The sequence below is a fragment of the Rhodamnia argentea genome, chromosome 1 (assembly GCF_020921035.1).
Source record: "Rhodamnia argentea isolate NSW1041297 chromosome 1, ASM2092103v1, whole genome shotgun sequence".
Lineage (NCBI taxonomy): Eukaryota > Viridiplantae > Streptophyta > Magnoliopsida > Myrtales > Myrtaceae > Rhodamnia > Rhodamnia argentea.
The window spans coordinates 35,932,996-36,076,492 of NC_063150.1; the positions used below are offsets into that span (position 1 = coordinate 35,932,996).

General features: G+C 37.6%; 9 protein-coding genes and 1 pseudogene across 23 annotated transcripts in view; 4 read left to right on the plus strand and 6 right to left on the minus strand.

The window, feature by feature from the left end:
- The first annotated feature begins 12,305 nt into the window (after positions 1-12,305).
- Positions 12,306-16,282, plus strand: LOC115726506 (transcription factor HEC3). Of its 3 annotated transcripts, none has more exons than XM_030656409.2 (2): positions 12,306-13,052; positions 15,953-16,282. In XM_030656409.2, exons 1-2 carry the CDS (start codon positions 12,351-12,353, stop codon positions 16,043-16,045), a joined length of 795 nt encoding a protein of 264 aa, XP_030512269.2. In that variant the 5' UTR covers positions 12,306-12,350; the 3' UTR covers positions 16,046-16,282. The 3 variants fall into 3 exon arrangements, with proteins under 3 accessions (XP_030512269.2, XP_048128545.1, XP_048128543.1); XM_048272588.1 differs by lacking the exon at positions 15,953-16,282 and adding an exon at positions 14,245-14,265; XM_048272586.1 differs by lacking the exon at positions 15,953-16,282 and adding an exon at positions 13,637-13,751.
- Positions 16,283-35,589: 19,307 nt separating this feature from the next.
- Positions 35,590-40,231, plus strand: LOC115726498 (protein trichome berefringence-like 7). Of its 2 annotated transcripts, none has more exons than XM_048285772.1 (4): positions 35,590-37,049; positions 37,904-38,062; positions 38,551-38,861; positions 39,828-40,231. In XM_048285772.1, the coding sequence occupies exons 1-3, from the start codon at positions 36,265-36,267 to the stop codon at positions 38,843-38,845; spliced, it is 1,239 nt and encodes a 412-aa protein (XP_048141729.1). In that variant the 5' UTR covers positions 35,590-36,264; the 3' UTR covers positions 38,846-38,861; positions 39,828-40,231. The 2 variants fall into 2 exon arrangements, with proteins under 2 accessions (XP_048141729.1, XP_048141724.1); XM_048285767.1 differs by having other exon boundaries at positions 35,596-37,049; positions 38,545-38,861.
- A 669-nt stretch (positions 40,232-40,900) lies between these two features.
- Positions 40,901-47,028, minus strand: LOC115726492 (chromatin assembly factor 1 subunit FAS2). Of its 2 annotated transcripts, none has more exons than XM_030656388.2 (12): positions 46,751-47,028; positions 46,006-46,114; positions 44,684-44,710; positions 44,508-44,580; positions 43,652-43,755; positions 43,360-43,574; positions 43,180-43,276; positions 42,874-42,946; positions 42,336-42,424; positions 42,109-42,244; positions 41,414-41,514; positions 40,901-41,324 (listed from the first exon to the last, which is right to left on the minus strand). In XM_030656388.2, exons 1-12 carry the CDS (start codon positions 46,862-46,864, stop codon positions 41,131-41,133), a joined length of 1,332 nt encoding a protein of 443 aa, XP_030512248.2. In that variant the 5' UTR covers positions 46,865-47,028; the 3' UTR covers positions 40,901-41,130. The 2 variants fall into 2 exon arrangements, with proteins under 2 accessions (XP_030512248.2, XP_030512247.2); XM_030656387.2 differs by having other exon boundaries at positions 42,109-42,247.
- Positions 47,029-47,974: 946 nt separating this feature from the next.
- Positions 47,975-50,963, minus strand: LOC115726493 (alcohol dehydrogenase 3-like). Its single transcript, XM_030656389.2, has 10 exons — positions 50,763-50,963; positions 50,107-50,243; positions 49,967-50,013; positions 49,548-49,873; positions 49,391-49,473; positions 49,206-49,281; positions 48,856-48,917; positions 48,662-48,757; positions 48,412-48,573; positions 47,975-48,272 (listed from the first exon to the last, which is right to left on the minus strand). Exons 1-10 carry the CDS (start codon positions 50,797-50,799, stop codon positions 48,156-48,158), a joined length of 1,143 nt encoding a protein of 380 aa, XP_030512249.2. The 5' UTR covers positions 50,800-50,963; the 3' UTR covers positions 47,975-48,155.
- Positions 50,964-98,209: 47,246 nt separating this feature from the next.
- Positions 98,210-101,528, plus strand: LOC115726487 (probable cysteine desulfurase). The gene is made up of 5 exons (XM_030656378.2): positions 98,210-98,655; positions 99,431-99,932; positions 100,074-100,275; positions 100,390-100,869; positions 101,052-101,528. Exons 1-5 carry the CDS (start codon positions 98,313-98,315, stop codon positions 101,451-101,453), a joined length of 1,929 nt encoding a protein of 642 aa, XP_030512238.2. The 5' UTR covers positions 98,210-98,312; the 3' UTR covers positions 101,454-101,528.
- LOC115726485 (pentatricopeptide repeat-containing protein At1g09900-like) lies at positions 100,748-106,457 on the minus strand. 5 transcript variants are annotated; one of them, XM_048275207.1, is made up of 7 exons: positions 104,166-106,457; positions 102,944-103,084; positions 102,673-102,843; positions 101,621-101,895; positions 101,345-101,408; positions 101,041-101,199; positions 100,748-100,889 (listed from the first exon to the last, which is right to left on the minus strand). In XM_048275207.1, the coding sequence occupies exons 1-2, from the start codon at positions 106,215-106,217 to the stop codon at positions 103,031-103,033; spliced, it is 2,106 nt and encodes a 701-aa protein (XP_048131164.1). In that variant the 5' UTR covers positions 106,218-106,457; the 3' UTR covers positions 100,748-100,889; positions 101,041-101,199; positions 101,345-101,408; positions 101,621-101,895; positions 102,673-102,843; positions 102,944-103,030. The 5 variants fall into 5 exon arrangements, with proteins under 5 accessions (XP_048131164.1, XP_030512233.1, XP_030512236.1 ...); XM_030656373.2 differs by lacking the exons at positions 100,748-100,889; positions 101,041-101,199; positions 101,621-101,895 and having other exon boundaries at positions 101,274-101,399; XM_030656376.2 differs by lacking the exons at positions 100,748-100,889; positions 101,041-101,199; positions 101,345-101,408; positions 101,621-101,895 and adding an exon at positions 101,907-102,574.
- Positions 106,458-107,498: 1,041 nt separating this feature from the next.
- Positions 107,499-118,490, minus strand: LOC115726484 (probable inactive ATP-dependent zinc metalloprotease FTSHI 4, chloroplastic). 5 transcript variants are annotated; one of them, XR_004013549.2, is made up of 18 exons: positions 118,100-118,488; positions 117,029-117,284; positions 115,972-116,347; positions 114,808-115,066; positions 113,783-113,914; positions 112,651-112,725; positions 112,380-112,505; positions 112,192-112,301; positions 112,015-112,093; positions 111,801-111,938; positions 111,596-111,707; positions 111,020-111,183; positions 110,797-110,902; positions 110,623-110,699; positions 109,875-110,018; positions 109,608-109,779; positions 107,920-107,972; positions 107,499-107,889 (listed from the first exon to the last, which is right to left on the minus strand). XR_004013549.2 is itself a non-coding variant. In XM_030656364.2 (17 exons), the coding sequence occupies exons 1-16, from the start codon at positions 118,367-118,369 to the stop codon at positions 109,636-109,638; spliced, it is 2,568 nt and encodes an 855-aa protein (XP_030512224.1). In that variant the 5' UTR covers positions 118,370-118,488; the 3' UTR covers positions 107,499-107,972; positions 109,608-109,635. The 5 variants fall into 5 exon arrangements, 3 of the variants coding, with proteins under 3 accessions (XP_030512224.1, XP_030512225.1, XP_030512226.1); XM_030656364.2 differs by having other exon boundaries at positions 107,499-107,972; XM_030656365.2 differs by having other exon boundaries at positions 107,499-107,945; positions 109,607-109,779.
- Positions 118,491-120,574: 2,084 nt separating this feature from the next.
- LOC125316061 lies at positions 120,575-121,318 on the minus strand. The gene is made up of 3 exons (XM_048283052.1): positions 121,122-121,318; positions 120,915-120,977; positions 120,575-120,786 (listed from the first exon to the last, which is right to left on the minus strand). Exons 1-3 carry the CDS (start codon positions 121,278-121,280, stop codon positions 120,664-120,666), a joined length of 345 nt encoding a protein of 114 aa, XP_048139009.1. The 5' UTR covers positions 121,281-121,318; the 3' UTR covers positions 120,575-120,663.
- A 3,592-nt stretch (positions 121,319-124,910) lies between these two features.
- LOC115726507 lies at positions 124,911-126,477 on the minus strand (annotated as a pseudogene).
- Positions 126,478-138,278: 11,801 nt separating this feature from the next.
- LOC115726499 (mitogen-activated protein kinase kinase kinase 3) overlaps positions 138,279-143,497 on the plus strand; it is a 6,204-nt gene continuing 985 nt past the window's right edge. The window contains exons 1-10 of one of the 3 annotated variants that reach the window (XM_048279473.1): positions 138,279-138,990; positions 139,739-140,059; positions 140,227-140,314; positions 140,407-140,469; positions 140,619-140,779; positions 140,879-140,954; positions 142,103-142,162; positions 142,357-142,464; positions 142,564-142,825; positions 142,856-143,225. In XM_048279473.1, the coding sequence (XP_048135430.1) occupies positions 138,632-138,990; positions 139,739-140,059; positions 140,227-140,314; positions 140,407-140,469; positions 140,619-140,779; positions 140,879-140,954; positions 142,103-142,162; positions 142,357-142,464; positions 142,564-142,825; positions 142,856-142,923 (1,566 nt within the window). In that variant the 5' untranslated portion in view covers positions 138,279-138,631 and the 3' untranslated portion in view covers positions 142,924-143,225. Of the gene's footprint in view, positions 138,991-139,738; positions 140,060-140,226; positions 140,315-140,406; positions 140,470-140,618; positions 140,780-140,878; positions 140,955-142,102; positions 142,163-142,356; positions 142,465-142,563; positions 142,826-142,855; positions 143,226-143,443 lie in introns of those variants that run through there. The other 2 variants (XM_030656394.2, XM_030656396.2) reach the window with 2 other exon arrangements.

The following is a 143,497-nucleotide window of genomic DNA, read 5'->3' on the forward strand; positions in this document are numbered from 1 at the left end:
AAGATTACGGGAACGGAGGATGAAGATGAAGCTGCCGCCTAGCTTTGTGTGCCTCGCTTCAAGTCATGGATGTCCCCCCTAACTGCAATCCATAGATGACTTATCTTTCATGTGTATGTGTGCATGCAGTATGTTCGCATTACCAAGATGCTGCTTTAGATGCGTCATGGTGTCAATTGTGAGTATGCTCGTGGGCTGTGTAATTTGAGTCTACATGGTCTTTTATCACATAGATAGTTTGAAAGTTTACCCCCTGCACTCAGTTCGATGGTTCAAATTCGTTCTCTGTGTTCCTTTGCCACATCGGAATGTGACGATTCATGAAAACTCCGTTTGCGATCCAATCACTTAATAATCTGCAATTTCAATTTTTTTCACACCTGAGGTCCGAGAGCTAAATTGACATTTTCCCCCCTTTTAGGCCCAAATATGAGATAACCCTCATCATAAATCTATTATTTACAGTTGACGGATTGATCATTTAGTAGTACTCATTGGTAAAAAGAAACGTCTTTTTTCCGAAAGAATTGGAATGGGAAGAGTTTCTTTATGGACATAGTTTTAATTCATGAACTCCAACTTCAAGCATGAAATTTGGGTTTTGTCCAGACAATGAGAAAGAAAAAGAATTATTCGTGTAACTTGACATAGTTTTAATTCACTGAAAGTAAGAGAGAGTGAGAAACAAAGTTTTCAATTCGATATATACCAAGACACTTGCGTTGTAATTTCTTAGTAACAAAATGGGCATTGGCAAAAGTTTCTTAAACTCAAAAGCACAATGAGCATGCTAATCAGCCCGGCCATAGTAGACATCGCTAGCCCCAAGAGATCAACGCGAGTGTAGATCTTGTGATCGATCTCCCCGTCGGAAACAACCCTGCATTTGGAGCCATGCATGGCGTATGAGCATTGGAGGCAGAGGCGGAGGGGCTTGAGACCCTGCGGCTGCAATCGGTGGAGCCCTTGGGGGAGGCAACGTGCCAGAGGCAGATTTGAGTAGTAGCCGCAATTAGGGGTAAGCATGGGCCGGGTGGGTAGGGTCTAGATCTAGACCTTGAAACCGATCATATTATAACCGGTTCCTAGTTTTTGGAACCGAGAACCTACCCTATTTGTCCTAGAACTTGTCTTGAGAAAAGGGAAAGTTAAAAGATTTTTCGGTTCGATAGTTCTTCCCAAAGATCGAATCTAAAAAACCCGTTTTCCCTTTATTTCTTTTTTTTATTATTTATTTCATTTTTTCCATCGAAATAATATTAGTATTGATGAAATGATATGATTGTGTAGAGAGAGAGAGAGATAGAGAGAGAGAGAGAGAGACGTGATGGCCATGGGAAACACGAATCCGAGGAGGTGAGATAAGGTTGGCAAGCCGGATAACGGGTTTTTTTTTTTTTTTTCAAAATAGAAGCTACAAACCGGTTTTAAAATGATGACAACTGGTCTTGTCTAACGGAAAATTTGTTTCTATTTTCAATTTTAGTTTTTATTTTTTTTCCAAAGACGGTTTGAAAATCTAATAAAATGTATATATTTTCTAACCCTTTTTTTTGTGTGTGTGACGAACGTTATTTTTATAGTAGTAAGATCTAGAAATTTCATGGAATCCCCTAGGGGCATATGATGGCCTTTAGGTGGATATATAGTTTCTACCAGAAGCAAAAATGTGATCGGCAGATGCGACTAGCGAAGGCTTTGGGAGAGGCAGAGGCAGAGGCGGAGGAGAGACTTGTTGGAGAAAGGGAAAGTTAAAAAGATGTGTCGTCGATGTTCTTCCCAAAGATAGAATGTAAAAAGAGAGTTTTAAGCGGGAGTTCAAATTTGAGCATTTATTGTTCTTGTCCCTTTTCACTCTTCCAGCTAAGGAGGGAGAAAAAGAAAGCAAACAGTTTTTTTTTTTTTTTATAATGTTCCAAACAGCCCACGTCATCGGACATGTGTCATTATTTGAGTGGAGCAATCATGCCACGTGAGCTGATAACATGGTGTCCGCTAACCACCGAATAATTTCTCCTTATTTTTACCATTTCTCATTTGACCTTTAGGGCTGATTCTGTTCGGTCCTTCCTGCGTATAAAGTTGGGCTCAAATTCCTTTTGGACCTTGAGTTTCATTTCCACTTGTAAAATTTAGGAAAAGAAAAGCTTTCAATGGGCTTGCATTTGGGCTTGGGTTGGGCTTTTTACACAGTGGGGAAGGGCTTATCTTACTTTAATGGGCCATGTTTTCACGCGAAAACGACTTTTCATTTCACTCTGTTCTTCGTGATTGTTTGTTGTCCATTGAAAAATTTTATTGCATGTCGAGCGCTGAAGCGGAGTCCTTTTCGAAAAAAAGAAAGGAATAAAGAAAATAAATTTTTTTTTTCATGAATTGCGCGTAGAGATGTCTATAACACACAAAGAGTTAATGATCTCTCATAGTTAATCGATTTGATATGTAGATCATCGATCATCTTAAGTAAGTCGTGTCTTGAATTTTTGTCAATGGCGCTTCCCATATCAGACAAGTTTCCTTCAAAAGATCAAAGAAAAAGACTATGCTCAACATCTAATCACTCATCTCTTTAATGGTGACGAGAAGTACATTTTATGATTTTAATGATAAATTGTTGCGAATAACCAAATATTTTTTTGACATATAAATGTTAAAAATACAAATTCATAGGAAAAATTGGACTGGAATCTTTCCGTATAACTGTTCTCAACATCTAGAAAGTTTTTGAGAGGTTCTTGATAAAGGTCGAGTAGATTGAATCGCTGTGAACGGATATTTGAAATCAATATCGCATATCTATTACGACGCCTATGTACGTACCTACGTACTTAAGTTTGTGATAGGCTTAAAATGGTAGTGGTCATGCTGGCCAAAGAAGTCACGATTGAATGAGGAGTGTCCAATTTTGAGTAGTTGAAAAAAAAAAAGAATGCAAAGCAAATGAAGATGTATCAAAAGAAGTACACACAAGAGAAGACGCAAAGTACTTTTTGCCGGCACTAGGATGGTCCCATTTATTGCATCTCATGGGACATCATGGACTAATGAAACACAACATAGTGTGGTGTCTTAGACGTGCATCCATCAAAGTTTCAAGACAAAATCTACGTTATCCGTGTTAGGATGTACAATCTAAAAGCTTATATGTGGAACAATACTTCAACATCATCTTTCACGTGCAAGTTGGAAGATTAGGAGTGGCACGTCCCACATATGTAAAAAGGATATCATTAGCTATAATATCATGTTAGAATGTCTAACCCAAAATGTTAAATTAATAGATGGAGGGATATTTTGTGAATATAAAGAATATATATGACCCGTTGTTAAGCGACTATAGACAACATCTCAACAATGCAATTTGCAATCACGTTAATCACGTTCCTTACATAATATCATGTCAATTCAGAGTGTCTTTATTTTCACACCATCTGCATTCATGTTAGTTAATACCCGATAATTAAGAATACTTAACCGACTATTGATAAAAACTTCAACACGTCAGGTGATTTAAGCGTGAGACGATTTACTTTTCATATTAAAATCTGGTGACCGATACTTAAGCACGTGTTTGATTACCACAAAGTCCTTCTCAACAGTGATGTCTGCTACAAAATAATTGCTGCTGTTTGCATTTATGGTGCAACCGTCTTTGGGTCGTCTCTTTGTGTAAGCAGCTTCTGCATGTCTAACCCTCTTTCGTTCTGTCAACCTATATATACTACAGTCACAGAGAGTTCATAGCATTGTTAAAAAGTTTTCATCGTCGTAACGTTGTATCTTCACTGCTTACAACGAAAGGAAAGGTAATAATAAAATAAAATAAAAAAACAAAAGACAAAAAGAAGCTGTACTCTTCAGTCCTCAGGCTCCACGCAGGAAAATTAATTGTCTTTCCTTAGTCATCCAACAAAAGGGCATTGAGTATACTTTTTACCAACACTTTGCTCCAAGAGTCTCAGGTTTCCTTACTAATGAAAGGAAAAAGGATCGTACTGCTTAGCAAAACAACATGTTTAGAGCTATCGGATCGCATTGATTATCTCAACGGCTTGGTTTTAGCCTCGCGAATAGGAGGCCTGCCATTACGAGGTAAGGACTTGAAGTGTGTGTATGGGTTATCGTTAGAGAAAATTATGCAAGAAGCCCTAAACTTATCTTACTTTTGCTAATGCAGTCCTAAACCCTTTAATTTTGCCAATTCAATTCTAAATCTTTTCACGTTTTGCTAATTTAGTTCTAAATCTTTTTATATTTTGCCAATTGAGTCCATCATACCAACTTTGGCCGGAAATCGCTGATGTGGACATTGGCCATCCCGCATGGCGTGACCGGTGTTGACATAAATAAAATTTATTAATATTTTATTTTTTTTTATTTTTTTCATTTTTCATTTTCATTTTTTCCTTTTTTTTTTTGGAAGTGAGGGTTGCGATGCCCTAGCCTGCTGTAGGAGAGGGCATCATAGCCCTCGCTAGCCACTTCTAGAAAAAAATAAAAAAAAAATAAAAGAAAAGGAAAAAATAAAAAGTAATAATTTTTTTTAAAATATCAAAATATTTTAAAAAATTATCCACGTCAGCCCGACCGTGCCACATAGAATGACCGAGGTTCATGTTAGTGATTTTTGACCAAAATTGGCCAGGTGGACTCAATTGACAAAACGTGAAAATGTTTAAGACTCAATTGATAAAATTAAAGGATTTATGACTGAATTGACAAAAGTATATTATGTTTAGGATTTTCTGGATAATTTTCCCGTTATCATTGTTACAGTTTTCTGACTACAGATGTATTTCATAAGTCTGTGGAGTATCATGTTCTGGCATTGTTTCAACCAAGAAAGGATTTGCTTGTATGCATCCCCTTGTTTTTTTTTTTTTGGCCGGGTATGCATTCCCTTGTTGGGTTACTTGTCTTTGGTCATTTTTACTCTTTCTTATGTTATAACATGCATGGGTTTATTTCTAAATGACACTTAATTCGATAGTCTCCCCACCCTGATCCAAAACCTAGATGTACAGACCAAGAATACAATCAATCTGGTCCAAGAAAGGCTAAAACAATCTGAGATGAATCAAGAACAAATGCTTTGGAGGAGTGCAAGTATCTAATTTTTCACAATCTGCAGCTATAATTAAATGCCAAAAACAGATGTTAAGCCTATTAAAATATCAGTATATTCCTAAGAAAACATTTTGGGAAAATATGAAAAACGAACACCATTTTTTATCCAATGACTTTTATTTTTTCAAATACATTTGACATACCTCTAAACTAAATACCACATTAAAAAGACCAAATTGTCCCTCCTTGCAAACTCATATTAACATCTTTGCTTAGGGCCTAAGTGATTTTATTTTGAGTGTTTTCAGTAGTTGTGAGAATTGAGAATTTGGGGATGAGCATCTTTGGAAAGAACATGACATTTCGTAAATAGGCACTCATGAATAATTGATGTGAAAGTGCAAAATGGTATCCAAAGGTAAAAAAATCATGTTCATTTTTGGTATTTTCTAAAGTAAAGATATGTTAATATTTTCCCGAAAATTCTTTTTACATTAAATTATCAATTCGATAAGTTTTTTGAATGCCACTCTATATGACATTCTCCATGCCAAGGCTGCTGCATATAGATTTTTTTTTTTTTGGTGGGACATCCTTCTGACTCTCACATGAATCCAATTTTTTTTGCATCTAGGAAAGCCGTATTTTTCAACAGTGTCTTTATCATTTGATCTAATAGCCTTTCGCTAGATAGGAACAAATTTGACAAATGTTGATAACTCTCTGATGAGTATTCTGACCTAAAGATCCACTAGATAATAAGCTATTTATTCTAAGCCAATTCTAGGGATAAATCAATAAATTGGAGTCCTTTTTCTAGCGTTTACATGATAATTGAGGTGCTGATTATTACGTCATTGCACTGATCTTGAGATGTGGATCTTCCAACACACACTAGCATGAGATACTTCTTATGTTCAAACCAAGTTTGAAACCAAAACTCTCATCAGGAGGATAGATAAGGGATTCAGGTGAGATCTAGTATAGATTCAACTTTCTATTCATTGTTGGGATCCGGGTGGTCGTAGGAGGACCACCACGACTCCTCTCTTATTGAGATCTATACATCCCTTATCAATGTATGGACATCTATCCTTTGGGGCTCCATGAGAAAATAAAATAAAGCACCTAATAGTGTATCTTCACTAATAAAAAACTATGATCGCACCTTCCATTTTGGGGGTGATAGAGCGATCATTCCATTGCAGCAAATTTTTTCATGCTTTTTCCAAAGGTCCGGAAAAAACGACAATAAATAAGATTTTCTTAATCCTCCCTTCTTGAAAGGAAGAAAGTGAAATTGCTTTTCCTTTCTATAGGGATTAGGAGGTTAGATCTAACGACACCGAATGTCCGGATCTCTCTCTTAGAGCAATCAATGTATAATTTGTCTTTTTTTTTTTTAATTTTCACCATCAATCAAGCTAAGTCTAATTAATAATCTTTTCAACCAAAGAGAGAAAAGAAAAAACAAGTAATCTTCATTGGTTTGGGGATGTTCTCTAGGGTTCGAGAGAAAATTTACCTTTGGGGTAGATTTTTTCCAAGGTCCATTTCGAGACCCAACAAGAGAGAGGTTCCCTTTTCTTGCTCTTTTCCCATTAATGGAGAAGTTGAAATTCTCCACGCATGTAAGCCCAGTCACTATGTTAGTACTGACTCTTGTGGGAGCCAAGAAGAGGTGTTGAATCTCACGACCCTTCGTTTTCTCCACTTTTGAATGCTCCGGCATGGGTGTCAGATCTGAATCAATCCTCCTCGTAGTTACAAGCTAACCCCTTTTTCCATCACATTCAATTAATTGATAAAGCAACGTCTCTTCGTCTTTTGACAAGAGGTATGTGTGATCCCTACCCTCCCCCCTCCTCCTGTTTCCATTTGGATAATCTTTCTCGATCTGGTAATTCCATTATTAGTTCCTGGAAAAAGCAAGAAACTGAAACCCTAGCTCCTCTGTTCACCAGCTAATTGATCATGGAGTTTCCGTGTTTACATGCATAGGCTTCAACCCTAATTGGCAGATGCTTATTTGCTCTAAAGTTCAATTAACAGAAGATGCTAACAATTTCCTTTTCAACGCCTATTTTTTTTAACACAACTAATGTATTGATTAGTCAGCCTAATTCACATAAGCATGCTAGCAGCGCGGCGTCAACTACACGGATAACTTTCAAAGTTGACATTAAAAAGTGCATCACATCTGTGCCTTCCATTGAGATGACATGGAATAATTAGCGAGTTATGCCAAAAACGACTACTTTCCTAGAAATTGTCTCTGAAAATGCTAAAGCGAAAACTCGTTACACATTAATTGGTTACTTTCTGCACCATAAATTTACTGCGGGGTTCTTTTCACAAAATGAAGGAAAGTAGCAACTGTGTGTTGATTACGCTGGCGGGCATCGATTTGTATTTGTACCACCGGACTTCCATAACCATGTTTAAATTGAGAGCTTCGAGTCAGAAATTAAGGGACTTCATCATGTCCGGTCTCTCTACCTACATTCAAGATTTTGCGAATAACTTCAGTTTTTCTGGCCTACCACATCTTATTTACTTGGACGGTCCTGCTCTGTGGTGTTCGTACCTCAACGTGGTGATTTTTGATAGGTAGACTTGTCATATCTACATGTAGCTTTCTAGCCTATGAAGTTTGCTCACCGATGTAATCTTAGATTCATATATAATAGTTAACCATGGTCCACAGAAGTTATTTAGCTTTACAAGTAGAGTAGATCAGTGTTTTATTTTCAATTATATGATACAAATGTTTAACTTAATAATATTCTATGGACTTCAAAATTATTTTTTTTGTTTAATGTGGTTTCTTTGCTCCTTTCCTTTTAACATTTTTATAGTCTAGGTATATTGAACATTTCCTTTTATGTCTATTACAAATTAAAAGTTTAGGGATGACATTGCATCTGAACCAAAATTCAAGGATCACATTACAATAATTAAAAATGCAGGGACGAAATTGCACATTAGACCAAAGTTTAGGGACCGTTTGTGCTATCATCATATTTTTCCCAAAAAAGAAAGGAAATTGCACAGGTATGACTTGGCTTGATGGCTAACAGGAGTTGCAGTTAATTCCAACATTATTAAGCGTGTTGTGAGGACCAAAAATGCTCTGTGGGATGCATATGGCCAAGATTTTATTGCAATCGATAATTGTTGGTTAGCCTCAGGATCTTAGCATCTTTCATTTGCACCATGAAAGTTTAACTAGATTGCATTTCTAAATTCCTTTGCACAATAAGAGTCCTTAATTTTGGAAATTTAATAAAATATCAAGAGCATTTACAAGATTAATAATTTCCTTTTTTGAAGTTCACGATCTAGTAACGATCCGAACTTGTCATAGACAACATACGAATGTGACAATCCGGTCGATAGAAGAAGAAGGCGAATGTGATCTCTAACACGGGTCAGATTAGATCAAAACCCTAAAGAAGATTTTCCCATTCAACAGATCAAATATCTAAGGCCTAAGGGGTTAGTTCGATAGAGGCAAGAACCCTACTCAAGAGATCACATGCATATAAAGCCCAGGACACAAAAAGTATGTTAATTATTGCACATAATGTTGGTAAGAAAATAAAGAAAACTGAGACCCACGAAAATGTTTCCAGCTGGTATTCGCGAAAATGACAAAAGTGGCAGGTAGCTAGTACCCCCATTTTTTTTTAGGGGGAAAATGCAAAATTTTCATCCTTATATTCAACCAAAACCACAATAAAAAAAAAAGATAAAAAGAAATTCAATGTCACGAACTACATGGTTACTTCTCAGGCTCACAATCATGGAGAGTGACTTCACGTATTTCGTTTGGTTTACTGTACAAGGATTGCAAACAAATTCAGGCTTCACCACACATGTTTCCGAGAATGCCCGAAATCGAAACCCTAGGGAATGATTGCGTTGTGTGCATGCGCATGTCTTCGCACACCCAATACAATTTAATACCAACATACGAAAGTCTCCATAATTCATATTCAGGACACTTGGGAAAAGATCCTCCCAAAAGAGAGAAGAAAAGAAGAAGAAAAACTTGTAGAGATTTGCCCGGCTAAGAGATTTTGATTTATATATGGAGACTCAATCAATCACATTTTACGAAATCATGTTAGATCCGTACACGACTCTACCAAAAGTATCATAGACGATGTCGGAAATGGGCGGTGAAGTATCTTTTTTATGCATGATAAGAAGTTGGCTTACTTAACTAAAAGTTCTTGCAGAAACTTCCCAAACCCTAATAGGGCATCAACTCTGATATCTCCTTGAACTAAAACCATGATTTAGTATGAACAAGGACCAAGATAAACTACACATCTTTCGCCTTAAGGAAACAGAAGGAAGAGAGAAAAGGGACAAAATATATGTCATACATGATTTCATAATGGCAAAATGGCCTAAATGATCTCTGAATTTTGACTCAATATGCAATGTAGTGCATGAAATTTCAATTTGACCAATATGGTTCCCGAACTTTAACCCAATATGCAATGTGATCCCTAAACTTTCAATTTGACCAATATGGTTCCTGAACTTTAGGAACATGTTCAGCTTAGTCTTTGAACATGAATTAATGGAAGGATTATATTGACCAATATTTAATTTTTCTCTTTTTCCTTTTCCTTCTTTTTGTTTGAATTTTTCTTTGCAATTTGCACAATTACAATAGGTATATAACTTTTTTGGTAATTTTTCCCATAATTTCATCCACGCTTAGAATTTACAATGCTTGCCACTTTTGCCATCTATAACTTGACCAATTCAATTGGACGTAAAACAAGGGGAAAAGTTTGCTTTCAATAACCTATTTCTCCGTATGCATTGCTACCCGCAGCTTTCATATGAACCCTAACGACTATAGCACATTATAGGACATTCTTTTTGGGAATTTGCTAGACACTAAGGGTGCGTATAGTAACGTTTCTGTTCCCGGAACAACTTTTGGAATAGAAACACTTTTTTTCTGTTTCCGTTCTCGGCTACGATTTTTGGGAACAGAAACGCGTTTGGTAACTACAAAAAAAAAAAAATGTGTTCAAAAGCTTTGATAAAAAGTCGTCATCTTTGAAAGTGTGAAGGAGTAGTCCGGGAACATAGGGTTGCAAAAAGTGTTCCTCTTGCGTTATAAAATGTGTTCAAAAGCTTTGATAAAAAGTGTTCCGGGAATAAAGAAACAAGTATTTTTTGTTTCTCGTTTCTGCTCCAAAAGTATTCCCATTTCTGAAAAGTGTTCCCGCAACACTTTTTTACCATACGCGTTTACGGAGCGTTACCATACGCACCCTAATTGAACAACCAAGTCACTACGAAACTTATCGAATTTTTGTCACATTTAGCATGCATTCAATAGCAGCAGATTCAAAATAATAATAATAATAATAATAATAATAATAATAATAATAATAATAATAATAATAATAATAAGATGATCCGACCAAAAAAATAAAAATAAATAAGCAGCAGACGTAAGAGCATGTCCTATTCCACAAAAATTAGCACCGTCTTCTTCCTTCAAACCAGGAAAAAGGCTTATTCCTTGGATAGCTCCATTGGCACATAAGGATTCAATACAATGGCGATGGGCAAATTTTGATAAATTGAAGTTTTATCTTTCACAACAAATGACTTGAAGATTGTCATTTGGATGTTCATAGTCAAGCAAGAATATATACACTATAAACTAAGCTCGGACATCTCCTTATAAGCCACCATTACATTAACAAGTTACTGTAACTAGTAATGGCTGACGAAGCTCGAACATCTCCTTATAAGCCACCATTTCATTAACAAGTTACGGTAACTAGTAATGGCTGACTAAGTTCGGACATCTCCTTATAACACATTTTAAAGTTCGACTTTAATAAAAAGTGCATGGTTCATGCTTTTTAATGATCCATTTAATAGGTAATTAAGGAATTATGTGGATTGATATGATGGTTGGCTGCCGTATTTGAGAGAGAGAGAGAGAGAGAGAGAGAGAGAGAGAGAGAACATTTCGGAGTCGATCTAGGTTCTAACTGGAATTGGTTCTCCAATTTTTGGAGTTTGAAACTTACCCTATTGTAGGGTCCAGGGTCGGTGCTAGAGTCTACACGGGTAACACCTGTATTCTTATTTAAATAGTTGCAGTGAATTATCATCTCTAATGATCATCATTTGCTGTTATAATCTATTGACCACAACTCCTACTTAAACACACAAAGAATATGAAACATTAACAAAGTAAAAGCCTCGGTTATGATACCATCGAAAAATAGAAGCTTGGACTAGTGGTTCCAGATTACTCATACATTATCGGGTGCCATGGAATAACATGGGATTGAGCAAAGAAATAGAATAAGAAAAACACAAAGACTTGTTCAAGCCTCGAAACTTGAAGCCTAACCATTGAAACTGGTTCCCCAATTTGCGGAACTTGTAGCGTACTTTGCACACCTTAGAATGTGGTACCGGACCAATAGGAACCTGTTCTCTAATTCTAGATTTTACCATGAAACAATGCTCATCCCCGAGATAGCTATAAATATATTAGAGGCACTTGCTTTTAAAGGACCTTTGCAATTCCATCTTCAATTGAAAATCATCACCATCTTTGAACATAGTAATTTGAGGTGCACACGAATTATCATTTCGGGTTGACTCATGGAACTCCAAACAATTGGCAAATATCAATTTTCACCAATCACAGAAAGGCACTACCATAAGGATAGGGTCAATCACACAAAGTTTAATAAACTAAAAGTAACATTACAATTGGAATTATGACTATAAATTGGAATGAGAGATCAAAAGGATTGCATCAAGAAATAAATGAGAAAAAGAAAAATCCAAGCTGCTGCCCAAAAAAAGGAAAAAAAATGAGAAGAAAAGTCATTACGACCCATTTGATTATTCAATTTGGTAGGGCCATTCATTTTCTAACTATTTCTTCCTTCGCTTTATCATGGTTTCGTCATATCCCTCTTCAATCAAAGAAGTAGCGTAAATAAATAGATCTCTCTCCCTCCCTCCTCTTCCACCAAAGTGCCATCAACCTTCATAAAGCTGCAAAAATACTTGCATAGACTTCTCTTTAACAACCCACAAAACCCTTCTTTATGTACTTTTAAGGAAACATTTTTGTCCAAAAACCTAAGTCTAATTACAGCCACAACTCATAACCATTTTTGGAAATCACAGCAAATATACATACCACGGATTTTTTTTCTCTCTCCGTCTCTTGTACACAACAGCAAACCCTTAACCCTTTTCTCCTTTTGGCCATGGACTTCAACCCAAGCAAGTTCTCGACCAGCTTTTGGGATCTTGGCTTGGGCATGGAAGATCAGACCCTCCATGCCAATGACCAACACCATCATCATCACCCGCCTCTCACTTCACTTTGGTCCAGCATCCATCTCCCATCAACCCACTTTGTGAATGATAGTAGCCTTGGGGCCGCGGCAAATCAAGCCGAAGACGAGGACGACGAGGAGCCCGAAGAGGAGCTTGGAGCCATGAAAGAGATGATGTACAGGATCGCGGCGATGCAGCCGGTGGACATCGACCCCGCGACGATCCGGAAGCCGAAGAGGCGGAACGTGCGCATCAGCGACGATCCCCAGAGCGTGGCAGCGCGCCTCCGGCGGGAAAGGATAAGCGAGAAGATCAGGATCCTCCAGAGGCTCGTCCCTGGCGGGACGAAGATGGACACAGCTTCGATGCTGGACGAGGCTATTCGCTATGTCAAGTTCTTGAAGCGACAAATCCGTTTGCTTCAACAACCAGATAACCAAAACCCTACACCAGGTTCGGGGGCATTCACAGGGAGCTTGGTGGGAGGGGACTGGCATGGCGTGATTGCACCGAGCAAACCACCCTCCACGACCTCATCATCTTCCTTTGAAGCACAAGTTGGAGCTAGGTTCGGATTCTGGTCCAATGACGGCGGCGGCGGCGGTAATTCATGCTTCAATGGCCATGAGGTAATCAATGAATAATTTGAGGTTGTATACTTGTACTTTATGGGGTCATCGTATTTGGATGAGAATGATTTATGATAAGGAAGTGTATACTATATATTGGTGAAGTTCTAAGATATGTTAATATATGCAAGATCCAAGTGTAAGATATGGTTTCCAAGAGGTCGTCAAACCAAAAGTTTGTTAGGATTTGGTTGACTATGAGGGGATATCCAATAATCATAACCGTTACAGCTTGATTTACGTACCACCATATGTATAATATATAGTATATTTATGTTTGCATGCGATTTTATATTTTATTGAGAGAGAGAGAGAGAGAGAGAGAGAGAGAGAGTTAGGAAGTCTGCTAGTTTGGTCGGAAAGTTTGGTTTGGCCAACTCTCTTCCTGGAACAAAACACTGACGTCGGAAGATATCATTGCATATGATTATACTCTCTCTCCACCCCTGTGACATGAGTTAATGGATGCATATATGTGGATTTGATTTAGTGAGGATAATTTATGATTGGATCTTGTAATCGTGATTGAATTTCAGTTGAATATAACCCAAAGTGCAATTCCTCTATGTTACTATTTTTTCCAGGAGGTTTTGAAACCGTAATCAACTTGACTTACGAAAAACATTTCTTTGGGACGGGCTTGATTCCTTCTTTCCTTTCCTAGTACGCCTAAGAGGACGCAAGTCCTATGATAGTAGGGAAATAACAAAAACTACAGCTTAGGTAGTTCTAGGAAAGTGCAGCAAAGCTGCAGCTTCTGCGATCCAGTTGCAGGTGTTGCGAAAATCTCCGTTGGTGGGTGTTTGAGAATCTGAAGCTTCCTCCGTAGTAGATGTCTGCGTATCGATTTGCCTCCCTGAAAACATGCTTTATCCGCTACCGACTTAGGCTCTGAAGGAGAGTCCTGCATTCGGAAAGCAGTAGTTTTAGGTTCTCATTACCGCAGGTATCGTTGGATAGCAGATCAACAATTGTTTTATATCTAGAAAGACCTATTGTGATATCGTCTGACCATTAGAATATCATGTAGGGATGATTCCATACTGTTAGTCATGCGCGTCTAGGTTTCATTCCTTGCTTTGTTGATAAATTGGACTATTTTTTATCTTGAACACATTCATATATATACATAAAGTACAGCATATTTATTGTAGCTTCTCCCATTTATCCATTGTTGTTTCCAAGTTCTTAGCTTTAGTTTGGTGCCGGAGTCGAGAAAAGGAAAGCATCGTCAATATCTGAGGTTGAGACCGTATGTTTTGCTCGAGCCTGGGGCCTCAACTTTCCCGCACCGCATTCTCATTTCATTGTTTTCGCAAGCAATCAGCTGCCTTCTTTCTGAAATTTCACAGATACTTATCATTGGGGTTTACTTCTCAAGTGTGTCTCCTAACTCCCAAGTCCTGCGTAGTTGTGAATGGCTACATGCTACTCGTCGTTCTTTGTTCTTCGGCATTATTCTCCATCAGTGGTTTCTATTGAAGACATCTTCACAAACTGTTTTAGTGATCATTGGTTGGCTATCATAGAGCAATTAGCTCAACTTCATGGTGGAAGCTGGTTATCACGCCAATAGCTCTTACTCCAATACATAGAAATTTTTCAGCAGTTCAATATCTTGCTCAACTTGAGTTCGATGCACCAGTCCGGAAAGTTTTTCTATGTGCGACCATACAATGTTGGGCTTATTTTTGTTAAGAAATCACCAAGCTAAACGGATCATTCGATGTCACAGGTGTGTAGAAAATATGAGCATTGCATTTTCGAATTGTTTTGACCTGTTAATTTTGTAGTGCAACCTACTGTCTCTTTTCCTATTTGAACGACTATTGTTGTGCCCAGATGTTCATTTCTAGTGACTTACCGGCATTCTTAGTTATCATTCAAATATATCTTATGATTTTCATTCTTATTTGTTTATCAAATCGAGTAACAATGACTTATATTTCGACACCGTTTCCAGTTTTATTATCTCCGTAGCAAATCGTTTTATCTTATCTGCACGACAGCGGCACTACACTACTGCTACTGGATCTCAAACGCTAGTTAATTGTGTAGGATATGTTGATTAGAGCCCTAATTGCAACCATATTACCGGCGTACACAATTATATTGTTCCTAAAGTTACTCTTAAACTTTGTCATTTGTTTGTGACATTAGTGAGATAGTGGCTTTTGCCCTCTTTTTGGATGGATTTTATTGCAAGGGATCCTCTAACAAATCAAATCATTGAGAGTGGATGCAATTCGGATGCTCGTTTGCGCTCACTTCTTAAACGTTCCTGTAAAATTTTAATCTACCTTAGCCTCATGTATTATCTTTCGATATCAATAGGGTTTTATCAGACGGATTGCATGGCATTAGGTCGTTTATTCTCCTTGATTTATAGTGATTGGGTGCTATAAGAAATAAGAATGTTGAATCCTGCCATCTTGCAAAGCGAAGTACATATTCGTTATCTACTACAATAATTCCATTACTCAAGAGCCATTTGACCTTTTGCATTCGAGTACATAATGTTCTCGACCTTTGTTCGAATCTTATGGGTGTCTCTTCTATTTTCTCATCTTTGTAGGTAGTTTCTTGCATTCTAATTGGATGTATTGCATGCACTGCTCGACTGTATGATTCAAACATAAACTTTAAGAATAAAAAACAATTGCTTGATAATACCATGGAGCATTGGAAACTAACACACACTTCCTCTTTTTGGAGTAAAACGGCTCTATTCTTCAGTATTCACGTCAATACATGTTTCGACAAAATGGAGACATCAATAGAGACGTCATCAAACCACAGACATTGTTGGATGTGCCCTAGTCCTCCCATGCTAATTAGCGTTCACCGGTAGAAAAAACCCGGTTTATACTGTTACTAGCTAAGATACGATACTTCTCTAGGGCAAACGCTTCGGACTCCATTACTGTTTCACAAGTAAACTGGGGTTTTGTGATGAACTTTTCCATGAGGAAGAACATGCCCAGCTCCACTAGATTTGTGCACCTTTCTTTCAAGGGCCTGAAGAGAAATGTCATCTGGGGAGCTTTCCAAGTGCCATTTTAAGACCCAACAGGAGAGACTCTCACTTTTCTACGTCTTTTTCCATTAATTCAGAGCTTCAAATCCTTGCATGCAAGCCCGGTCGCTGTTAGTACTTGCATCGAGTGGAGGCCAAAGGGTGTTGAATCCTATGACCCTTCATTTTCCTCCCCTTTAAATGCCTTGGGAGAAAAAGCATGGGTTGTGTCAGATCTGAATCAATCCACTCTCTCTCGAAATATATACGCATGTGTCCCCTTCTTTTTCCATCGGCATACGTACTCCCGCTCCATTACAGTTGATGCAGCAGGTCTCTCGTTTCGTGACGTAATAATGATGATGATGATCCCAGACCCTTCTTCTTCTTCTTCTTCTTCTTGCCGTTTGGACAATCTTTCCCTGTTTGGTATTACTTGCTCGCTTGCTTCCTCGAAGCAAAACCCTAGTTCTGCAGACGAAGAGAACGGCCAATTCAAGGTTTCTTTACTTGTGGTCCTGTTCCCAACTGATTGATCCTTAGTGGAGGTCCACAGGAAAAAAATGTCAGCAAAGTCATAAACCTATTGTATTGATATCAATTTAGTTCTAAACCTTTAAATAGTGCTAATTTAGTCCTAAACCTTTTTGACTTAGAGCCAATTCAGTCATTTCGGCTAATTTTGATTGGACATTGATGACATGGATGTTGGACGGTCTAGGTGGCATGATCAATGCTGATGTGGACATTTTTAAATATTTTTTCAATTTTATTATAATTTTTTCCTTTCTTCTTTTTCAGTCTTTTTTTTTTTCCTATTTCCTCCCGTGGTCGGCGAGGTCGGCTTTGCCGGCATTAGCCCTCACACTAGCGAGGTTGACCCTCGCCTATGGCAGCGAGGGCCACCCTCGCTGGCCACCGGACGAAAGTTGGAAAAAAAGACAAAAAAAAAAAAAAGAGAAAGGAAACGAAAAGTTAGAGTAAAAAGGGAGACGCTAGGTATATTGAAAAGGCGTGCAAATTTGGTTTCTTTGTTGGACATTAGGACGAATTCATTATCTCATGCTTCCAGCCACCGCTTCTCTAGCAAATTTTGAAGTGTGATGTATCAAATACAAAGCGGATTTGTACATAGGGAAAATGACCAAAATAATCCTTGAACTTTGATTAAATGTGCAATCTCGTCCAGTACTTTTAATTTGACACAAATGGTCCCTGGACTATTGAAAAATGATCAATCTAGTCCTTCTATTTGTTCACACCGTTAAGTGATGACATGGAGCGTTAACTAATGACATGGAGCGCTGAGTTGGATTTTTAAAATTATAACTCAGCATATCCTTTAAAAAAAATCTTTTTTGTCATTAAACTAGGGTTTCAGATATCCCTCTTCTTCACAATCATGTCTTTTCGAACCAAAAGAAAGAAAAAAAGCCATTCTTCTTCCTTCGCAATTGTAGAGAAAGAAAAAAATGCCGTTCTTCTTCCTCCTCAATTGCAGATTTCTTAAAATGCTTGGATCGACAATAGAACGAAGATAGCTGGGTTGAAGTCGATGTCGGCGACGATACGGATCTTGGGATTGTGGAGGGCACGCCACCGCCTCCGTTGGTGGTGCTCGTGGAGGCACGCAAGCTTGGGTTGATTGAAAAGCAGAGGAAGCCTGTATAGGTCATAGATCGCGCAAAGCCATTGAGCGATCTTCCGTTCAAGTCGCGAAAGACGTAAGTGATTGTGCCTTCTATTAACCCGGTGAGGTGCGAGCCATCAATATTCAGTTTCGTGTCCTTGATTGTAAAGTTTTTCATCACACTCTTGGTCTCTTTCGTCCTTCTATTCAACTTTCGAGTAATTTTGGTGTAAAATGACAATTAAAGCAAGCGTGATCGTGGGCTCTGGCAGCTGGTGTTTGAAGATGGCAGCGTTTCGATCAATCTAATTGTTCCAGAGTGTGGAGGCTATAGGCTTGAACTCCGGATGGATGGCACAGGAATACACTACTGGGATATTGTTCACGATTTCGCAATTGAAGGACTTGCTTCAAAGAAGCAAATAAATTGGTCGTCTTCTCTCGGTCGATTTTCACACATTCACCCTTTGCATACCGATTATACCGGATCCTTTTCTGACCAAAATTTCAGAACCAAAAAAGCTAGAAGACGTACAACAATTGAAGAAAGAAAGAGAGCAAGAAGTGACGATGAAGGCTCAATTAGAAACATGAACTTGAAACCTATAGCAAAGTGGCATGATTGGACATTTATGTAGTGATCCGACACGGAGCGGGTTGTCACCGAAGGAGAAGGGAAAAAGGGGGCTTTGACTATACCATCGCCAAGGAGCAGGAGCAAAGGGAAATGATTTGTGGATTCAATCCACGATTCTTCCGTCGATCAACTTCTCCTTTGTAATCTGGTCTATCACATTATCTTTCTAGTGCGACATCGATCCAGTTCTTGCCCGACATTGATCGAGCTTCCACAGTCATATATGTTAATAGTAGACATATAGTGAGAAAATTAGCATTACAACTCCCTCATCTTCTTCTACGGTCATCAATCTCTTAACTAACCCATCACCAATGTATTCACCATGTTCAATAAATATCTCACTTGTACCACCAACATTTTCCCAAAATCCTATCATTTCTTGTATCGAAGTGTCCTCTTCAATTAATCTTAGGCCATCTCAAAATTCTTCCCCAGCATTAAATAATAGAATTTCTCAACATTAGAGTAACCCATATCTTGCACCAAGTGCAAAATCTCAAAGTAGCTTAGTTTATCTAGATCATAAAGCCGTTCATTACTATGACCATCAACATACTTTAATATTTTATCGAGAACAAACCTACCCTCAACTCATAGAGTAAATCTGAATGTCTCATCAGCCATGTAAATTTGCAAAAAGTTGCACATAAAAATCAACAAAGCTAAAATATAAAAAGGACACACCAATATATTTTTATTGTTTACACAATATGAACAAGCAAACAGCACAAGTATAATATTAACACAAGAAAACAAAGGCAAATGCGGGTGAATTCTGAAAAGTCATGAAAAAGCTACAGCCTAAAATTACTGCAAGTTGGGACCATAGTAAATTAATATAACAAAACTTGCGGTGCATTCGGTATTGTTTTAATACTCTTATAGGGTATTGCGTAACACAACATGCCCAAATAAACTATTCCCACTTTACAATAAATCGTGCATTTTCATCTTTGAGAAAGTTCTGGTTAACCCATCTTCAAGAAAGCTGTAATTAACCCTAAATAAAAGTCATGGAGGAGCCTGCAGGACATGTAGTCCTTGTAGAACCCCAACTTGTACAGACTTGAATCTTCAACGAAAGAGAATGAGAGTGCGATGAAAGACTTACCCAAAAGATGAAAACCTCCACAATCGGGGACACCGAAACCGAATGTTGATGGGTCGCACCTCATCGGGCTAACGGAAGACGCACTCGCTTGTGTCTATTACGACTTGGACGGAAGATCGTTCCATGGCTTTGTGCGACCTGTATAGGCTTCCTCTACTATTCAATTAACTCGAGTGTACGTGCCTCAACAAACTCCATTAGCAGAGGCGGTGGCACCCCTCCACAATCCCAAGATCCGAATCGTTGCTGGCATCAATCTCAACCTAGTCATCTTCATTCTGTTGTCAAACCAAGCATTTTAAGAAATCTACAATTGAGGAGGAAGAAGAGCGGCATTTTTTTCTTTCTTTTTGTTCGAAAAGAAGCGAGTGAAGAAGAGGGATATCTGAAACCCTAGTTTAATGACAAAAAAATTCTTTTTTTTTTAAAGTATATGTTGGGTCATAATTTTAAAAATCCAACTCAACTCTCCATGTCATCAATTAACACTTCACGTCATCACTTAATGGTATGAACAAACTGAAGGACTACAATGGTCATTTATCAATAATTCGGGGACCATTTGTGTCAAATTGAAAGTACAAGAATGAGATTGCACATTTAATCAAAGTTTAGGGACTATTCTGGTCATTTTCCCTTGTATATATTTCTTTTTGTATGCCTTGCAGCCTTCTTATCTAAAAGGAAAATGACAAATGATCCACAAATTTTGGCTCAATGTGCAATGTCGTCCCCAAACCTTTTTATTTATTTTATGTGGTCCCTAAAATTTAATTCAATGTACAATGTGGTCCTTGAACTTTTAATTTGTTCAATATGGTCATTGAATTTTTAGTACATGCTCAATCTATTCCCCGAACTATATGAAAATGTTCGGTGTTGTCCCTAATTTTGAATTAATGGAAGGATATCATTGAATATTTTTACATGGTTCGAGGACTACATTTGAATATATAACAAAAGTTCATGGATCACATTAAGTAAATTTGAAATTCAAGCACCAAGTTACACATTGGGCCATGTATAATTTATGTCATTATCCCTATTTCAAATTGCTCTCTGATCACGAGTATGTGGTGCTCGAATCCTACAAAAGCGCGCAGAACACAGGCATTATAGACAACACATGGTTAAAGTTCGTTATATGAATGGTTCGAATCGACACTTTGCCGTAGTATACCTTGAAGTTTGTGAGAGTGACTGCTTTAGCAAAGCTAATATTGTCATTGTTTTTCTCGTAGCTTAAGCTCTTCCAAGTCAAGTAAAGAAAAAACCTAAAAAAAACAACATAATGTGCGTTAAGACACATTGAACGCATGAAGGGTGAATCATAGTTGTATCAAAATGGAATTCCTAGGGTCTGTTTGGAGTTTGCATGCGAAAGAGACACTAACCATGTGAATATAACGACATCTATACCTCTAATTTCCTAAAAGGAGAAGATGACGATATGCAATTTTGCTAATAGTTCCTCTCGGGTTGAATTCCAGGGAGAAAAATCTATAATGAAGCATATTAGGTACATGTGAGTCGCCATTATCTTTTGAACTCTAATTGATATTGTGCACCGTATTTAGCATTCGAATTAGCGACAATAAGAGAGACCCTTCATAGGCAACGAAATAGAAAGGGGAAATAATATATGAGCTAATTCAGAAATACACATATGCAAGGGTGAAACAGAAATGTGTAAGAGGTCGGGTTAGGTCCACGTATGTATATCGCTGTCGAACCCTCCGGTGAGGGTTGCCCTCGCCTAGGGCGGGCGATGATAGCCCATGCCAGCCCGGGCAAGGGCTGCCTAGGCAAACGGGCCGGCAAGGGTGGCCCTTGCCCGAGGTCGGTGGAGGGAAAAAACAGAAAAGGGAAAAACAGAAAAACATAAACAATATAAATAAAAATATTTAAAAATATTAAAATACAATTAAAAGTTATTCATGTTAGGGCTAGTGGTGTCACGTAAGATAGCCGGCATCCACATTAGTAGTTTTCGGCCAATAGGACTAAATTGGTAAAAGGTAAAAATGTTTATGACTGAATCGGCAAAAATGGAAAAGGTGTAGGACTTTGTTGACAAATTTTCCTCATTTTAGACCATATTGTATCAAAGGAAAAAAAAAAGTGTAAGTGTCAAAAGTTGTGTATGGAGATCATTTTAGAGTCAAAAGTTTCATTCAAATCTCTTAAGTGTCAATTTTTTTTAAAAACAATAGTTTGAGTGCCAACTCCCATATGTGTTGCTAGAAATCCGATGTGGCATTATTTTACTAATATTTGAAGTTGACATGGCTCATTGAAAGCCTAGTCAACAATAAAAAAAAAAGCTAAAAATTGAAAAAAAAATACATTAAAAATAGAAAATACAAACTTAATTAGTTTACAAAAATAAAAAAGCTAAAAATTGGAAAAAAATATTAAAAAACAAAGAATACAAACTCAATTAGTATACAAAAATAAAAAAGCTAAAAATTGGTAAAAAATATTAAAAATAAAAACTTAATTAGTTAAAAATAAAAAAGCTAAAAAATAAAAAGGGCATGTCCAATGAAGGTCCTAAAACTTATCACGAAGTGGAATTGAATCCTAAAACTTACAAAAAGCATAACCAAGTCCTAAAATTTATCAAATTTGTGCAAACAAGTCATTCTATTAACTCCGAAATTGATGAAGTTTTTTTAATATTTTCTCTCTCTTACGTGATAATGACATGGCTAAGATGACATTGGTTTGGCTCAAATTCGATTTGTAATACAAGTTTCATTTAAATTATAATTTTAGAAAATAAAAATTAACAAATACATTAAAAATAGAAAATACAAACTTAATTAGTTTACAAAAATAAAACAGCTAAAAATTGGAAAAAAATATTAAAAAACAAAGAATACAAACTCAATTAGTATACAAAAATAAAAAGCTAAAAATTGGTAAAAATATTAAAAAAAAACTTAATTAGTTAAAAAAAAAAAGCTAAAAAATAAAAAGGGCATGTCCAATGAAGGTCCTAAAACTTATCACGAAGTGGAATTGAATCCTAAAACTTACAAAAAGCATAACCAAGTCCTAAAATTTATCAAATTTGTGCAAACAAGTCATTCTATTTACTCCGAAATTGATGAAGTTTTTTTAATATTTTCTCTCTCTTACGTGATAATGACATGGCTAAGACGACATTGGTTTGGCTCAAATTCGATTTGTAATACAAGTTTCATTTAAATTATAATTTTAGAAAATAAAAATTAACAAAAAATACAATTTTTTTAAATGAATTGAAAAAATAGCTTAAAATTTTAACAAAAAAAGCTAAAAAAACAAAGGTAAATGTCGAACCGACAGCAAGGGCTTGCACAATCCTCATCTCCTGGTTCTCTACCTCTCTTTTATTTTATTTTTTTCTTTCTTGTTAAATTTTTAAGTTTTTTTTTATTTTAAATTAAATTTGTATTTTAAATAAATATTTTTTAGCAAATTTTTAAATTTACATTTAATTTATTTTAAAGTGTAGAAGTGCACGTGGAAGTCCATGTGGACTTATTTTTTAAACAAATGTAATTTTACATTAAATTTTTAATTATTAATGCCACGTGGCAACTTTGGCCGGAATATTTCTCCGGAGGCATTTAAGTGATCGTTTTTGCTTCAATTTGGTACTTAAGTGATCCGGACAAAAATTTTTGACATCAATGTGATTTTCATACATAACTTTTGGCACTTATATTGTCCTTCTCCACTTATCAAATGTTATGAATCTCACACCATGTTGTTGGTGCCCTTTTGAATGACGTTGTCACATGTGAAAATGATTCGGATCATGTCAAATACTATGAACTTTGAAATATATAACACTTGGACATGGTTATTGCCATGGGAGAACGAGAATCATGCTATAGTGAGGGTTTTGCTTAAGGAAAATTGTCGACTTTCAAAATAAAGATGATTTTTTGTTGGGTGCCTTACATTTCTATTTTGTTGGGGTGTGGTCCATACTCCCATGGATAGGAAGGCACGGGAGTCCTAGTCCTCAATGAATGGGCTGGGGTTGGCGACCCAGCGCTCATGAGCCACCAAAGGGCTTTTATAATTTGAGCCAATATTTTTTCATTGGTAGTTTGAGCTTAAGCCAATGAATAACTACTGCTATATATTATCTATTTTTTTTTATAATTGAGGGATGTGATAGAGGAGTGTGATGTGTTAATTATTATTGAATCATCTGTTGGATGTAGTCTTAGTTGAAATGTGAATTAAGATAAATCTTGTATTTCGATTTCCTTTTTCTAGCTTTTATGCTTTATTTCATTTATAATTTGTGCACCGAATCCTAATACACTTAGCCCTTTGCGACTCATTAAAATTGGCTCTAAAAAAGCCATTCATTTTAATATTTTGGGGAGCCCCTTAATATCCATGTTGAGCGGCTTCATCGTCTTTTCTTTTCATTTGCTTTTCTTAAACTTTTTTTTGTTATATACCCAAGTTTATCACAAACTCTTTTAACTAATTTTTTTTTGTAATTTGTTTATGATTAGATAGGAGAATTTTCCTAAAGGAAATCATATTAAAAAAAACTCATGGCCATTGTTGAACTTTTTTAATGGAATACTTTAATGCAACAATCAAATACTTGGTGCTTTAAAAAAATGAAACTTCCTCAAATTATTTAAAATAATTTTTTTGGTCAAAATAAATTTAAAATACTTCACTAGCTTAAAAATTATCAATTGTACTTTTTCTTAATTTAATCTTGGTAAACAATACTCTTTTGATCATTTCACCTTCTTCTAGTACTCTATTAAGTGGTGTTCTTTCTTACTTTTATGATTATTCTTATGAAGAAATCACAAAATAACTCCAAAATGAGGTAACAAAGCTTGAAAAATATCAGATAAATTTTTCTTATGAATGTGATGGATACAGAGCCTACCGTAATACATGGAACTGGAGGGAATAAACCACAAAAAACCTAAATATATCTATTGTGATACATTTATCACAAACTTTTTTTGTAATATCAAAAACTCCAAATTTATATGTGTGTGACACATTTACCTTTTATTTTAATTTTTTTTTTGTGTCACCAAAATTTTTTAGGATAAATATATCTCAACGGGCTAAAGATTTTTTTTTTCCTTTTTCCTAGGAACTAGATGGAAAATTATTTTGTTTTCGCATGCCTCAATTGTTAACACCTAAATTTTGATTTTTCTTAAATCATGTATTTTACATAGAAAATGAGAATTAGTTTTAGTTCTCACAAAAAAAAAATTAATTAGTTCTCATGCATAGCAAAATTAATTTATTTTAGCATTCATTGCATTTTGTACCTCATTTGGACCGGCAGCAAGGGAATTGAATTTGAATTGACATGCGGTCAGACCTAAACTTACATGAAAAATTTGACCAAGCATGGGGGAGGTGCCAAATTTATTTTAAGGGCTTGGACTTATTTTCAAATTTAATTCAGCTTGTTTTTATTCATTTAAATGTTAAAGGCTTTTAATTAATTACCCACTAACCAATTAAAGCCTAAATTGAGCCCAAAAATGCGTGATAAGCCCACATATTTTATAATTTTTTGCTAGCCTTATTCATAGGCCCCATATGCCGAAAATTTCAGCCTTATACATGGATATTATTGCCGAAAATTTAAAGAGTTTTAATTGATTGGGACTCTTGAAGATTAGATTTTTTTAATCCAGTCACGAATCCTACTTCAACTAGGATTAGGAAACCCTTATTCTATAAATAAAAAGCCAAGCTTAGGGTTTAGGGTTCTGCAATTTTCTGCTTACAAGCCCTAGAGAAAATGGGAGAGAGAGAAGCCAAGAGTCCTGGTGTGTTCGAGCTCCTCCGTACGCCACCGTGTGCTGGTTGCCGTTCGGTCTGCTGCACCACTGACGCCGTCCACCACACCATCCAGTAGAGACACCCATCCATCTGTGCTCCCACTCTCCTCGACGCCGCTCCAGCCATGCTCCCGTTGTCTCACGGTGATCCTGCTGTCCTGGCGTTTTCCAGCTATTGTCCAGGCATTTTTCAGCTGCTGTCCAGGACGTCTCTAGCTGCTGTTTAGAGCTGAATTCCTTGCTGTTCGAGGGATTATTTTACTGCAAATCATTGCTCGAATCCATTGCTGTTCGGTGTCCTAAACAGCTTTATTTTGAGTGATTACTTACTACTACACAGTGCAGATTTTTGCTCACAATTAGGGCTGATTAATACACGTTTGGGGTCAAATTCCTTGCTATTTTGTGCCAATTAAAGCTCAAGATTGCTGCAGCGAAGTGCATCCCATCGAGGCCTTGATTGAGCGCAAACCAAGTTCTTAGGCGTGCACGACTTTCCCCAGCCGATCTGTCCAAGCAGCTTTGCTTGGTGCTTAAGTTTTGGTTCTAGATTCGAATTAGGTAACATCTTTATCCTGAAATTTTCTGAAAGTTGCTTGCATGATTTGAATGTTTGATGGATGAAAGGGATTTTCGGATAAATCATAGTTGCCTAATTTGAATTTCCGAATTTGACACACATCTTGGGAATTTTACGCATTTTGAATTTCTTTTGAGCATATCTATAAGATTTCCCATTGCCTAAATTTGAATTATCTGAAATTTTGAGCAAATCCTATGGATATTGTGCTTATCTTTGAAATACTTGGCATTTCTTGTTGTGGTTTGAATTTGAAGTAATTCAAATCCCAATCATATCTTGAAGATATTTTGTATATTTTTTGGAACATTCAAATTATCTTGAGGTCTACTTTGAAATTTTAGAAAATATTAAACATATATTTCTAATTGGGATAATTATCTGAAATATTTTGAAAATCTCACAAGATAATTTCCTAATTTTTTCAAGATGTGAATCCTTAGTGGATAGGGAAAACTTGCCCTTTATAATTCAGCACCTACCCTTGTTTGGTCAAAAATTTCAATTTATTTTTATGCTATATTTTTCATCAAATAATTTTATAATTTACCTTGAGTATAATACATGCTTCCTATGTGCCTAAGTCTCACGGAAAATATGTGTAAAGGATGACTATCCGACTTCAACACCGAAGTATGATCTCATCCACACATTGAAATTATCCATCACATCACATACCTTTGGGATCAGACCGACTAATTTCATGAAATTGGACTTTATTGCAACCTAAAATTAAGAAATTCTAGGTTAATGGATTACCATATTAATTAAATGAATTAACTAACCTAATCCGAGCTCTCCCAAGCTCTATCAAATCGCAACTTAGGTTCACATGATTTTTTTTATCAAAAGATTTTCAATTTTGGAGCCCCTACTAATCTTTTTTGTAGGTAGATTAGAAACCTAGATAAAGCATCGAGAGGATACTTTATTTTCTGCAAACTAGAAAATTAGATTCGAGGACTTGATTACGTTAATTTTTCAAATTAATGCCCTTTCGGTACCATTCTTATGAAAATTTTCTCGGATTGGCAAATTCAATTGATTCAACTTGAAAATCAAGATGCTGTTACATATTTTTGGGTCCTCTTGATTATATCAAAGAGACCAATTTTGAAAAATTAATGATAATTAACATAAACTAAAAATTGATTTCTCAAAGTTCAATTTATATTAAAAATAATCTTGAAGTGTTATTTTCCGAAAATTTCACTTTGAGACCGAGATATGATGTTTTTTATGATATTATTAAAACAATGAATCAAATAAAAGTATAATAAACCTTGACCATAGTACACCTTATAATTCCGAATTTTCTTATAAATTTGCCTCATATCCAAAGGTTAGGGTCGAAAGGGAAATTTTATTCACGTCATACCTCGGTCATACCTCGGGTGTGGGCTCGGATGGTGAATTTTATTATTGGACTAAAATTGTTCTCAAATATTATGGGTCGGATAGTTATCCTTTATGCACATATTTACCGCGGGATTTAGGCACATGGGAGCATATATTACACTCAAGGTAAATTATAAAATTATTTGTTGAAACTATAGTATAAAAAATAAAATAAATTTTTGGCCAACTAAAGGTAGGTACCGAATTATAAAGGGCAAGTCTTGCCCTTTATAAATAATTCACATCTTGAAAAATTTGGAAATCTTCTCACGACATTTTCAAAATATTTCATACAATTATCCAAATTTAAAAAAAAATGATATGTTCAATCAAAGCAAAAATTTATCCACAATGTCCAAAGAATTGTTCAGGATTTTCAAAAATTTCAAATTAAACATCACGATAATTCAAATATTCCCAAAATATGCACAATATCTTCAAGATATGATCGGGAATAGGATTACTTCAAATTCGAACCGCAACAAGATGCTAAATATTTCAAAGATAGACACTATATCCACAGGATTTGCTCAAAATTAAGATAATTCAAGTTTAGGCAACAAGAATTCTTTATAGATATGCTCAAATTTGCAATTTATGCTCAAAACATGCAAGTAAATTATGGCGACCTAGGCCCACCACTCGCAAGATATTGTCCACTTTGGACACGCAGTTTTCAAGGGTTTGTTCCTTCGAAAGCCACCCATACACCCTCGACCCTCGAAAAACGCGTCTTATAAGTTTAAGTGGACCTAAGCCAACCCAGGGTCTACTCTCTAAGCAATGTGAGACAAGGAATAACCACACTTCCTCCGTGGGATGTTACATACTCCCTCCTTTAGGCGGCTCCTATTGTGCCCTCAACAACACCGCGCGCTCTGTACCTTAGTGGCACAACATCCCATTTGGACTTTGATACCAACTGCAGCCCACATGCTGTCGGGAGTCGGTTCTGATACCAATTATGACAACTGGGCCATCATGAAGAAACTGTTTTGTTCCTCCAAGGGAGGCCCATACAAACCCGAAAAATAACAAGTTTAAGAGAGACCTAGGTCATACAAGCCAAGCCAGGGTCTAGTGGGATAAGGAATAGTCACACCCCTTCCACGGGATGTTACATAAATATTCTAATTCTAAAGATCAGAATATTTTCCTTACCCGATGATTGACTTTTCAAATTTGAGCTGATGTCGAATCTGCTCGATCTTGCTCGAATCACGAGCGGCTCGGCGGGTTCGTGGATGGCTTTGGCTCGATGGATTCACGATGCCCTTGGGATTGTCGGTCTTGGATCACGATGAGTGCCAGAAGACTTTTCCAAGAACTATGTCTACATTCATCGAACAACCTTGCACTTGGCCACCATGTCAGAATGCTCCTCACCACTTGGTTTTTTCTTACTTGTGTATGAACCAAGAGTACTTCTTCATGACTTGTTCACCACTTCGATCACAGACCACGCCTGCACAAAAAAAAAAAAAAAAGAAAAAAGAGAACAGATCTTTCTTCTCCTACCTTAACGACAACTCACCAGTGGATACCATGCTTGAGGACATCGGGTATAGCTGCAGCCACCGGGGTTGTCTCGGCAGCAGATTCTGTGATGTTCGGTGGACGGTGCGGCAGCAGAGGTGGTTGCTTCGTTGTGTGGGCTGTGACGATGATGATTGTGCTGTCCGGTTCACCTCACGGAAAGGTTAATCAGCAAAGTAGACTTCGGACCTGCAAGAGCACCATGATAACACCAAAGCCATAGAAAGGCTTCATATTTTCTCTCTTTTGGATTGCGGAATTCTGAACTCTCTCGGATCAACAGTAAGGCAAGCAGGACTTTGGCATAGGGAGTCTTGGTTGAAGGATTTGGCCGAGAGACCCTTTCCTTCTCTCCGTCTTTTCTTCGTGTAATTTTTTCTCAATTCAATCCTCCTCATGTGGCCGTGTGCTCTCAATCTGTGTGGCCTCCTCTTCAATCCTAAGCTATAATGAAGTATTTATAGAGGAATTCCACTAGCTTAGGGCCCAAGCTTTCTTAATCCTAGTTGGAATAGGTTTTCTTAAAATAATCCTAAGACTAAAATTCTGATATGAAATAAGTCTTAAAGGATTAACTTAAGGTTAATTTTCTGCCAATTAAGAGCTAGAATTTTTGGCAATAGCTATATGGATGGGCTAGCCAAAAATTCTATGCAAATTATGGGCTCAATTAAGGCTTAAACTGGTTAATGGGTAATTAATTACAGGCCTTTGACATTTAAATGGGTAAAAACGGGCTGAATTAAATTTGAGAATAGGTCCAACCCCTTTAAATAAATTTGGTATCCCCCCAACCACGCTTGGCCGAATTTCACACGCTATGCTTTGTCCGATCGCTTGTTAATTTGAGCTCAATTCCTTGTCATCGATGCAAAATAATGCAAATGCAATCCATTAACAAGAAAATTAAATATGCTATGCATGAAAACTAATTAATTATTTTTTGTGAGAACTAGAATTGATTCCCATTTTTTAAAATAAATGATTTAAGGAAAACTTCAAAATTTTAGGTGTCAATGAACTTCACTATCCGACCCATAATATTTTGATATGACTTTAGTCCATTATTAAAATCCATCATCCGACTCCACCCTTGGTATCTGATGTGAATAAAATTTCCCTTTCGACCCTATCCTTTGGGTATGAGGCGAATTTATCGAAAAATTCAGATTATAAGGTGTATTATACTCATGGTTTATTATACTTTTATTTGATTCATTTTTTAATAAACAATCATAAAAAAATATGTCTTGGTCTAAAGGTAAAATTTTTTGAAAATAACACATCAAGATGATTTTTAATATAAATTGAACTTTGAGAAATCAATTCTTAGTTTATGTTAATTATCATTAATTTTTCGAAATTGGTCTCTTTGATAGATCAAGAAAACCCAAAAAAAAAATTGTAATTGCACCTTGATTTTCAAGTTGAATCGGCTTGATCTTGCCAATCCAAGAGAATTTTCATAAGAATGGGACCGAAAGGGCGTTTATTGAAAAGTTAACGTAATCAAATCCCCGAACCTAAATCTCTAGTTTGCAGAAAATAGAGTATTCTCCTGATACTTTATTTAGGTATCTAATCTACCTGCCAAAAAAGATTAGTGGCGGCTCTAGAATTAAAATTCTTTTGATAAAAAATCATGTGAATCTAGGCTGCGAATTGGTAGAGCTCGGGAGAGCTTAGGCCAGGTTAATTAATTCATTTATTTAATACGGTAATCCATTAATAAGAAATTTCTAATTTTAGGTCACCACACCAATGTGCACATTTTGTTGTTATATCATGTGACTGGATTGGTCTGGTCTAATCGAACGAATCAAGCCCGTGTTTCCTTGTAAAAGAACTATATGGCTTCTTTGGGGGAATCGATATCATAATTTATGCAAATCGTAAACGAGAAAAACCTTTGAGAGTGATTACTTTATGTGCATGCGCATGTGCGTTCGAAACGGTCAATACGGACAACGAAGAAGGGTCAACATGCAGGTGCAGGACACTTGGAAAAAAGGGCCTCCCACGGGGAAAATGAAAAACCCTAATTGAAATCAACTTACTCAGCAGAACCGATTTTCTAATTTTTAGAACGAGGAATTTACCTCGCATATTTTGGAAATTGAAACCTATCTCGTCACAGGTTCCAAGGCCTATTCAAGTTTCATATATATTCTCAATTGAACGATTGTAGTAAATCATAACTTCTAATGACTATTATTTATTCTCATAATTCACTGACGATAACTCTAAAATATTACCCAAAAAGTCATAAATATATTGTAATTGTATCAATTCAGTCCTAAAACCTTCTATATTTGTGCCAATTTGTCCATCCGACCTACGCCGACGTGAACGCCGAGCGGCACCGACATGGACCCGGGCATTGGCGTGGTAATTTTTAATAATATTTAATATTTTTCAAATTATTTTTTCATCTTCTTCTTCCTCCGGCCGAGGAAGAAGGAGAGAGGCCGGCGAGGATTGAGACCTCGCCCTCGCCAGCGCTATGCGAGGCTCGGCCTTGTTAGATCTACACCTAGCCATGGTGAGGGCAAGATCTTGCCCTCGCCGGCCCTCTCCTCTAGCCGATCGCCAATCCAGCAAACGACCGAAGGAGGAGGAAGAAGGAAAAAAAAGAGAAAAGAAAAAGGAAAAAATAAATTAAAAATTATTACGTCAACGTCAACATCGCCACATCAACGCCGGTTGACTTCCACGTCAGCGATGACCGGCTAAAGCTTGTTGGACGAATTGAATTGGTACAAATGCAAAAGAGTTAAGAGTGAATTGACACAATTACAATAGATTTAGGACTCTTTTGGTAATTTTCCCCCACATCTCATGTGTAGACACAAGAAGTATATGAAACATTAACAAGTTAAAAGTCTTAGTTATGTATCTCGCTTGAAATGAAAATTGAAACTAGTGGTTCCGAATTACACACTCATCTTAGGACGCAATGGAATACTGTGTGATCACGTAAAACAAGAAAAGCACAAAGATTTGTTCTAGATTCCAGGTTACTTGCCGGTCGAAACCGGTTCTCTAATTTTTTAAACATGTAACCTACTCTATATAACTTATTTAAATAGACAAATTTTCGAAAAAAAGAAAAAGAAAAGTCAATGTAGGTTAATCATTAATGGGGAAATACAACGTTTAACTATAAATAGGTTAGATGTATAAATTCTGGGTTAGACGGGTGGAACTTGAGTACGATCCGATCCGTTCATTAATTGCGACAATTTGCAAACGGGTTTGACGAGATTACCAAACTATCGGGTTTGCTCCTTTCTTTTTGCCAAAAATGGAAAATTGCCATCGTTAATGCATTAAGCTTAAACCGATCTAAGCACGAGTGAAACAAATTTAACTGATGTATAGAAGATAAAAAAAATTAAAGTTTGAAATCTATAATCTATAATATATTTTGCAAAAGGGACTTTTGAACATCAGGTTTCATCATCATTTATTTGGGAGAATTGCCAAAAAAATCCTAAACCTATTGTAATTGTGCTAATTCAGTCATAAACCTTTTTTTTTTGTCAATTCAGTCATAAAATTTTTACATTTGCGCTAATTTAGTGCATTCGGCTAGTTTTGGCCGGCCGGCGTTGAAGTGGACTAGTTGAATAATATTTTAATAATTTTGTAAGTGGTTTATAAATTTTTTTCCTTCCCCTTAGACTTAGGTCAGCAAGGGTCGACCTTTGCTCGGTGCCAGCGAGGGCTTCCTAGCCCTCACCTGTGGTTGGCAACCAGCTAAGTCTAGAAAAAATAAACTAAAGAAAAAATAGAAAATATAAGAAAACCAACGAAATTTGTATAATATTAGTGAAAAAAAAGTATACGTCAGCGCCAATTGACCAAAATTTGCTGGAAGGATTGAATTGACACCAATACAAAAGGTTTATAACTGAATTAGCCAAAAAAGACTTATGACTAAATTGGCAAAATTGCAATACATTTAGGATTTTTTTTTATAATTTTCCCTCGTTCCTATTGTAGCATTTCTCTTGGTCATACTTCTAAGAGAAGTTTGTTATTGATCATCTATGCTTTTTCTTGAACTATATTCATTGACATTATTTTCCACATGAAACTTTACAGGTGATAATCTCCAAAAAAGTCATAAACCAATTATAGATGCATATTCAATCATAAACCTTTCAATTTAGTCAATTCAGTTCTAAACCTTTAGATGATTTACTAATGTAGTTCTTTCGGTCAATTTTGGACTACAACCGCCAACATTAACGAAGGTAATCATACACGGCATGGCTGGTGCTCATGTGGACAATATTTTGCATTTCTTTAATGTTTTTAAGAATCTTTAATTTTTTTTCTTCTTTTTTTTTTTTTTCACTTCTTCCTTCGCCAGTCTTAATGGTTGGCAACCGGCTACATGCAAGGGCTAGCGAGGTTGAGCCTCACCTAAAGCTAGTGGGGTCAACTGATCTTGCGAGGCGAGCTGTTGGCCATCTCCGAGGCCTAGCTACTGTAGAGGAAGAAGAAAACAAAAAGAAAGAAACAAGAAAGAATTCAAAAAAATTATAAAATATTAGAAAATTTCAAAAGAATGCAAAAAATTGCCACTTTTGTGCCTGCCATACCACTTAGAGTAGACGTCATCCATGTCGGCAATTATAGGCCAAATTTGATCGGGAGAACTATATTGACAAATCTTCAAAAAGGTTTATGACTAAATTAGTCAAATTAAAAAGTTTGTGATTGGATTGATGTCCATATAATAGATTTATAATTTTTTGGTGATTTTTCCAAAATTATGAATTTTTTATTACTCGAATATCATAATTATGTGGTCATTGCTATAGTTACATCGACTTGACTATTTTAGCCCACCATTTCAAGCAGATATAGCGTCACCTGTAAAAGGAACCGTTTCATAGGTGCTGATGACAAATCCTAATTATTCTGATAAATCACGATAAAAAAAATTGAAATAATTATTCTTTTTAAGGAAGTTTTGTGAAAAAATCCGTTTAGGAAGAGTGTGTACGTCCAGAATTAAACTGCATAAATAGAACTTTATTTCTCTTTTACTTTTTTAAAAATGAGTTAATGAAGAAAATGATTCACCTCCTCTTTTCCTCCAAAAAATTCTAGATGTTTGTGGAGAGGTGAACCGCTAATCTCTAGAATGATACAAGGGGAGGGAATCGTCTTCTAATAAAGGTTATAAATAGTCTAGTGTTCTTATTTATGTTTATGTATAAGAAGTTTTCCCATCCAATAATTAGAGAGGTGAAAACTAAAACTACATTGGACCACCTGGTTCGTCGGTGGTCTGTGTTATTTCAGTTCCTTTTTTGTAAAAGCTGTGCTTTTAGGGTGTGTTCGATAACATTTCTGTGGCCGGAAATAATTTCTATTTAGAAATATTTTTTTTATTCCTATTATCTAGACGAATTTTTTAGCAGAAAAATGCGTTTGTTAACTGCACAAAATTTCTAAAATAGAAAAAGAACATAAATATATTTTGGAACGACCCTAAAAATTTATTTTCCGAATTTTTTCATCTAATCATAAAGATATCATTGAAGACTTAACAATTCATGTTAGCATAAAATTGTACTTTTGTAAGGACTTATCTGATCAAGATATTACAAAATGGCCTTCGAAAATCTAACGTAGTAGTTTGTAGGGGTGTCAAAAATACCGGAGCCGGCCCTACCCGACTCACAATTTTCAGGGTTTTCCGATTCAAGTCGGGCTGAGTAATGAGAATTTTGGGTAGTTTGACAATTCATGTCGGGTTTTCTTTTTCCCCACTTCTTCCTCTTCTTCTTGCCTTCTCACGTCGATTCCCAAGACTCCTAAAAAAGCACTATAATTAATCAAAATATAATATCTGAAGATTAATCCAGAAATTGATAATATATTTCGCCCTTATCGTCGACTCTCACCACACCCATCTCCGATAAACAAAAAGTAGTACTAAATAAAGCTCAAGTATTAATATAATTCATACATGTAAATACAAAACATTCGAATATGAACTTAAGTGTTCTTTTGTTATTTTTCAATTCTTTTATGTTGCCTATGAAATTTTCGAAGGCGTCTTCTATAAAATGCATCCGAGGTTGCTGAAACAAAAATCTTAATATAGAATTCAAAAAGGAAATCAAATCAATTATTTTAATGACAAGTATAATAAGGAAGCTAAAAGTATAAGTGATCTTCTACAACAAAAAAAAAAAAAAAAAAGATGAACCGAATTGAACCAAAACCGGCTCAATTAGACTTGACCTAACAATTTAGGTATACGTGGGCTGGGTCGGGTTATAATGAGTTTATTTTTCTAAAATAACATTGTTTCTCCTTTTGCTCTTAGAAACAAAAAAGTAATTTTTTTTCACTTCTCGTTTTTGTTCCAAATCTAATCCCTAACCACTTATCTGATTCGGGAACAGAAAAATGAATGAACTGACTTACGTACACAAATAGATTTATTTATTTTTTCTATTTTAAGGAATGAAAGAACAGAAAAACTGAGAAATAGAAATATTTCCAAACATGCCCTTAGTTTCTGAAGCCATGGAAATAGACTTCTCCAAAAAGGAAATGCTGGCAGAATTCTTCTTGAAATTTTTGCCAATATGAACACGTCATCCACGAAAGGATGAGTACTAAATTGGGTTGTGAGCTTGTGATCTGGGACGGTGATTAAAGAATGAATTAATGAAAAAGTCCTCGGCAGGTGAAGAGACAAGACAAAGCTTGGTCGTGTTTCATTTTCTTATGTTCCCATCCCATGCCACTGGACCGAAATGACGAGGCTGACCTCTTCCATTCCAAGTAATAACTACTTTGAATATCAAAATCAAACCACCCTGTCCAGGTTTCTCTATGTCTTCGACTTTGAAATGCCACTCTCTCTGTTTTTCTCAACCACCTCGGATCTTGTCCCGCTACTGAATCACCTGTCGATCTGTTCGCATCAAATGGTACAGTCTTGAACTCTCAGCATCGCCCGATGCGCTACTTGAATCTCCATGCTTTCCCTGCCGTTAATATTGGAAGCATTGCGCGAATGCAATGTTTCTGCATTCAAGTTCATTGCTTTCTGAGATTTGGTTCACGCCCATCTGATATTTCGGCCGGTTTCTTGCTGGGTTATGATTAAATAGTAATACGAGGCATTGAGAGATTCATCTAGCTTTGAGTTTATGGGGGGATCTTGCGGATTTGTTATCAGAATGTCAAATTTGGATTTTTGATTACATTTCTACTTCGATTTGGCGATGATTTTGTGCGTTGAATGGACAGTAGTGCTATTGCAATGTTAGGCTAATGGTGTTTGATGGAATGGAACTTACTGGATCGATTGATGCATCTAAGTCCTTCGAGGAAAAGTGGTTTACGGGATGCTTGTATGCTAACAGCGTTTCCTATGGCAAGAGTGTCTATTGAATCTTGGTTCTATGGCTTTGTAAGATAATGCATACTTTCAACAGAAGTGCTTCCTTGAACCGCAGGGCCTTGACTATTGGAAGCCCAAGAGTTGGCCGACCCACTGTGGTTTCTCGGCACTATCATGTGCCTATTGTGATTGGGTTTCTGTTTACTTTCCTGTTGGCCATTTCTGCCAGCTATATTTTCGTGGTTCCTAGTCTGAAGCATACTTTCAATGGTGACACTAGTTCCCAGAGTAACGTGTCGATGAGTCTTTGCGATGTTTCTGATGGGGGTTGGATTCAGGATGATAGCTATCCATTGTACAATGCTTCGGAATGTCCTTTCGCTGAGCAAGGATTCAATTGCTTGGGTAATGGTAGGACAGATGATCAATATCTTAAGTGGAGGTGGAAGCCCAAGAACTGTGACGTTCCGAAATTTGATGTGCATGCCGTACTTGAGTGGCTGAGAAACAGAAGGCTTGTCTTTGTCGGTGATTCGATGAGCAGGTCACAGTGGGAGTCATTGATATGTTTGCTCATGACTGGAGTGGAGGATAAGAAGACTGTGTATGAATTAAATGGGAGTAAGATCACAAAGCGGATCAGATTCTTAGGTGTTCGCTTTAGTTCCTTCAACTTCACCGTTGAATTCTTTCGGTCTGTATTCCTGGTGCAACATGGTTGGATGCCTAGGTATGCACCAAGAAGGGTCAGATCAACGCTTAAATTGGACAAACTTGATGATATTAGTAGTCATTGGGTGGATACAGATGTTCTAATTTTCAACACGGGGCAGTGGTGGGTGCCAGGGAAGCTCTTTGAAACGTAAGTTTCTTGTCCTGTCATCAGCATAAGTGGTACTCAGACGCTCATTGATGTTGCACTGCTCTATTGTTGACAGCATCAAATGTTCCAATTTTTTGTGTTTTATACTCATGGTGAATCTCAAAAGATTTCAAATGAAAAAGATGCAACCCAAAGCTAGAAATTGGCAATGGTTTATCTCAGACAATTGTACATATCGTAGTTTCAACATTCATACATGGCAATAATTCTCTAAATAGCCAGCCACTTCTGTAGGCTCTTCCAAGCATTCACTCTTACTAAGACTGAGCTGTTTATTTGGTAGAGTCAAATTTTACCCCCAAAACATTATCTTTGTGTACTTTTGTCTTTTCTTCTTGCCTGTGGAGATCGCGGGGAATGCTTCCAATATTCAAGATTAGTGAAATGCAGCAAGTTTCACATATGATCTTGACAGATTACCCATCAGAAAGTACATAGACTTTGTGATCTTGCCCATTGTTCAGTCTATACTTCCTGCTATTCGTTAATTCTTTTTTATCTGATCTAACAGTTATGGCAGCCTGAATCGGATTCTGTACTAATATAGTTTCTCTATCATGACGATGATGTATAATAGAATTTTCCAACTAAGAATTTGTTTTCCAAGCTATTTCCGGCTAATATTTGTATATTTTGTCCACCTGTGGCCTTGTTCTCCATTGAACGCGTAATGCTCCTGAAGACTGGCAGCTTGCATTATCTTTGTCTCCATCTCCGATACTCTCCTATTGTACAGATGAAAAATAAGTCTTGCCAAATCAGCATTTCAACTGTGCTCTATCATCATAATCTGTTTTAGCATTTGCTTTGATTCTGAACTTTATGTTCGGCAGGGGTTGTTATTTCCAGGTCGGAAGTTCATTAAAGCTTGGAATGTCAATTCCTGGTGCTTTCAGAGTAGCACTTGACACTTGGGCATCGTGGGTCGAGAGAACAATTGACAGAAAACGAACAAGCGTCTTCTTCAGGACTTTTGAACCATCTCATTGGAGGTATTGCTTTATGATTAGATTTTTCTGTCTGATATTTTGTTGGAGATATGCTGCACCCTTGCCTTGCTTGGCAACTACTCTTATCTCTAAACAATGTTTCTTTGTTGGGAAATAAAAAACTCAAGTTTTGTCTTCAGAAGTGGGACTCTCCTTTCACTTCCTGTAATATCAAGCTTAGCCTATGATTCCAACTTTTCCATGTCAGAAGGATTGTTGTTACTGATAGATAACAAATGCCTGAAGGAGAAGTTTCATCTTTCTTCATAATCAATTGATTAAATTTGATTTATGAGGATGCCTGATTATATGGTCTAAAGAGAATGCTGGTCAAAAGCATAACTTACCAGTGTCACCTTTGCTCGGATAAATTTTAAGAGGTTCCATAATTAGTTTGTCATGCTGTTTTATTTTCATGCAAGACTCCATATCAACTTGGCCACGTCTTTTTTGTCTTTACATATGACTAATACCATATATCTCAGTACCAGTGACCAAAGAAGTAGATCTTGCAACGTGACTCAGTACCCCATCCTGGAAGCTAGCAGGAGAGACCAACATGTATTCGCAGACATTGCGGAGGAGGTGGTGAAGAACATGAGCTTTCCTATTACCCTTTTGCGCATTACATCGCTGTCAGCTTTCAGAATTGATGCACATGTGGGCAATTGGAGTGATAACCCATCTCTGCCCGACTGTAGCCATTGGTGTCTTCCGGGATTACCTGATATGTGGAATGAAATTCTTCTTTATTACATTCTTACTAACCATGAATCGCCTCTGTAGAGAGTGGCACCAGGGGGTCAGTTCCGATCTCTCTCTTTTCATTTATCTCATGCTTTTGCTTGTTTGTTTCCTCTTGCCCCCTACTTGGAAATGAAGTTGGAATTAACCTTGTAAAGGAGAAGGTACCTTATGTAATGAGTACACCATGTGGGAGTGACATGTGGGTAATCACCACCGGTTATTCAAAAGTGAGAGGCATCCGCACATGGCATTAAATAGGATGAGATTCATAGCACACGGATAGTGGTGATTGGTTATACCACGTCAACACTGCCACACTTGTATTTATAACATAAGATGCTTTCTCCTTGTAAAAGATATAAAGGTGTTTTGTTCCACTGAAAACATCATGATAAAGGAATATATATTCCATTGTAATCATTTTCAAGGAAAATAAATAAATAATTTTCATTTATTTGGTAGTTTAGGGAAAGAGATTTCCTTCTTGCCAAAAGGGGAAGTCAGTTTTCCCCCAAGCTAAGGTTGTTTTCAGTCCATGGAAAATGTTTTTTATGCATTGATTAGTTTTCCCTCATTCATGAAACCAAAAAGTCTGGAAAAAATTTCTTGGAAACAGTTTTCCTTCAAACAAATGGGCCCCTTAGTTTGAAATGCTATACTTACAGAAGCATCAGGCACCCATAATATTATCATCCAGTCATCTTTTGTGTTCATTCATTATATTCAGGTACGACTGCATTTGTTATGCAGAACTCCATAAAGGAAGTCTTCCCGATTTTAACATATTTGAGCAGCATATCTTATCATGTACAGTTAGTGAGAGATGCATAAGACGATCTTATTGAACTGCAATTCACCACAGGCACAAATTCCTACCTTCTGACCTGTGGAATTGCATTCCTTTCTGCTATATGACTACTCCGCATGGCACAGCCTTTATGGCCTTCTGATACTACCTAATCAATTGTTTTCCGCGTTTTCGAACGATTTACTTCTCTGACCTGTTTTAAACTGCATGCAGATTGAAGAAGAGAATATATAGCTCCACAGTTTATGAGAGCAATTGCTACATTCTTCAACCCTTAAAGAGCTGGAGTAATCAAGTTTTATTGATCTGTCTGCATTGATCTCTCCTTGCTGATTGTTTTGGCACAATGCCTGATACTTTTGGCAAGTCTCCGAGTAAATCCAGATGCCTTGGAGAATGATAGAGCTTCTCAAGTAAGAGCAGATAGTGACACGAACCGATTTTTTTTCATTCTTTCTGGAATTCTTTAGTTTTTTTGTCAAAGAGGTCAAAATCATCTCTCAGATGTAACAATAATTTTTATTGTCTGTTACACTGTATTTTACAAACAACTACACAATTTTGTTTCCAACAAAGAGGAAAGAAGTGGTATAAAGGTCCAAACAGCTTGATTTCTGTGCGCTCTTTTCTGGTTCTGCCATGAGGCTGTAACAGGGGTTACAGATGCTATCCATTCCTTCGAGGTGTCTGTAGCTTTTGGTTTTATAATTGAGATGTCCATTGTAACAAAGCCTGTACATTCAAGGCGAAAATGCTTAAAAGAAGCTAATGACGCGCATATTCCAAACATATCGAGGAAAGAATTAGGAAGCAAAATGGTCACATGAAGCACTTGCCATGTTAAGCTTGCCTTCGAAATCAGTCGACATTCTATGACTATACAGGTTTTGCAAGGGATATGATGAACAAAACCCGACAGCATAATGGAAAATACATCTCGGCAAGGGCTGGACAATAGGAATCTTTTTTTTCGAGTAAAGAGCATTGGCTTGCTGCTGTATTCGATCATTTCCCTTGCAACATTTAAGCCCTTTCACGGAGAACAAGGTAAAAGGAAATATATTGTAAAGAGGCAGAGTAACTTGAACAATATTCAAACAAACTGATTGATAAAATCAAATTCAGAAAAAGCAGAGCACATGGTCCAGAATTACAATGAATCGCCACTGTATAACAAGTTGGAATCTGAGGGTGATTTCCTTGTGACCTCTCAGACAGCATTCACATGAAACAGAGAGCAGATAAAACTGATTCCACCTGAAAAAAAAAAAAAAAACTGCTTCCACCTTCAGTAGTGTAATTACTGTATGATCTAAATCTGAAGCTGGTTTATACTAACAAGATAATAGCATGATTCCAATAGGAAGCATGAACATCCTAGAAATGAAACACGATTTTAGCGGTACGGTAACTGAGTAGTAACTTTTTCTCCTTATGCCATTGGAAGCAATGTGGATGTAACATAAGGTAAAAAAACAAAACGTACTTGTACCCAAAAAACATTTACAATTTACGTCTAATCAATTGCCATTGGAGTAATGCGCCTCTTGGCCTGCTTATTTGGGACAGAACAGCTCGTTACAATAGGAGACCCCTCCTTAACATCTCCCTCGTCTGCCTGAGCATTCATGTTTCTATCACTGGTAGTAGATTCAATTGAAACATCCACCTTGTGATCATCAATTTTCTTTTCCTCCGCAATATTCTCCGCTGAAATAGTGAAAAGAATGTCTTAAGCAACCAAGAGAAGCTAATTTAAGATGGATAGATGCAAGCGATGGACATAAAAGTAAACCAACCTGACATGGAGGCACGGGACCCCAACTCATTATTTTCAAATTCCAACAAGGTACAGTAGCCGTCTTGAGAAGAAAGTGCTAGGAAATGGGCATCTAGAGACCTTTCAAGAGCAATTAGTAGCACTTGTTAGTACATACTGTCTACCAACCACAGTGTTTGGAAGCAAATCAGGTTCCTAAGAAGAAAACATAGGATCTAACATCAAGAGGCTAAATCAAGCATTGCCTACGATACTTCAACAAATACTAAGAATGTAGAGAGCTTACATATTGATGTCAAGGTGTCATTTTATTATGATAAAAATTAGAATCCATTATGAATTAGATAGAAGCAGGAATTTGGTGCCAATCCAAAGGTAATTCCTAAATTTCACTGCTCAACAAATACACTAAGTCCAGAGAGTAATAAAATCCTTTACAGAGCTGTTTGAGAATTTAAATGTAGATATTGAAATGAAGGAATGCAGGATAATTCTCTGTTGTGGCAACGGAACTTAGCCCAATGCGTCTAAGTAAAAAGTACTACAATCAGAATTAAGGCAACCAATGTTCCAGCACCAAAGTAATCGCAGCACAGAAACAGAGCTAGTGGACACTTGTATCTTGACTTTCAAAGAATAGCTGTACCCACCAGAAAAAAGCTTCTGGTTGGCAGAGTAAACTTTAGCACTATTGAGTAAAATCACCCAACTTACCATGCAATATCAGTTATAGCTGCATAGTGAAGACCAGCCAAAACTGCTATTGGTGGGACACTTTCTGTGTCATAGATGTACAAGGAATTCAAAGTAGCCACGGCAAAAACAATGCGATAAGGGAGCTTGAAAAACCCTGCTGCAAAAGCATCAAAAGTCATCCGACTTAATGCCCCACTTGATCCTTTTCTTTGCTTGGAAACAACATTCTGATCTATGCAACATACCAGAGTTGGATCCTCGAAGATTAAAGACCACAGGACAGAAACGAACTGCAACAACAGGTTTGCTAGCTCCAGGGAGCTGTATAGCAGGTCTGCAAATTAAGAAAAGAAAATCATGCCCTGAGAGTTTCTTTGGTGGACCAATGTAAGGCCAGGCTTAATATTTGTTTGCCGTTGGATGAGAAAGCTTGACAAGAATTAGACGAACTAAAATGTACAAGATTTATAAAGCAAGACAGAAGCTACCCCATGTAATTCCTAGTTCCTATGTTATTCCTTCCTCAAGGTAATATCAGAATCACGAGGGAACCATAATTATAAACCCCACAAAAAAACTATGCAAGCACTTTGATTTGACCATCTCCTAAATGTGATCAATAGTAAACCCCAAGATTACTTTCAAACAGAGCGACTAATATATGATAGTTTAGCTTTAATTATGCTATCTCCAAGCCATTATTACTTTAAGCTCGTTACCACAGATAGTGTACTCAAAACTGAAGAAGTCTTCTTAAAAGACAGATTGCAGTCAGAGTTTTACCTTGACAGACCTCTTCTAGAAAATATATAAGCAGTATTCACAGGTTCTGCTGAAGGCAATAATTTGTAAGAACCTGCAGTAGTGGAGAAGCAACATTGATAGGAGGATGTAGTTTTTGTTGCAAACGACCTTATGTTACGTGACAAATATTGCAAGCTCAAAGAACTTCAGGAAAATATTGCTGAGAATACTACTTTAAGATGGAGCTCATTCACAAAAATAAGAACCGAGAATCATCCATACTAATTTGTCAATAAGGTCGAGAAAGAAAAAGGCAAGTGAAAATGCAGGGAATCATATGAGTACCAGCAGGCACGAGTAAAAAGGATCCATCTGGTGCCCAGGCTAATCTTCGAAAGAATGATGGTAGTGTCTCATCATGAAAGAGATGACTTTTTGCAGACTGTCACAAACCACAAAAGACGTTTAGTATTCCTAAACACCATATTAGATTTAGTCGCATTAGGACATGAGAAAGAACTAAACCCTTGAATCATCTGGTAGCTGGGATTCTGCCTTGGAGATAACATGGTGACAGACATAATTCATCTTCTCTGAACTCTTTCCTTTTATCTGAGGCTTATTAACGTAAATTCGACAGGTCCTATCTGAACTGAGAGAAGCAACATATTTAGCCAATGGATCCCATGCGACCCCCTGAACATAGTGCAAATGAGCATCCAAAATCTGATGAACCGATCCTGAAAAGGAGTAGAATAATCTGTCAATCAATATTCTCAATTATGAAACTGAAAGTTCTTAGTCGGATAGTCCTCACCTTTATTAACATCCCAAATGATGCAAGAATTATCAACTGATCCTGAAATCAGAAATGCACTATCTTTAGACCATTCAAGGTCCAAAATGTCCTTCCGATGAAACCTGGCTCACAAAAAGCGACACATATTAAAACAGGACTTACTCTACAAAGCCTGCCCAACGTCTTGCCAATATGAATCCACACTAGTTAATGAACCAAAATAGCAAATGAAATACAAAATATGTGCATCACTGTATGGGCTGAAACCTACATCCCTACAGCCAGGCAGCAACACAATGAATCTGTTCCACCTGGCCTTAAACTTAGCTTATGCTTCCTCAAATTATACAAATACCAATATTCTTATGTTTATAGTCATGCTCTCGTGTCGTGACAGCCTAAATTAGCTAAGTAACATGGTAACAAAAATATATATACGAAACGGTCTGCAGAGGACAGGACAATTCCCGACACGACATGAGAACACGACTTGAACTCAAAACGAACATAATGGAAGAAATCCGAACCTGGCACGACACGGCCCGACTGAACTCAAACTGACACTAATTGACACATTTTCACTCATTTTTAATGAAAATTTGAATCATCTTTTAAACGACACAAAATGACACGAATAGTTGACACGAACAGAAATTGTTAACCCTTCTTCAATAACACTAGTCAGTTTGAGAGATTTCCTTTCCCAAGTAAACACCACTCGGAGGGACATTAGCTGCTAATTTCCAGAGTCAAGTCATTAACCAACAACTTCCAAGAAGAAAATGCTAAAGATGATTGGCATGATCTGACATTGGACATCAGCAAATTCCTTGAAGAAAGAAGCACAACATTATATCAGAAGATATGGTCGTACGATAATGTCTTGAGAACTTTCCACATCTGACCAGCTTCTCCTACATGCAACTTCCATAAGATCAGCTCTCCTCCTGAAAAACAAGACATGATATCAAACTAATTAGCCTCTTCGTACTACCTAGGGCTCCCAACCTGTACTGGAAAAGTAGCTTGAAACATGAATTGACACCATACCATCAGCACCAGAGGCCAGTAATTCCCCTGCATGACATAGCAGATTATTATTGACTGTGGGAATTCACAGCAGTAAATACAGTAACAAAAGAAGAGCATTTTATTCAAGAATTAGAGAAAACAAAAATGCTTTGAATGATACCTCAAACTGACACCTCTAATAGTTGCACTAGCTCATATTGATAAATTATAATTCAGGGATAGCAAAAATCTCAAAACGGTATCCCAGCGATTCATTTACCATAAACTAATTTTCATTTCACAAAAAAAATCCCAAATTGGTACTCCATGAAATCCATAAAAAATTCTAATCCGATATACATTTACCTCAAGCTAATTTTCGTTTCACAAAAGAACCCAACCAGTATCCCTGACCCAAATATTCTCTCCGTTAGCATTCTGACCAATTTCCTGTTAAAATGCATACATGTTACCACATGTGGCAAACGACTGCAAGACGGATCCTACGTGGAGAACGACAAATTCGACATGAAAAATGCACGTGTTGACAAGTATGCTTTTTAAGGGAGAGTAGATTTCGATCAGGGGTACTAGTTTGAGATCTTTTGTGAGATGGGATTTAATATGGGCTATATGTGTCGTAAGGGTATTAGTTTGGGGTTTTTATGAGACCAAAAATTTGGGGTAAATGTGTCATGAGGTATTAGTTTGGGATTTTTTTGTGAGACGAAAATAAGTTTAAATTAAATGTGTTATGGTTATACCAGTTTGGAAATGACATTTACACTATAATTTTCAGCTCAATTTCGCATCTACAGAATAGGTGAATTTCAACCCGACAAGAATCCTATGCAAGAAGCTGATCACAATGAAGATTGACTACTGTATTTTCACATATGACAGGAGTACGTGAAAACTCAAATCAAAACAATTTATTTCCTTTATCACCACGCAACTACCGATGTTCACATCATGGGTTGTATCTAAAGGTGCACAACCAAAGATAGATAAGACTGAAAAATAAATAAATCCTTTACCTCTAAAAAAATGATTCAGCCAGATCTATACTTAAATTTCTTTATTGATGAACACTTAAGTACTGTCTACTGTCATAAGATTTTGCATTAAGCTCAATTGTCATAGCTTCTATTATCATGAGATAGAGTCTCATTCTCAAGAGATGCAATGCAGGGACACCTATAAGCCTGTCAGTAAGTTGCAAGACGTGGTGGTGTGTATGACTTCTAAATAGGACAGTGGTTGTCTATATCTCAAGAAACGCAGGGGAAGTAGTAGATGAAAAACCTCCTCATATGCTTTAAACACATTGAGCATATTTAACCAGCATCGAGTATTCTTACCTGAGGGAGAAAAGCGCAGGATATTTACTGCAGAGCCGTGGTACGTGAGACTGTTCTGATACACTGCTACAGGACCTTTCTTCTGCTCTTCGCAAACTAAAAGCCAAAGCTAAGAAAACACAGTCACAGCGGAAGTATTCTTCAGGTTAAATGATAAATTAGCAACTCAACTTATCTAAGAACTACATAAGAATCCGAAACTCAAATTTAATATGATGGACCCTTCAACTTTATCCTGGATCCCATAGACACCCTGCTATTTGGAAAATGAGACATCCACTGTATCTAGGGTGGTGACCGAACTTAGCACAATCCAACAAGAACAGTTCCAATGACCATCAGGGAAAAAGTATTAGGCACTTCCAGAAAACATGACGCACTAATTATCACTGAAATCGCATTCATCGGGTAATCTAAAATAAAGGGCTACAAATTCAAACTCCGAAGGCGGACAAAATTACTGTCTTGCGGAACATTAAGAAAGAAGACAGCAATTACGCTCACTATATTCCGAAAAGCACAGACCTGATACAGCGAAGACAAGTAAAATGCCTCGTAAATCAACTTAAGAGCAACAGAAAAAGCTGAAAACAAAGTCGAGATAACAAACGGTAAAAGACGATGGCCAAATTGCAAACTTTGAGCTACAAAATGGCGAAAGCAATTAAGCACAAGAAAAGCATGGAACGAGGAACCACAAAAGAAGAAAGAAAATGGAAGGGGCGAGAGAAACATTGAGGAGCACCTTGATGTCGAAATCGGCGCCGCCGGTGGCGAGGAGGCCGGAAAGGGGGTGGAAATCTAGGGTTAGGACTGGTTTGGTTTCGTGCCAATTGATTTGGACCGTGCCTCCCTTCATTTCCCCCCTACTCCGCTTCTTCTCTCTCTGATATTGAAGCGTTTTCCTTCTCTTCTTTTGCTGAGAATGTGTTCGTGGAGTGATCGTTGATGGAGATGAACAGACGCCGGAAATCGACACTCTCTTCGCAAGGAGGAAGAAGCAGAAGCTCAGAGAAAGATAGGGGGAGATGTTGGCTTGGCGCGTCCTCGTTTGATTTGGCGGGAAATTTATTGGGCTAGGCCGGCCCGGCCCAGTCAGTCTCACGTGGATCGTTGAAGTCATCGGGCCGGGCCTATGCAGGTGTGGCCCCTTTGGGAACTTACTGGACTTGAGACACTCCAAAATCCAAAAAAAAAAAAAATAGAAACTTTGCGGAGACCCGTGTTTTTAATAAACAGTCGCCCGACCCTAGTCACTACGACCTCCTAATAACCAGCAAAATATTGATGCTAATAGAAAAAATACTAACAATCCCGATCAAGCAGAATAAGTGGCTCTGATACTTTATTCACAGCAAATCGGATTTTCGTCGACACATAATCAAAGGCTCTATGGGTGCTCAAAGACGTAAAACAATTACTCCCCGAAGTGACGGGTTATTTGGTGAGTTCCTTAGAGAGAGTTGTCTCGTATCTCTAGGTATTCTCCACCTACCCTTGTGTCGATTTCGGGTGTATTGTACCCTTTTGTTGAAGGTCTTTAGTCATTGCTTGAAATAATTTTATCTACACCATCTCCGGTTAGGATGGATCTAAACCAGGCTTTACACATTTGGTATAACAACTGCGCATTGTTTTTCTTCGAACTTATTAGGACGTGCGCTTGGAGCAATAGTCAATTAACTTAATAAAAGAATATGACAATTGTCAATACACCGGACTGTTCGAAAGTCTGGTATCAAGAGCTTAATTGTCGGTTCTGTAAACTGAAATGTTCCTCAAACAGCACGTACGTTTAACCGGTGCTCTAAGAGCGCTCGTCAACAAGAACCGTTTTCACCGGTCCTTTTGGAATGCTCCGGGAAACTCGGACCCCGGACGTGAATCAAGATAGGTTATCAAACGGTGATGTGGTTTCATATCTAGCTTCGGAGTTCTCATGCACCAGAAATACAGTGACAATCTGGACTAGCATCTTTGTTTGAAACTCCATTCATAGTTAAACGTAGTAACCACGGTACAAACATGCGGGAAAAGAAAGGAGACCCTTTGAGCCCTCAACATCCTATGTTTCGACTTTTATTGGCACTTGTACATTCAGGGACCTGATCGAACGTATAGGACAGACTCGATCAGCGGCTGAGGCTCCTCTATCCATCCATGCGGATGATGCAGCGGAGTGACTCTCCCTTGAGCATGTAGTCGAAAGCCTTGTTGATCTCGGAGAGACAAACTTCGTGTGTGATGAACTTCTCCAGCTCGAGCTCCTGCAGAAATAAGACAAGCCGGGATCCAAATCAACATCATCAAGTTTGTTAAAGTTTCGAAGTAGATTAGGCTACTGTATCTTCCCCTAACCGAATGGATACTAGCCACGTTTAAGATGACACCGTTTTGCTCACTTACCTTCCTCATGTACATCTCGACAACATCTGGAAGATCGGAGCGTGGCTTGTAGTTGCCGAAGAAGGTGCCCTTGAGTGTCTTCTCATTCAGGAAATTCATTGGATGAGTCTTGAATGCGTCATCTTTGTTCGGCACTCCCACGAGTACTGCCACACCCCATCCCTGCAAACAGAGGAACATGAATATTTCCATCAGTGACTTTGCGAAATCACTCATATCACATCAGTCAGCAAAATTCATTGGAGATTACATCGTGAACACATTCGAAAGCAGAAATCATGGCATTGATGCTTCCTGTGCACTCAACACTTCGGTCGACTCCCCCGTCAGTCATTTCAGCAAGAACCTGAGGATGATGGAATCATACTATCAGAAACCGATGCTAAAGTTTCTACTTGAGTTTTTTTTTTTCAGTTTTCCAGCTTAACATACTGGTTTACTAACCTCCTGAACTGGCTTATGATGATCTTTTGGGTTCACAAACTCGGTAATGCCAAATTTCTTGGCTGTTCAGATTAAGAAATTGACTGTCAGCAGAAGGTTAGAAGGAATCGCAAATTCATTTGGAAGAAAATATTAAACTATACTCAAGTAGAGCGGATCAAAATGCCTACAGTGTAAACAAAAGAAACTAGCGAAAGCTTGATGATGAGGCAACCTTATTGTTCCTTTTCAGTACTCGAAACTCATGACACGACCTTTTTTTTTTCTTGAATGCTGTTAAGTAACTTCCATAGGGACCACGTCAAATGAAACACCGGACCAAGTATTAATCTTGCTAGAATTGTACTCACCCTCGTCAAACCTTTTCGGATTGAGATCGACACCAATTATCCTTGAAGCTCCAGCAATTCTGGCACCTTCAGCCGCCTGATAAAAAATCACCAGGAGCAGTCTTTTCAGATCAACAAGAAAGCACAAGCAGTCGTCGGTACAAAAATAACATTAACATGTTAAGGAGAGAATTGCAGAAACTCACAGCAAGGCCAACAGCACCTAGTCCAAATATAGCAACACTGGAACCCTTCGGAGGTTTCGCAACATTCAAGGTGGCCCCAAGACCTGCATTGCAACTCAGATTAGCAAGACCAATTTGACAAATGAAAAGGTCAAAAAACACCATTTCAATTACGCACCAGTAGAGATTCCACAGCTGAGAATGCAAACTTTGTCCAGGGGAGCAGCAGGATTTATCTTGGCTAGGCAACCGACATGAACGACGGTGTACTCGCTGAAAGTTGATGTCCCAACGAAATGGTAAATGGGTTTTCCATTTATCGAGAATCTAGATTTGCCATCGTTCAGCATCACTCCTCTGTCCGTGTTTATCCTGAGCAGGTCACACATGTTGCTCTCCTCAGATTTACAATGCCGACACTCCTTGCACTCCCCTGTGAACACTGGAAGCACATGATCACCGGGTTTGAGCTCTGTCACACCCTCACCAACGCTTTCGACAATCCTAAGATAAAAGAAGATCGCAATTTCTAAGCACCAATGAAGGAAAGAATAAAACTGAGGCCGATTAAAATTCAAATGAAGAAGTAGGCCATACCCTGCTGCTTCGTGACCAAATATGCGAGGGAAAACTGGGGTTTGTCCCTGAAAATCGATGGACCAACCGATCTTATTAACTGCTTTGACAAAAAAAATCTAAGAGGAACATGCAAATCGAAGGAGGGAACATCTATTTACCTTGGCTTCCCAGAAGTATACATCTGTGTGGCAGAGTGCCGTGACGAGGATCTTCACGCGAACCTCCATGGCCTGCGGAGGAGCCACCTCCACTTCTTCTATCACCAGCGGCTTTCCGGCTTCCCATGCCACCGCAGCTAATATCCAAAAACATTCGGTTAATGCAAGTAGACTGCACTGATTGGTTGTTTCGAAGAGAAGGTACAAACTGGGATAAGGCGGGACATCATAGTGGGCAAACTAGCAGAAATGGCTTATTCAATCACAAATTTACCAAAGGGACACAATGGCAGAAACCTGAATTGGGTTACCACCGTATGCAGGTTCTTTCAACTTAAGCTTCGTTTGAAAACAAGAAAGCGGAAATCATCAGAATCATCAGAGACTGTGCGTCCACTCAACACAGGCATAATGGGGACCATTTCTAGCAGACGAATTAGCAACTCAAGCAACGTCATTATATGCAGTGGGCACAATTTAACTAGCAGAACCAACAATTAATCACAAGTCCTAAATCTCAGCTGCATAATCAACCTGATAATCGGAAAAAACACGGACTGAGGAGGATAGAATCACTAGGGAAGTTCCAGAAAACCATAAATTAGACAACCGCAAAGCATGAAATGCTGAGGCTTTAACATGGCAGAAGCTCGCACCTTTGCAATGAATGACTTTCCCGACAGTGCTCGACATAGTTGTATGAACTCCGCGGCTTCTTTCGACTTGAGCAATGAAAAAGATGATTTCTTTTTCTGGATGTGAAGAGAATGGGGTGATGGGTGATGGTATTTGTAGCCCGCGAGGCGAAGAGAAGACTCATGGTGAAGCACCAATCAACGTCCGAGGAAGAGAGAAAAGAAAGGCGAAACAATGCCCACCCCTGAAACCAGCGTGCTTGGTTTTGAAGACGGTATCTCTAGCCCATGACGCGAAGACGACACTCACGGTTAAGTGCGATAAAGAGGCAAATAAACAACAAAAAGGGCGAAACCACGTCACGGAAAAACCAGTGTGCTGGTTTCCCTTCGTGCACGAGGATGCTCCGCTGACTTCTTACGGGGCGCCTCTTGTATTCTGGGTCGTTCCCAGTTTCTGGTTTTTGGGACGCGTTGACCTTCACAGCTCAGAATCTCGGGAGGCTTTTCCCTTTCCTTGGCTTTATTCGATGGTTCAACAATCCGCTCCAGCCAACTTTGGAGCGCAGCGGTATCTGTCTCCTGTTTGCGTTTTTTTTTCATTTTATGTAAAGAAACTGTGGACTTGTGTATAGAAATCAATTGTTGAAAGCACAGCGGCTAGGACAAGGGCTACGGCACCCGGCATGATTCTATACTTCGCTCATCTGCTCATATTTTGGCTCGTGTCTTATACAGCCTTTATTCGTGATTGTTGTTCCGTGCTTTATGAGTTTTGGGTTTGATTATGTGAGTAGTTTTTGTCACGACGAAGAAACAAGAGAGCGATCGTAGAAAAGATTATGATCGCTCAGGACAACAATGTTATTTTAGATAGGAAAAAAGCTACCAAAAATCCTAAACTATATCAACCGTGACACATTTATCCTAAATTTATTTTTATGATACCAAAAATTGCAAACCGTTATCCATGTGACACATTTACCCTAAATCGATACCAGTATGACACATTTACCCCAAACTTTTTTTTGTGACACTAAAAATTCTAAATTTATATCCGTGTGACACATTTATCTCAATATTGTCACATGCTTATAAGTTTGGGATTTTTTTTATCACAAAAAGATAATTAAAGGTAAATGTGTCACATTGATATAAGTTTGGGATTTTTTGTGTCATAAAAAAATATTTGAGGTAAATGTGTCACACGTATATAAGTTTGGAGTTTTTAGTGTCATAAAAAAATAATTATGGTAAATGTGTCCTGGTAGACATAGTTTAGAATTTTTTGTGGTGTTTTTCCCTTTTGGATATGTGTTTTTCTATACGTACGTAATGGCCAACGTGGGGAGTATCTTTTTTGTTTAGGGAGATATCATTCTTAACTTTAATATTAGTTATATCATCTAGAATTTGACCTTCACTTGGTTATTGAACATGGCCCTATTATTGTGAATGACTCTATTATTTGTTGGGATAAGTTGTGATCTTAACATCTAATGTTAGCCTTAACTTCTATAGTTTGGAATTTGACTTTTATTTTGTAAGTGACTTTCACTTATTGCAAATGAATATACATCGAGCACCTCTATTATTTATGTACCCATAATTATTTACATTCAAATTTATCTGGTTATAGTAAAGTCCATATAGTAAATCAAATGTTGAAGTGGTCTTTAAATCCAAGCTTCTAACTTCTGTTACATCATACGATACTTGAGTCGAAAATGGATTCCGCTAGCATGATCATATAACAATATCATGGTGGAATGTCAAGCGTACGATTAGAAGTAGGTCCTGCCATGATTTCTATTTCTTTTTTCCATTCATAACAAGTACGGTTGAGATTTTACCCTAATATTGTTAGTCTGTCAGCCTCTCAAATCCCGTCTATAATTTTTTTTTGTTTTCGGGGGGAAGCCCCGAAACACACAATTAAGAATAAATTTATCTGTGTGAATCTGATCCCATGTATACTAAATTGAATTGCTTAATCGCCGATTGGAACCTTTATAAACGGTCAGCGTAGCAGTTGGTAAAAGTTGCAACTTGAGAGCCACCTTGATCCCCCAATTGGCCACTTGAAATTGAAACTCCCTCATCTAATTATAAAAGAACTGTTTCAGTTGCTTGTAACGCATACCGACCACATTAATTGTTTTTTCTTTATATCTTATCATTTTTCTATTGAATTATAGGCTATTATTTAACTTATTTACCAATTCTTATGTTTACTAACTCCTTTTAAGAAATTACCAACCCAAGGTAACTCGGGAGCTTTTCTCCCCTTAGATTGGATTGGGTTGCTAACTTCCATTTGAGTCCATTTGACTTTTTCTAATTCGCCAAATTTTCTTGACAAATTGTTATTTGCATTTCTTACCAACGCCTTGAATTTATTAACTTTTTAGAAATTATCATTCTCGATTAGATTGACTTACCCAATTTTTTTTCCAATTAAATTACTCATTTATTTTGAGTAAGCAACTCTCATATGAGTTACTCACCAAGTTTATTTTTCTTTTAATTACCAAATTTTCTCATCTTTTACCACCCTTTATTTATTTTTCTTAAATATGCGTTAAATTTACTGACTGCTATGTGAGCTTACTGACTTTATTATAAGTGATTATTCAACTTCTCTCCAATTAAATTATCAACGAGTTCTGAATTATCAACTCTCATTTGAATTAGATATTAACCATTATTTGGTATTTTTCATTGACCAAATTTTCTATTGGGTGGCAAATAAAAGTAGTAACCATATTAAAAAGTTGGTAATTTTGTTTGTGAAATAAAGCCAAATAAGCGTTGGTTAGTAACTTGAATGAGACTTGATCACTTAAAATTATCTAATAACTTATATCGGAAAAATGTTTGTATGTACAAAAAAAAAAAGGTTTGTAACTTCATAAAACATAATATAGGTATAAGGCGTTGATCAAATAAAGTTACCAAAAGATAAGAGAATTTTCTTTATATTTCAATGATAATAGAATTTGGTAATTAAAAAATATTGAAAACTAACTCTTATAAGAGTTGCTATCCACAGCTAATTAGTAATTTAATCAACGAAAAGTTGAGAATCGTTTTAATTGAGGCTGGTGATTTTCAACAAGAGTTGGTAAATTAAAAAGTTGCTAAGCGTGGTAAATAAAAGTGCTAACTAGTGAATATAGGAAAAAAGGTAAATAAACAAACGAAAATAACTTCCTTACAAAAAAAAAAAAAAACAAACGAAAATAATTTCAATTAAAATTGGTAACTCAAAAGGTATCCGTAACTTAGCCAAAGAAAAGTTGGTAAGCCACGCAAATATATCTTGATGATTTCATATAAAATTAAGCCGTTGGTAAATGATAAGAGAAACCTTTTATTGTTGCAGATAAGATATGTTGATATAGAAAAAGAATCAATCTTGCTAATAAACTCAAATAAGAGTTGGTTACGTAGAATTAGTTACTTATTTAATTAGAGAAAAGTTAGTTCACTTTGTAAATTGGCAAAAAGTTAGTAAATTGCTCAATAAAGTTTGGTGAAGTTGAGTTGGTAAATTCAAGGTGTGGGTAAAAAAAAAAACATAATTAAAAGTCGGTAATTTGCATGCTGTCAAAATGAGTTGGTAATTCCGTAAAAGCATCGGTAAATTGCAATAAAATACTGCGAATTTTTTTACTCTTACCAGTTTCTTCACTATCACCATAAAAAGTCTGATTTTTTGGGAAACGGAATACTTCTTGATAAGTTTTTTATAACTGAAATCTTGTAGCTTGTTGAGATATGTGAAAAATGAGTTTGCATTATAGTCAAGTCGCTGTGTTCAGAATTTTCGAGGGTGTTATAGAGGGACGAACCATACATCTTTGACATGTAATTTGCCCAGAAGTTTCAAAGCCAAAAGTTCATGATCTTGACTGAAATCATGAGCAGTCATGTTCATATCATTAAAAGGATGCCATTATAATTTTGATGATCATGAAATACTATGGCAAAGCTAAACATATCAACTGAAGAGATAGCTCAATGACTTCTGCAACTGTGTTAACAGTATCATTTGTTCATGTACAGAGGAAGAAAACCAAGGCGTAAGCGTAAGGCATGAGAGAAAAACAGGAAAGAAAAGGAACGTTCTTCTGCATTCTGTATTGGCACTCTGACATTGCGAAATCCGACAGCAGATCAGGGGCACACTATGCGTCCATCCGGATAATGCACCGGAGAGATTCGCGTCGGAGCATGAACTCGAAGGCCTTGTTGATTTCCGACAAGCGCACCTCATGAGTGATGAATTTCTCCAGTTCAAGCTCCTGAGGGTGCACGACAGAGGGTTAGATCATATTCAAGTCAAGCAACTGGAACCTCGAAATGACTCTGTAAAATTTCAAAATAGTTTTCTCAAAGAATTAATCAAGGATATATCAATAGGCTTTATTTTACTTCCTATTCATGAAAATTCGGGATGCTGCAAATGTTCCATGTCGGGAAAAGTACATGAGAAGTGTCATAACTTTTGTACGGCGTTCACTTGAGTGCCATAACTTTCAAAACGTTCACTTAAGTGCCATAACTTTCAAAAAACGTTCACTTGAGTGCCATGTTGACGTGGACGTCAAAAAGCTGACGTGGCAGCCGGAAAGCTGACGTGGCACGCCGAAAAAGTTGATATAACACTCAAGTGAACAATTTTACTCCAACATAGCAATTAAATGAACGATTTTTGAAAGTTATGACACTCAAGTGAACGCCGTACACAAATTATGACACTCATGGTGTACTTATCCCTTCCATGTCTATCAAATATCAACCCATCTTCATCTAAACCAACATCTTTGACCTCTTCTAGGCCTTGCCTCCACGAGAGCAGGTTTGAATGGTCCTCATGAGGCCCAACAAAGACCATCCATCTCTCTTCACTCAGTCGGCACTCGGTCATCCTCTCTGTTAGGATAGATGGCGCTGCAATGCCCATGACCTCTTGGAGCGGCCGATCGACTTGGTGGATCCTGATCCACGGAACAAGAGCACTCCTCCATCCTGCCTCCTCCTAAGCACCTTCTGATGTAGCTCGCTGCCTAGGGGCACCGTTTTAGTGGTCCGGTGATACCATGGATGTCGCTAATGCGCGAGCTCCTTGTAAACTAGCATTCAACCCCGATTTCCGTCTACCATATGACGCCATTAAAGATGGTCGAGCGTATATTGGATCTTGTAGTTTACGGTACCACTGGTTTTGATTAGGATAAGATAGAAATGGTTAGAAACAAAGATGAAAAGAGGATTAATTTGAATTGTCCACGCACTTGATCTCACGTAGCGTCATTAGTTTTGACGACATGGTGTGGAGATGAGATAATGAGTCCTTCGATTTTGTCCTCATGTTTGATTTTGGAACGGTGACATTTAATGTCTTTTTGACAAAGCATATGATATATAGTCAATATAGATATATGAAATTGGGCCCCATCAAAGATTGCAACGCGAAAATTATCAAAAAAAAATCCTAAATCTATTTTAATTGCCCACTTTAGTCCTTCCGATTAACTTTGGGCGACGGATGTTGACGTGGACACCAACCGGCGCTGCCGATGCTAACGTGGAAATTTTTAATAATATCTAAATAATATTTTAAATTTTGTACAATCTTTTATGATATTTTTCTCTTTGCTTTTTGTTTTTTTTTGGCTTAGGGCGGGTGAGGGTCACCGTCCGACCCTCACCAATGACAAGTGAGGGCTGCAATGACCTCGCCTAGTGCCAAGGGCTTCTCGGCCATCGCCTGTGAGCGATGAGGGTTAACCGGCAACCCTGGCCATTCCTAAGCCGGAAAAAAGAAGAAGTTAAGAAAAGAAAAAAAATTAAGAAAAAAATTCAAAAATTTAATATCATTCAAATTGCCACGTCGGCGTCCGCAGTGCAACATTAGCTCAGGCCGGCTAATGTTGGCCAAAAGGACTAAATTGTACAAATGCAAAATGTTTAAGAATAAATTGGCACAATTGTAATATGTTGAGGAATTTTTTGGTCATTTTTCCAAATTGCAACTCTCCATCTTACAATGACTTTTCCCATTTTTTGGTCGTACATTTGACTTCTGTTCAATCAAATTCCATTGAAATAATTGAATTGCTTTAGAAATTATGGAAAGATACACATGCTGTTGAATTACTAAATAAAAGTATTGATATTCCTAAAATTCATACTAAATACAAGCTGAATAATAGCAAACGGTACAATCTAATAGTCACCTGAAATATATCTATACTACTTATCAAACAAGCTCGATGACGATTTCAATCTCAAAGTTTTACCAAAACAGTTCCGTGAAAAATAAACATATACATGTAGAATATTCTATGACTATAGATGGACAATACGGTAAGTTTGCTTAAAGATGACTTGGCAAATAATGAACGAATCTCTTACTTTTTAAATTTGAGTTCAAAAAAATTGTCGAGTGACACTCTGACACTCTCCGATATGCAACCAACACGTGGTTAGTGCTCCACACATGCTAATAACACGCGAGTTCAACATCCCGACACGCCATTTCTACACCTACGGGATCAATTTTTAAGCATTTTCCATAAATTATGGGTCAAAATGTAAATTGATCAAGAATATATATACTTAAATCATATACCTAGCCATCCCAAAATAAATAAATCCAATCAGACAAAAAAAAAAAAAAACCTACTCATTGGTGATATTTTTTTCTATAAACATGATAATTTGTCATGTATTTATAAAAATATACAATTAGTATACAATGCGCCTCAACATGTCAGAATTCTCTATTTTTTTTTTTTAGAAATGAAGTATATGCGTATCATGTCGTGTTCCGTCGCGTTTTGGTATCGGTGTCACTCGACATTTTGAATCATATTCATATAATGGATTAAAATCTTAATATATTTTATATTTTGCACTAATTTAATTTTTTTGTGATAAGTGCAGTAGAAGTCCTAAAACTTGTCGTAAAAGTCCAATTGAACCCTAAAATTTTTTCAAAAAGTACAATCACGTCCTAAAATTTGTCAGATTGGTGCAATCAAGCCCTCTTTTGAAGTCCGTCAAACAATGTTGACGTGGTATTTATTTTTTTTTTTTTGCTCTCCTATGTGGCGTCTTGCACGGCATTAAGGTTTACGACGTCATTTTGATCAGAATCTTAATTTTTTAGCCTAAAATTTAGTTAAATTAGATTAAAAATAATAAGCAAAAATTTTATGAAAAAAAAAAATATATACAGACAGCTGGCATTGTAGGCACCTAGGCAAAGGCCTCCTGGCCCTCATAAGAATCGGGAGAGGGCCATGACCCTCTCCTAGATTTGGGCAAGGGTCGCCGGCCATCCCCCGATGCCCCATCGATGATGGGGCAGCAGCCACATGAGGAAAAGGGCCTGGCCCTCCATCCGCCAATGATCTCTCTCTCTCTCTCTCTCTCTCTCTCTCTCTCTCTCTCTCTCTCTCTAAGCTTTTAGTCTTTTTTTAGTTTGTCTTTAAAAAAATTAGAATTTTAACCTAATTTAATTAACAATTTGGTGTAAAAATTAGGATTTGGATCAAAACGATGTTGTTTTAGTGCTTTAGTTGACCTTAATACCTAGGACGCCCGTGCGAGAGAGAATAACAAAGAAAATGTTAGGTCAGGATTTTTTGTTAGTCAAATTGGACGGAATTAACGAAATGACTTAATTGCATCAATTTGACAAGTTTTAGGACTTGATTGCTTTTTATGAAAGTTTTAGGACTCAATTACATTTTTACGATAAGTTTTAGGACTTCTGCTGCACTTGTCCCGTTATTGTTTGTTGTTTCTCTTTATGTGTGTGCTAAATGAGAAAGAGATGACAAGAAAAATATGCATGTGAAAGAAAATGTTTTAGGAGAAATGCAATTTTTTTTTACCAGGGAAGAAGATTAACAGCTAGAAGTAGTCGTTATTTGTTGTTTTACTTTATTTTAATGTTTTAAAGAAAGAAGGTTAACGACTATTGAAGATGGTCCAAAGAGAACATGATGAAAATGTCTTCTACTTATTTACCGAGCCCGAAATATTTTTCAACCTCAATAGTCCAAGGTTTTATCAAGATTTCCATAAACGTACAACCATGCATTATAAAATGGCCGACGTACCAGAATCATATTGTTACGTGACAAGAAATACGGAAAGTGTTGATAACAGTTAAAAAAATTAAAGGGATATATTCACTAAAGATCATAAAACTTGTCACGAAAGTGTAATTGAGTCATAGAACTTGCAGAAAATGTAATCGAGTTATTCCATTAACTTCGTCCAATTTAGCTAACGGAAAATACTGATGTGACTTTTTTCTATTATTTTCTCTATCCTACGTTGTGATGATGTGGCTAAAACGACGTCGTTTTGGTCTGAATATAATTTGTAACATAATTTATATTTAAATTAAATTAAAAAAAAGATAAAATTGAAATAAATCAAAATCAAAATCAACAGTGAAGGTTGGCCGAGGCCCGGCAACCTTGCGAACCAATGGCAAGGGCTGCCACATTGCTGGGGTGGGGCCGGGCTAGGGCCGTCGTATTGCTAGGGTGGGGCTGGGCAGCAACCCTACCAGGGCGGTCCTTAGCCCAATTTCGACGAGGATCGATGACCCTCGCCCAATCTGAGCAATGGCTTGCGGGTCATCCGGGGCGGTCAGCCAAGGTCACCAACCACCGGCCTAAGCTCGGCGATGCCTGCCGACCCTCGCCCCACCATCGCTAACCCTTCCGGCGATGGCGGCGGCGCGGCAAGGGCGCTAAAGAACCTCTCTGGTTTTGCTCCTTTTTTTTTTGTAATTTAATTTAGTCCATATTTTTATTAAAAATCAAATTTGAATCACATCGTTTTGGACTTATTTTTCTTGTTTTAGCCACATTAGCGCTACGTAAGAAAGAAAAAATAGTAAAGAAAGTAACACCGGTATTTTTCGTTAGTAAAATTGAATGGGATTAACGAAAGGATTCAATCACACCAATTTAATATGTTTTAGGACTCGATAGTACTTTCTAAAAGTTTGAGGACTTCAGTAAACATATCCCAAAAATAAACGAAGCATGACCGGTGAACTTACACGTTACTTAGACATCATGTGAAACGTTTTTCTTTTACTAATCTTTTTAAACGCTTATGAACAATTGAGTCGTCCGAAAAGGCTCTCTCTCTCTTTCGATCGACCGACCATACATTATATTTGATAAAAAATTATACATTATAAAATAATAATAATAATTCAAAAAATAAAAGAAAAAAATTGAATGAGAAATTGACTCACGTCACGAGGAATTGAGCTAATGGTATGCGAAGGACCCTGTGGGAAATAATTTGCTCGAAATGACGTCAATGCTCCAATCAGAAGCAATGGTGGAGGAAGTTGAATCCCCCCGAACTTGGGAGCAATGAGATTATCTCATGAAGAAATTTGCTTAAATTCTTCGTTTGTTTCACGAAAAATAAATCATTTTTAGAAAATATTTTCCGAGAAATCAATTTTCAGGAAAATGATTATATTTTCCGGTGTTTGGCTGAAATATGAAAAAGATCCAGAAAATATTTTCCGTCGTTTAGTATGTAATATTGGATTTGATTTTTCTCCATACACTCCTTTCAATAATTTATTTTTTTTATCCTTATCTTTATTTTTTTAATTATGTATCTGTTACCTTTTTCCTTTTGTCTCTTTTCTATTTTTATTTTTTTTATTTCTGTTCTTTTCCTTCCGGTTCGGCTAGTCGCCAGCCACAATAATGGGCACGGGAGAGCTCAAGGCTCGATTAGTCCCTGCGCTCTCGAGCTCGCCCGAGGTCGACAAGCTCCAATCTTGCCACGAGGGCACAACCGAGATTTGATCAAGTGTAAGAGGACCTTCCTCCGCAACTTGTCTCCGTCGATAGCGATGCGGTGGAGCTGGGACGGTGGTGCGAGGTCGTGGCTACGCTAACACAAGCTGTTCAAGCTATTAATTAGGATTATGTTTGAAGTCCAGTCCCGTTTAATGGGTGATGGAAAAATTACTCGTCTCTTATCAAAAGAGAGAGCATGACAAGGGATTATTCAACTACTGACCCACCGCGTCATTCATTCATAATCTATCCCTCACAAAATCGGTCCAATAATCCTCGTCATCATTTATTGATGTGGTATTATATTAACGACAATCGTGCTCGCCAGCTGCTCACTCAAATAATAAGCCAAGCCCGCCTAAGAATGCAAATGACATGCGTCATTCGATTATATTAAACTATAATCGATCTGGCTGGAGTTCCTCGGCCTTGGACGAGCTCAAGCTCATTTGAATCGGCCGAGCCTTGAGCTCGTCGAACCAGGTCATGGCCGATCGTCAGGCTGCCGGATGTTGCCAAGCTCCACGATTGGCGGAGGAAGAAGGAGGAACAAACCGTGCGAGGGGAAGGAGGAAAAAGAAAAAAAATAAAAATAAAAATAAAAATAAGAAAAAAGGAAAGGATAAAATAAAAATAATAAATAATAAAAAAGAAAATGAATGTAAAGGAATTGAGGGAGTAAATATAAGAGAAAATGTTTGTCTCTTCTCAAAAAGAAGAAAAAAATTTCCTTACTTTTGGATAGGGGTGAGCATGGTTCCAAGGTAGAATCGAGACCTAGAACCGGAACCTATAGGGTCCGCTCTGGTTCCAGGTTCCAAGGTATGTAAAGTAGGTTCCGGGTTCCAAAAATTGAGGAACCTGTTCCAACGGGAAGGTTCCAGGTTCCACTACCTAGAACCTGGAACCTGGACCCTAGATTCCGAAATAAATTTTTATATTTTTCTTGGTATACATTTTTGCACAATTATATAATGTTCTATGGCATTCGATGATGAGTATATAATTTGGAGCCAAATAATTTTTTAGGTTTCGGGTTCCAAAAAATGATAAACGTGTTCCAATGGATTGGTTTCAAGTTCTTAATGTAACCTGTACGTAACCTAAAATCACTCACCTCTACTTTCTCTTAAATGTTGTAGCATTCACTCTCATTTTGCTTAACTAAAAATAAAAAAATAAAATAAAATAAAAGAAATTGATAGGTTTTCGAGTACTCTAAAGCCGACCCTAGAACCTGTGACGGGGTAGGTTCCAGGTTCTAAAAAATGAGGAACCTGTTTCGACGAGTAGATTTTAGGTTCTAGATGGAACCTGGAATCGCTCACCCCTACTTTTGGGGGAGTTTTTTCAATGGATGAAAATTATTTTCCTAGATTAACTTATTTTCTGCGAACTAATCGCCTGAAAATCCGGAAGACGATTTTTTGAAAATTATTTTTCGAGAAACAAACGGAGCCATAAAAAATGATTGGTCTCGCTTCCCATTGGGGCCATTGCTGATGTGGCAAATTAAATCTTGGATGTCCGTTTTGATCTGACCCAAAATCCTAGAATACATTTTCTTTTCCAAAAGTCAATGTTTCCCACATTTTTATTCTGGCATTATTTGAGGAGGATGATTGGTAGGGAGGAACTGTTCTCCGTAAGATCTTGTTTTTTTGGGTCAAAAGTCGTTCGGTAAGTTAAGCATTGACCATTTTTAATAATAATTTTTTAAAATTTTTTATTCTAAAGTGAACAATTTATTAATAAACTTTTTATTCTTTTCTTTTCTTTTCTTTTCTTTATTTTTTTCTTTTCCTTTTTTTTTGTCGAACTCTTTTCCTTCTTTACTTGTTCATTTTTGGGCTAATGCCATGAAAAACCCTAAACTGGTACATTTGTAATAAATTTATCCCAAACTAATTTTTTGGCCATAAAAAATCCCTCAATTAGTAAGTATGTGATAAATTTACCACAAACCAGTTTTCTTACCATAAAAAATCCAAATTAGTACATTTGTAATAAATTTACGCCAAACTGGTACACATATAACAAATTTACTCTCCGTTAGTTTTCACAAAATTGAATTAATACTATGAAAAACTCTAAATTAGTACACCTGTGATAAACAGAAAGAAAAAATCTCAAACTAATAAACTCGTCAACTATCATGTGTCATATAACTCAACAATTTGACATTTAAATTTAATGAAAAATAATGAAGAATAAATTTATTACATGTGTACCAGTTTAGAATAAATTTATTATAGGTGTTCCAGTTTGGGATTTTTGTGGTCAAAAAATTAGTTTGAGATAAATTTGTCACGGGGGCTACTAGTTTGGGATAAATTTGTTATTAGTGTACTAATTTAAAATTTTTCATGGTATTAACCCTTCCTTTTTTTTTTCTTTTCTCTTCTTTTTTCCTTTTTCCTCCGTTGGCCATCATTGAATCAGCGTCCACATAGTGAAATGGACTTGGAAAAACGTGAAAAAATTTAAAACTCTAATAGCACAATTATAATATTTAAGACTAAATGGATAAAATGTACAATAAGTCCAGAAATTTTTTAACAATTTTTCAATGCGAAACTCTGGTAGCAACGGTCAAAGAGATTGCCATGGTCGGTCATTTCTACATTTTCTCCTAAAGAAAGATAGATGGTCTCAATTACTTGACCTTATCATCCTTTCTAGGATTAGAGTGGACCGCTTATGGAGTGCATCCGACCCAGTCGCGCGTTTTGAATTCAAACTCGTCCCCTCCCTTTACCTAACCAATAGCAGTGCGTCCCATAGATTCAGAAGAAGTCTTTTATTTTTTTGGTCGAAATTGAAAAGATGTCAAAACACTTAAGGCAGATGTTTACAGCGTAAAAATAATTGTATCTCAAGATTTCATTTGTTTAGTGGAAAATGATTGCTGTGAAAAAAAATTCTTAAAAATAATTACTTTTATCGCTTGAAATAATTAGTCAACGAAAATGATTTTCATTATTTTGCAAAATTCTAAATGTTTTTTTCCACAATAAAAATATTTTTCGTTAATTCATTTTAGTAAGCGATACAAGCAATCAATTTTGAAAAAAAATATTTTTTCAATCATTTATTTTCTACAAGACAAATGGAGTCTACATTAGAACATAATTATCTAGGAGTAAATATCTTCAATTCTACACATGAAATGGCTAGTACAGGACAAACACGACAAAAAAAGGTCAAAACCAATAGCTCTTCATGTATTTGGTGCGATAATTGTCCAAAAAATTCTAAATATATTGTATGGCGGCCAATTCAATCCTAAACATTTTAATTACTGAAAAAAATCACGTGAAACGTAATTTATTTTTTTACCAACATCTTTACAAGCTTATCAACTATTCAGAATTCTATCGTCATGGAAAAAAAATTCCCGTCTTCGGAGCGGAACAATATAATCATCCGGATTACATAATGAAACTATGATACCACACAATCCAGAAAAATGGTGATTTATATTTGGTCCATATACATCTATTGTCTAACCCAACTCATACTTTGTTTTTCTTTCCCATCAATCGTTGGCACCCACATGAATATATGCGAGTTCCTAAAATAAAGGATCCATTTGTTTAAAAGTAAATTGTTTTCGAAAAATTGTTTTCCGGCCTTTCGGTATTTTAATTAATCGATTTACCGAAAATATTTTTCATGAACCGGAAACAACACGCTTAGATTCGGGAAAAATAACTTTCTCTTTTGAAAAAAAAGGAAATCACTTTCTCTAAATTACCAAATAAATTAAACCTCCCAATTTTAGTTGAAAATGTTTTCGTATTGGTTGATACAAATTAAGAAAGGGAGCCACTAGCATAAGCGTCGCTTTGTCATTAAGCATTGTGACTGTTATGCAAGCATTCGCAATTAAAAAAAAGCTATGAGCTATAGTTTCAGAGGAAGAACACTGATTGCTGCAAAAGGGCTCTCTGTCTCTGTCTCTGTCTCTGTCTCTAAGCCATAAATAATAATAACAAAGGACAAAAAAATAAAAGAAAAAATTGACAGAAAAAGTGACTCGCGTGGAATTGAGCAAATGGTGTGCGAATGGCCGTGTGGTAAATTGTTTGATCGAATTGACGTCAGTCCTCCAATCAGAAGCAAGGCAGAAGACGAATCCCCAGAATCCGTGAGCCCCACGATTTATCAAATCAATCAAGTTCGGAAACATAGTCATTGAGTTATTTATGATCCAAGCTCGATGAATTGATTATAAGTTCTATAGTTATTAGTTTACAATAAAGATATACCTTTGTCATATATTCCATATATCACACTAGATAAAAAAAATATAGGTCCACGTGTATGAATTGAAAGGGCTGCATATATAAATTAGGCATTGGTAGGTGACCTAGGGAGAAAATTTAGATAAGAGCACTAATTGGGGTAATAAATAATCTCATTAAGAAAGTTGCTTGAATTGAGATTTGCTTGATTTTATGCCATTTCAACATTAGTTAGTGCCTTGTAATTTTTTTTAAAAGTTGCACTAATTGGGTGATACTTCTCATTATAAGAGTATGAGGTTATTCGTCGCCCCATTCATCGCTACATCCTTGTCACAAGAACATCGCTAGCCACGGGTAAGGGCGTCGCAGCCCTCTTCGCCAACCATCGCCGGCCCCACCTATAAAACAAAATCAAAAGAAAAGAATAATAAATAACTAATTCATGAAAAATATCAAAATAATATTAAAAATTATCCATGCCAACGCCAACCATGCTATGTAGGATGGTCGGCGCCCACGTCAAGGATTTCTGGGCAAAATTTGTGGATTGACTAAATTGGCCAAACGTGAAAAAATTTATGACTCAATCAGGAAAATTAAAAGGTTTAAAACTGAATTGGTGAAATTACGGTAATTTTTTGCACAATTTTTCCGAATGTGGGAGATTGGGGGGAATATTATTTCTCAAACAGGGTTTTAGGTTTTTTGGCTTAGGTTAGGAAGATGGCATCAGTTGCATTAGCTTATCCATTTATTTCGCAAAAAATAAATAATGTAAGAAAATATATTTTTAAATATAATCGCTTGTATTCCTTAAGACAATTAGTCGACGAAAATAATTTTCATCGTCTACAACAATTTCTAAATGTTTGTGGACTGTGAATATATTTTCCGTTCATCCATTTTCATAAGCGATACGTGTGAAGAAATATTCTCGAGGTCATTCATTTTTTTTCGAAAATAAAGGGAGTCTAAATTAGAACATAACTATTTAGGACGATCGCCTGTGTGTGTGTGAGCAGATCGGCGTTCTAATCTTAAGACGCCGAAACCACAGAGTTACAACGGTGGCCACCGGAATCCAATAAACAATTTATATTATGAAAGGAAAAAGCAAACTCAAAATAATAATTTTTATAATTCTCTATTTTTTTTTTTAGAAATGAAGTATATGCGTATCATGTCATGTTCCGTCATGTTTCGGTGTCGGTGCTACTTGGCATTTTGAATCATATTCATATAATGGATTAAAATCTTAATATATTTTCCATTTTGCATTAATTTAATTTTTTTGTGATAAGTGCAGTAGAAGTCCTAAAACTTGTCGTAAAAGTCCAATTGAACCATAAATTTTTTTTAAAAAGTACAATCTCGTCCTAAAATTTGTCAGATTGGTGCAATCAAGCCCTTTTCTCAAGTCCGTCAAACAATGTTGATGCGGTTTTTATTTATTTTTTTACTCTCCTACGTGGCGTCTTACATGGCATTAAGGTTTACAATGTCATTTTGATCATAATCTCAATTTTTTAGCCTAAAATTTAGTTAAATTAGATTAAAAATAATAAGCAAGAATTTTATGAAAAACAAAAAAAAAAATACAGATAGCTGCCATTGTAGGCATCTAGGCAAAGGCCTGCTGGCCCTCGTAAGAATCGGGAGAGGGCCATGACCCTCTCCTAGATTTGGGTGAGGGTCGCCGTCCATCCCCCGATGCCCCATCAGCGATGGGGCAGCAGCCACATGCGGAGAAGGGCCTGGCCCTCCATCCCGATGATCTCTCTCTCTCTCTCTCTCTCTCTCTCTCTCTCTCTCTCTCTCTCTCTCTCTCTCTCTCTGCTTTTAGTCTTTTTTTAGTTTGTCTTTAAAAAAATTAGATTTTAAACCTAATTTAAGTAACATTTTGGTGTAAAAATTAGGATTTTGATCAAAACGGCGTCGTTTTAGTGCTTTAATTGACCTTAATACCTAGGACACCCCTACGAGAGAGAATAACAAAGAAAATGTTAGGTCAGCATTTTTTGTTAGTCAAATTGGATGGAATTAATGGAAGGACTTAATTGCATCAATTTGACAAGTTTTAGGATTTGATTGCTCTTTATGAAAGTTTTAGGACTTAATTACATTTTCGCGATAAGTTTTAGGACTTCTGCTGCACTTATCCCATTATTGTTTGTTGTTTCTCTTTATGTGTGTGCTAAATGAGAAAGAGATGACATGCAAAATATGCATGTGAAAGAAAATGTTTTAGGAGAAATGCAATTTTTTTTTACCAGGGAAGAAGATTAACAGCTAGAAGTAGTCGTTATTAGTTGTTTTACTTTATTTTAATGTTTTAAAGAAAGATGGTTAACGACTATTGAAGATGGTCCAAAGAGAACATGATGAAAATGTCTTCTATTTATTTACCGAGCCCGAAATATTTTTCAACCTCAATAGTCCAGGGTTTTATCAAGATTTCCATAAACGTATAACCATGCATTATAAAATGGCCAACGTACCAGAATCATATTGTTACGTGACAAGAAATACGGAAAGTGTTGATAACAGTTAAAAAAATTAAAGGGATATATTCACTAAAGATCATAAAACTTGTCACGAAAGTGTAATCGAGTCATAAAACTTGCAAAAAATGTAATCGAGTTATTTCATTAACTTCGTCCAATTTGGCTAACGGAAAATACCGATGTGACTTTTTTCTATTATTTTCTCTATCATAGTTGTGATGATGTGGCTAAAACGACGTCGTTTTGGTCTGAATATAATTTGTAACATAATCTATATTTAAATTAATTTAAAAAAGCTAAAATTGAAATAAATAAAAATCAGAATCAACAGTGAGGGTTGGCCGAGGCCCGGCGACCTTGCGAATCGATGGCAAGGGCCGCCGCGTTGCTGGGGTGGCGCCGGGCTAGGGCCGCCGCATTGCTAGGGTGGGGCTGGGCAGCGACCCTTCTAGGGCAGCCCTCAGCCCAATTTCGATGAGGATCGATGGCCCTTGCCCGGCCCGAGCGAGGGCTTGCGGGTCGTTCGGGGCGATCGGCCAGGGTCACCAGCCACCGGCCTAGGCTCGGTGATGCCTGTCGACCCTCGCCCCACCATCGCTAACCTTCCAGCGATGGCGGCGGCGACGGCGGCGCAGCGAGGGCGCTATAGAAACTCTCTGGTTCTGCTTTTTTTTTTTTTTTTTTTGTAATTTAATTCAATCCATATTTCTGTTAAAAATCAAATTTGAATCACATCGTTTTGGACTTATCTTTCTTGTTTTAGCCACATTAGCGCCGGTATTTTTCGTTAGTCAAATTGAATGGAGTTAAGTGAAGGACTCGATCACATCAATTTGTTATGTTTTAGGACTCGATAGCACTTCTAAAAGTTTGAGGTCTTCAGTAAACATATCCCAAAAATAAAAGAAACATGACCAGTGAACATACACGTTACTTAGAAATCATGTGAAACGTTTTTCTTTTACCAATCTTTTTAAACGCTTATGAACAATTGAGTCGTCCGAATTCCCTAATGGGAGCATACTAAGGGACGTTTTTTAGCTATAGTTTCGGTGGGAGAACACTGATTGCGGCGAAAAGACTCTCTCTCTCTCTCTCTCTCTATCTATCGATCGACCATGCATTATATTTGATAAAAAATTATACATTATAAAATAATAATAATAATAATAATTCAAAAAATAAAAGAAAAAATTGAATGAGAAATTGACTCACGTCACGAGGAATTGAGCTAATGGTATGCGAACGACGCTGTGGGAAATAATTTAATCGAAATGACGTCAATGCTCCAATCAGAAGCAATGGTGGAGGAAGTTGAATCCCCCCGAACTCGGGAGCAATGAGATTATCTCATTAAGAAATTTGCTTAAATTCTCCATTTATTTTGTAAAAAATAAATCATTTTTAGAAAATATTTTTCGGAAAATCAATTTTCAGGAAAATGATTATATTTTCCCGAGTTTGGCTGAAATATGAAAAAGATCTGGAAAATATTTTTCATCGTTTGGTATGTAAAATTGGATTTGATTTTTCTCTGTACACTCCTTTCAATAATTTAATTTTTTTATCCTTATCTTTATTTTTTTAATTATGTATCTTTTATCTTTTTCCTTTTGTCTCTTTTCTATTTTTATTTTTTTTATTTTTGTTCTCTTCTTTCTGGTTCAGACTGTCGCCGCCCACGACGACGGCCATAGGAGAGCTCAAGGCTCGGCCAATCCCTGCGATCTCGGGCTCACCCGAGGCCGACGAGCTCCAATCTCACCACGAGGGCACGATCGAGATTTGATCAAGTCTAAGAGGACCTTCCTCCGCAACTTGTCTCTGTCGACAGCGATGCGGTGGAGCCGGGTAGGTGGTGCGAGGTCGTCGCTACGGTAACACAAGCTGTTCAAGCTATTAATTAGGATTATGTTTGAAGTCCAGTCTCGTTTAATGGGTGATGGAAAACTTACTCGTCTCTTATCCAAAGAGAGAGCATGACGTGGGATTATTCAACTACTGACCCACCGCGCATTCATTCATAATCTTTCCCTCACAAAATCGGTCCAATAATCCTCGTCATCATTTATTGATGTGGTTCAACTACTGACCCACCGCGTCATTCATTCATAATCTATCCCTCACAAAATCGGTCCAATGATCCTCGTCATCATTTATTGATGTGGTATTATATTAACGACAATCGTGCTCGCCAGCTGATCACTCAAATAATAAGCCAAGCCCGCCTAAGAATGCAAATGACATGCACCAGTCGATTATATTAAACTATAATCGATCTTGCTGGAGTTCCTCGGCCTTGGACGAGCTCAAGCTCATTTGAATCGGCTGAGCCTTGAGCTCATCGGACCGGGTCATGGCCAATCGCCGGGCTGCCAGCTGTCGTCGAGCTCCACGATTGGCGGAGGAAGAAGGAGGAACGAACCGTGCGAGGGGAAGGAGAAAAAAGAAAAAAATAAAAATAAAAAGAAAAAAGGAAAAGAGAAAAGAAAATTAATAAATAATAAAAGAGAAAATGAATGTAAAGGAATTGAGGGAGTAAAGATAAGAAAAAATGTTTGTCTCTTCTCAAAAAGAAGAAAAAAATTTCCTTACTTTCGGAGGAGTTTTTTCAATGGATGGAAATTATTTTCCTAGATTAACTTATTTTCTACGAACCAAACACCGGAAAATCCGGAAGAAGTTTTCCTGAAAGTTATTTTTCGCGAAACAAACGGAGCCGCCGGAAATGATTCGTCTCGCTTCCCATTGGGCCCTATTGCTGGCGTGGCAAGTTAAATCTTGGATGTCCATATCAGTTACCTCGTTTTGATCTGACCCTAAATCCTAGAATCCATTTTCTTTTACAAAAGTCAATGTTTCCCACATTTTTATTCTGGCATTATTTGAGGAGGATGATCGGCAGGGAGGAACTGTTTTTCGTAAGATTTTTTTTTTGGCTCAAAAGTTGTTCGGTAAGTTAAGCATTGACAATTTTTAATTAATTTTTTAAATTTTTTTATTCTAAAGTGAACAATTTATTAATAAATTTTTCATTTCTATATTTTTTTTTCTTTTCCTTTTTTTTTTAAACTCTTTTCCCTTTTTGCTTGTTTCTTTTTGGGTTCTTGGCATGAAGAACCCTAAACTGGTACATCTATAACAAATTTACCCTAAACTAATTTTTTAACCACAAAAAATCTCAAATTAGTACATATGTGATAAATTTACTACAAACTAATTTTTTTACCATAAAAAATTCAAACAAGTACACTTGTGATAAATTTACCCCAAATTGGTACACATATGACAAATTTACTTTCCATTGGTTTTCATAAAATTGAATTAATATTACGAAAAACTTTAAATTAGTATATTTGTAATAAACAGAGAGTAAAAATCTCAAACTAATAAACTTGTTAATTATCATATGTCATATAACTCAACAATTTGATGTTAAAATTTAACGAAAGCTAATGAAGAGTAAATTTATCACACGTGCACAAGTTTGAAATAAATTTATCACGAGTATACCAGTTTGAGATTTTTGTGGTCAAAAAATTAGTTTGTAATAAATTTACCATAGGTCTATTAGTTCGCGGTAAATTTATTACGAAGTGTACAAATTTGAAATTTTTCGTGATATTAACACTTCCTTTTTTTTTCTTTTCTCTTCTTTTTTCTTTTTTCCTCCGCCAGCCATCATCGAATCGGCGTCCACATAGCGATATGGACTTGGAAAAACATAAAAAAAAAAAAATTTAAAATTCTAATAGCATAATTAAAATATTTAAAACTAAATGGATAAAATGTACAATAAGTCCAGAAATTTTTTAACAATTTTTCTATGCGAAACTCTGGTAGTAACGGTCAAAGAGATTGCCATGGTCGGTCATTTCTACATATTCTCCTAGAGAAAGATAGATGGTCTCAATTACTTGACCTTATCATCCTTTCTAGGATTAGAGTGGACCGCTTATGGAGTGCATCCGACCCAGTCGTGCGTTTTGAATTCAAACTCGCCCCCTCCCTTTACCTAACCAATAGCAATGTGTCCCATAGATTGAGAAGATTTTTTTTTTTTTTTTTTGGGTCGAAATCGAGAAAATGTCAAAACACTTAAGGCAGATGTTTACAGCATAAAAATAATTGTATCTCAAGATTTCGTTTGTTTAGTGGAAAATGATTGCTGTGAAAAAAAAATTCTTAAAAATAATTACTTTTATCGTTTAAAATAATTAGTCAATGAAAATGATTTTCATTATTTACAACATTCTAAATGTTTTTGTGCACAATGAAAATATTTTTCATTAATTCATTTTAGTAAGCGATACAAGCAATCAATTTTGAAAAAAAAAATATTTTTTTCAATCATTTATTTTCTACAAAACAAATGAAGCCTACATTACAACATAATTATCTAGGAGTAAATATCTTCAATTCTCCAGATGAAATGGCTAGTACAGGACAAACAGGACAAAGAAAGGTCAAAACCAATAGCTCTTCATGTATTTTGTGCGATAATTGTCCAAAAAATTCTAAATATATTGTATGGCGGCCAATTCAATCCTAAACATTTTAATTACTAAAAAAAATCACGTGAAACGTAATTTATTTTTTTACCAACATCTTTACAAGCTTATCAACTATTCAGAATTCTATCGTCATGGAAAAAAAATTCCCGTCTTCGGAGCGGAACAATATAATCATCCGGATTACATAATGAAACTATGATACCACACAATCCAGAAAAATGGTGATTTATATTTGGTCCATATACATCTATTGTCTAACCCAACTCATACTTTGTTTTTCTTTCCCATCAATCGTTGGCACCCACATGAATATATGCGAGTTTCTAAAATAAAGGATCCATTTGTTTAAAAGTAAATTGTTTTTGAAAGATTGTTTTCCGGCCTTTCGGTATTTGAATTAATCGATTTACCGAAAATATTTTTCATGGACTGGAAACAACACGCTTAGATTAGGGAAAAACAACTTTCTCTTTTGAAAAAAAAGGAAATCACTTTCTCTAAATTACTAAATAAATTAAACCTCCCAATTTTAGTTGAAAATGTTTTCGTATTGGTTGATACAAATTAAGAAAGGGAGCCACTAGCATAAGCGTCGCTTTGTCATTAAGCATTGTGACTGTTATGCAAGCATTCGCAATTAAAAAAAAGCTATGAGCTATAGTTTCAGAGGAAGAACACTGATTGCTGCAAAAGGGCTCTCTGTCTCTGTCTCTGTCTCTGTCTCTGTCTCTGTCTCTCTCTCCAAGCCATAAATAATAATAACAAAGGACAAAAAAATAAAAGAAAAAATTGACAGAAAAAGTGACTCGCGTGGAATTGAGCAAATGGTGTGCGAATGGCCGTGCGGTAAATTGTTTGATCGAATTGACGTCAGTCCTCCAATCAGAAGCAAGGCAGAAGACGAATCCCCAGAATCCGTGAGCCCCACGATTTATCAAATCAATCAAGTTCGGAAACATAGTCATTGAGTTATTTATGATCCAAGCTCGATGAATTGATTATAAGTTCTATAGTTATTAGTTTACAATAAAGATATACCTTTGTCATATATTCCATATATCACACTAGATAAAAAAATATAGGTCCACGTGTATGAATTGAAAGGGCTGCATATATAAATTAGGCATTGGTAGGTGACCTAGGGAGAAAATTTAGATAAGAGCACTAATTGGGGTAATAAATAATCTCATTAAGAAAGTTGCTTGAATTGAGATTTGCTTGATTTTATGCCATTTCAACATTAGTTAGTGCCTTGTAATTTTTTTTAAAAGTTGCACTAATTGGGTGATACTTCTCATTATAAGAGTATGAGGTTATTCGTCGCCCCATTCATCGCTACATCCTTGTCACAAGAACATCGCTAGCCACGGGTAAGGGCGTCGCAGCCCTCTTCGCCAACCATCGCCGGCCCCACCTATAAAACAAAATCAAAAGAAAAGAATAATAAATAACTAATTCATGAAAAATATCAAAATAATATTAAAAATTATCCATGCCAACGCCAACCATGCTATGTAGGATGGTCGGCGCCCACGTCAAGGATTTCTGGGCAAAATTTGTGGATTGACTAAATTGGCCAAACGTGAAAAAATTTATGACTCAATCAGGAAAATTAAAAGGTTTAAAACTGAATTGGTGAAATTACGGTAATTTTTTGCACAATTTTTCCGAATGTGGGAGATTGGGGGGAATATTATTTCTCAAACAGGGTTTTAGGTTTTTTGGCTTAGGTTAGGAAGATGGCATCGGTTGCATTAGCTTATCCATTTATTTCGCAAAAAATAAATAATGTAAGAAAATATATTTTTAAATATAATCGCTTGTATTCCTTAAGACAATTAGTCGACGAAAATAATTTTCATCGTCTACAACAATTTCTAAATGTTTGTGGACTGTGAATATATTTTCCGTTCATCCATTTTCATAAGCGATACGTGTGAAGAAATATTCTCGAGGTCATTCATTTTTTTTCGAAAATAAAGGGAGTCTAAATTAGAACATAACTATTTAGGACGATCGCCTGTGTGTGTGTGAGCAGATCGGCGTTCTAATCTTAAGACGCCGAAACCACGGAGTTACAGCAGTGGCCACCAGAATCCAATAAACAATTTATATTATGAAAGGAAAAAGCAAACTCAAAATAATAATTTTTATAATTCTCTATTTTTTTTTTAGAAATGAAGTATATGCGTATCATGTCATGTTCCGTCATGTTTCGGTGTCGGTGCTACTTGGCATTTTGAATCATATTCATATAATGGATTAAAATCTTAATATATTTTCCATTTTGCATTAATTTAATTTTTTTGTGATAAGTGCAGTAGAAGTCCTAAAACTTGTCGTAAAAGTCCAATTGAACCATAAATTTTTTTTAAAAAGTACAATCTCGTCCTAAAATTTGTCAGATTGGTGCGATCAAGCCCTTTTCTCAAGTCCGTCAAACAATGTTGATGCGGTTTTTATTTATTTTTTTACTCTCCTACGTGGCGTCTTACATGGCATTAAGGTTTACAATGTCATTTTGATCATAATCTCAATTTTTTAGCCTAAAATTTAGTTAAATTAGATTAAAAATAATAAGCAAGAATTTTATGAAAAACAAAAAAAAAAAATACGGCATAGCTGCCATTGTAGGCATCTAGGCAAAGGCCTGCTGGCCCTCGTAAGAATCGGGAGAGGGCCATGACCCTCTCCTAGATTTGGGTGAGGGTCGCCGTCCATCCCCCGATGCCCCATCGGCGATGGGGCAGCAGCCACATGCGGAGAAGGGCCCGGCCCTCCATCCGCCAATGATCTCTCTCTCTCTCTCTCTCTCTCTCTCTCTCTCTTTTTTTTTTTCTCTGCTTTTAGTCTTTTTTTAGTTTGTCTTTAAAAAAATTAGATTTTAAACCTAATTTAAGTAACATTTTGGTGTAAAAATTAGGATTTGGATCAAAACGGCGTCGTTTTAGTGCTTTAATTGACCTTAATACCTAGGACACCCCTACGAGAGAGAATAACAAAGAAAATGTTAGGTCAGCATTTTTTGTTAGTCAAATTGAATGGAATTAATGGAAGGACTTAATTGCATCAATTTGACAAGTTTTAGGATTTGATTGCTCTTTATGAAAGTTTTAGGACTCAATTACATTTTCGCGATAAGTTTTAGGACTTCTGCTGCACTTATCCCATTATTGTTTGTTGTTTCTCTTTATGTGTGTGCTAAATGAGAAAGAGATGACAAGAAAAATATGCATGTGAAAGAAAATGTTTTAGGAGAAATGCAATTTTTTTTTACCAGGGAAGAAGATTAACAGCTAGAAGTAGTCGTTATTTGTTGTTTTACTTTATTTTAATGTTTTAAAGAAAGAAGGTTAACGACTATTGAAGATGGTCCAAAGAGAACATGATGAAAATGTCTTCTACTTATTTACCGAGCCCGAAATATTTTTCAACCTCAATAGTCCAGGGTTTTATCAAGATTTCCATAAACGTATAACCATGCATTATAAAATGGCCAACGTACCGGAATCATATTGTTACGTGACAAGAAATACGGAAAGTGTTGATAACAGTTAAAAAAATTAAAGGGATATATTCACTAAAGATCATAAAACTTGTCACGAAAGTGTAATCGAGTCATAAAACTTGCAAAAAATGTAATCGAGTTATTTCATTAACTTCGTCCAATTTGGCTAACGGAAAATACCTATGTGACTTTTTTCTATTATTTTCTCTATCATAGTTGTGATGATGTGGCTAAAACGACGTCGTTTTGGTCTGAATATAATTTGTAACATAATCTATATTTAAATTAAATTAAAAAAAGCTAAAATTGAAATAAATCAAAATCAAAATCAACGGTGAAGGGTTGGCCGAGGCCCGGCAACCTTGCGAATCAATGGCAAGGGCCGCCACATTGCTTTGGGGTGGGGCCGGGCTAGGGCCGCCGCATTGCTAGGGTGGGGCTGGGCAGCGACCCTTCTAGGGCAGCCCTCAGCCCAATTTCGATGAGGATCGATGGCCCTTGCCCGGCCTGAGCGAGGGCTTGCGGGTCGTTCGGGGCGGTCGGCCGGGGTCACCAGCCACCGGCCTAGGCTCGGTGATGCCTGTCGACCCTCGCCCCACCATCGCTAACCTTCCAGCGATGGCGGCGGCGACGGCGGCGCAGCGAGGGCGCTATAGAAACTCTCTGGTTCTGCTTTTTTTTTTTTTTTTTTGTAATTTAATTCAATCCATATTTCTGTTAAAAATCAAATTTGAATCACATCGTTTTGGACTTATCTTTCTTGTTTTAGCCACATTAGCGCCGGTATTTTTCGTTAGTCAAATTGAATGGGGTTAAGTGAAGGACTCGATCACATCAATTTGTTATGTTTTAGGACTCGATAGCACTTCTAAAAGTTTGAGGTCTTCCATAAACATATCCCAAAAATAAAAGAAACATGACCGGTGAACATACACGTTACTTAGAAATCATGTGAAACGTTTTTCTTTTACCAATCTTTTTAAACGCTTATGAACAATTGAGTCGTCCGAATTCCCTAATGGGAGCATACTAAGGGACGTTTTTTAGCTATAGTTTTGGTGGGAGAACACCGATTGCGGCGAAAAGACTCTCTCTCTCTCTCTCTCTATCTATCGATCGACCATGCATTATATTTGATAAAAAATTATACATTATAAAATAATAATAATAATAATAATTCAAAAAATAAAAGAAAAAATTGAATGAGAAATTGACTCACGTCACGAGGAATTGAGCTAATGGTATGCGAACGACGCTGTGGGAAATAATTTACTCGAAATGACGTCAATGCTCCAATCAGAAGCAATGGTGGAGGAAGTTGAATCCCCCCGAACTCGGGAGCAATGAGATTATCTCATTAAGAAATTTGCTTAAATTCTCCATTTATTTTGTAAAAAATAAATCATTTTTAGAAAATATTTTTCGGAAAATCAATTTTCAGGAAAATGATTATATTTTCCCGTGTTTGGCTGAAATATGAAAAAGATCTGGAAAATATTTTTCATCGTTTGGTATGTAAAATTGGATTTGATTTTTCTCCATACACTCCTTTCAATAATTTAATTTTTTTATCCTTATCTTTATTTTTTTAATTATGTATCTTTTATCTTTTTCCTTTTGTCTCTTTTCTATTTTTATTTTTTTTATTTTTGTTCTCTTCTTTACGGTTCGGCTGTCGTCGCCACCACGACGACGGCCATAGGAGAGCTCAAGGCTCGGCCAATCCCCTGCGATCTCGGGCTCACCTCGAGGCCGACGAGCTCCAATCTCACCACGAGGGCACGATCGAGATTTGATCAAGTCTAAGAGGACCTTCCTCCGCAACTTGTCTCCGTCGACAGCGATGCGGTGGAGCTGGGTAGGTGGTGCGAGGTCGTCGCTACGGTAACACAAGCTGTTCAAGCTATTAATTAGGATTATGTTTGAAGTCCAGTCTCGTTTAATGGGTGATGGAAAACTTACTCGTCTCTTATCCAAAGAGAGAGCATGACGTGGGATTATTCAACTACTGACCCACCGCGCATTCATTCATAATCTTTCCCTCACAAAATCGGTCCAATAATCCTCGTCATCATTTATTGATGTGGTTCAACTATCGACCCACCGCGTCATTCATTCATAATCTATCCCTCACAAAATCGGTCCAATGATCCTCGTCATCATTTATTGATGTGGTATTATATTAACGACAATCGTGCTCGCCACTGATCACTCAAATAATAAGCCAAGCCCGCCTAAGAATGCAAATGACATGCACCCGATCGATTATATTAAACTATAATCGATCTTGCTGGAGTTCCTCGGCCTTGGACGAGCTCAAGCTCATTTGAATCGGCCGAGCCTTGAGCTCATCGGACCGGGTCATGGCCAATCGTCGGGCTACCGGCTGTCGTCGAGCTCCACGATTGGCGGAGGAAGAAGGAGGAACGAACCGTGCGAGAGGAAGGAGGAAAAAGAAAAAAATATAAAAAATGAAAAAAAAAAGGAAAAGAGAAAAGAAAAATAATAAATAATAAAAGAGAAAATGAATGTAAAGGAATTGAGGGAGTAAAGATAAGAAAAAATGTTTGTCTCTTCTCAAAAAGAAGAAAAAAATTTCCTTACTTTTGGAGGAGTTTTTTCAATGGATGGAAATTATTTTCCTAGATTAACTTATTTTCTGAGAATCAAACACCGGAAAATCCGGAAGACGTTTTCCTGAAAATTATTTTTCGCGAAACAAACGGAGCCGCCAAAAATGATTTGTCTCGCTTCCCATTGGGCCCTATTGCTGGCGTGGCAAATTAAATCTTGGATGTCCATATCAGTTACCTCGTTTTGATCTGACCCTAAATCCTAGAATACATTTTCTTTTACAAAAGTCAATGTTTCCCACATTTTTATTCTGGCATTATTTGAGGAGGATGATTGGTAGGGAGGAACTGTTTTTCGTAAGATTTTTTTTTTTGGCTCAAAAGTTGTTCGGTAAGTTAAGCATTGACAATTTTTAATTAATTTTTTAAAATTTTTATTCTAAAGTGAACAATTTATTAATAAATTTTTCATTTCTTTATTTTTTTTTCTTTTCCTTTTTTTTTAAACTCTTTTCCCTTTTTGCTTGTTTCTTTTTTGGGCTATTGGCATGAAGAACCCTAAACTGGTACATCTATAACAAATTTACCCTAAACTAATTTTTTAACCACAAAAAATCTCAAATTAGTACATATGTGATAAATTTACTACAAACTATTTTTTTACCATAAAAAATCCAAACAAGTACACTTGTGATAAATTTACCCCAAATTGGTACACATATGACAAATTTACTTTCCATTGGTTTTCATAAAATTGAATTAATATTACGAAAAACTTTAAATTAGTATATTTGTAATAAACAGAGAGTAAAAATCTCAAACTAATAAACTTGTTAATTATCATATGTCATATAACTCAACAATTTGATGTTAAAATTTAACGAAAGCTAATGAAGAGTAAATTTATCACACGTGCACAAGTTTGAAATAAATTTATCACAGGTATACCAGTTTGAGATTTTTGTGGTCAAAAAATTAGTTTGTAATAAATTTACCATAGGTCTATTAGTTTGCGGTAAATTTATTACGAAGTGTACAAATTTGAAATTTTTCGTGATATTAACACTTCCTTTTTTTTCTTTTCTCTTCTTTTTCTTTTTTCCTCCGTTGGCCATCATCGAATCAGCGTCCACATAGCGATATGGACTTGGAAAAACATAAAAAAAAAAATTTAAAATTCTAATAGCATAATTAAAATATTTAAAACTAAATGGATAAAATGTACAATAAGTCCAGAAATTTTTTAACAATTTTTCTATGCGAAACTCTGGTAGCAACGGTCAAAGAGATTGCCATGGTCGGTCATTTCTACATATTCTCCTAAAGAAAGATAGATGGTCTCAATTACTTGACCTTATCATCCTTTCTAGGATTAGAGTGGACCGCTTATGGAGTGCATCCGACCCAGTCGTGCGTTTTGAATTCAAACTCGCCCCCTCCCTTTACCTAACCAATAGCAATGTGTCCCATAGATTGAGAAGATTTTTTTTTTTTTTTTTTTTGGGTCGAAATCGAGAAAATGTCAAAACACTTAAGGCAGATGTTTACAGCATAAAAATAATTGTATCTCAAGATTTCGTTTGTTTAGTGGAAAATGATTGCTGTGAAAAAAAAATTCTTAAAAATAATTACTTTTATCGTTTAAAATAATTAGTCAATGAAAATGATTTTCATTATTTACAACATTCTAAATGTTTTTGTGCACAATGAAAATATTTTTCATTAATTCATTTTAGTAAGCGATACAAGCAATCAATTTTGAAAAAAAAAATTTTTTTCAATCATTTATTTTCTACAAAACAAATGAAGCCTACATTACAACATAATTATCTAGGAGTAAATATCTTCAATTCTCCACATGAAATGGCTAGTACAGGACAAACACGACAAAGAAAGGTCAAAACCAATAGCTCTTCATGTATTTTGTGCGATAATTGTCCAAAAAATTCTAAATATATTGTATGGCGGCCAATTCAATCCTAAACATTTTAATTACTAAAAAAATCACGTGAAACGTAATTTATTTTTTTACCAACATCTTTACAAGCTTATCAACTATTCAGAATTCTATCGTCATGGAAAAAAAATTCCCCGTCTTCGGAGCGGAACAATATAATCATCCGGATTACATAATGAAACTATGATACCACACAATCCAGAAAAATGGTGATTTATATTTGGTCCATATACATCTATTGTCTAACCCAACTCATACTTTGTTTTTCTTTCCCATCAATCGTTGGCACCCACATGAATATATGCGAGTTCCTAAAATAAAGGATCCATTTGTTTAAAAGTAAATTGTTTTTGAAAGATTGTTTTCCGGCCTTTCGGTATTTTAATTAATCGATTTACCGAAAATATTTTTCATGGACTGGAAACAACACGCTTAGATTAGGGAAAAACAACTTTCTCTTTTGAAAAAAAGGAAATCACTTTCTCTAAATTACCAAATAAATTAAACCTCCCAATTTTAGTTGAAAATGTTTTCGTATTGGTTGATACAAATTAAGAAAGGGAGCCACTAGCATAAGCGTCGCTTTGTCATTAAGCATTGTGACTGTTATGCAAGCATTCGCAATTAAAAAAAAGCTATGAGCTATAGTTTCAGAGGAAGAACACTGATTGCTGCAAAAGGGCTCTCTGTCTCTGTCTCTGTCTCTGTCTCTGTCTCTCTCTCCAAGCCATAAATAATAATAACAAAGGACAAAAAAATAAAAGAAAAAATTGACAGAAAAAGTGACTCGCGTGGAATTGAGCAAATGGTGTGCGAATGGCCGTGTGGTAAATTGTTTGATCGAATTGACGTCAGTCCTCCAATCAGAAGCAAGGCAGAAGACGAATCCCCAGAATCCGTGAGCCCCACGATTTATCAAATCAATCAAGTTCGGAAACATAGTCATTGAGTTATTTATGATCCAAGCTCGATGAATTGATTATAAGTTCTATAGTTATTAGTTTACAATAAAGATATACCTTTGTCATATATTCCATATATCACACTAGATAAAAAAATATAGGTCCACGTGTATGAATTGAAAGGGCTGCATATATAAATTAGGCATTGGTAGGTGACCTAGGGAGAAAATTTAGATAAGAGCACTAATTGGGGTAATAAATAATCTCATTAAGAAAGTTGCTTGAATTGAGATTTGCTTGATTTTATGCCATTTCAACATTAGTTAGTGCCTTGTAATTTTTTTTAAAAGTTGCACTAATTGGGTGATACTTCTCATTATAAGAGTATGAGGTTATTCGTCGCCCCCATTCATCGCTACATCCTTGTCACAAGAACATCGCTAGCCACGGGTAAGGGCGTCGCAGCCCTCTTCGCCAACCATCGCCGGCCCCACCTATAAAACAAAATCAAAAGAAAAGAATAATAAATAACTAATTCATGAAAAATATCAAAATAATATTAAAAATTATCCATGCCAACGCCAACCATGCTATGTAGGATGGTCGGCGCCCACGTCAAGGATTTCTGGGCAAAATTTGTGGATTGACTAAATTGGCCAAACGTGAAAAAATTTATGACTCAATCAGGAAAATTAAAAGGTTTAAAACTGAATTGGTGAAATTACGGTAATTTTTTGCACAATTTTTCCGAATGTGGGAGATTGGGGGGAATATTATTTCTCAAACAGGGTTTTAGGTTTTTGGCTTAGGTTAGGAAGATGGCATCAGTTGCATTAGCTTATCCATTTATTTCGCAAAAAATAAATAATGTAAGAAAATATATTTTTAAATATAATCGCTTGTATTCCTTAAGACAATTAGTCGATGAAAAATAATTTTCATCGTCTACAACAATTTCTAAATGTTTGTGGACTGTGAATATATTTTCCGTTCATCCATTTTCATAAGCGATACGTGTGAAGAAATATTCTCGAGGTCATTCATTTTTTTTCGAAAATAAAGGGAGTCTAAATTAGAACATAACTATTTAGGACGATCGTCTGTGTGTGTGTGAGCAGATCGGCGTTCTAATCTTAAGACGCCTAAAACCACGGAGTTACAGCAGTGGCCACCAGAATCCAATAAACAATTTATATTATGAAAGGAAAAAGCAAACTCAAAATAATAATTTTTATAATTCTCTATTTTTTTTTTAGAAATGAAGTATATGCGTATCATGTCATGTTCCGTCATGTTTCGGTGTCGGTGCTACTTGGCATTTTGAATCATATTCATATAATGGATTAAAATCTTAATATATTTTCCATTTTGCATTAATTTAATTTTTTTGTGATAAGTGCAGTAGAAGTCCTAAAACTTGTCGTAAAAGTCCAATTGAACCATAAATTTTTTTTAAAAAGTACAATCTCGTCCTAAAATTTGTCAGATTGGTGCGATCAAGCCCTTTTCTCAAGTCCGTCAAACAATGTTGATGCGGTTTTTATTTATTTTTTTACTCTCCTACGTGGCGTCTTACATGGCATTAAGGTTTACAATGTCATTTTGATCATAATCTCAATTTTTTAGCCTAAAATTTAGTTAAATTAGATTAAAAATAATAAGCAAGAATTTTATGAAAAACAAAAAAAAAAAATACAGACAGCTGCCATTGTAGGCATCTAGGCAAAGGCCTGCTGGCCCTCGTAAGAATCGGGAGAGGGCCATGACCCTCTCCTAGATTTGGGTGAGGGTCGCCGTCCATCCCCCGATGCCCCATCGGCGATGGGGCAGCAGCCACATGCGGAGAAGGGCCTGGCCCTCCATCCGCCGGTGATCTCTCTCTCTCTCTCTCTCTCTCTCTCTCTCTCTCTCTCTCTCTCTCTCTCTCTCTCTCTCTCTCTCTCTCTCTCTCTCTCTGCTTTTAGTCTTTTTTTAGTTTGTCTTTAAAAAAATTAGATTTTAAACCTAATTTAAGTAACATTTTGGTGTAAAAATTAGGATTTTGATCAAAACGGCGTCGTTTTAGTGCTTTAATTGACCTTAATACCTAGGACACCCCTACGAGAGAGAATAACAAAGAAAATGTTAGGTCAGCATTTTTTGTTAGTCAAATTGGATGGAATTAATGGAAGGACTTAATTGCATCAATTTGACAAGTTTTAGGATTTGATTGCTCTTTATGAAAGTTTTAGGACTTAATTACATTTTCGCGATAAGTTTTAGGACTTCTGCTGCACTTATCCCATTATTGTTTGTTGTTTCTCTTTATGTGTGTGCTAAATGAGAAAGAGATGACATGCAAAATATGCATGTGAAAGAAAATGTTTTAGGAGAAATGCAATTTTTTTTACCAGGGAAGAAGATTAACAGCTAGAAGTAGTCGTTATTAGTTGTTTTACTTTATTTTAATGTTTTAAAGAAAGATGGTTAACGACTATTGAAGATGGTCCAAAGAGAACATGATGAAAATGTCTTCTATTTATTTACCGAGCCCGAAATATTTTTCAACCTCAATAGTCCAGGGTTTTATCAAGATTTCCATAAACGTATAACCATGCATTATAAAATGGCCAACGTACCAGAATCATATTGTTACGTGACAAGAAATACGGAAAGTGTTGATAACGGTTAAAAAAATTAAAGGGATATATTCACTAAAGATCATAAAACTTGTCACGAAAGTGTAATCGAGTCATAAAACTTGCAAAAAATGTAATCGAGTTATTTCATTAACTTCGTCCAATTTGGCTAACGGAAAATACCGATGTGACTTTTTCTATTATTTTCTCTATCATAGTTGTGATGATGTGGCTAAAACGACGTCGTTTTGGTCTGAATATAATTTGTAACATAATCTATATTTAAATTAATTTAAAAAAGCTAAAATTGAAATAAATAAAAATCAGAATCAACGGTGAGGGTTGGCCGAGGCCCGGCGACCTTGCGAATCGATGGCAAGGGCCGCCGCGTTCTTGGGGTGGCGCCGGGCTAGGGCCGCCGCATTGCTAGGGTGGGGCTGGGCAGCGACCCTTCTAGGGCAGCCCTCAGCCCAATTTCGATGAGGATCGATGGCCCTTGCCCGGCCCGAGCGAGGGCTTGCAGGTCGTTCGGGGCGATCGGCCGGGGTCACCAGCCACCGGCCTAGGCTCGGTGATGCCTGTCGACCCTCGCCCCACCATCGCTAACCTTCCAGCGATGGCGGCGGCGACGGCGGCGCAGCGAGGGCGCTATAGAAACTCTCTGGTTCTGCTCTTTTTTTTTTTTTTTTTGTAATTTAATTCAATCCATATTTCTGTTAAAAATCAAATTTGAATCACATCGTTTTGGACTTATCTTTCTTGTTTTAGCCACATTAGCGCCGGTATTTTTCGTTAGTCAAATTGAATGGAGTTAAGTGAAGGACTCGATCACATCAATTTGTTATGTTTTAGGACTCGATAGCACTTCTAAAAGTTTGAGGTCTTCAAGTAAACATATCCCAAAAATAAAAGAAACATGACCGGTGAACATACACGTTACTTAGAAATCATGTGAAACGTTTTTCTTTTACCAATCTTTTTAAACGCTTATGAACAATTGAGTCGTCCGAATTCCCTAATGGGAGCATACTAAGGGACGTTTTTTAGCTATAGTTTCGGTGGGAGAACACTGATTGCGGCGAAAAGACTCTCTCTCTCTCTCTCTCTCTATCTATCGATCGACCATGCATTATATTTGATAAAAAATTATACATTATAAAATAATAATAATAATAATAATTCAAAAAATAAAAGAAAAAATTGAATGAGAAATTGACTCACGTCACGAGGAATTGAGCTAATGGTATGCGAACGACGCTGTGGGAAATAATTTAATCGAAATGACGTCAATGCTCCAATCAGAAGCAATGGTGGAGGAAGTTGAATCCCCCGAACTCGGGAGCAATGAGATTATCTCATTAAGAAATTTGCTTAAATTCTCCATTTATTTTGTAAAAAATAAATCATTTTTAGAAAATATTTTTCGGAAAATCAATTTTCAGGAAAATGATTATATTTTCCCGAGTTTGGCTGAAATATGAAAAAGATCTGGAAAATATTTTTCATCGTTTGGTATGTAAAATTGGATTTGATTTTTCTCTGTACACTCCTTTCAATAATTTAATTTTTTTATCCTTATCTTTATTTTTTTAATTATGTATCTTTTATCTTTTTCCTTTTGTCTCTTTTCTATTTTTATTTTTTTTATTTTTGTTCTCTTCTTTCGTTGGTTCGGCTGTCGCGCCCACGACGACGGCCATAGGAGAGCTCAAGGCTCGGCCAATCCCTGCGATCTCGGGCTCACCTGAGGCCGACGAGCTCCAATCTCACCACGAGGGCACGATCGAGATTTGATCAAGTCTAAGAGGACCTTCCTCCGCAACTTGTCTCTGTCGACAGCGATGCGGTGGAGCTGGGTAGGTGGTGCGAGGTCGTCGCTACGGTAACACAAGCTGTTCAAGCTATTAATTAGGATTATGTTTGAAGTCCAGTCTCGTTTAATGGGTGATGGAAAACTTACTCGTCTCTTATCCAAAGAGAGAGCATGACGTGGGATTATTCAACTACTGACCCACCGCGCATTCATTCATAATCTTTCCCTCACAAAATCGGTCCAATAATCCTCGTCATCATTTATTGATGTGGTTCAACTACTGACCCACCGCGTCATTCATTCATAATCTATCCCTCACAAAATCGGTCCAATGATCCTCGTCATCATTTATTGATGTGGTATTATATTAACGACAATCGTGCTCGCCCGGTGATCACTCAAATAATAAGCCAAGCCCGCCTAAGAATGCAAATGACATGCACCGATCGATTATATTAAACTATAATCGATCTTGCTGGAGTTCCTCGGCCTTGGACGAGCTCAAGCTCATTTGAATCGGGTGAGCCTTGAGCTCATCGGACCGGGTCATGGCCAATCGCCGGGCTGCCAGGTGTCGTCGAGCTCCACGATTGGCGGAGGAAGAAGGAGGAACGAACCGTGCGAGGGGAAGGAGAAAAAAGAAAAAAATAAAAATAAAAAGAAAAAAGGAAAAGAGAAAAGAAAATTAATAAATAATAAAAGAGAAAATGAATGTAAAGGAATTGAGGGAGTAAAGATAAGAAAAAATGTTTGTCTCTTCTCAAAAAGAAGAAAAAAATTTCCTTACTTTCGGAGGAGTTTTTTCAATGGATGGAAATTATTTTCCTAGATTAACTTATTTTCTACGAACCAAACACCGGAAAATCCGGAAGAAGTTTTCCTGAAAGTTATTTTTCGCGAAACAAACGGAGCCGCCAGAAATGATTCGTCTCGCTTCCCATTGGGCCCTATTGCTGGCGTGGCAAGTTAAATCTTGGATGTCCATATCAGTTACCTCGTTTTGATCTGACCCTAAATCCTAGAATCCATTTTCTTTTACAAAAGTCAATGTTTCCCACATTTTTATTCTGGCATTATTTGAGGAGGATGATCGGCAGGGAGGAACTGTTTTTCGTAAGATTTTTTTTTTGGCTCAAAAGTTGTTCGGTAAGTTAAGCATTGACAATTTTTAATTAATTTTTTAAATTTTTTTATTCTAAAGTGAACAATTTATTAATAAATTTTTCATTTCTATATTTTTTTTTCTTTTCCTTTTTTTTTTAAACTCTTTTCCCTTTTTGCTTGTTTCTTTTTGGGTTCTTGGCATGAAGAACCCTAAACTGGTACATCTATAACAAATTTACCCTAAACTAATTTTTTAACCACAAAAAATCTCAAATTAGTACATATGTGATAAATTTACTACAAACTAATTTTTTTACCATAAAAAATTCAAACAAGTACACTTGTGATAAATTTACCCCAAATTGGTACACATATGACAAATTTACTTTCCATTGGTTTTCATAAAATTGAATTAATATTACGAAAAACTTTAAATTAGTATATTTGTAATAAACAGAGAGTAAAAATCTCAAACTAATAAACTTGTTAATTATCATATGTCATATAACTCAACAATTTGATGTTAAAATTTAACGAAAGCTAATGAAGAGTAAATTTATCACACGTTCACAAGTTTGAAATAAATTTATCACGGGTATACCGGTTTGAGATTTTTGTGGTCAAAAAATTAGTTTGTAATAAATTTACCATAGGTCTATTAGTTCGCGGTAAATTTATTACGAAGTGTACAAATTTGAAATTTTTCGTGATATTAACACTTCCTTTTTTTTTCTTTTCTCTTCTTTTTTCTTTTTTTCCTCCATGCCATCATCGAATCGGCGTCCACATAGCGATATGGACTTGGAAAAACATAAAAAAAAAAAATTTAAAATTCTAATAGCATAATTAAAATATTTAAAACTAAATGGATAAAATGTACAATAAGTCCAGAAATTTTTTAACAATTTTTCTATGCGAAACTCTGGTAGTAACGGTCAAAGAGATTGCCATGGTCGGTCATTTCTACATATTCTCCTAGAGAAAGATAGATGGTCTCAATTACTTGACCTTATCATCCTTTCTAGGATTAGAGTGGACCGCTTATGGAGTGCATCCGACCCAGTCGTGCGTTTTGAATTCAAACTCGCCCCCTCCCTTTACCTAACCAATAGCAATGTGTCCCATAGATTGAGAAGATTTTTTTTTTTTTTTTTTGGGTCGAAATCGAGAAAATGTCAAAACACTTAAGGCAGATGTTTACAGCATAAAAATAATTGTATCTCAAGATTTCGTTTGTTTAGTGGAAAATGATTGCTGTGAAAAAAAATTCTTAAAAATAATTACTTTTATCGTTTAAAATAATTAGTCAATGAAAATGATTTTCATTATTTACAACATTCTAAATGTTTTTGTGCACAATGAAAATATTTTTCATTAATTCATTTTAGTAAGCGATACAAGCAATCAATTTTGAAAAAAAAAATATTTTTTTCAATCATTTATTTTCTACAAAACAAATGAAGCCTACATTACAACATAATTATCTAGGAGTAAATATCTTCAATTCTCCAGATGAAATGGCTAGTACAGGACAAACAGGACAAAGAAAGGTCAAAACCAATAGCTCTTCATGTATTTTGTGCGATAATTGTCCAAAAAATTCTAAATATATTGTATGGCGGCCAATTCAATCCTAAACATTTTAATTACTAAAAAAAATCACGTGAAACGTAATTTATTTTTTTACCAACATCTTTACAAGCTTATCAACTATTCAGAATTCTATCGTCATGGAAAAAAAATTCCCGTCTTCGGAGCGGAACAATATAATCATCCGGATTACATAATGAAACTATGATACCACACAATCCAGAAAAATGGTGATTTATATTTGGTCCATATACATCTATTGTCTAACCCAACTCATACTTTGTTTTTCTTTCCCATCAATCGTTGGCACCCACATGAATATATGCGAGTTTCTAAAATAAAGGATCCATTTGTTTAAAAGTAAATTGTTTTTGAAAGATTGTTTTCCGGCCTTTCGGTATTTGAATTAATCGATTTACCGAAAATATTTTTCATGGACTGGAAACAACACGCTTAGATTAGGGAAAAACAACTTTCTCTTTTGAAAAAAAGGAAATCACTTTCTCTAAATTACTAAATAAATTAAACCTCCCAATTTTAGTTGAAAATGTTTTCGTATTGGTTGATACAAATTAAGAAAGGGAGCCACTAGCATAAGCGTCGCTTTGTCATTAAGCATTGTGACTGTTATGCAAGCATTCGCAATTAAAAAAAGCTATGAGCTATAGTTTCAGAGGAAGAACACTGATTGCTGCAAAAGGGCTCTCTGTCTCTGTCTCTGTCTCTGTCTCTGTCTCTGTCTCTCTCTCCAAGCCATAAATAATAATAACAAAGGACAAAAAAATAAAAGAAAAAATTGACAGAAAAAGTGACTCGCGTGGAATTGAGCAAATGGTGTGCGAATGGCCGTGCGGTAAATTGTTTGATCGAATTGACGTCAGTCCTCCAATCAGAAGCAAGGCAGAAGACGAATCCCCAGAATCCGTGAGCCCCACGATTTATCAAATCAATCAAGTTCGGAAACATAGTCATTGAGTTATTTATGATCCAAGCTCGATGAATTGATTATAAGTTCTATAGTTATTAGTTTACAATAAAGATATACCTTTGTCATATATTCCATATATCACACTAGATAAAAAAATATAGGTCCACGTGTATGAATTGAAAGGGCTGCATATATAAATTAGGCATTGGTAGGTGACCTAGGGAGAAAATTTAGATAAGAGCACTAATTGGGGTAATAAATAATCTCATTAAGAAAGTTGCTTGAATTGAGATTTGCTTGATTTTATGCCATTTCAACATTAGTTAGTGCCTTGTAATTTTTTTTAAAAGTTGCACTAATTGGGTGATACTTCTCATTATAAGAGTATGAGGTTATTCGTCGCCCCATTCATCGCTACATCCTTGTCACAAGAACATCGCTAGCCACGGGTAAGGGCGTCGCAGCCCTCTTCGCCAACCATCGCCGGCCCCACCTATAAAACAAAATCAAAAGAAAAGAATAATAAATAACTAATTCATGAAAAATATCAAAATAATATTAAAAATTATCCATGCCAACGCCAACCATGCTATGTAGGATGGTCGGCGCCCACGTCAAGGATTTCTGGGCAAAATTTGTGGATTGACTAAATTGGCCAAACGTGAAAAAATTTATGACTCAATCAGGAAAATTAAAAGGTTTAAAACTGAATTGGTGAAATTACGGTAATTTTTTGCACAATTTTTCCGAATGTGGGAGATTGGGGGGAATATTATTTCTCAAACAGGGTTTTAGGTTTTTTGGCTTAGGTTAGGAAGATGGCATCAGTTGCATTAGCTTATCCATTTATTTCGCAAAAAATAAATAATGTAAGAAAATATATTTTTAAATATAATCGCTTGTATTCCTTAAGACAATTAGTCGACGAAAATAATTTTCATCGTCTACAACAATTTCTAAATGTTTGTGGACTGTGAATATATTTTCCGTTCATCCATTTTCATAAGCGATACGTGTGAAGAAATATTCTCGAGGTCATTCATTTTTTTCGAAAATAAAGGGAGTCTAAATTAGAACATAACTATTTAGGACGATCGCCTGTGTGTGTGTGAGCAGATCGGCGTTCTAATCTTAAGACGCCTGAAACCACGGAGTTACAAGCGGTGGCCACCGGAATCCAATAAACAATTTATATTATGAAAGGAAAAAGCAAACTCAAAATAATAATTTTTATAATTCTCTATTTTTTTTTTTAGAAATGAAGTATATGCGTATCATGTCATGTTCCGTCATGTTTCGGTGTCGGTGCTACTTGGCATTTTGAATCATATTCATATAATGGATTAAAATCTTAATATATTTTCCATTTTGCATTAATTTAATTTTTTTGTGATAAGTGCAGTAGAAGTCCTAAAACTTGTCGTAAAAGTCCAATTGAACCATAAATTTTTTTTAAAAAGTACAATCTCGTCCTAAAATTTGTCGGATTGGTGCGATCAAGCCCTTTTCTCAAGTCCGTCAAACAATGTTGATGCGGTTTTTATTTATTTTTTTACTCTCCTACGTGGCGTCTTACATGGCATTAAGGTTTACAATGTCATTTTGATCATAATCTCAATTTTTTAGCCTAAAATTTAGTTAAATTAGATTAAAAATAATAAGCAAGAATTTTATGAAAAACAAAAAAAAAAATACGGACAGCTGCCATTGTAGGCATCTAGGCAAAGGCCCGCGGCCCTCGTAAGAATCGGGAGAGGGCCATGACCCTCTCCTAGATTTGGGTGAGGGTCGCCGTCCATCCCCGATGCCCCATCGGCGATGGGGCAGCAGCCACATGCGGAGAAGGGGGCCCTCCATCCTGGATCTCTCTCTCTCTCTCTCTCTCTCTTTTTTTTTTTTTTTTCTCTCTCTCTCTCTCTCTCTCTCTGCTTTTAGTCTTTTTTTAGTTTGTCTTTAAAAAAATTAGATTTTTAACCTAATTTAAGTAACATTTTGGTGTAAAAATTAGGATTTGGATCAAAACGGCGTCGTTTTAGTGCTTTAGTTGACCTTAATACCTAGGACACCCCTACGAGAGAGAATAACAAAGAAAATGTTAGGTCGGCATTTTTTGTTAGTCAAATTGAATGGAATTAATGGAAGGACTTAATTGCATCAATTTGACAAGTTTTAGGATTTGATTGCTCTTTATGAAAGTTTTAGGACTCAATTACATTTTCGCGATAAGTTTTAGGACTTCTGCTGCACTTGTCCCATTATTGTTTGTTGTTTCTCTTTATGTGTGTGCTAAATGAGAAAGAGATGACAAGAAAAATATGCATGTGAAAGAAAATGTTTTAGGAGAAATGCAATTTTTTTTTACCAGGGAAGAAGATTAACAGCTAGAAGTAGTCGTTATTTGTTGTTTTACTTTATTTTAATGTTTTAAAGAAAGAAGGTTAACGACTATTGAAGATGGTCCAAAGAGAACATGATGAAAATGTCTTCTACTTATTTACCGAGCCCGAAATATTTTTCAACCTCAATAGTCCAGGGTTTTATCAAGATTTCCATAAACGTACAACCATGCATTATAAAATGGCCGACGTACCAGAATCATATTGTTACGTGACAAGAAATACGGAAAGTGTTGATAACAGTTAAAAAAATTAAAGGGATATATTCACTAAAGATCATAAAACTTGTCACAAAAGTGTAATTGAGTCATAAAACTTGCAAAAAATGTAATCGAGTTATTTCATTAACTTCATCCAATTTGGCTAACGGAAAATACATATGTGACTTTTTTCTATTATTTTCTCTATCATAGTTGTGATGATGTGGCTAAAACGACGTCGTTTTGATCTGAATATAATTTGTAACATAATTTATATTTAAATTAAATTAAAAAAAAGATAAAATTGAAATAAATCAAAATCAAAATCAACGGTGAAGGTTGGCCGAGGCCCGGCAACCTTGCGAACCAATGGCAAGGGCTGCCACATTGCTGGGGTGGGGCCGGGCTAGGGCCGTCGCATTGCTAGGGTGGGGCTGGGCAGCGACCACGCCAAGGCGGCCCTCAGCCCAATTTCGACGAGGATCGATGGCCCTTGCCCGGCCCGAGCGAGGGCTTGCGGGTCGTTCGGGGCGATCGGCCAGGGTCACCAGCCACCGGCCTAGGCTCGGTGATGCCTGTCGACCCTCGCCCCACCATCGCTAACCTTCCGGCGATGGCGGCGGCGACGGCGGCGCAGCGAGGGCGCTATAGAAACTCTCTGGTTCTGCTCTCTTTTTTTTTTTTTTGTAATTTAATTCAATCCATATTTCTGTTAAAAATCAAATTTGAATCACATCGTTTTGGACTTATCTTTCTTGTTTTAGCCACATTAGCGCCGGTATTTTTCGTTAGTCAAATTGAATGGGGTTAAGTGAAGGACTCGATCACATCAATTTGTTATGTTTTAGGACTCGATAGCACTTCTAAAAGTTTGAGGTCTTCGATAAACATATCCCAAAAATAAAAGAAACATGACCGGTGAACATACACGTTACTTAGAAATCATGTGAAACGTTTTTCTTTTACCAATCTTTTTAAACGCTTATGAACAATTGAGTCGTCCGAATTCCCTAATGGGAGCATACTAAGGGACGTTTTTTAGCTATAGTTTTGGTGGGAGAACACTGATTGCGGCGAAAAGACTCTCTCTCTCTCTCTCTATCTATCGATCGACCATGCATTATATTTGATAAAAATTATACATTATAAAATAATAATAATAATAATAATAATTCAAAAAATAAAAGAAAAAATTGAAAGAGAAATTGACTCACGTCACGAGGAATTGAGCTAATGGTATGCGAACGACGCTGTGGGAAATAATTTGCTCGAAATGACGTCAATGCTCCAATCAGAAGCAATGGTGGAGGAAGTTGAATCCCCCCGAACTCGGGAGCAATGAGATTATCTCATTAAGAAATTTGCTTAAATTCTCCATTTATTTTGTAAAAAATAAATCATTTTTAGAAAATATTTTTCGGAAAATCAATTTTCAGGAAAATGATTATATTTTCCCGTGTTTGGCTGAAATATGAAAAAGATCTGGAAAATATTTTTCATCGTTTGGTATGTAAAATTGGATTTGATTTTTCTCTGTACACTCCTTTCAATAATTTAATTTTTTTATCCTTATCTTTATTTTTTTAATTATGTATCTTTTATCTTTTTCCTTTTGTCTCTTTTCTATTTTTATTTTTTTTATTTTTGTTCTCTTCTTTCTGGGTTCGACTGTCGCCCACCACGACGGCCGGCCATAGGAGAGCTCAAGGCTCGGCCAATCCCTGCGATCTCGGGCTCACCCGAGGCCGACGAGCTCCAATCTCACCACGAGGGCACGATCGAGATTTGATCAAGTCTAAGAGGACCTTCCTCCGCAACTTGTCTCTGTCGACGGCGATGCGGTGGAGCTGGGTACGTGGTGCGAGGTCGTCGCTGCGGTAACACAAGCTGTTCAAGCTATTAATTAGGATTATGTTTGAAGTCCAGTCTCGTTTAATGGGTGATGGAAAACTTACTCGTCTCTTATCCAAAGAGAGAGCATGACCTGGGATTATTCAACTACTGACCCACCGCGTCATTCATTCATAATCTATCCCTCACAAAATCGGTCCAATGATCCTCGTCATCATTTATTGATGTGGTTCAACTACTGACCCACCGCGTCATTCATTCATAATCTATCCCTCACAAAATCGGTCCAATGATCCTCGTCATCATTTATTGATGTGGTATTATATTAACGACAATCGTGCTCGCCAGCTGATCACTCAAATAATAAGCCAAGCCCGCCTAAGAATGCAAATGACATGCACCAGTCGATTATATTAAACTATAATTGATCTTGCTGGAGTTCCTCGGCCTTGGACGAGCTCAAGCTCATTTGAATCGGCCGAGCCTTGAGCTTGTCGGACCGGGTCATGGCCGATCGTCGGGCTACCGGCTATCGTCGGGCTCCACGATTGGCAGAGGAAGAAGGAGGAACGAACCGCGCGAGAGGAAGGAGGAAAAAGAAAAAAATGAAAAAAAATGAAAAAAAGGAAAAGAAAAAAGAAAAATAATAAATAATAAAAGAGAAAATGAATGTAAAGGAATTGAGGGAGTAAAGATAAGAGAAAATGTTTGTCTCTTCTCAAAAAGAAGAAAAAAATTTCCTTACTTGTGGAGGAGTTTTTTCAATGGATGGAAATTATTTTCCTAGATTAACTTATTTTCTGAGAATCAAACACCGGAAAATCCGGAAGACGTTTTCCTGAAAATTATTTTTCGCGAAACAAACGGAGTCGCCAAAAATGATTTGTCTCGCTTCCCATTGGGCCCTATTGCTGGCGTGGCAAATTAAATCTTGGATGTCCATATCAGTTATCTCGTTTTGATCTGACCCTAAATCCTAGAATACATTTTCTTTTCCAAAAGTCAATGTTTCCCACATTTTTATTCTGGCATTATTTGAGGAGGATGATTGGTAGGGAGGAACTGTTGTTCGTAAGATTTTTTTTTTTTTTGGCTCAAAAGTTGTTCGGTAAGTTAAGCATTGACAATTTTTAATTAATTTTTAAAAAAATTTTATTCTAAAGTGAACAATTTATTAATAAATTTTTCATTTCTTTTTTATTTTTTTCTTTTCCTTTATTTTTTAACTCTTTTCCCTTTTTGCTTGTTTCTTTTTGGGCTATTGGCATGAAGAACCCTAAACTGGTACATCTATAACAAATTTACCCTAAACTAATTTTTTAATCACAAAAAATCTCAAATTAGTACGTATGTGATAAATTTACCGCAAACTAATTTTTTTACCATAAAAAAATCCAAACAAGTACACTTGTGATAAATTTACCCCAAATTGGTACACATATGACAAATTTACTTTCCATTAGTTTTCATAAAATTGAATTAATATTACGAAAAACTCTAAATTAGTATATTTGTAATAAACAGAGAGTAAAAATCTCAAACTAATAAACTCGTTAACTATCATATGTCATATAACTCAACAATTTGATGTTAAAATTTAACGAAAGCTAATGAAAAGTAAATTTATCACACGTGCACAAGTTTGAAATAAATTTATCACGGGTATACCGGTTTGAGATTTTTGTGGTCAAAAAATTAGTTTGTAATAAATTTGCCATAGGTCTACTAGTTTGCGGTAAATTTATTACGAAGTGTACAAATTTGAAATTTTTCGTGATATTAACACTTCCTTTTTTTTCTTTTCTCTTCTTTTTTCTTTTTTCCTCCGCCGGCCATCATCGAATCAGCGTCCACATAGCGATATGGACTCGGAAAAACATAAAACAAAAATTAAAATTCTAATAGCATAATTAAAATATTTAAAACTAAATGGATAAAATGTACAATAAGTCCAGAAATTTTTTAACAATTTTTCAATGCGAAACTCTGGTAGCAACGGTCAAAGAGATTGCCATGGTCGGTCATTTCTACATTTTCTCCTAAAGAAAGATAGATGGTCTCAATTACTTGACCTTATCATCCTTTCTAGGATTAGAGTGGACCGCTTATGGAGTGCATCCGACCCAGTCGTGCGTTTTGAATTCAAACTCGCCCCCTCCCTTTACCTAACCAATAGCAATGCGTCCCATAGATTGAGAAGATTTTTTTTTTTTTTTTGGGTCGAAATCGAGAAAATGTCAAAACACTTAAGGCAGATGTTTACAGCATAAAAATAATTGTATCTCAAGATTTCGTTTGTTTAGTGGAAAATGATTGCTGTGAAAAAAAATTCTTAAAAATAATTACTTTTATCGTTTAAAATAATTAGTCAATGAAAATGATTTTCATTATTTACAACATTCTAAATGTTTTTGTGCACAATGAAAATATTTTTCATTAATTCATTTTAGTAAGCGATACAAGCAATCAATTTTGAAAAAAAAAATATTTTTTTCAATCATTTATTTTCTACAAAACAAATGAAGCCTACATTACAACATAATTATCTAGGAGTAAATATCTTCAATTCTACACATGAAATGGCTAGTACAGGACAAACACGACAAAAAAAGGTCAAAACCAATAGCTCTTCATGTATTTGGTGCAATAATTGTCCAAAAAATTCTAAATATATTGTATGACGACCAATTTAATCCTAAACCCTTTAATTACTATAAAAATCACATGAAACATAATTTATTTTTATACCAACATCTTTAAAAGCTTATCAACTATTCAGAATTCCATCGTCATGGAAAAAAATCCCTGTCTTTGGAGCGGAACAATAAAATCGCCCGGATTACATAATGAAACTATGATACCACACAATCTACAAAAATGGCGATTTATATTTGGTCCGTATACATCTCTTGTCTAACCCAACTCATACTTTGTTTTTCTTTCCCATCAATCGTTGGCACCCACATGAATATATGCGAGTTCCTAAAATAAAGGATCCATTTGTTTAAAAGTAAATTGTTTTCGAAAAATTGTTTTCCGGCCTTTCGGTATTTTAATTAATTGATTTACCGAAAATATTTTTCATGAACCGGAAACAACACGCTTAGATTCGGGAAAAATAACTTTCTCTTTTGAAAAAAAAGGAAATCACTTTCTCTAAATTACCAAATAAATTAAACCTCCCAATTTTAGTTGAAAATGTTTTCGTATTGGTTGATACAAATTAAGAAAGGGAGCCACTAGCATAAGCGTCGCTTTGTCATTAAGCATTGTGACTGTTATGCAAGCATTCGCAATTAAAAAAAAGCTATGAGCTATAGTTTCAGAGGAAGAACACTGATTGCTGCAAAAGGGCTCTCTGTCTCTGTCTCTGTCTCTGTCTCTGTCTCTCTCTCCAAGCCATAAATAATAATAACAAAGGACAAAAAAATAAAAGAAAAAATTGACAGAAAAAGTGACTCGCGTGGAATTGAGCAAATGGTGTGCGAATGGCCGTGTGGTAAATTGTTTGATCGAATTGACGTCAGTCCTCCAATCAGAAGCAAGGCAGAAGACGAATCCCCAGAATCCGTGAGCCCCACGATTTATCAAATCAATCAAGTTCGGAAACATAGTCATTGAGTTATTTATGATCCAAGCTCGATGAATTGATTATAAGTTCTATAGTTATTAGTTTACAATAAAGATATACCTTTATCATATATTTCATATATCATATAGGTCCACGTGTATGGATTGAAATATCTGCATATATAAATTAGTCATTGGTAGGTGAACCTAGGGAGAAAATTTAAATAAGAGCATTGATTGGAGTAATAAATAATCTCATTAAGAAAGTTGCTTGAATTGAGATTTGCTTGATTTTATTCCGTTTCAACATTAATTAGTGCCTTGTAATTTTTTTTTAAAAGATTGCACTAATTGGGTGATACTTCTCATTATAAGAGTATGAGGTTATTCGTCGCCACGTTCGTCACCCCGTTCGTCACTACATCCTTGTCACGAGAACATCGCTAGCCACGGGTACAGGTGTCGCAGCCCTCTTCGCCAACCATTGCCGGCCCCACCTATAAAACCATATCAAAAGAAAAGAATAATAAATAAATAATTCATGAAAAATATCAAAATAATATTAAAAATTACTCATACTAGTGCCAGCCATACCATGTACGACGGCCAACACCGGCGTCAACGATTTCTAAGCAAACTTTGTGGATTGATTCAATTGGCCAAACGTGAAAATGTTTATGATTCAATTGGAAAAACTAAAAGGTTTAGAACTGAATTGGTAAAATTACGATAATTTTTTTTGCACAATTTTTCCGAATGTGGGAGATTGGGGGGAATATTATTTCTCAAACAGGGTCTTAGGTTTTATGGCTCTTAGGTAAGGTAGATCGCATCGGTTGCATTAGCTTATCCATTTGTTTCGCAATAAATAAATAATGTAATAAAATATTTTTGTGAATATGATCGTTTGTATTGCTTAAGACAATTAGTCTATGAAAAATAGTTTCATCGTCTACGACAATTTCTAAATATTTATGGACTATGAATGCATTTTCCGTTCATCCATTTTCGTAAGCGATACGCGTGATCATTTTCAGAGAAATATTCTCGAGGTCATTCATTTTTATTCGAAAATAAAGGGAGTCTAAATTAGAACATAACTATTTAGGACAGTCGTCTCTGTGTGTGTGAGCAGATCGGCGTTCTAACCTTAAGACGCTAAAACCACAGAGTTACAGCAGTGGCCACCAGAATCCAATAAACAATTTATTTTATGAAAGGAAAAAAGCAAACTCAAAATAATAATTTTTATAAGGGAGCTTCTTCTTTTTTGACTTGTCATGCCAAACCCATCTAATCTTTAAAGCCCATGGAAATGATGGAATCATTCATTCTTTCCCTCACACCCTTGGAAAAACCCTCGTCACCCCAAAGAAAGAAAGGAAGACAAGGCACTGATCTCTTGTTCGCTCCTCCTTCACAAGACGATGGAACTCGAGCAGCCCAGCTCGATGAGGCATTCGCATCTCAATTCCATAAACGAGTGCACCAACCCAAGAAATGGCGAGGGCAGTCCATCACCATCGCCAACGCCGGGGAATGATCTGTGCAAGCACTCGGAATCCTTTCGGAAGCTCGGAGCGGGACTCCCGGCGGCGGACAGCGTGGAGAAGAAGCTTGCGTGGATCCGGTCTCAGATTATCGGCGGGGACGCCGAGTTTGACTCGCCGTTCGGCAGGCGAAGGATCACGTACGCCGACAGCACCGCCTCCGGCCGCTGCGTCCGCTACGTCGAGGACTTCATCGTCGACAACATCCTTCCGTTTTACGGTAAGCGCGTGTCAAGTGTCTACGACATTTTTCTTCCAGTTTCGTAGAAAACGATTCATCTACGGTTGCATTACGTAAAGCCAATACATCGTTTTCCTAAAACAATGGCTCGAAGCTTAAAGGTCAACGTTGAATGAAACCGCTTTCGTTAGCCAATTCGTTGCGTGTATGGACAGGAATACATGTAGCTTTGACGTTTCTGGTCCATCTTTCCTATGCCGGCAATCGGACTATATAATAATATCCATATTCCTTTGTCAGTCAAATGCATTATTTAGTTTCATTGAGGGGTTTTTTATTCTTTGAACTTATGATGAATAATTATTTTTTTTTTTCGTGCGTTTCGCACGTTCGAAATTATTATATGTTCTTCCAAAGTATCGCTTATACACTCGTCGTCGTGCTGCAATCATGATCGGAAAAGAACTTCATCGAATTTACTGCGTGAGAGAATCCTAACCTTTGGTCTAATGCTTGATGAGCAGAACAGATTTTTCAAGCCAAAGACGATTTGTATATAGGTAGGATCGTTCTTCATGATATATCATATGAGGTTCTACATCGATCATTTTTGTTTGTGTTTTTTTTTTTTTTAACTTTTAACTTTTAACTTTTAAAATCCAACTTTTGAGTTTCATTTGAGGTGCTCTTATTTAACGAAAAAAATTGAAAGACATTTCCCAAAAAATGCCTGTGTCTTCCAGAGTTCAGATAGATATAGGAAACATCAGATGAAATCACTCTATTGAATGGTATTTTTACGTACATGCATAAGGTAACACACACACGTCCGACAGCCATGTGGGTCACCGGACCACCAAGACGGTGCACGAGGCCTCGAGCTACATCAAACGGTGCTTAGGAGGTGGACCCGAGGACGCGATCTTGTTCTGCGGATCAGGATCCACCGGGTCGATCAAGCGGCTCCAGGATGTCATGGGCATCGCGGTGCCATCGATCCTCAGAGAGAGGATGACCAAGTGCATGCCAAGCGAAGAGAGATGGGTGGTCCTAGTCGGGCCTTATGAGCACCACTCGAACCTTCTCTCATGGAGGCAAAGTCTAGCAGAGGTCATAGAGATTGGACTAGACGAAGATGGTTTGATGGACATGGAAGATTTAAGGCAAAAACTTGAATCTTATCAAGATGCAAACAGGCCAATTCTGGGTTCTTTCTCAGCTTGCAGTAATGTCACTGGGATTTATACCGACACAAGAGCTGTCACAAAGCTGCTTCACCAATTTGGTGCCTTCGCTTGCTTTGATTTTGCAGCTAGGTGAGCCTTCATTTTCATGGAATTTCTAACAACAAACCGTTTGCACTTTACTGAGAAAATGTTAACAGGACTATACAATTCTGTGGTAACGTAATGAAGCGACTTTATCTAACTGGCCTTGAATTGCTTAATTTTGAACAGTGCACCTTACGTGGAAATCGACATGAGATCGGGAGAAATCGACGGCTATGATGCTATGTTCCTCAGTGTGCACAAGTTCCTAGGTGGACCTGGGTCTCCAGGAATTTTACTCATGAGCAAGGCTCTTTATCAGCTTGGATCATCTCCCCCATCAACCTGTGGAGGAGGAACTGTTGATTATGTGAATGGCTTCAATGAAAAGGTAAAAGCATTGATCGTTGCAAGCGGCAAGAGCAAATTCAAAAGCTAAAGCAATTATCATCAAAGCATTCTAATTTTTATCAGTTGGTAACTCGTTAAATTACTTGCCTAGCAGGACACATTATACGTGGAAGACATCGAAGAAAGAGAGAATGCTGGGACTCCACAGATTATTCAGATCACAAGAGCAGCATTGGCATTTTGGCTGAAAGACTACGTGGGATATGAAGTGATTGAGAAACTGGAGCACAAGAACATCAAAGAAGCAATCAAAAGGCTCTCAACAAACAAGAACATAGAGATTCTTGGGAACAAAACAGCTAAGAGACAAGCAATATTGTCTTTCCTGATATACTCAACAACTAATTCACCACCAGATGGTGATAAGAAGGGAACAGAGAGAGGGCTTTACCTGTGGGGAGAAACGGGGAAAGAAAGAGACAAGCCTCTCCATGGACCTTTTGTTGCCACTCTCCTCAATGACCTCTTCGGCATTCAAGCAAGAGGTGGGTGCGCTTGTGCCAGTCCATATGGTCATGCCCTCCTTGGCATCAGTGAAGCTCAGTCCCATGCATTTAGACGTGCCATTCAAGAGGTAAGGTGCTTGTTTCTTTCCTGTAATACAGTGACATTAAAAACCTTGAAGGTTTACAGACCGTAATAGCCATACAGACGAAGGATCTATTAGGCACTACCCCTCAACCAGTGTGATAATTTCTTAGTGATGTATAAGATCAAGCATTTTACTAATCTTCTGTGAGTTTACCTTTATAACAGGGTTTTGTGGGAGGGAAGCCTGGATGGACCAGAGTCAGCTTTCCCTACTACCTTTCGGAGGAGGAGTTTGAGTACATTATTGCTGCACTGGAGTTTGTAGCCTCTTATGGCCAGAGGTTCCTTCCACTCTATCATTTCAACCTGAAAACTGGGAACTGGACTTTCAAAAAGGAGGAGTTCATGGAGATTGTAGGGGAAGAAAGAAAGGACAGAATTTTTATCTTAAATGACAACCAGGCTGGTAAAAATCTCAATGGAGATGCTAAACATGAGAGCCTCATTGCCAAGTACACCTCATATTGGGAGAGTGCAAATCAAATTGCAGGCCTCCTCCCCAAATTTCCCTCCCTGCGCAGGCTAAAGGTAGAAATTGATTCAGAGCTACTGTACTTCCGCATCTAGTGGAAGACTTTTGAAAGAATATTAAATTGAATAAAGGCATGTACAAAGTCTATTCTGATGGATTATGCAATTTTTCAAATACTACGTCACCAAGAGTCATCTGAAGACGATGGCCAAGCTGATTCTTACAGCCACCTGTAAATATATAATTGAATAAAGGCATGTACAAAGTCTATTCTGATGGACCATGCAATTTTTCAAATACTATGTCACCAAGAGTCATCTGAAGACGATGGCCGAGCTGATTCTTACAGCCACCTGTAAATATATGTAAGAACTCAAAAATGACATATCCATGAATTGTGAGAACATTCTCTTTGCCATCATCAACTTTATCCATCCTCAATCCCAGTCTTTATATGCCGAGTGTTTTACTGTCCTTAACATGGGCCTTCACTGATATCAACTTCCAAGTACAATGATGCCAATCACTTGAGAGCACCTATAAAGAGAGATAAGACCTCGGGAGCACTCGCTCACCATGCGATCATGGTGACAGATCAATAGTGAAAGAGGAACCCCGGCAATAAGTTATACCGCTTACTATATTACTGTATTTGAATGAATAAATATCTAGTTGCTTATCGGTACAATGAGGTCAAGGTCCAGATATGAGCCTAAACCATGTTCACTAATCCTCTACGTATTTGTAAACAGTTGAATATGTCAGCAGTTATTTTAATTGGATATTCAAATCAAATATGAAAAGAATGGTTAGAAATTATTGATCACTTAATGACCAAGATTGACTTTCTATTCAACTGCTGAATATCATTACAGAGTGTGTACCATATTAATCTTATTTATACAGCGCTCAGAAATAGTCTCTGAAACAACGCTTACCACTACGCCAGCTTTTAACGCTGTATGTCAATGCACTTAAACTATCCCTTGAAGTATCAGGTAGACTCAAGTTCCTTAAAGAAGCAACAGAAGTTATGCAGCATCCAACCACCACAGAAACATGCAATAAAACACAACATGCAATCCTGAAAATCAAACAAAAAGAAATGCAAAACCACTAGTAACAGTTTTTCTAACAGCTTCAAGGGAACAGAAGGTTTCCGCCCTAGAGATGGATCTGCATCATATTTTGCTTATGTGCATATTAGCTCTGTTCTCTTTCAAAGGAAAAAAAAAGGTTCAATCATACAAACTGATAAAAGTAAAAACTGATAAGAGGAAGAAATGAAATGGGAAGGAAAGAATGCAGACAAACCTTAAAGATGGTGTTAAGATGTGCTGTTACTTTCTTTCGGAATAAATGGCTTGCCAAAATAGGTTGAGGCTTTCCATAGTCATTTTCTTGTATCCCCTGAAGCTTCATTTGATTTCACAGACCATTTTTATCCCATATGCCATACGTCAACTTTCTAGCTTCATCGCTACTGACATGAGTTGGCAGATGAATAATGCAAAATTTCAGGCATTATCTGGCAGTGGTGAAAAAATAGTAGCAGTAAACCTGGCTAAACAACATCTAGGCATACCTATCAGACAAGGCGCAAGAAATGTCAAGGATCCAACATCTTCAGGTGCTAATGTAACCCTATCTGACAGTGTTGCTCACTAATTTTTCATCGCCTGGTATAAATGATAGCTCCAAACTCATCTGTAGGGCTCACAGCCGGCTGAACAAGGACCAAGAAAAGTAGAGTTTTAGCATGTCCATATGACCATAAACATCATTCTCACATTATGAAACCACAGTTGACAAGTCAGAGATGTTTCATTCTCCTTAAATTCTTTAACTTGTAAGCATCATACAGTTCTCTTCATGTTTTTTATGAAGTTAACTATAGGCACATCAAATCTATAGCAAACTATTCTTCCCCTTTTCTAATTCTTTTATAGTTTGAGACTAGGTTGAACACATACTAAGTCAATTCCAGTTGCAGTCGTGTATTACAGTCCAAGATGACTAGACATTAACATAGCCTTTTTTTTACTCAATACATGAGGTAGCTATATGAATCTGTTTACACCACTGTGCTCTGTGCTGCACCATATCCTCCGTATTATCCGAGTACTTGATAGCTTTCTTCAAAGTGTTTGCGCATGTCTTTTCCATTCTTCTCTATATAAATGTTCTGACTTTAACCTAACAAAAAGAACAGATATAATGGAAAGACTCCTTTGACTGGATTGAGCTAATAGAAACGTATTTTGTACCTTTAGTTTATCTGCAGTCTATACCTTCTCTTCCCTGCCTGTTAACCATTTCTACAGCAATGTTCTAGATCAAGTCTGATTGTACATTGATGGGGTTGCGAAATTTTTTTTAAAATCAAGAGGTGAAGATGAAGAGATCCACTGGCTGACCAGCATTCACAAGTTCTCGAAAAACCACTTTGAAATAATTTTAATTCTAGCAAAGAAAATATCCAGCAGTTGCAGGAGCTTAATTTATCGTATTTCATATTCAAAGTCAGCATCCACACAATTAACCACTGAAAAAATGGTACAGATAAAATGACCAAAAGAAGAAAATGCAGGTTAAGGACCCACCACTTGCAAGTGCAACTTCCTCACTTCAGTTGGATTCTTCACGTGAGCATACTATGCCAAAAATCATGAATGGCATTTACTTTCACGATGATCAGAGATGACAAACTCTAGAAGTTTGGCAACCTTTGGAAATCTCTTCATAAAACCCTTGGACGCGGTTTGATTAACAATTCTGAACGTAATTTCACAAGGCTCACACCCTTCCTTGACCATCGTGGTTAATAATGCAATAGCATCTGATAACTTCCCTCTCTGAAACAAGGCAGCTAATATGGTGTTGTAGATTGCAATACTTGGAGTAAGCCCATTTTTCATCATTTGATTCCTGAGTTGAAGAGCAGCCGAAATCCTCCCTTCCTCACAGAACTGCTTAATCACAGTACCATATGTGACAACATCAGCGTTTAGTTTCTGTTGATGCATATCCATGAGAAGCTTACCAATCATTGCATAATTTTTCTCTTCCACGTATTCATTGAGGAGAATATTGTATGAGGTAATATCAGGAAGAATTCCATGACTGATGCTGCAGAAGATCCTGTGAGCAGTTGCAGGTAGCTTATTCTTGCAAAGTTTGTCCAAAAGCACATTCAAGGTAACAATTGTCGGTCTGGGTCCATTACACATCATGGATTTCAATATCTTAAAAGACTCTGAAAATTTTCCAGATTCACAATAATATTCAATCAAGCAAGTTGACCCAACAACATCAAGCTTAATGCCTTCACACTCCATTAGGTCCAAGACCCTTCTAACCATTGCAGAGTTTCTCCGTCTGCATGCTGTAGACAAAATAGTATTGAAAGAAACTACATCTGGTCCACTGCCAATCCATTCAAAACGGTATAAATTATGTAAAGCCTCGTCAATTCTGTCTTCGTTACAGAAACCGCTCAAAATTGTGTTGAACGAAATATTATTTGGAACAACCCCCTGTCTCATCATATCTTCCAGGGCAGACAAAGCTTCCTTGGATTTATTAGTCCGACATAGGCACAGTAAGTATATATTATATGCACAAACATCCAGGCTACAGCCCGCAGAAATTGCATCACTTAAAAGATTGCATGCGATTCCTACTCTGCCAACTTTTGATAGGCCTCCGGCCAAAGCAGAATATGTGTACGGGTCAGGTGAAAGAACCTTTTCATCAATCATCCAAAAAACTTCTGAAACATTCATATCCAGATGACTCAATTCCCGGAGAATGATATTGTATGTATACAAGTCTGGATAACACCCTTCCTGAACCATCTTGGACAGAAGGGCTAATGCCTCTTTAATCCGCTCACCGTCACAAAGGAACTTTATAATTACAGTATAAGTTATCACGTTAGCTTCGCATCCATCGTGTTTCATGACATCCAAGCACTGAAAAGCTTCCTCCCACGACCCTTCCCTGCTAAATCCATAAACCAAAGCCGTGTATGAGCAAACATTAGGATGAATACCTCTCTTCTTCAGCCAGTATAACAACTCCAGAGCACTATAACTCTGTCCAGACTTGCACAAGGCCCAGACAATCGGATTACAACTGTAGATACAACAAACACAATTTCTACGGAAAAGAGCGGACACAACTTGATGGGCCTTCTGGACCATGCCCCTTTTGCAAAGTATAGAGATCAAGGATCTCAACGTGGGCTTAGTGGGGTGATACTCACACTTGAGCATTAATTCAAACACTTCGAGCGCATCGACCAATCTCCCCAATCCTAGCGATTTCTTCAACAATTTCGACAAACAACTAAAGGAGGGCAAGAAGCCACACTCCCACATCTCTTGAGCAACGAAGCATGCACTTTTCAAGTGCCCAAGAGACAACATTCCATTGAGAAGCGTATTGAAAGTCAGAGCATTAGGTGCAGGGCCAAAACGCTTCATTCCATGATACACTCCAATCAACTCCTCCAAAACCACGTCTCTCGATTTCAGGTAACGGTACATCAAGGCATTGTAATCATACACCGTCGGCTTCCCAGGCGAATAGCCCGTCGAATTCAACGTCTCCAGCGCTCTTCCTAGCTGGCCCAAGGAGGCAAAACGCTCCATCCTCTGCTTGGACTCGGCGTAGTCATGACCGTCGCCAGACTCGCTCGCTTCGTCGAGCTCCACAGCTCGAAGAGCACAAGAAGTGGATGAGCCCGCAAAGAACACAAGACCTCCGGGAATTCGAACTGCTCGCGGATAAGTTAATGCAAGAATCATGGGTTTGGAGAAAGACAGGAGCTTGGCGTCATTAGCGGCCGTTAACATCAGGTAACGGCCCGTCGCCGTCGACCACAGCGGCGAAAAGGGCGTGCTCGTCTGCTGCTGATGCTGACACGTTTCAGGAACAAGCCAGACGACCTGAACGGGAGGCCGCAAGAACCCGCCTACGATCGCCGGCGACACGAAAAGAAGCGAAGGCACGGGCGTGCGTCGCAGTGTGGCACGGTTCGCGCGTCTCGAGCTCAGCGCAGTTCTGCTGTGGCCCTTGTAGGGGAGAGGGGGAGAGAGAAGTGGGCCCTCTTCTTGCTGTTGCTTTAGAGTTTCCCATTTTTAGTTTTCAATATTTTCTTTCTAAAATGATTTATTAGTACATCCCATAAGTTAATTAACTTTATTAAGAATTGCCAGTTTACTGATTAGCTAAAAGCACAAAACACAAGTTCGTGAAACCAATTGCAAAAGTCGCCTAAACATTTAATAAACACAAAATTTGGACTCAAAATTAACATAAACATCAAAATCGACACAAAAATTAACTTACTCGCGCGCCCTCCGTTAAACTAAATAAGGAGGACATAACTTTGAAAGTAGTTAATTTAGCTTTATAGCGGCACAAAATGACGCCAATGAGATCCTAACCATTGGGAGAGTTTGAATAGGAGTGAAAATCATGAACAACAAGAGAAAAGAAAACTGGACAAGGCATATCGAGGACACTGTTAGAGTCCTTACGAAAATTCAACCAGTTTTAGATCTACATAAATACTATTACATTTTCAATGCACATAATTATGAGGGACCGGACCTAATACCGAGCTCATACGTGAAGGAGACATTGTTAGGTTGCACGTGTGAAATCTCACGTCGGATTACGTATCCGTTCGTTCGAAGAAATCATTATCTTTAAGACATTATCATTAGTACGCCTGGCCCAGTTTTCTTCGCGATAGCTACTCCATTCCTGCATACCAAGTGAGACGGGAGAGCAACTGAGCTTCTTGTAGCCAGAGCTCCATTTCAATCTAAAAACTGCCGAGTCTCGACGGTCATATCATACCATTGGCTGGTGCAGCTTCCGAATAATAGGAAGGCTTGCGAAAGCCTAAAATCTCCACATGGAATGGAAGAATATATCGCAGCCGAAGAGTGGAAGAGATATCATAGACCTCCTTTGCCTTCCCACCTGCATGAGACTCGGAAGGAGTTGATCCAGCCGTATGTGCTTCCGAATCTGGTTAAGCTAGATCCAGACCCATTCTAAAACCCTGCATGTTAATATCGAGGAGAGAGAGACAGAGAGATCTTATCTGAAAGATGAATAAAGTGTGTAGAAACCGCATCTCTTTATCTCATTGACTGTTCATACTTGAAGTACCACCATCATTAATAGTTTTTAACCATGCCTTGCCTAAAAATAAAACCAAAAATGTTGCTGGAACCCACATAAATGCAAAAACTGCAAACATGTCAAAAATTCTGTACACTAAACCACATTCGGTGAATTTCGAGACCATTCCTTCTCTCGTCCTAGTTTTCAAATCTTCCCTGCTCTCTTTCATGCTTGAGCTTGTAGTTTGGCACAGTCAATATGAGGATTCACAGAGATCATGCTGTCCACAAACGGATTTCAGTCACTCGAGAGCACCTCACATGGATCAGACCTCAGAGTGCTCGGATCCCATGGGATTCATTACAAACATGTTGTGAAGTAGAAGCCCCGCAATAAGCAATGCTGCTTACCCCGGAAGATATATCCAGATGCTTGTCAGGCACCTTGTTAGTCGAGTTGCAGATAAGAGCCTTGCCAAAAACAAAAAGAGAAAAAAAATACCACATAAGAAGAGAAATGATGAATGGAATGTGTACTTATGCACAGAAGCATCCATTCAGCAGTTTTTCTTTTTCAGCACTCAATGGAAATGGTTAAAACTTGCTCATCGGTTAGGACTAAAAACAACTGATGACAGAATAATCGGAGCAACTCTCCAACTAATGCGCTGCAGACCATCACAGAAGGCGTAGCATGTCATTTTCATGGACGCATAGCTCAAAAATGGGCTCTGAAGCACATCCAAGGACTAAACAAGCTTTTGACTATGCACATAAGCTCCCTTAAACCACAGAATATTATTAACCTTTGAAGATGCAAAAAAACCTTACTGCAACTTTCCATGTCAAATGGGTGGGTCAGGACGAAAATGGTCCAACCCATATTAACCCATTAGCCCGTTTTGATCCATGTTCATACAATACAAATTTAACGACCCATGCCCGACCCAACCCATACCTAACCCGTATTACTTAAATACTTCTATATTTAACCAATTTATAAAATATTTTTTCTTATAATTTATTAAAAAAATGATGTGACTAAAACAATTTCATGCAATTGAATTTTTTTTTAACTTTTATATATTTTACAAAAACATTTTTTTATTATTACCGCCGCCGCCAACCACTGCCACCACCGCCTGCCATTGCCAGCTCCTACACCAGTACCACCACCACCACCATAGCAGCTAGTTGTATTGCTGCCCTTGTGAACTTGCCCCCATCTTTTTGGCTCACACAAACCCGAACATCTCCTTTTCCTCTACTCTTCTCCACGGCAATGGCCTTGCTTTCAAGACGCTTCACTTCTGTCAAACGCACCAAAACCACTCTGATCAACAATGTGGCAACAGTAACTCTAGCCACATCACTTAAGAAGTTCCCCATGATCTCTCTTTATTCCCGCCAAGGCTTGGAAGACTGTACACTCTCGACTCACGTAACACTTGTTTAGATTGCATGCAACTGCAATGCATATCGGCTGGCGGGCGACAGTGGCGGCAGGCGGCTGTGGCTGCAGCTCGCAGAGGTGGTGGGTGGCGGCAGCCGGCAGTCGGCGGCCGCAGCGGCATTTCAAAACAGTCTTTACTTTTTTGAATTTTATTTGACTTTCTTTTACTTATAAAAAAATATAAAATATAAACTAATATAATTAAGGCCCATTTACAATTGATGCTTGGGAAGCTACAGACCAAGGGCCAAAAATGAGTCGAAAATGAGTTGAGTTAAAACCCATATTTGAATAGACTTTACAAGCCTAAACCCATATTTGACCCATTTTTTAAATCTACGGAACACATATGTGACCCAAGTGAATAAAAGTGGGTCAGAGACCCATATTGACACCTCTACTGTCCACCATAACAAGATCATGCAATATGTATCACATGAACTAGAAAATCTAAGGAAAAGATGCACACGAGTCTACTGCTATCAGTTTCTCTACTAGCTTTGATGGGACATAATGGCTCCCCCTAAAAAGATCGAGCTGTCTGGTCTTTCTTATGTACATGTCAAATATGTTCTCTTAACTAATGCTCAATTTTACAAAATTGATCAATAACAGTTGATATGCGGAAAGGAAATCCATGATTATGGACAAACCTCAAAGATATTATGATGTGCTGTAGTTTCAAAAGAAATGGCTCGCCATAAGAAGTTGAGGTTTTTCATTGTCTTCTTCTATCTCCATGGCAGCTTCAGCTTTGATTTCCTGAACCCTTTTATCCCATATACTGTCAATCAGCTTCCAAGTTTCATCAGTGATAACTTGAGTCTGCACATAATGGGGACAGAAAGGCAAGGCAACATCATTTTACTTGAGAACAAATATAGTAGCACAAAACCTCACTAAACCACAATTACGCATACCTCCATTGGACGAGGTGCACCAAATGTGGAAAATCCAACATTTCCAGGTGCAAAAGTAACCCTCCCCGGTAGTGTTATCCCGTAAATACCCCATCGTCCAGCATAAATGAGAGCTCCATATTCGTCTACAGGACTCACAGATGGCTGAACAAGAACCAATAGAATAGTCCATCAGTGTTACATGATGAGACCCCATAGTTCAAAAATCATACTTCCCTGATTCCTTCAAGTCATGAAGCAACAAACAATTCTCCCTACTTTTTGCAATGAACATGTATCACTTTCTGTTCTTACACTATATCCAAATTTCCTATTCCTTTTTAGTGTGCATCACCAGGTTTTTTTAAAAAAATCTGTTCCAGTTTATGAAGGTGTTGAAGACATCCAAGCAATAGCCAATTATGATTTGTAGAGTTTTATGGATCGGTCAACTACTTTAAAATTTTAGACTATTAAACGAAGATACGGTTCAATAAATAAGTTTTTGCTAGCTCCCATAAGTCCTTTTCCTCTACTTTGATTCTCCAATCCTCCGAACTGGGGGTGGTGGAGTTTGGTTAGATGATGAAGATTCTTATTGTGTTAGCCTGCTTCCAGCCACACTCACCTAAGTGAGGCGTAGCTTAAGCAAGAATGGAACACATGCCTATCGGTTCATCACTTAATAAGTAACCAACCCAATTGCAGGAAGGGGACCAGAAAACAACCGAAGTAAATATTTTCAATATCTCATGAACTCAAAAATTACCTGAGGTATCCGAGGGGTGCCATTATAAATAGCCCAAATTTGTTCAGCATTGATCTCTCCTTTTTCCAATAAAATATCTGTGAAGCATAACCACATTAAGGAACTAGGGAAGAGAATTTAGTATTGCAACATTTATCTTCAACATTAAATGACTTGTTATATAAGAATCATGACCTGTGATTGTCTCTACAGCTGACTGGTATTCCCGAAGTACCAAGGCGCATTTTTCCACAGCAAACCGCATGTATTCATCTCTAAGAACTTCCAGTTTTGCTGCTAGCTGTTAAATTAATCAAGTTCTTATATTTGTTTCACTAAATTTGGACTACTGTTTCAAAAAGTAGCACTTTTATGGGGCAGAATGCAATGTTGTCATACTTGGATTGGCCATACGTACATTTGGCACAAGATCACCCTGATTTCTATAGTATGCTTTTCCAAATGCAGTCATCCCCGTCTGCAGAATCAGAAACTCTGCAAGTCTGGAAGCTTCCAGTGTTGCCTTAGATGATATCCAGCACATGTTATCAATCCCAAACATTTCCTCTTCTATTACCCTAGCTGCAGCATAGAGTCAACAAACCGAAAAAATGCACATGAAGGCCACAAGCAAATCAAAGGAAGATGGTTTGTAAATCAAGAAAGTTGAAAATACATCCATGATGGAAACACAAAGCAGCATTTACATTGCTTCGCGGTTTATATCACATCTTCATTTTCAAAGTTTGAGAGACATTGAAAATATAAAATGGAGTTTTGCAGGCAAGTCCAAGCACTTCAAATATTATTCATAGTCAGGGCCTCACGATCCAAACCACCAATGCCACTGCCCCACCCCAGCAAAACAACAGGAACAGTAAATAGAAGAAAAGGGAAAAAGCTAATATTGTTAAAGAGAAGATTGAGGGTATAGCTTCCTTAATTGACAAGCAAAATGGCAATAAGAAATCATATTCATAAATCAATAACTTACGAGCACAAGCTCGGATTATGGAATTCACATAATCTGATTTCCTTGCATACACTTGGCCTGAGATATCCTTGTAGCGCATATTTGGCTGGCTCTGTATTGAATTAATATCTGTCTGCAGAAGTCAAAAGCAAATGAGAAACTTTTTGAGCATAAGAACAGTTATAAAACACCAAACAGCATGAGCCAGATAGCATAGTCCAAGGACCTCAGTAAAAGGACGGTGGGGATCCGGAAAGTAGCATGAGATAACAGCAACAGCAGCCTCTCTATATGCCAACCTTAATTTTAATTCCTCTGGAATCTCAGTGCTATCTTCTTGGCCTGTTTCAAATGTTCCTTTTTGCTGCAAAGTTGTACCACATCAAAGTGATGTAAGGGTTGTCTCAAAGAGAGCCAGAACAGTGAGAGCCACCACTTACCCTCTTCAAGGCCTCCAGAAGTTCATCTTGCCCAATGTAGTCCAAGTCTTTTCTGGCAGTCAATATTCCAGCTTCATTCCTGTCATAGAGATAAACAAATATTAGACTCTCTCTGTCTCTGTCTCTGTCCCTGCACTTATCCTTTACTGTTAGAAATAACAATTAAAACATGTCTACAATATATTTTGCAGCTCTGCTCCAGTAAAATCTTCCGTAAGCTCAGCAATCTCTTCCAGTAGTGCCTCCTTTTCTTTTTCTGAGCGAAAAAACTTGTTTCTGGCATGCACCTGTGATTGGCAGAGAATATCTGAAACATTAAACCATGCAACGCTAGAATTTGCAAGCTGAAATAGCAACCAAAATACCTTTAATATGGCCAATCTACCATCCTTAGATGGCAAACCAACTCGTATAATCTTGTCAAATCGACCCTTTCTCAGGAGAGCTGGATCAAGAATATCCAACCTATTTGTAGCACCTATGACTAAGACCTGAAATACTAAGCAGTTTAGTGATATTGTGGTTTAGCTTTATTTTTATCAGCAGTTCAAATTTTCATTAGAGGCAACAATGGTTGCAATATATGGAAATTATTTCATGCAAGTACACTGTTCATCTATACAAATAGGAAGCAACCTGTGACGTGGAGACTTTAAAACCATCCAGTTCTGTCAGTATCTGAAGCAGACCTTGTTCCCTCTCTGCACCACCCTGTAAAAGCAGCAGGTGGAGATGTGGAGAGAGAGAGAGAGAGAGAGAGAGATGATAAGAGCTGAAAAGTCAATAAATAAAACACAAACTCCAGGCCTAAGTAAGATCTCAACTTGAAGCTGAGGATAATAAAGTATAAGCAACTGAAAAGTTCAAAGAACTAATCTTTACACTGTTATTAAGACTGGATAACAGCTTCAAGCAATGGAAAGCCTTCAAGGATGATGAAGAATGAAGAAAATGTCCCATACTATATATAAGCATTTAACTACTGTACCGTGTTTTCATCAATGTCTTTAGCATTCGGATTTATTGGCAGTAGTGCCACAAATTTCCTATGTACAAATCACTCCAAGTCCAACATTTGCCTTCCCAAGTACTAATTTTCATGCCTGCACATCAGTTTGGCAACATGCAGAAACGAGATTGCTCTTTCACAGCCTTCTCTGTAGCTGGGTCAGCATATTTTTTGCAGTGAACAAAAAAGAGTCAACTGCTAAAACTTTTGAATTTTCCCATGATACTATTGATATTAAAATTCATAGACCAAATTTCAATCCAAAGAGGCAGCCTTTAACGGTAAACCTAATAAAAATAATGTCAAACATATGCAAAATAGACGTTCGAGGTACCTTGATTCTACATTCTTTCAAACAAATTATGGGGATCAGCAATTAGAAAAAGGAAAAAGTACTGGTCAATCCAGAATTACCCCCTCCAATTTCATGTCTGAACAAAGATAGAAGCTATAAAGCAGGTTAGAAAATCACGAGACACCCGGATTATGCAAATGTGTGTACTGCTGCTGACAGAAAGCTAGAAATTTCTACTGTGAGAGATGCTACCAGATGACAAAAGTAAAGGCATGCTAGTAATTGCACAGGTTTTCTTGAACAGATGTGGGATCAATCAATTCCTGGCGTACTGCTTTGAGATTCTTTAAATGCAAGGAACTTTCTCACTAAGATAGTATAGAGGAACACGCCAGCTTCTTACATTACAGAAATGGCAGATTATTATTAACGATGGAGCATGAAATCTTAATGTGCTGACTCACCCCTCCAATATCAGGTCCGCCCCTTTTGCTACCAATAGCATCTATCTCATCAATAAAAATAATGGAAGGTGCAAATGATCTGGCACTAGCAAAAAGGTCCTTCACTCGAGATGCAGCCACACCTACAAACATCTGGAGAAAAAGAAATAGAAGTTAGGAGTTTATTTATGATACCTCAGGAACAATATATAGCCTCAAGCATTTAGTCTTTTCCAATAAAAAAAGAGACGACAAAGATGACGCGATTCTGCCAGCAGCTGTACCAACTACCAAGTGAAGATAATGAATACTATCTGCAAGCCAATCAAATTTAGTTTTTCAAAAATAAGGGAAGAGAAAATTCAAATAAGCAAAGACAAAAACCGGTCAATCACGGGTCCATAAAACACACCACTCACACCAAAGACAGTAAGAAGTGATCGCCAAAATCACAGACCCCGCAACTCTAGAATGCACAATTCACATAGAGAGCGAATGCACCACCGCTGCTCTCAACCACTAAAAAGCAGTTGATTTTTTCACTTCTAGGAGTGATCAACATAGTTTTTGACCCAAGTGGTGAACCACAGAATGAAGCTCAAATATTCCAAATACTCCAAGCATTCTCACAGGTGATAAAATTGAGTTATTTGGGCCAATTAACAGGGCAACTGCTGCTTTTCAAAACAAGATTCCACCATAATTATTGTGGGCGCATTCTCCCGATCAACATGTCCTGAGATATCAAAACAAATTGCTAACATTCCACAACATGTTACATGTTAACACGAAAGTACACCTTTATAGGGCACCTTACCATTTCAGGATTGTTCATCCCAATGGCTTGTGTGTATGATTTAACACAATAAGAACCTTCCACACAACTACTCTCAAATGCTTCGGAATTCTGATTTGTTCAGTAAGACTGTTCATCACTATGGAAGCTGCTTTTTTTCCCGTGTCTAAGAAAGCAAGATGACCCATATAAAGATCTATCAGTAGCCACCCTCTACCTTAACCATTCTGGCTAGGAATTAATCCCTTACCTCCACAAAGTCCGTTCCATTGGCTGCAAAGAAAGGTAGCCCTGCTTCACCAGCAATGGCCTTAGCCAACAATGTTTTTCCAGTTCCAGGGGGCCCATGGAGAAGCACACCTTTGGGACAATAGATCCCTTTGTTTTGGAACTCTTCCTCATTTTTAAGGATTCTTACAATCTCCTGCAGTTCCCGCTTGATGTATTCCTGACCAGCAAAATCATCAAAAGTAACTCCAGTTTTTTCTTCAGCAGAGATAAATTTTGCCCTGGGTAATAGCAGTAGAAAGGTTAGATCCTAGTCAACTGTTATCGGCACAAACTACGAGCTACCATGTTTTACAGCAAAACCATTTATTCCTCAAAACATTTTCTCCTTCACAGTCGCATGCATAAGATTTTACTCCAAGGGCAAAGGAGAAAAAATGACAAAGACCGAGAGTTACATTGCTACAACTAGGAATGTAACTCTTTCCAGGGTGGGGAAAAAAATTGTAATCACTAAAAGATTAATACCACGAAAAATCCCATACAGGTACGCATGTGACAAATTTACCCAAACTAATTTTTTAACCACTAAAACCCTAAACCGGTACGCCGATGACAAATTCACCCTCCATTAGTTTCCATTAAATTGGGTTATTACCACAAAAAGAAATGATTTTCTACTCATACATATGAGTGCATTGCTCATATGAAGGAAGAAAGCATTGCAGATTCAGGCTTTTGGGCAAAAGGTCCCAAACGCACTTTCTGAAAGCATGATATATCCTCTCATGCATAAAACTTTGCTTTATCATGTACCTAAATTTCTCCATTGACAGAAAGGAATATCATGCCTGTTAACCATAGATATCAGACTTGCATAACCAGTAGATCAAAATAATTTTGCAGTGAGCAATAAAAAACTTCATCTGAAAGATGTAATCAGATTATTTACATTTTCTAAATTAGTTAGGAATTGAGATGATAGTAAGATCAAGATTAGTGATCTGCACCCCACAGTGAAACTTGGTTATAATTGAGCAACCAAATGATGGACTCGGCAAAAGAAAGAAAAATGAGTAAGCAACAAGGGAGGTAATAGTTTCCACACACAATTAAATTGCAAGAACAAGCCAAACAGGAAGTCAGCAAATTCAACTATCAGAACTTGCAAGCTACTATTACTTACCGACTTTTTCCTAATGATCCAAGCGCTCGTCGCTTAATTGGCTGTGGTATTTTCTCACTTGGTTTTCCCAAATCACAAGGTATCAATTTTGCATAAATTGGCCTCATCATGTTATCAATCCAAAGATACAAGCCAATTGACAAGGCAAGCCGCATACCCCATATCACCGCAGTCGCTACAGTAGAGTAAACTTCGGCATGGACTGTGTCCGCATTAATTACATCAACATTCACTATTTGTTGATGCAACTTTTGCCAAACATCATTCCAGCAATCAATCGGCATACGGTCAATCACATGGCGCCGGAAAACTATTTCTTTCTGTGAATCCCCTTGGCTTCCTTGCCTATTTCCATCTTTATAGTACGGTAAGATTACTGCAGAAAATTGAAAATTCTTTTATCAGATAAGAAATAGAATTCACATGAAGCATGATATAGCCGCATGTGTTCTAGCCTATTCAAGAAGGGAAATATTGTAAGCTAGCTAAACATATATTCTCTGCTACTGACAGAGCATCAATACCAGGACACAGGCATTCTAGATGATAAGCATAAATTTTGAATTCAAAATAACTGAAGCAGCTGCACCTAGTAGGAGAAAAGACTTTATTCTCATTTCATACACAGTAACTGTCTTCATAAGTTTGATCTTTTCCTTTCTCTCTTCGTCTGGTTATTTGTTGTTTATTATTTTCCTTATTTTCTATTTTACTTTCTTTCCCCTGTGGGGCTACTGGCCTTAAAAAAAGTATTTGTGGAACAATACAATATATCAAGTTATTGCAATAGCATCAGCTCATGATACTCCTTGATAGGCTCACATGAGATGGAAAACCAGGATCTCTAGTGAAAATGATCCTATGTGTTCCAACTGTCCCACTGTTAGAACCTAATTTAGCAAAATTGCAATATTTTATACTCATAAAAGGGGTACCAAAATAGCTAAACAAGAAGGGGTTTGAAACTAGTAGAAATGGCAAGATCTTAGGGATGGATAGTGCAAAATAGTGAAAATTTTCTATTTTAAAATAATAGCAGCCAAGAAAATCAACCAACCTGACATTGTCTGACCATAATTCAAATACTCAACAAACTGGACATTGTTGGAGTTAAGAAGACCCAGAAAATCACTGAAGTCAATCCTATGCGAATTCTGAGGATCCCACTCTGTTCCTTTCAACTTTCCCCGCATAGTCAGCAAGGCCCTGCTCCAACTCGAAGCCATGACCAGCTGCCTCTCTAATTGGACATTTGCCTTCCGTTCAAGCTCTTCCAGCTTACTTATCCGTTGTCTCTCAGCATCTTTCAGTTTCTGAAAGTTTAAAAACTTTAGAGTGTTTACGAAATTAAGAAAGCAAAAGGGATTCAACATCGATACCAGCTAATTATGAAGTTGAAGACAAGCATCAATGAGCCATAAGAACCTCAAACCCCTGCAGCCAAAGCAGCTTCCTAGCGGCAATCTGAATAGTACAGAGAACAGAAGGCTCATCCCTTCATGTGCTTCCTAGTGGGGAACTGTCCATAAATTTAGTGACTGATTCCCTCAGGTCTTTAATCACATCCTCTACCATATTAATCTTAATTAAAAGGCTCAAATAAGAAAAGAATGTACTAAACGCAACGTGCCCTTAAACCATCCCACTAGCCATGAATAATGTCTTCTTTAGTTGTATGTGAAGCGAGAGAGAGTGAGAGAGGTGAGAGGTGTGCTGTACCAATAAGTAAAGGTAGAGTAGCTACACAGGGTCTCGAGAACCGGTTATATTTTGCAGAAGCCGAACAATAGAGGGGTGATTCTACTTTATCTAGGTAAATCGGCAAAAATTCATTGATAAAGCTAGAAAAGCAGGTCAATTTATGAAAAACAAATTTCATCATAGATTGTAGGGCTACAAAGCAGACGCACCCGCAACCTTACACGGGCAACAACGCAAGAGTTCCGCTCGAATACATTCCACCAATGCGTATCCAAAACCCAAACTTTTTTCCAGCATTGAACAGCCTCACTTATCAGAGCAAAGCATAATCCAAAATCCCAAAACACCCACGACGCTGATCTAAATCACATAAACAATAAAGACCCGAACGTAATCAATCAAAAACTTGAAGATACGGAAACCGTACCTCGAATAGCTTGGCCGACTCGGGGTCTTCCTCAACGGAGTCTGCGGATGTCGCAACTGACTCGGAACTGGAACCCACATTTGAAGCACTGCGTATGCCACAATCGAACCCTTTTCGGCGTCCAGTGGAGAGGATCGACCGAGAAGCAGCTCCACCAACACGCTTGGAGCGACCGAGGCAAGACACAGAGAAGGATAAGCGAGTGCTGGAGAGAGAGGCCGGTCTAGGGACCAGAGCGAAATCGAGAGGTTTCAAGCTGCGAGAGCTCATTTCTCTCGTTCCACCATTAAAATGAAGAAGCTCACTGGCGGAATCCTACTAGCTCTTCTTGGGAGAGGAACAGCAACGACGACGACGGTGCTCGCGGAGTTTTATGATTTTATCCCCGACTTTTCTTGTTTGCGGGTTTTAGATTGGTTTAAGAGGAGGTGAGATGGTCAAACGACATCGTTTCGATGGAATAAGGAGTTCTCCCTTAATTTGAGCTCCACTAAAGAGCTAGAAAGCACCGACACTTCGACACTCTCCAATATGCAATCGACACGATTTAAATTGCTTTTAGAGGAGGTGTGAGATGGTTAAACGACATGTTTCGCCCAAGGAAGAGTTAAGAAGCATCGACACTCTCCCAACATTTTTCGATATGTGATCAATATGTGATCAACACTCAAGGCACGTTAGTAACACACGAGTCCAATATCTCAACACATCATTGCAACATTCACGAATCAATTTTAAGCATTTTCATTAAATTAATGATTAAAATATAAATTTATAAAATATATATATATATACATACATACTCAAGTCATATATCCAACCACCTCAATATTAATATATTCAACCAAACTAAAAAAATCTAATCGTGAATCTCTAACAAAAGAAAAATAAGAAAAAACACCCATCGTTGATATTTTTATAAGTGCATGATAAACATTATATGACCCAACATGTCGAAATTTTCTATCTTTTGAGAAATAAGAGTGACAACGTATCGAGTCGTGTCGCGTATCGATTTCAATTTTACTAGACCGTAGAGTCTCTAACAAGGACAAAGCTTCATGTTTTCATTGCAAAATGATTTGACATATGAATCACTCTCGAACAAGCTTTGAAGCTTTTGAGCCAGTTTTGAATTTGATTCCACCGATTTATGGGCTTCCTTTTATATGACACACGTTTGGAATTCAGGGAAATCTTTTAATCGCTCGTCTCGGCTTCGACGTACTTATTACTATCGAGCATCGACCATCACTTGCCGCGGGAGTCTTAAGATGGGACGGCTATGCTCTACATCAAGCGATATTAATGCATGTAGGAGCTTGAAATTGTCCCTTCATGGTGTCACACATGAATTAACTTTTAGTGATCGTTAAAATCACCCAAACGCTAAATACCATTAGTAACGAGAAAATTATCCAAAAAAAATACTAAATTTACGATACTTTTATCAATTCAATCATAAACATTTTCGTACTTTATCAATTAAATTCATCCGATAAATTTTTATCGGATATTACTAACATAAATGCCCAGCACAATTGACGCTAACATAAACAATTTTTAACGATATTTTCATATTTATTTGTACTTTTTTTTTTGTTTTGTCTAATTTTTTTCTTTTTCTTTCCTTCTTTCCTTTTGTCATGGCCCATTTTTCTCCCTTTTGCTCACCTCCCTGGGAGACGGCCTGGTAAGGTTGGCCTTGGCCAGGTGGGCTAGCCCACCAAGGCTCACCCTCACCTAGGTGAGACGACTTGGTGAAGGTCGGCTTCGCCCAGACCGGATCTAGGAAAAGGGGCCCTTGCCAAGGCTCACCCTCTCCCGACCAGGCCTTGCTTGTCATGGCCAATGCCTGATGGCCAATCATTGACAAAAATAAGGAAGGAAAAAAACAATAAAAAATATATTAGAATATTATTAAAAATTATTTATGTTAGCATCGATCGTGCTAATATAAAAACGAATGACCTCAATATCAGCAAATTTCAATTATTAAATGGACTTAATTGATAATATATAAAAAAAAATTTACGAAAACATCGAAAGATTTTAGATTGAATTGACAAAAATATAATAAATTTATTATTTTTTAGACTAAAGAAAGAAGGAAGAAAAAAATAAAAAAAAAACATATTAAAACATTATTAAAAATTATTTATGTTTGTGCTAATCGTGCATGTAAAAGGACTGGTGTCAATACCAATGAATTTTGATTATTAAATAAACACAATTGATAAAATATAAAAAAAAATTAAAAAATTTAAGATTGAATTGATAAAAGTGCAATAAATTTACGAATTTTTAATTTTTGGACAATTTTCTTCATTTGAAACCAGCATGAACATCTAAGGAAAGCATCGGATGCCCACGATTTTTAACGGTCTTGAGGTACATAGTATTAAGTGTATTACTCGTGAGTCCGATCCAAAAGGCAGCCACAAAAAATAAATCACTTGATTAGACCGTCGACGAAAATCAATGAAATATCGGTAAGCGCATCAAAGACGAAAAGTCCAGTGCCATCTGTACAAAGCATCCGCCCGCCCGCCGGCGGGAGCGAGCTAGAACGGCGCGGAAACGGCGTCCCTCGGAGACAGCAGCCGGGATTCGCCGTCGTGATTGTCGTCGTTACGCTCTTCCTCTTGATCGCGTCTGTTGCCACAACAGGTCACTGGCTGCAAGCCCTGTATCACGCAGCAAGTTCTGCCATTATTACCACATCAGGAGAAGGACCGAAGAGAACTCTTCACCACAACGAGGAGGAAAGGATAGAAAAAGAGGTGAGGTTGCTTCGAGATGAGCGCATTATTACCTCGGTGAAGATCCTCAGGGCCTCTTCCATGGTGCTCGTGTTCACCACGTAGAGAGCCGCCTCCTGTCGATATTGTATCGCCATCCAAACTCATGCTGATTAGTTCCCACATCGAAAAATCATTCGCTTATCCTGAAAACCAACATGAACGAGAGAGATCGAGAGAAGAGAGAGAGAGGTTTCTGATCATGTACGCGATCCTCTTACCCTGGCAAGCTTTATCTGATGGAAGCTGAGCGTCTTGGGCTCGTTTTCAATGGCCGCTCTGCCCTCCGCGCGCGCCATTGATGCTTCTCCTTCTTCCATCATTTTACAGAGAGAGAGAGAGAGAGAGAGAGAGAGAAAATGTCTCGTGCCGTGATTCATATAAACGTGGGTTTCGCAGAGTGGGAATGGAAAACGTCACCTTCGTTCTCCTCCTCCTTATATCGCCAAAGTCGCCGGTGACAGCGAGCCGACGCTATACGGAAACCGACGCGTGGCCGCGCGAGTACGGCGTCGAGGAACCACGTGGGCGGCCTCGATCGGGCGGTCGCGGATCGTAGGGACGAGCCCGGCGGTGAGGCGTTGTGACGTGGAGGTTTGGTGAGGGCCTGACCAATGGAGACGCAACACTAGAGCACCAGCGAATCTGTCCAGAATCGAATCGTGCGATGGCGACGTCTTCCTCCTTTTGTTGACGCAGCTGTCCCTTGTCTTCCTGGGCAGATACAGGCATGGCCAGTCAAGGCCCCCAATTCCAAACAAATCAATCAATGCAGACCCATGCGTGTCGTGTGACCGATCCGCACGCAAAGACTTCAAGCAAATCACGAAAGATTAATGCAGTCAGCGTTGAGCCGTAACTCCAAATTTATTTTGAAGGTTGACGAAATCCTCCTAGCATTAGATGGCTAATCTAATCTCGTTATTTTTGTAAGATCCGTTTAATTATACTATCCAACTTCATCGTATAACGAGCCTATATGTAGCATAACCTTTGATCAGTCATTCGGACAGCGTACAAAGGGTGGTGAAACGTGGACATGTGCATGGCATGACCGATCGAGCGAGCTGGAGCCGCCATACGGTATGAGAAAAAGAACTTGAGTTGTAAGATATTTTGTGGAAGAACAATATCGTATTAGAATTGTCAACCCCATCGAATTATTGGTAGACAAATTTTTTTTCTCTCATTAAATTACCTCTCAGTATTCATAGTCGATAAATTTAAAAGACGATTAAACGCTTATAAATAAGTTAAATAAGAATTGGTAACCCAAAAATTAGTTGATAAATTAATCGAAAATGAGTTGGTAAGTCACTTAAATTAAAATTGTTAAATTTATATAGGAATTGATCAGTTGTAAGGCGTCATTAAAAGAATCGAAAAAAAAAAGTTACTAAATTGCAAATTACCATATCGAACATCGCAAAGTCACATTAGGTTTTCTGAAATTTCTTTCTTTATAAAAAAGAATTTGGAGCTGTAAATTCTTTTGGGTTCATCGTACATGTTGTGGACCAAAGGCTGCATATTTTCACGAGAGGTGGCACCAATAATTCTCTATTGGGGCACGCCCACACATCGATCTGTCTCTTCAATTATGGACCCACATATATCATTTGAACCCTCCAATGTATCAATCCAAATCTTTTATGCGAACCGCAAAATTTAATTACTCCGCTCAAATTCGAAATCCATCATGGTGCGACCCGTGCAAATTTTCGCATAATATATTCGCTCGTTATGATTGAATTTTGGGAGAATTACAAAAAAAAAATTCTAAACGTATTGCAATTGTGACAACTTAGTTCAAAATCTTTTCTTTTGCTAATTCAGTCCTAAAACTTTTGCATTTGTGCCAATTTAGTCTATTCGGTCAATTCTGGCCAGACGATACTAATGTAGCACTACCGACACTGATATAGACTTTTTTAAATAATATTTTACATTTTTTTTCTTTTCTTTAGTTTTTCCCCCTCTACATGGGTCGGTGACCCTCGATTTCCCTAAGTCTAGAAAAAAAACTAAAAAGGAAAAGAAAAAGTTACAAAAAATTTAAAATACTATTTAATGGAAATATTATAAATTTGTGTAAATCTTGGTTGTGAAAAAAGTTAATTTTCTAATTATAAAAAGTGATCGTTGACCAAAAAAAAAAATGGCGATAATTCGAAAAGTAACATGGCTGGGATAAGGCACATAATCCCGAGGGATGTATCGGATGATTGTCCATAAATAGCACGAAATCATATATTGGTAAACACAGCCTTTAAAAATTGCAACTGTTCAAGGATCACAAATGTTGAAAACCACAACTTTCTTCTCTTTTCATACACACATCTTTAATAACACATTCAAGGCAAAACTTCAAGAGAGAAATTGAATAATCGTTGAACCCGTTTCTCTGCGGCTTCCATGCTTGTCCAGGAAGTATATTTATCCTAAACCCGACGGCAACTACAGTGACGACAAATAATACTTTAAGGACAGTCATCACGCTTCAAAGTATCAAAAACATTCTTTTGCATTCCTTGTGCTTGTCAATCGTAGTAATATTCTTAAGGCGGAGAAGAAAAATACTTCTCAAAGTTGGCAAAAAATCTTGGTTCTAGAGTTAAAAATCCGCGCCTCAAATGGTTTCACGATCCACGGGCGGAAGTTTAATGGCATTACATGCTGCAGGGTGTGCTTATTCATCTGTGTGGAATGCATGATTCGGAGGTGGAGCCGCTCTTGATGTGCTTTTGGGACGATAATTGCGTCCGCGTATGCGATCTTCCATTACGGGTTTCCCATATTTCATTGTCATCTAGCTACATTTTAGAAACATAGTAATTGTGTAAATGAATTTATACACCTGATTTGAAACCTATCGTTCTTGATGCTGAATAACGACGATCCCAAGCTCAAGTGTTTCTCTTCTATCGCCTTCTAAACCACTAGTTCATCATGGGCCGAGCTTAACTTGGCCCACACAAGTCAAATCCTTATTGGACTAATTAGAAATTTGCATGTCTTACCTCATTAGACCAATCCCCGTAAGATGGCTAATTGCAATCTCAATCAATATAGCCCATGTCAAAAATTTTTTACATATTTAACCTTAGGTTTGCTGAGCGGGCCAAGATTTATGCTGAAAATGAGATCCGAGCGATTGAAGTCGGTCCCTGGGGGTTGTTCTTCACCGTTGATGGAACTGGTCAACTGTAGTAAGGGCGGAACCTTTACCTCGGTGTAATGGTTCTCGGACACAATTTATTTCTGCAGGCGAAATAGAAAGCAGAACATTTTAGATTCCATGTTAAGAAATCCAACACGAAGCAACCAACAAATTTGAGCCATTTGAGATGGGCAGTGATTGCATTACGAAAATATTCACTTCATTCAAGTACAAGTAACTTCTGTCACATCAGGATTTTGGTCCTATTTGCCGATTGGCGAGGTGGCCTACATGTATCAGCCATCATCTCTTTACGTCAATCAGAAAAGCAAAATGCTTGCTCCGATCACGTTTCGGATGGTTTCCGACTTCCATGGTAAGGTAAGCGCTCTCCACTTTGATTTTGATGTTTCCTTATTCAACCATAAAGCTGACGGGAATCCGAGGAACTCTTCGTCAGCAGTGCACAACTGCACGTTCTAAATCTGATGAGTCTTCCACTGAGCTAGCCATTTCACTTTATCCAAAACAGAGGTATCGGCCTGCTTTGACTAAATGAGTTTCACTCGCTAATGACACTCACCAAATCACCAATCGCTCTATGTAATTACTGAGTGTGGAAGACCATCTCCAGCACGTAGCAGCTCAAAACGGCACTAGGAAGCACGAGTTCACTCCCGAGATACGTCGCCCCCACAAAGAGTTCATTAAAGTTGAGAACATCTGAATTTAAGCGCATATGAAACGGCAGTTGAGAAGTTTCTTGGGAGAAAGTAACTTCATGTACATCCCATGACAGACATTCAGCATGCCATAAGCAGATAACCGTTGTTGCAGGCCTCATGCCACTTCAATTGCAAAAATCACTTCCCCTGGGCAATGATGGATTAAGAAAATCCTAATTCCTTCTTTGGATGCATGGTGTCGGTGGGATTAATAGGAATAGGATCCCAAGAACTATGTGATGGCAATCCACTAGATTTGATTGTACTCCAACCAAACGGCTTCGTCACATCAGTCTCCTCCATCAATTCTCTCACATTGGACGCATCATCCCATCTGCGGGAACTCGGGTAATTATTTGACAGAAGACCATAGTTTCCACTATTACAACGGTCCAATTCAATAAGCTCTTTTGTTGCAATTTCAGCCAATACCACATTGCCGTGAAGCTTCCAAGCACTCAATAATATCCTCCAAGCTACAACATCCGGAAACATGAGCATTTTTGTAATAAAGTCATATGCCTTGTCTACATATCCACAACACAACCATAGTGTTTCATCTCTGGGGCGAGTCCATGAACATCTTCCATACTCTTAAAGAATGCTAGTCCTTCCTCCACCAGTCCAGCATGGGCACATGTCAATAAAACCCCAACAAAGGTTCCATGAGTAGGTTTAATTCTTTCACTCAACATTTCTGAGAAAAGCTCCAGTGCAGTGTTGGCAAAACCATTCGCAGCAAGGCCTGAAATCATAGAAGTCAGCGAGACTGCGTCCTTCTCCTTAATTTGTTTAAATAACTCAAGCCCCTTTTCAACAGATCCACATTTCCAATACATGTCAATGAGAGAATTCCCTACATAAATTTCTAGTTTCACGCCATGCTCAATTATGAAGTTATGAACCGCCTTTCCAATGTCAAGGGAGCCTAAATGGCCGGAAATGGACAACACGCTAGCAATTGTAACTTCGTCTGGTTTCACATTGGCCACCATCATTTCTTGGAAGAGCTTCACCGCCATTGCAAAGTTGTTAGCTTGAGCATAACCTTTGATCATAGGAGTCCACGAGATAACATCCCTCTGGGGCATTCTGTCAAAAAGCCCGTGGGCTCAAGTTAAGTCTCCCGCGTTTGCATATCCCCGGATCATTGCATTCCACGAAACCAAGTTTCCTTCGTGCACGCGATCAAGTGCTTGCCGCGCTAATTCCACCACACCACGCCGCCCATACATATCTGTTGAACTATTTCCTAAATAAACATCAACAATGACAAGGTTTTCGTCAATGTACTTCACCGCGTGATCTGCGAATTCTGATTCCCCTAAACAATTACAAGCCAAGACAACTTTCACCATTGTCACGGTAACAGCCATCATGCTAGCCACCTGCATTGCGTTGAATAGTCTCAAAACGTCCCTAAATGCACCTCACTGGCTATACCCGCAGATCAGGGAGTTCCAAGAAACTACGTCTCTTTCCTCCATTTGATCAAACACTTTCTGCGCGGACACCAGATCGCTGAAGCATGCGTACAAATGTAGCAGCGACATTCGAAATGAAAACGTGCGTACCGAACCCACATTTTAACGGGGGCCGATGGGTGAAGAGGAGTTTCTGGTGAATCGCTGCGGCTGTTGAGTGGCTGTGGGGTTTAGAGAAGGGGCGCGAAACGGGTCTCGCGAGATTCATTTCATGGAGTCGAAGCATCCTCGCAATCGATCTCAACTATAAATTCACAAATCATTATCTCATGTGTTTAACATAAAACACTTATTGATTGGTTAAAAAATCGTGTGGTTAGAAATAACCGACAGATCTGCTAAACTATCAAACTTAATAAGATCGTGTGATCAAAAATAATTTACAACACTCTTAAATTGTCCAGCTAGCCACTTCTTTTATTTAATCCAATATCACCCGGGGACAAGGAAAAAAATAAGTCTAAGGATTCTAATCCTATTTTCACTTACTTGGTCGATGTACTTAATACTAGCTGAATTACTTGCACTAAGAACAATATTCATATAGCATTATTTATACGGCAAAATTACAAATTTTTCACTAACTTATGAAAATTTTAGGTGTATAATTATTAACACTTTGGATTTACCAAGTCTTACGAAATTACCGACCTAAATTAAAGTGACTTAGCATCCTTTGTCAATATCAAATTATAAATTAGTTTTGGGTTACTATATCTCATTTGGATTACTTGCCTACCTTTACTTATATTTTCTTTAAATTACCAACTCCTCAATTGAATTATCAACTTTTATCTACCCCCTTAGTACTTACTAACCTAAATTAGTGTAGTTCACCAATTTTTTCTCTCATTAGATTACCTCCGTATTCTCGTAGTCAATAAATTGATAAAACTGTAAATAACTCAAACGAGAGTTGATAACCCAAACTTAATTGATAATTGAGTTGGAAAGAAGTCGGTAAGTCACTCGAACAGGGATTGATAAATTCATATGGGAGTCGGTCACTTGTAAGGCGTGATTTTAAAAAAAAAAAAAGCGAAAAGCAAAAGGAATGCTGATCCACAGACCATCACATCCAACATCGCAAAGTTGAAATTCCCTTAAATTTCTTTCCCCGACAAGATAAATTTGAGGGCGGCGTAAATTTGTTTTGGGTGTACATGTTGTGGGGCAAAGGAGTGCCACACAATTTCCTTTCTTCCTTTTGGTTCGGGCTGCTAAATGCTCCTGGCAAAGGGCCACATTTCCCATGGGAGGCGGCACCAATAATTCCCCATGGGGGCACACCCCAACATTCATGAATCTCTTCAATTATGGACCCATATATACCATTTGGACCCTCCGACATGTGATTCGAAATCTTTTTATGCGAACTGGGAAAAATTAATCACTCTGCTCGAATTCGAAACGCGTCATCGAGCAACCCGTGCGAATTTTCGGTTAATGTGTTCACACGTTATGCTTGGATTTTGGATTATCAAAGGCTTGATGTGGGTCGTTAGCTTAGCTTTTCTCGATTCGGATACAATTGACATCCGGCCTGCTCGAAAAAAACATCATTGTATTTAATGTGTCGTACTAGCTTCCAACCTTTTTGCGTGTGATGATAAGGTGCACGGGGAGTGGGTCTAAAAGTGTCACTATGGAGAATGGTTGGTGCCAATCGCGTTCACGCCCCCCATCTTTTCTTTAAATGCGATGGGGGGGTCCTACATTGTGTTCCGTACCAAGAGGCGGTTCAAATGACGTCTCTGATTTTTAAATATCGACAAAGCCCAATAAAGCCGCGATGCCTAATCTAGATTTGTCTCCTTAATTGTCACGAGCCTCCTTTTAAAAAATTAGATTAGATTCCCATTTTTGTTCATGGCAAATTGTTCCTAAATAGGGAGGGTTGTTGTTAGGCAAAAATGGAATCTGGAGTTGGGGAGGAAGTTAGATCTATTTGAGAAAGAGCATCTTTTGGAAGAAATCTATGCGTGCAATGATAATTATTTCGTGCTTGCAATTATGTACAGGGTGTTGATCTTGAGTTAGATAGTCCATGATTGTTGCTGGCCATTATTGTATTGCTAGTAGGTCCAGGAATCGTGGGGTGGGGATTTTCTTCTTTTTATAGAGCAGTATGCACGCTAATAAGCTATAAAGTTACAACCGAGAGATCGTAAGGCAAATGAATAAAAGGGTCACCTATCTTCCACGAGATCACGAGTTCAATTCGTGGCGTGAACGGTATCTCTAAACATCTCACGCCGCCTTGTCTGACTGTAGTATATATTGCCGACCATTGGCATATTGGTGGGGGCCCTGGTGACGAGCTCGCCAACCTCGGACATTCAGCTCATGGGTGGCGTGGAGTGATTATGGCTCAAATCCAAAATTCCGTAAAGCAAATAGGTTCTTTGTGGTAACATTTAGAGTGAGTCGCCAGCACTGATCACCCCTCTCGGCCCTTTATACAAAAGGGACTTTTTCATTATAAAGTTATAACATGAAAAGAGACCAAAGTGATGCGAGAGAAATAAGGTCATTTGGAATTTCATAAAAAATAAATAGCTCAAATGTTCTTGTGGCGGCGAACTGCCCAGATAGTTAGATTGCAAACATTAGTTTATCGAGCTTAAGGATACTATAGATTTAGACGGTTTAAATCTATAAATTTTCCATCCCAATTTGACAATGAAGTCCTACTAGTTTATAAATTGCTTCATGGATATTGAGCTAATGTCCTTATCGCATGTTACTTGCATATAACTTCCTTAATCTTCAAAGCATATGGTACCGATTAATTTGCTTCGCGGGCTATATGTCACTTTCTCGAATTAATCCTTTTCCTTCTGCAATTATATAAATCATTTTGTTTTTGCTAAAGGAATTTTCCCTCTCAAGTTTTCATTTCAAAGAAAATGCCAAGTAGAAGAGTTCTCTTTTTAATTTTTTGTCCTTCCCAAATTTTATTTTTAATTAAGGGATAATGACATCAAATAGTCCATAAACTTTGGCTTAATGTGCAATGTGGCTCCTGAACTTTTAATTTGTTCAATATGATTCATGAACTTTTAATTTATTCAATATGATTCATTGAACTTTTAATTTGTTCAATATGATCATTAAATACTTGGTACATGTTCAAATTGGTCCATATACTATAAGAGAATGTTCAATGTTATCATTCCATTAATCCGAGCTCAAGGAAAACATTAACATTTTTATATAGTCGAAGAACTAGATTGAATACGTATTACAAGTTCAGGGATCACATTAAACAAATTGAAAGTTCAGGGACAACATTGCACATTGAGCTAAAGTTCATATATCACATGGAACATATTAAAAGTTCACGGACCACGTTTTAGATTGGGTCAAAGCTCGGACACCGTTTGTGTCATTTTTCCTTAATTTTTTTTTTTTTTTTTGAGGCAGAAGTGGAAGGAGCAACAATGAGATACGCGCATGCGTATGCGTGATCAAATAAATTCAATAATATCAACAATAAAATCGGTTATAATTAAGCAGGACGATCCAGGCGAACGTTAACTGGCCCCGACGTTGGCACCAAAGAACACTCAAGTCAAGGAGCTTAATAAAGAAGTTTCTTGCCTCATCGCTTTCCGAGTCCTTTTCCACGTACTTTCCCACTGAGCCAATCTAAATACGAAATATTTATCAGCTGGACGGCACCTAGGCATACGTTGGAAGAAGAAGCTCGAGGTGATTATCATCAATGTAATCAAAATCATTACAAAGGGCAAAAGCCATGCACACGAATTGATCTTAAGAAAATGCCACTAAATATTCCACAGGGTAAGTCGTTTCGACTGATAAAAGAAATCAAGTGAACACCCATAAACTAACGTGGCATACCGGTGAAACATGAACATATTGATCGCGCGGATTCAACGACTTCAACGACGTTATTTCCACGATAATGGTAATTAGACCTATCAAACAAGTGAGTTGGGTCGGATTCGAACATGGTCGGAGCCACATAAACCCATTCTAGTGACCTATACTTGACTCAACGTGGACAAAACACAAAACCCGGATCCCGCATATATTCCTAAAATGTTTTTATATATAACTCAATTTAAGAGAGCTCATATTTAAATTGAGATGAGAGTATTGAGTGAGCGAACGCGATGTCAAGTGAGAGCTAGAGAGATTGAAGAAAGCATTAAAGAATTGAGTTGGATCTAAATAAATTATAAACCCATTTATAACCCAGCTAGCACTTTCATATTTTTGTTATTTTATCGACAAAAAAAAAAGCATTGATATTTAAACATACTTATGATCAATTTATCAAATATAATTAATTTATATAACAACTCAACCCATTGCATATAGGATAAGAAATGGTTTTACAACCCGTTTTTAACATGTCTAATGATAATACATGGCAGTTATCATAGTAAATAAAAAGTGACAAATAGAATGCTTTGCGGTGATGGAGCTCGTTGCCCAATATAATGGAATCTCGAAATGGGTCCCGTTGTTTTCGGATACGTTTAGCATTGTGAGTTTAGCCAATTAATGATAATTTATGTATGCCATCATTAATTAGGGATTAATACGGCGCTAATTACAACCCTATTAAAGCTTGTGACCATTTCTAGTGAGAGAGAGGGGGAGAGAGAGTGGGTGAAAAGTGTACAACGCGTTGACTGATGGGGTCATGTGCAATGTGATATGGGAGCGTCGTTGGCCTTTCCGTACGAAAGTTTTTTGTCCAAATTGCAACGGCCACGTCACCACGTGCTTGACTTTTACGACGGTCGACACTGATTCCTACGCTTCGACATTTACAAACCCCAAAAGATCTACAAAAAATTAGACAAAAAGAGACATGGGAAAGACGTTCACGTGTGAACTTGAGGAAGGAATGGGTCAAAATGGTGGAACTTTCGAATTATTATTTACCTCTTACCAAGATCGGGGAATCGATTGCAATCATAATCATAGAACTTTCGCGGAGATTTTGTACGATTAAGGATTGTGATTAATTCTTTGTCAATAAAAAAAGGGATTATGATTAATTCGATTCACCGACGGTGAATTGCATACACGTTAAAGTATTTACCATCATGTCACCTCATCAAACAAAAGCATTAGGCCGGGATGCGAAAGGCCGAGCTTCCGAGGGACCTTTTGTCCGATTGGAATAGATCGATCTGGACCCGATTCAAAGGCCGATTTTGGGGATTCCTTTTTCTGCTACCTTTTTCGATCGTGGTGGATTATTTGTGCGGACAGGATAAACGGATTTGTTATGCCATTTATCCGCTTTGCGAAAACACCATGTGATGCACAAGTGTATGATATATTCTATACATGGGATAAGTGCGTTGGAGGTCCAAAAATTTATTACAAAGTGCAATTGAATCTTAAAACTTTTAAAAAGTGCAATAAAATCATAAAACTTGTCAAATTTATGGGTTCAAGTCCTTCCGTTGATCGTATTTTTTGAAAATTTTAGGATTCGACTACATAGTTGTGATAAGTTTTAGGATTTGATTGCACATTTTGAAAATTTTAGGACTAAATTGCACATTCATGATCAATTTTGGGACTCGATTTGTACTTTTTGAAAATTTAAGGACTCAATTGCACTTTCATGATAAGTTTTAAGACTTCCAGTGCATTTATTCACACACACACGCATATATATAATATTGTTAAATCACGACGATAGTAGTGGGTATTCCATGACGACTTTGCACTAGACCATGTAAAGAAGTTAGGTGATCCCTAACCCTCGATCCATCTTTAGGGAGGAACGACCGTTAGATTTCGCCACGAATTATCTCGTCATATACCATCAAATGATTACGCACAATGTCCAAATCTCAATCCTACTATCCTTTTTGCTTCGCTTCGGCATCTATATGTCTAGAAGCAACCATCTAATCGAACCAACCACTCCCAATTGCTTGTCGAGGACAATTCTTCACATTTTGTAAGACTAAAGTCAATGGCACGCGAAATGACGTAATGGCAAAACTAGGAAATATCATCGAATGGCGACCAATCCTCATGCAAACCCCGTCGCCAAATTTGTCAATATTCCCTCTTCTGGAAGGGATCGCGACCCGGCCCTCCGACCCCACGCGTCTCAGCTTTGCCCTCTCCCTTTGCTCGTTCTTCCCCTCCTTCCTTTTGCCCCTCCTTTTAGGGTTTTAGCCTGCGACACTCGTCGAATATATTAGCAAAAGTATGTTATTGCATAGCAATTTCTCCTGGGAATCGTGTCCTGGTTTTTATTGGAGTTTACCGTATGCAAAACATGGAGAATTATCGCGACGATCGAGGCAATGACAACGTTTTAGCCTCACTATTTATTAAGGGGTATGTTCGTTCGTGTGAAAGAATCTTTCGAAATTGATTTTCTGAACTTTCACGGATATGATTTTACTGAAAAATCTTTCACGCAAAAAAAATTTAATAATTTTTTGAAAAAAAAACATAAATTTCACGGCAATTTTTAAAAAAAGACATTCAGGTGCTCATCATTTGAACCTCAAACTTGTTTTGGGATTCCTACAGGGTCTACCAAAATCCATCCGATACCCAAGTTTTGTCTCGACTTATAGGGTTAGGTGGGTTGGGAATCCGATAAAACTTAGCCGTGGCCATCTCTATAACTTGATGTTCATTGCTCAATTGAAACTTTAGTAAACGAAGTTTTGTTAACTTTTCACACATATTCGGTAGGATAAGCTCATGGATAATGTCTCCCAACCTTATTGTTTTAAGCTTCTGATGCGTGCTCCCAATAAATAACATCCGAGCCGATGATTGATTGGCGGTTCACTCTCAATACGCATCATTATTTGGTGATTATTTCAAGAAAGAAATTTAGTGATCAACACGGAGATGACATTGGGCGTTGATGGAGAATCAAGTTGAGAGCAAACCTAACACTGAGTTTACACGTGAGAGGAAGATTATTAGGATGCGCATATGAGTTGTATTAAAGAAGTCTCACATCCGAGAATTCATATGGTGATGATCAGTTAATATATCCTAGTTGATCCATAACTCATTAACTTAAACTTTTGAATAAAGGTGGGTCCAACTAGAGATGTTGATAGGGTCGAACATGGGCTCCTTTTTGGTGATCCCCTCGGATGAATGTATCGAACTTTTAATGTGCACTCCCAAACGGTGGGTTGAGAACTCGATAAAACTCAACCGTAGCCATTTATGTAACTCCATGTTCATTGCTCAATTGAAACTTTAGTAAATGAAGTTTTGCTAACATTTCACCTATATTCGGTAGGATAAGCATATGGATAATGTCTCCCAACCTGATATTGGAGTTCCCAAATTGGATTATTTTAAAACATCGAGAAGAAGGTCTTGATAAGCTCGTCCACGTGAGGAAAAGGTGATCTCAATCGGGGGGTTTGTCACTTGCACGTTTAAGCAAGTTCCCCACGCAACCTTCATATCTCCAAACTTCATAGTCGAGCATAAAAAACAAAGCCAAGCACCGTAATACACGAATCACGGTACTTTCCTCGACCATTTACTAAAATCAAATCGAAAAGTATAGAAAGGGATTGATGTGACAGGGGACCGGCTGAAGTTCTAGCTTAACCTGTTTACTCTTGACATGAAAATGTGCACATATATCAAACAAGGATTAATTCACGTTAGCGTCGGCTACGAGAAAAAAAATATAAAATATAAAATATTAAATATTAAAGATTTATTAAAAATTATTTACGTCAGCACTAGCGATGTTACAAAAATTTTATAACTCAACCGACAAAAAAAAGTTTAGCATTGAATTGATACAATTGCAATATATTTATGACTTTTTTTAGCAATTCTTCCCCTTTTTTAATTGTCAGTTCTAACTTGGTGCTAATAACGTTTGATAGAATTTTTTTAGATGGATCACAAGAATGCATTGTTGAATGGCGATCTTGCCAACTTCAGTACTACCGGCTGTTGGGATTATCCCATGTTGGTCGTGGAATGGGTTGATGGTCAATTTATAAGTGTGAAAGAAAATTTCATCCTTTGAGCTAATTTTTTGGATGAGAGATGCCCAAGACCACCTAACATTAGAATCAGAGCCCGGGTTATTTGTAAGTCTAGACCCAACAATCACTCGGGAGAGATATGGTTTGTTGCGGCTTCAACCCATGGCCCGATATTTGAGAGAGAGAATGTTGGGGTTATCCCACATCGGATGTAAAATGGGCTAGTGGAGGGAAAGTTTCATTTTTTGAATTAGCTTTTGGGATAAGAGAGGCCCAGGACCATTCAACACCATCAAGCAATTTGGATTTCATTTTATCACTCAACATAGTAATACGCGAATCACGGTACTTTCCTTGACCTTTTGCTAAAATCAAATCGAAAAGTATAGAAAGGGATTGATGTGACTTGGGATCGGATGAAGTTCAAGCTTAATCCGTTTACTCTTGACACAAAAATGTGCACATATATTGACAAATGAATTATTCACGTTAACACTAGTGATGGCAAAAAAATAAAAAATAAAATGTTAAAGTATTATTAAAATTTATCCACGTTAGCGCCGGTGACACTATGTCAACCGAATTGTCACAATTGTAAAGGGTTTAGGACTTAACTCACAAAAAAAATTTAGTACTAACTTGATACAATTGTAATATGTTTATGACTTTTTTAGCAATTCTTCCTCTTTTTTTTTAATTGTCGGTTCTAGCTTGGTGCTAATAACGTTCGCATCAGCACGGAGTGTTTAATTTTTTTAGATGGATCACAAGAATGCATTGTTGAATGGCGGTCTTGCCAAATTTAGTACTATCATCTCTTTGGGTTATCCCACATCAATTGTGAAAAGGGCTGGTGGTTAATTTATAAGTGTAAGAGAAAGTCTCATCTTTTAAACTAACTTTTGGGATGAGAGAGGTCCAAGACCAATCAACACTAGTATCATAACCCAGGTTACCAATAAGTCTGGATCCAACAATCATTCAAAAGTGATACGAATTGTTGCAGCTTTGATCCATGGCTCCATATGTGAGCGAGAGATTGTTAGAGTTATCCCACATCGGATATAGAAGGAGCTAGTGGAGGGCAAGATTTATCATTTGAGCTAACTTTTGGAATGTGAAAGGCTCAAAACCACCAAACACCGTTGAGCAATTTGGATTTCATTTTAACTCTCGTGCTGAAGCATTATTTGTTCGTCATAATGATCGAGGCATTCTATTTGGAGATGACCTGAAAACAATATCTCTGCAATCAATTTTAGATGAAAGATCTGGACTTGCTTCATCATTTCTTAGGCATGAAAATTTCTTCTAGTCAAGATGACTATTATCATCTCACTCAAGCCAAACATGCCTCGGGGTCTTATTTCTCAAGCGGGTTTGATCGACGATAGAGTAACTGCTACACTACTAGAATACTAGATCTGAGTAACTTGCGGTGAAGTTTTTCATGAGCTCACTAAACATATCGAGAACGATTATTGGACAACATCTCCTTTGAGGTACCTTTGTATCTTGTCCATGTCTCCTTTGCTGATCAAACCGCGGACGAAGGCTCGTTCTCTTGCTCAATTTTTCTAGTTTCTTGACCGAACTCCAGTTGGTTTCCTTCAAATCACTTGAGCATGAGATGTTAGAATATTATTAGAATATTGCGAGATGAAGTGATTATGTAGTTTTCATTGTTTACTACGGTAACTAGTTTCATTATAGGATTAGGACTTTCTATAGGACCCATTTTACTGACAGAATTTATTAATATTACCACTTTGGCTACTTTAGCAGCTCGGCCAGTTACTCAAGATTCCCGTTCGTGTACATATTATTTGGATTTAAATAGATTTTAACATATAAATAGATAGTCTAGAAATACAATGATATTTTTCTTTTCTTGAGTTCTAAATTTGACTTTCGTGTCTTTTCATGAGTTATTTTTTTTTTTCTCTCTCTCATTTATTTTCAAGAACATATTTACATTTTGCCTTTTGGATTGCAATGTTAAGCTTTTCTATTATAAAAGGTCATAAAAATTTTGGTCTTTTAGGTTTAGTTTTAGGAAAAATTTAAAATAAAGGCCTGAAATGCGCTCATTTTTTTAAATAAAGGCATAAAGTGGATCTTGTTTCAAACAATGGTCTCAAGTGCCTTATTTATTTCAAAGAAGGCCATGACTAAAGAGATTTTCATCATTTATATTCATTTCTTATTTTTCTTTACTTTCCCATTTCTTTTTTTCTTTTTACCTTTTTTCCCCTTCCTTCACGTGGGTGGCTAGTCTCGTGTGACGGCCCGGCCACCCGCAATGGTTGGGCCGAAAGTGGACCTCGCCGGAGTGAGGCAAGGCTATCCTCGCCTACTAGGGTGGCCTAGCCTGGGAGGGTCGAGGGTAGACATGGCCACGGGCCGGTTTGGGCTCGGAATCGGCCCGTGAAAGAACCGGAACCGGCTTGTTGACTAGGACGGAATCGGGCCGACCTCTCGGTTCCGATTTTAAAAAATTAGGAATCGGCCAAAAAAAAATAGGGAAAGAGCCATTACTCTTTCCCTCCCCCCGAGCCCCACCCCGAAATCGACGGTTTCGAATTGGAACCGGAACCGCTCTTTCAAGAGTTGGTTCCGGTTCCATAGTGGCTATGAACCGGAATCGCCGATTCATGAACCGGAATCGATGGTTCACGACCCGTGGCCATGCCTAGTCGAGGGTGGCCTCACCTAGGCAGAGCGAGGGTTGCCTTGCTTAGGCAAGGCCGGCCCTCGTCGGATCTTGGCGATGTCCAAAAGCATTTCTTTCCTTTTTTTTTTCCAGTTTATTTTTCATCTTCTTCTTCCTTCTTCCATCTTCTTCTGCACCATGTTTGCAATTCTTCAAGTTCACCAAATTGAGGGAGGGCCTCCTCGTTGGCCTCATAGGCCAATTGGCTTGGCCTATGTAGGTTGAGGGTAGCCTTGCCCGAGCGGAGCAAGGTTGGCCTTCGCCGCATCCGGGCAATGTTCAAAAGTATTTCTTTCCTCTCTTTTTTTTTTTTTCAGTTTACTATTCTCGCCTTATTCCTTCTTCCATCTTCTTCTGCAATGTGTTGCAAGTCTTCAACTTCACCAAACTAAGCGAGGCCGAGGAGGGCTGGACGAGGCGACCTTGCCCAAATCTGGCAAGGCCCTCGCCGGTGGGTGGCAAACTACCGACGAGAAAGTGAATAAAAAAGGAAGAAAGAAAGAAAAAAGGAAGAAAATTTAAAAAATAAATTATGAAAATTTTCTTGGTCAGACCATTTTTTGAAATAATTATATTTTCTATGCCCTCTTTCCTGTCATGGTACTTATCTTTTGTTTGATGAGCCATTTCCATCGTACCTAACATAGCCGGAAAAATCTAATAAGCATTGTTACATATGATGTCATAGCAAAAACAAATTAAGAAATGTACGAAGAAAACTTGAACGCGATGACATATAACAATGGACACAAAGTAAATTGTTTCTACATACTTCAATCTTATGGTCTATTGAATAAAAATGGTATTCCTTGAGTATCGAAACCGACGCTATTAACATGAATTTTACATTATGGGTGCATTTATTTCGTCGAGAACAAATGATTTGTGGAAATATTTTTTGATTTATTATTTTAAGTAATATAAGATATTTCATTTGCGACGAAATGCAATGATTTTCTTTTTCCTTATCCGGAATTGAGGAGCGAACGTGGGATGACGCATGCATATAAACTTTTGTTGATTTTTTGTTTTTTTTAGAGATTTGATATGTAAAAACTTTTGTTGAATTTTTTATTTTATTTTAGAGATTTGATATGTAAAAACTTTTCCATATGGGATGTGCAATTTCGACACGTGGGCGAAATTAGGGACACGGACACCCACATTAGCCAACGCGAACTCCGCCATTGCCCCTAGCTAGAACTCCTCCTCCTCTTCCTCTGCGTTTCCTCTTACCTTGTCTCTCTCTCTCTCTCTAACCCCTGAAGTTTCTCTCTCTAGGACCCTGCCACGTCATCCCCCTCCGCGCTCTATCCAACCACCTTCTGCCGTCCCAACCATTTCACCTTCACTTAGCTGGTTCTCACTCCTCGCTCTCTCTCTCTCTCTATAAAGAACGAAAACCCCAAAGAAGCTGCCTTTGTTAATTTGCCCCCTGCCTCTTTCTCTCTCTCCTCTTCAACTCCTCGTCTTTCCAGGCAGCTTCTCCCGCATAAATCTTCTCCCAGAGCCCAAGTCCAAACTTTCCTTCTTGACTCTGTCTCTCCACTTTTTCCACCTCCAGAGGCTCAATCTCTCTCGCTCGCTCTCTCTCTCTCTCTCTCTTTCTCTAGCGTCCAGTTTCTCGTCCCTCTCAAGAACCCACGAGAAAAAAAATGCCTGCTTGGTGGTCGAGGAAATCCAACAAGACCCGAGAGGACGCCCCCACCCACCACCCAAGTCCCGCCAAATCGTCCATCAAGAGCGACGCCAAGAGGAAGCCCAACAGCTTCGACGACGTCGTCTCCTCGAGGAATTCGCCGCGGAACAGCAGGGATTTCGGGGGGACCGCCGGCGGGCCGGCTGGCGAGTTCGCGGGCTTCGATTCGGATCGGGGCCTCCCCTTGCCTCGGCCCTCGGTCTCGTCCGTTCAAGATCCCTTGAATGGGTCGGTCTCCGTCTCGAGCGTGAGCTCGTCCGGCTCGTCCGATGATCACCAGTTGGTCAATGGTCATGCCCAATTGGGAGTCCAGAGGTTGGGTTTTATGAGATTCGCGATTTATCTCCTCCTTGCCCTAATTTTTCTTTGTGCAATCTTAACCTTTGGCGGAGGTTGATGATTCGGCGACGCGTGAAGTTGAAATCTTGAAATATCTGGTCCGTGGTTCTAGGGCTAGCATGAATTATTGGAGTTGACGGTCTCTTATTGTGTAGGTGATACTGAGTGGCGATTTTGTCTTGGTTTTGTGTAATCAGAGTAAATTATTAGCTGTGTAAGGAGGGTTTCTTGGTATTTGATTGACTTGGGATTGGAAGAATCGATTGTTGTCTCGTCTCATCTCTCTTAATTATGTCTCTCTTCTCTCCTTTATCGCTTCAATTCAAGTAAAATAAGGACAAGGTCAGTTTGGTGGCAAATTCGTGTCTTACTCATCTTAGGTTGTTGGTGGCTTTCTAATCTAATCCTTTTGATCCCTTGTTGTTGTGTATGCGGCGTGTTCAGCTTGCTTTCGATGTTTGAGGTTTTCTAGGCTCAACAACGTGTATGACCGTATAAGTAAAGACTTCAGACATAAAGCAGTAGTAGTTTAGAGACCGGCTTACATCTTGCTTATGTTGAAGGAGATCGGATGAGTAGTGAGTGAATATCAATCTATAGAAAGGTTGACGTTCAATAAATGAAGGAATGGCACTTAATGTTATTCTAAGAGGTGCGATGGGTAAAATGAATGCCTGTATAAACAGCACGTGTAAGTATGATCTATGTGGTGTTTTGATGACAGGGGACTTAGTGATGCAAAGTGCACTGCAAGGCCAAGGAGCCCCGGTCCTTGTTCGAGGGGGCCCACAAGCCCCACATCGCCTCTTCATACGCGCTTGTCAGGTTTCAGTCTTGATTCTCCACAATCAGGAAGGCATGACGATAGTAGGAGCCAATGCCATCCACTGCCTCTTCCCCCGGGTTCTCCTACAAGCCCTTCTTCATTGCCCAACAACAGAAACAGTGGGGCGCCTGAAAGCCCGACTTTTACCCTTTCAAAATGGAAGAAGGGAAGACTTCTGGGAAGAGGAACTTTTGGTCAGGTTTACCTTGGATTCAACAGGTACCTCTACTCCAAGTAGAAGAATTGAGATGTCTCACTTTTCCTTCCATCGATTGTCATCTACTCTAGATGGCTTACTTTGGATGGATGGTGGAAGACCCTATCAATGTTGGTTTTTTCAGCCTATTTGACGTTTTTGTTAACTTGTCTTTCTGCAAACATCACAGTGAAGGAGGGAAAATGTGTGCCATAAAGGAAGTTAGGATTGCTTCAGATGATCAGACATTAAAAGAGAGTTTTAAGCAGCTTAATCAGGTCAACTGTCAAACCCATTTTATGTAAACTTATCGCTTTTCCTCTGTTGATGGTATGAAAATGATGAGCTTCTTGTCTTCTGTCATCTGCAGGAGATAAACTTGCTTAGTCAACTTCGTCATCCAAATATCGTGCGATACTTTGGAAGTGAATTGGTATGGGCGGATGCTTTACTTGAAAACCTAAATATTATAGGCTCATGCATTGGAATACACGCAAATAAATGCAAAATGAAATCATTCTCAGTTACGCGTGGAATTACAGTGAATTAATTTTTGGTATTCTGCATCTGTCGTTCTTGCAGGGAGAAGATACACTCTCAGTTTATCTTGAGTATGTATCTGGTGGTTCAATCCACAAATTACTCCAGGAGTATGGTGCGTTTGAGGAACCTGTTATTCAAAATTATACTAGGCAGATTACTTCTGGCCTTGCCTACTTGCATGGAAGAAATGTGGTGCACAGGTAATTGCCTCTCAACAAGTGTTCTTGATTTCTTGTAAATGGGATGGCCAACTTTATAGGTTTCATTAAGTTTTGTCGATGGTATTTTGCACCTTGCAGGGACATTAAAGGCGCAAATATTTTAGTTGATCCCAATGGTGAGATCAAATTGGTGGACTTTGGCATGGCGAAGCATGTATGTCATTTGAATCAATAAGTAGTTTTAAATTTCCTTTTCTTTCAATATTGCAAAGGACGGCAAGTCTTCATGGGGATTCATGTTACTCCTTCTGTATGTATTTCATGATTCTCTTTAACTACTCTATCCAACAAAGATACACCCAAAAACCTTATTTTAATTTTTTTGAATGGTCTAATGAAAATTTCGACTTTAGGGGCGACATTGCAACTATACTCTAGGGTAAACAAAGCTCGCCCCTCAATTTTTTGTTTGACATGAGGATTCTTTGGCAAAGTTAGAAATCTTCGCTTATTTCATCGCGTACCTGTTAAGTGACAGATCACCTTATTGTGAAGTTCAGTAATTTCTAGCCTGAGTGGCTGAACGACAAATTCTTGCTACCATGTGATCCTATGAGTGTTCCCTCACCTACATACCCATGCCAACCCACAAACACGGCCACGGCTATCGGAAGGTGTATATGCTCTTTTTGCTAGTGCTGACAATGTTATGCATAGATCCTTGGGATTGGCGCAATTTGGGTAAGGAGGGGATGTATAGTTTGGTAATAAATCAGAGTGGCACAAAGGAAGCATGGTGAGCCCATAACCCATAGTCCCAGAATAGAAACTGGCTCTGATAAGAGAGAAAAGCTTCAGCCATGGCCATGTTTTTCCGTCTACTGTTTTTCGGTTGGAAAGAGCATAATAAGAAGACTTTCATCGGAGGGCAATGTTTTGAAAACCATACAGGAGACCAAACTGGACCAGGTAGCAGTGCCTGGTTTAAGCGGTCCAACATTGAGACGGTTTATACAAGGTAACCGCACCGGACTAGGCTCCTATATCCCGTTGAACTGGCCAGTTCAGTTCGGTTTTTGAAAAATTGTCGAAAAGAAGATGCCGGCTTTGTAATTATTGAAAGTTGGTTGAAAGCACTTTTGATACAGCTGAAAGTTATGTCTGGATGGGATTAATCAACATTATAGTGAATTTGTCTTGTAACTGAGCTCCTTTGGTTTTGAACTTTTTCTGTGTATAGGGTGGTAAACTTAATTTTATTACTAGAACCAATTTTTCTTAAAGGTGAACAATTTTGCAGCGTGTACCAGTTCATAACTATATTCGTACTGAGAAATTCTTGCCTCTTTTGGTCTGATACAGATAACATCTTGCCAATCAATGCTTTCTTTCAAGGGTAGCCCTTACTGGATGGCACCTGAGGTACTCTCTCTCTCTCTCTCTCTCTCTCTCTCTCCTCGCTTGTGTCTGCATGTGCATGTGCATGTACTCATCTTGTGGTAGATACTACAGATGGTTCCTTAACCCATGGTTGCATACGTTTCATTTCACTTCTTATCCATGCTCCCTTTATTCCATGTCTTTGCCCTCTTATTTGGTTGAGTAATTAACCTCAGGTTGTGATGAACACGAATGGCTACAATTTGGCTGTCGATTTGTGGAGCCTGGGATGTACTGTTCTTGAAATGGCAACATCAAAGCCGCCTTGGAGTCAGTATGAAGGGGTGCGGTTAGACTATCCTGAACATCAATGTGCTTTTTTCTTGCAGTTCTCCAAGAGTCTGCTGGACTAAATCTGTTTTGTTTAATATCGAATTAAACAGGTGGCTGCCATTTTCAAAATTGGAAATAGCAAAGATATGCCTGAAATTCCCGATCACCTTTCTAATGATGCCAAAAGTTTCATAAGGCTGTGTCTGCAGCGCGAACCATCGGCCCGCCCCACAGCTGCACAGCTACTTGACCATCCTTTTATTCGGGACCTCGCAACATCAAGGGTATCTAACATTAGCATAACCAGAAATGCCTTCCCTTCAGTGTTTGAGGGGACCCGCACTCCGGTAAAGTCTTCTAGAATGCTTTTGTTTCCCTCTTCGAGATTCCTTTGTCTATTCATTTTGTTCATACTTTTTTTAAGTGAAAAAGAGTGTTGCACTATCTACTTTGAGATTATGTTTGTCTAAGAAGCATTTGAAACACAGAGATGGATGTGTGGTGAGAAAGGTTTGTTGTATAAGTTTCTGGCTAGAAAAAGATTTTGCGTTAGGTTTTTACTTTGGAAGTTTTATCATTTTGCTGAATGCATTAGGGCTGGTTTTGTGTATATTATTGTGTATCTGCTCTCTGAGTAAGTACTTGGGACTTATTTATTCTGAAGTTGTATGAACCAACTTCGCATAGGTTGCTCAGTGTGTTTGGTTCTTCTTCATGCCAAAACAAGGAAATGAAGAAAGCAATTTAGTTGTTGTAGAGAAGATTAGCGTACAGTGTTTGGTTCTTCTTCATGCCAAAACAAGAAAATGCAGAAAGCAATTTAGTTGTTGTAGAGAAGATTAGCGTACAGTGTTTGGTTCTTCTTCATGCCAAAACAAGAAAATGAAGAAAGCAGTTTAGTTGTTGTAGAGAGGATTAGCGTACAAAAAAATCGGGACTGGTTACATTGATGATAAGCTGGCATTTACTTCATTCTTTTGCTTTGGGCAGCCAGCACTGGATCTCCATCCCAACAGAGGAAGCGTGACTCCAGGAAGTATGACT

Bases quoted from the DNA above. Each gene is read 5' to 3' on its own strand.
- LOC115726506 (XM_030656409.2), top strand. From the start codon at position 12,351: ATGGACTTCAACCCAAGCAAGTTCTCGACCAGCTTTTGGGATCTTGGC. The intron at 13,053-15,952 runs GTAATCAATGAA...ATACTTCTCTAG, and splicing joins CATGCTTCAATGGCCATGAG to GGCAAACGCTTCGGACTCCA.
- LOC115726498 (XM_048285767.1), top strand. From the start codon at position 36,265: ATGCATACTTTCAACAGAAGTGCTTCCTTGAACCGCAGGGCCTTGACT. The intron at 37,050-37,903 runs GTAAGTTTCTTG...TATGTTCGGCAG, and splicing joins CCAGGGAAGCTCTTTGAAAC to GGGTTGTTATTTCCAGGTCG. The intron at 38,063-38,544 runs GTATTGCTTTAT...CATATATCTCAG, and splicing joins TTTGAACCATCTCATTGGAG to TACCAGTGACCAAAGAAGTA.
- LOC115726492 (XM_030656387.2), bottom strand. From the start codon at position 46,864: ATGAAGGGAGGCACGGTCCAAATCAATTGGCACGAAACCAAACCAGTC. The intron at 42,248-42,335 runs GTATGTTGCATA...ATGCTTTTGCAG, and splicing joins TCTTCGAGGATCCAACTCTG to CAGGGTTTTTCAAGCTCCCT. The intron at 41,515-42,108 runs GTAAGTTGGGTG...TGCTCTTGAAAG, and splicing joins GCTATAACTGATATTGCATG to GTCTCTAGATGCCCATTTCC.
- LOC115726493 (XM_030656389.2), bottom strand. From the start codon at position 50,799: ATGTCGAGCACTGTCGGGAAAGTCATTCATTGCAAAG. The intron at 49,874-49,966 runs GTATGGCCTACT...CTTTTATCTTAG, and splicing joins TTTGGTCACGAAGCAGCAGG to GATTGTCGAAAGCGTTGGTG. The intron at 48,273-48,411 runs GTAAGTGAGCAA...TTATTTCTGCAG, and splicing joins TCGAGATGTACATGAGGAAG to GAGCTCGAGCTGGAGAAGTT.
- LOC115726487 (XM_030656378.2), top strand. From the start codon at position 98,313: ATGGAACTCGAGCAGCCCAGCTCGATGAGGCATTCGCATCTCAATTCC. The intron at 100,276-100,389 runs GTAAAAGCATTG...CTTGCCTAGCAG, and splicing joins TGAATGGCTTCAATGAAAAG to GACACATTATACGTGGAAGA. The intron at 100,870-101,051 runs GTAAGGTGCTTG...CCTTTATAACAG, and splicing joins TTAGACGTGCCATTCAAGAG to GGTTTTGTGGGAGGGAAGCC.
- LOC115726485 (XM_030656370.2), bottom strand. From the start codon at position 106,217: ATGTTAACGGCCGCTAATGACGCCAAGCTCCTGTCTTTCTCCAAACCC.
- LOC115726484 (XM_030656364.2), bottom strand. From the start codon at position 118,369: ATGAGCTCTCGCAGCTTGAAACCTCTCGATTTCGCTCTGGTCCCTAGA. The intron at 113,915-114,807 runs GTAAGGGATTAA...CTTTTTCTCCAG, and splicing joins ATGGAACGGACTTTGTGGAG to ATGTTTGTAGGTGTGGCTGC. The intron at 109,780-109,874 runs GTATGCGTAATT...CATTATGTGCAG, and splicing joins GTGCACCTCGTCCAATGGAG to ACTCAAGTTATCACTGATGA.
- LOC125316061 (XM_048283052.1), bottom strand. From the start codon at position 121,280: ATGAATCACGGCACGAGACATTTTCTCTCTCTCTCTCTCTCTCTCTCT. The intron at 120,978-121,121 runs GTAAGAGGATCG...CAATATCGACAG, and splicing joins ATCAGATAAAGCTTGCCAGG to GAGGCGGCTCTCTACGTGGT. The intron at 120,787-120,914 runs GTAATAATGCGC...TGCGTGATACAG, and splicing joins CCCTGAGGATCTTCACCGAG to GGCTTGCAGCCAGTGACCTG.